Source organism: Rhamphochromis longiceps, linkage group LG17, assembly GCF_057381845.1.
Source record: "Rhamphochromis longiceps isolate RC_006_pf linkage group LG17, R_longiceps_female_GT1.1, whole genome shotgun sequence".
NCBI classification, from domain to species: domain Eukaryota; kingdom Metazoa; phylum Chordata; class Actinopteri; order Cichliformes; family Cichlidae; genus Rhamphochromis; species Rhamphochromis longiceps.
In genome coordinates, this window is record NC_140573.1 from 30,478,154 (window position 1) to 30,598,847 (window position 120,694).

Sequence of the window (120,694 nt, forward strand, 5' to 3'; positions counted from 1 at the left end):
CACCGTATTTGACAAATCATGTCAAACACAGTGCTGGCAATGTTATGCCATGGGCCAGTGAACTGGCTCACCACTGTTTATTGATCATCTGACTGCTGACAGAATTAGCAGGATGAAGTCTGAAGTGTACATGGCTATTCTCTGCCCATATTCAGGCAAATGAGTTTCTCAAGGAATGAAATGGGAGATTCTTTAATGCCCAATCAGTCATCTGATCTCTCACTGAAGTAAAAACTCAAGGCAGAGATACCCACAAACAAGCCATAACTCAAAGTGGCTATAGGCGAAGGCCTGACAGAGTATCTCAAAGGAGGAAATGAAGAATTTGATGATCTCCATGGTTCCTAGACTTCACGCCATCATTGTCTGCTAAAGATTTTTATCCAACTATTAAAGTTACCAAATTGTAAATGCTCTGAATGGTCTGGTTTAGATAATTTATTCTATACTTTATGACATCATAGCAAGAGGATACCCTTAATATCCCTAGATTATCTCAGACACACTGTGAGCACAGCAGTTCCAAAAACCTGATGTTCAAACATTCTGGCCTAAAATGAAATAAGCTGAAACGTCTTTCTTCATACAGGTAGAGAACTGATAGTGAGGATTAATTTTCAAACCACAGCATCAGGCTGACAATTTATTTGTGAAGGGTATTTGTTTTAAAACTTGCTCAATAGATTAGCATCTGGTGAAGTAGTTACTCACAAAAACAATGGCCTGAGTGACAAGTTAACACCAGGTTTAAGCAAAGTATGGCATCAGCAAATAAATTCATCAAAACTTTTACATTTTATTAGGGACTGTAAAGTATGCTTGAGGTAATCATAAACTTCATTGTGAATGGAGTGTTTCAGGTTTTTAATGATGAACTCATTCCTATTTTTCAGCCAATTCTCTTCCAAGTATTGATAAAAATGTAAAGCAACCAGCTTAGTAATAGCTTAATGGCCCTAAAAGTCAAATGAGTGCCAAGTCTTCACAGACGATAATACACTGCTTTTACTGTAACTGAGCCACAGTCTGGATTGCTTAATATAAAACTGGTTAATCTTCTCACCTTGTTCTTTTTCTGTCATACATGTGGCTGCCATATTTTTCCTGCCCCATTCACGCTCTGCTTCTCAATTGTATCACTCGCATGGAGTGCAGTTAACTATTGGCAGGTACTCGAAAATCTGGTTGAATTTAATGAAATGTGACTGCCCATTTTAAACAGGCCTAAAATATGAAACTGCGCTCCCCCCGCCTAATCCCAACAGGCTACGAATATCCATATAAATATGTCACATTTGTCTAAATCCACAGATTTGACAACCCACAGCACAAGCGATCGTTTAGGGCTGACAGACACCACAGTGCACCGAATAAACAAAGAATATAAAACAGCAGTTCTATTTTACAATTTCATCTCCCTTCCGTGCTCGTTATATAAGAATCTCCCTGCTTCGAGCTTGAAGGCTATCAGTAGGACTTCTCTACACTGGCTTAAAGGGGAATTGCATCCAGATGTGGCCTGAGCCTAGCCCGCGATCATTCAGGCCTGGAGACACAGAAGAACTGAATGTAGTAAGGGGTACAGGGAGGAAGCAATGTGATTTTTGGCACACTCCAAGACGCACTGAATAAACATGACCCCATTTTGACCCTCACTAGCTAGTCCCCCCTTGGGAAGCTCCTGCGGGTCCATTAGATCTGTTCAGATACCTCACAGCTAACCTGTCCCATTTCAAAGTCAATCAGCATCCCACAAGAGATCTGTTATATTGCTATATGGCTACAACACAGACACTACACCACAACAAGGGTTCTTGTTGGTGGAGAGTGAACCCATATACCTACAGGAAAGTCTCTGGCTGTACTGAAGGAAAATAATTCAAACACTAAATTGGGTTTTGATTCTCTTTTCTAACAATATCCAGCACATATACACAATGGAGATGGGGGGTGTCTCCCAGAGGATAACACAGCACGGCACTAAAAGGTTATTTTTCATCTATGCCTCATAGAGCCGTGTCTAAAATCTGCCTCTGCTCCTCTGTAATGGATTCCTGTGGCTGCACTTGGCCGTCATGCCCAAGTTGCGAATTGCATCATGAAAGCACTTGAAGAAATCAGACTTGTGTGTTTCGCTGACGTCCTCTTGTTCTGTCAAGTGTAGAAAAAACACAGATACATGGCGTCACTGTTGGACAGCTTAACCACAAAGCATTCAATGGAGGCATTCACCGATATCACCCATGGTTAGTTAAACATGGGGGACTTTTAATGACGAATGGTCCATTGTTCAGCCCTTCACCTCCGATTCACCTCTTTGGGAGAACGGAGAGCAGTCAAACAAGGATGCACCCGTTTTCTATTCAACCAACGAGTGAGCAGCAAAAAGCTTTCACCATCTTGGACTTGACTAAAATGTGGACTTGAAACCTGAAGCGCCCAGCTCTCACAATAGTAGCAGGAAAAATTAAAAATTAAAAAGTGCGAGTAAAGCATCGTTCCATTGTTATTTTCACTCTGTAATGTGGTCGAACGCAACACCGGCCCCCGTGCAGCTCGTCCTCACGTTCTCAGGCTGTAACCTACTTTTGTTTCCAAGCTTGCTGTGACTCTGCAGGCATCTTTTAACACTCACAGCAATAGAATCAGCACTGCAGGCATTTATTTTCACATGCTGAAGAGTAATTATGGAATCTTGCAACTCATTGACGTTCCTCCTATGCCACAGTCACAGTAATTATCTATTCATGCATCACATTCCTTGGAAGAGCGTTATTGATTCCAGCTGTGATGGAAGCTCTCCGCCGCTTGGAGCAATGGAGAAGACGACAACATGGTTTTGTGTTTGATTAACATTTAAAAACTCAAAAAATAGAACAGCTTGACAAAGATACAAAACAGTCTATTATCACCAAAAAAAAAAAATCAATTCTTACAATTTAAGTGTTAAAAAAGAAAAAAGACAGAGGCACAAAATTTGTTTTTATTTCTAAAAAAACCTTATAGCATTAAATTTGGAACTTTGGAGCTGTGTGTTGAAAGATTAAGGAAGCAGAGAGGGGCTCGATGGTGGAGAAACAGAAACAATATTGATCTGTGTGACAATTATGACCTCTTTGCTATTGAATTATTGATAGAAGTCTATGAATACTTGTTTGCTTTATCCTTTGTGTTGGTTTAAAGCACTTTATTCTCTATATGGTCTTTGTCCCACCTAATTGACATCCTCCAACTAAGTGCCTGCGGCAGGAAAAATAAAAAGGTATCTAACTGCTTTAGGGGTGGCTGGCTTTAGCCTTTTGTCTTCATGGTGTCATGTATTTCGATTAATAAATGCCTATTCTGCCGTTTTGCATTTTAACCCATCTCAATTACTTATTAACAAACAGGAAAAACATGTATATTCTATATAGTGTAAAGGCCACAAAGAATGTAAACTCAATTATTAGCTAAAGCACAGAATAGTAATTTTATATTGTTCTTTGTACATCTACTTGTACAAATAAATTACTGTGCAAAAGTCTCGAGTCACTCCTCATTTCTTTATATTTTGCTAGGAAATTGTAAATTAGTACAGCAATTTAATGAAATATATTCAAACATACATGGAAATACAGTATAGTTATTTTTACAATTTTAATGAGCTTGAAAGTCAGTATTTGGTATGATCATCTTTTTCTCCCCCCCAACACCTAACCTCTTCTCATTTAGTTCTCAGGAATAGATCTCCTGTCTTCTTGATGTATATTCAAAACTTTTCTTTACATGTTGGTTGCTTTTATTCTATTTTCTGCTTAAATAATGTTAAGGTCCACACTCTGAGAATCATTACCATGCTGAAAAACAAAGCCATCGTCAATCAGATGTTTTCCAGATGGTACTGAATACTGGACCAAGTCTTCTACATTCATAATTTCATCAGTTTTGATAAGATCCCCAACATCTCTTACTGAAACGCAGCACCAAACCATGATAGAGACTCCTCCATGTTTTATAGGGGCTTGTAGACACTGATGATTATTATCTGAAACAAACATTTCCCATTTGGATTCATGACTCCATAAGACCTGTCCAGTTTTTGTGTAATATGGCGTACGGCAGCCTTTACTCCCTGTTTGCCTTCCCAAAGAATAGCATCTTTGATAGACACCCTTCCACTGACAACATTTCTGATGAGGCCTTAGTTTAGTAGTAACAGTAGACGTATCAGCTGAAGGGCCAGATACATCTCAGGTCATGTGTCAGTCCTTTGCTGGATTTTCCTGTCTCTTAAGGACAACTTTCAGTTACAATAGATCATTGTTCAGGTTTACTACTTCTTTTGTCATCCAATTGGCCTGTGATTCATAGGTCAGTGTTAAGTGGTTTAACAGACAGAAAACAAAAACATTCCTCTGAAAATGGTCAGGTACAAAGACTGGACTGCAGCCAATGACCAAAGAAAAACTTTGGCCTTCATAAAGCCCAGAGAACTATTGCAATATTGCAAAAGTTACAATAATGTAGCAAAGAGGGTAGACAAAACAGTCCATTTCCTGACAGCTGAACACATGATGTGATTCTGTTGTGAGGCCTAAAACAATAAATCTGACAGAGTCTGTGTTCTGCTGATGTTTGTGTTGGTTTTGTGTGCACAGAATATTTTATTGGCTGCTTTTATTAACGGATAACGGATCATGTTTATGTAATAAAATATGTTGGAATAGAAGCTTTAAATATAGCAACACAGAGAGTGTGTTAAAGGTTAACTTTTCATCTTCTGTAATTATTCATCTGGCATAAATGAATCGCAACGTCAAAAATAATTTGCTCTTGGAATTGGATTAAAAGCATCCTGACAGGAGGAAACCATCTGAAGGTTTGGCTTTTAGAAATTGTTACACTGTTGTGCAGAATTAAGCGTTTACTTATCCCATGGCTCATCACTGACTGCTATTGGTTAATCATCCAAGAGGCATGAAGTCGACCATTTGGATGTCTCTGCTTCGACACAGATTTCACTAAATGGAGAAGTTATTCTGGGGCTGCAACAAGATCATTTGGACTCTTCTCAAGGCTTTAAATGAAAACCACAAGAATTCGGAGCACTCAACCCAAACCCTCAGCTAATCAAGCTGGAGACTTGAAGTACACCGAGTGGTTTTCTCACAGGTACCGGAGCAATAAGTTCGACTCATTCAAAAGCAGACCTTTACAGCAAAAATCAGTGCATCTGCCAGAAAGTACTCCAGTGACTGGCTTTCTGATTTTTCCCATACCACTTTGTGCCGAAAATGAAGTCTTTATGCTTATTGTGGATGTGTTGCAAGTTTATACTGCCCACTGTGTGACTGCTAACTATGCTGCAAAAGTGAGTAAAAAAAGAAATGGTTGGCTTTTCAAAAACAGCTCTGCCCACATCCACAAAAATGTTACGGGGATATGTAATGTTTATTTGAGAAAATAGTAGTCACATAGCCTAAAAATAACTGTCAACCAATAACTAGAATCTCATTATCATCAATGGTATGTTAGCTTAAGATGGTCAAATAAAATAAAATAAAAGCTTCTTGAAGAGGTGTTGGCATATCAGATTTAAGAAGCCTGTTTTAGGGGGAGAAGGTTTCAGAATGACAGTTTAAACAATTCAATATGTTTATAAAGGCTGTTTAATAGTGTTTGAGTACTGTGTAAAAATTTCTTTTTATTTTGCTTTCAATGAGACTGACTTTTTTGGTAATATTTTTAAAGTAGTCTTGAGTTCTCCAGGCTTTCTGAAGGTCTTTCAAACTTCTTTCAATCACTTTTAGTCCAATCTTTGCACCTGACCAATTTCAAAGGAGGCTTATTCTTTGGTAAGCCACAAAACACAGATCTGTGAGGCAGTCAAGTGTAAAAACCCTACCTAACTCAAGGAATCAACTAATATTGATAACTTGCCAAAGAAACTTTAAAGAAAAAAATAAATAAAACTGTATCTTTAGATACTTTGTTACTTGGAGACTGTCACAAAAAATACATCAAAATTGTAAAAGTTTTGGTTCAAATCAACATCAATGTGTATGGAGGAGGTCAGGAGAGAGCTGCAACAGAGAGTATCTACAGCCATCTGTCATTGTTTGGGGCTGCATTTTAGCCAGTGGTGTCGGGGATCTTGTCAACATTGATGATATTATGGATGCAGAAAAGTACCAACAGATTTGGATCCACCACTTAACAGTATCTGGAAAAGATCTGACGAGCAACCGCTTCATTTTTAGCATGACAACAATTTCAAACTCACTGCCAGTGCAGTAAAAACATACCCGAAGCTTAGATCTCAACATTATTGCAGCAAAGAACAGAATAAAAATGACCCAATAGCCAAAGAAGAGCTCTGAATGTCCTTCCTGAAGACTGCTTAAATGAATTAGAAGAATGGTTGCCTAAGAGAGTTCATTCTTTGTTGAAAAATAAAGATAGTCATACCAAATATTAGCTTTTAAGCTTTTAAGTATTGTACAAACTCTATTTTCTCCTGCACTGTGTTTTTATGTAAGTTTACGCCTATTTTCCCTGCAAAATGAGGAGTGAATTGAGAGTTTTGCACAGTAGTTTACTTGGTTTTATAAAATAGAAATACATTTTCATTAAACTTAAGAATGAACTAGGAACAACTAAAGCTCTGTTACAAATTAAGGATAAACTGAACCAATGATGAATGCATGTTAACCCAGCCTGCGTACTGAAACCTCATAACCTACTTTTGTATAACAGTAGGTTATGAAAGTGTTACCCAATCTATATTCTCTTGTCATAACTTTTTCAGAGATCATTATCCTCCAGAGTCATTTTTTATGCTAAATTATTGAAGACTGGAAAGCTTCAGACATTCTACAACTGAATGAGCATTTTTGCATAACAGACATTGTCTCAAAAGGAAAGTGAGCTCCACAAACACTTTACTGCAAAATCTGCTAACAATATGAAAAAGGAAACGCCTTAGAGGAAAATTGAATACTCTCCAGATACATTAACTGGAAATAACAATCCTCATATGCTCTTATCTATTACAGGATTACATTACAAGCAAATTAAGATAACCACATGGAATCAGTAGATTGCTATGTAGCTAAATAAAATACCATTTTTTCGAGTCACAATCTTTTCTTCCCATATTTAAATCCTGGACTAGGGGTTGATAAGACACACTTTGAGGTATCCACATGTTTATAAAAGACTGACAGGTCCACAAATAAACCCAGCATCAAAGATTACAACTGAAAAAATAAACAGCATCTGCACAAGGGATTGACTTATGAACCCGGGCTGCCTTCTCAGTTGATTCCTGCGTCTCTGTTTCCGCTATTTGAGCAGATTTTCATGGCACCTCGCCTGAGCACAGCCTGCAGGAGATACTTAGTTGGACTTTAAAATGTGTATTTATCTTTTGCCGGTTATATGCGTTTGCAGATGCAGAATGATGACGTCCATTATTGTGCTTTACTAACTCACAATGATCACTTCCCCATGTTCCAAAACCACTAATTGGGCCACCGCAGAGACTTTTGCCAGCTCCCCCGAAACGAGCAATGAGCTGAACCCCTGAGAATAAATCTGCCATAGAAGGGCTATAGCAAACAATGCGTAGCTTCTGTCAGAGGTCATCGAAATTATCTGTCTACAAATTACTTTGTGGGCTCATGGTAATGTGAGGCCTCGAGCACAGGGGGTGGAGAGCAGCAAATTCATGTATCATGGATAATGTAGAGTTGGTCTGAGCCCAAGAAAGCGTCATCACAGTTCAGATGATCTCTCTGCGATCCTAACCGCTGACACAGAGGAAAGGCGCATCACTGCAAAACATCGGATACACAGCCGCAGCTCCCATATCAGATTCCTTAAATTGTTGGTGCTATTGAAATGCAGCCAGATGGAAATGATACAGCTGGTCCTTTGTCATGTTGTGATCGAGAAGGATTTACACAGAATTTCTGATTTATTTTCAGGGTGTGAACATCCAGCGAGCACTGACGTTTATACTTAATAGTTCTCCTACTGACAGCTTTTTATCCTCGTGGGTCTATCAAACCGACACAGTAAAAATTTACTTGACCAAATCTTAATCTGAAGCTGTAGGCTGAATAGTATAAATATAGAAATCTGCGCTATAAGGCGCGTTCGTTGACTTGTCAGCACCTGTGTCACTGGCAAGTCAGCAGGTGCTTGCCCCGAGTGTTCCCCACAAAACTAGACCAGCACTATTCTCCCACCAAATGCCCTGACCTGCAGCAAAAGTTCAGCTGTCTTCCGCCCTCAAGGCAGTTAAGGTCAGACAAGAAAGCCACAACTGGCAAAGTAATCACTATAAAGAGAAGACGGAGCTGGGCCTAGAAGGAGGCAGGCACAAGAGAAGAGGACCGGGTGGCTCCTTAGACAAACGGGGTCATTAGCACTTTCAGAAGGAGTCCCATCAGGGGGTCGGGACTTTGGGAGATTGATCTCAGTGAGAGTGTCTGAAGCCATGAAATGTGGGGGCAAAGGCAAACCATGGGGAAGGCCACAAACGGTACAACGATCACAGGGCTGCAAGCGGAGCTTCGCTTTAAAAAGGGGTCAGGTGGCTTTTTCATCTCTGCTGAAGGCGTTTGGAAAAAGTGACGTGATGCACAAAGGACAGGCGCTGAGTTGATTGACAGACACCAGAAGACTGGGGGGTTAGCGCTACTTTGCATCCACCCATACAACCTAAACAAAAGGACAACAAAGCAGAAATAACAAGAGAAAATAGGGCAGCCGCAGTAGTCAGAGTTCTCCCCGTGATAGGAGGATGAGAAATTGGACACATTAAGTGATGGATGCTAAACTGTCAGTTCTAATAGGCAGCAAGGCAGGAGCACCGTACTGCTGCTTCAGGAGTCCGGGAGATAACAGTCCAATGATCAACACAAGGGAGCCAATTAAAAACCAGACTTTGGCAGCCAACTGCATTACACAGACCCTCATGTGACTTTGGAAACACATCAGAATCCACAGAGAGGGCTTTTTATTTTGTTTTTATTTTCTGCAAAAACCTACCCAGCATTTTTCAGTCTTCACACTACAGGCTGTTATCGATCCACGGTCTCCTGTTAAATCACTGGACCTCCGCTACACATATTTCTAACAGACTGGCTGCAGGAGAGTCCCATTTCACCCCCTTGGTATGGTCGAAAAGAGATGAGTGCTGACATCATTCCCTTCTCTGATAAGATGGAGAGCCAAATGACAAGGTCACTGAGGTGGAGGAGGTGAGGCTGCAGTCTATTCTGAAGATAACACGTTTCAGTGAAGGTTTCTTTACACCGTTGCCTGCAGAGATCAAACACGAGCTGCCTTTTTTCACTCCGCGACTGAATTTGTCTCAGTTCTCAGTGTTAGGCTGTTTTTCTATCACTAATTGGAGAAATGATTCACAGATGCAGGATGCAGGAGATAGCTTGAGCTGACGAAGGTCACTGATATGAAGTTCTTAGGTTTTTTTACATGCTTTGAAACTGTTTTTAAAGCACTTTGTCTTATCTTAATTAAAAAACAAAAACAAAAACTGAGACATCTGCCAGGTGTCTGTATGTGAGCGGCAAACATGTTGGCAAAAGAGATCAGTTCTAAATGCAGTGAAGTTATTTTAGTGTGGGAACTTCGACGCTGAAAGATCAGCTACGCTGGAAGCAACTAATTATATGTTGTGCAATCAATCAGCAGCCAATCAAAGGAGCAGCACACGAATAGCTTGCGATTGCGACTCCATTAAAAAAAGCAAATATCGCTCATAAACGTGTAACAATTAAACACTTGCATCTTCAATAACCTACGAGAGGACACCACACATGTAAAACACTTCAGATATAATGCAAAACATATGGATGGGCCCTCAAAGAGAAAAGTGCTCATTGAACCCTCGCAAGCTGGTTGTCTGTAAAAATGATTGCACTAAATTGCGATGTCTCCGCATACTAAAATACATTAGCAGACTTGGTGACAGAGATAGTGAGTGCAGAGTGTCAAAGATGTTCGAGGATGTCCATCCGCCTCTGCGTCGTAACTGCTGGGGAAGGCGAGGCAGTCTGGAAATAGCACTTCCCAACAAGCCTTTGGTGTCGCCTCATTTTACACTCATATGACCCGCGGTTCCACCTGACTGACATTCACAGAGTCTTTATATACTCTATCTGAAAACAAATAAAAATATATTGAGGAAGTTGCGGGTTTGCGGTCTTTAAAATAAGGTGTCAGACTCAGTCATCCTTGTCTTCTAGCAGAGGCGATTCCCCGCATTACTGCGGTTTGTCAGCCGGGAAAAAGCAGCCAGTTCATCTATCACCATTAATCCCCAACGAGCTTCCGCTGTCATCCCGTAACATCTGTCAGGCACCAATGCCAAAGAATGATAACATGTCACATCTGCAACACAACATTAACAATAACTCGAACTCATCTGCTTGAAGAGCATATATGAAAACACATGTCTGTCAGCCTCGTGTTCACGAGTTGGGATCAGCTGAGCCAAAATTCTGGTTCAGTGAGTGTTTCCTGTAGCCAAACTAAAAATACATGCAGGTTTCTTAAAAATTAAGAATTGAGAGGAGCGACGCGCGTGGAGGAGGGGGGCAAGATTCAAATGGTCAACAGGCCGCTGTCAGTCAACACATTTGTCAGGAAATATTTTCTGCCCTTACATCTTCATCTGGTGTTTTGAGTTACGAGCGTCTGGTACAGTGGAAATACAAACAGCTCGCATGCTCACGCTGGAATCCGAGCAAAGATTCAACAGGTCATTGCACCATAAAAATGCCTTTCAGTCATCAGTCATAAAGATCAAAGATTTGCAGAGCATGATGTTTGGTAAACAATGCATGCAAATATGTCTAGCAGACCCTTTCCGTTGCTGTTGGGTTAGTCTGAACTGAGTTAAAACCTTCCACTTCAGCTAAATAAAAACTCGTGACGGAGACTCCTTGTTAAGCACCTTCTACATCTGTTCAAAGTATTCAGACAAGCTTTTAATCACATAGTGTATATTGATCTTAGTCTGGTTAGGATTTTAGAATTGTGGTCTGTGGGTGGCGGGAATCTTCTCACCATGCTCTATTTTAGGCTTAGTCAGAGACAGTGTGCAGACAGAATCATTTTTCCAGTTGGGGGAATGTTAGGCTGCCCGTGTGAATTCCTTTCCCCTAGTTTGGGGGATTGACCCCCCGCCCCTTTGCCCCACAAATCTTCAGGTCTGCAACTCCTTTACTGCTGCAGTCCAAGATGGCCGTCACGGCTGGTTAGAAGAAACTAAAGGGCAAAAGGGAAGCCCTCGTTCTCTCAGTCACGTTCATGTGTGATTCCTTAAGCAGCGATTTGCCACCAGTGGGATGCCTGTTTGCCACATCACCCACTTTTCTTCTCATAGATGTTTTCTTCTTCTTCTTCTTTTTTCAGGCAATAACTAGAGTTCTTCTTTTTTAAGGTTTTTAAAACTGTACATGATATATACTCCAAAAACAACTCTGCTGGCTTTCTTCTATTGACTTTGCACCAAATCCGCATAGGCTGGATTGCAATACTGTAAGTGATACCAAAGAAAAACAGCAAAGACAAACACACACAGTCAAATAAATTAAATTGGTTTAACTTTTTTTCAAAAATAATCTCCGCTTTGCTTTGTTATCTCCTGCCTCCCCCATGCCATTGTTGACATATACATTTATCAAGTCTAGATCGTCTGCTTTTGCCTTTAACTCTCTCATTCCCTCTCAGTGTAACTCCTCCGATCCCGCCCACTCACGCCTACTCATTCTATTACTATGTCGCCTCTCTCTGTCCCTCACCGCCTGGTACAGTCAAGAGGATGAAATCACTCTATCGGTGAGTGGCGCCTCCACTGTCACTGGCATCAGACAGCTCCAGAGAAGGCCGTAATTAAACAACTCAAGCTCTGGTAATTACCCTACAGTGGCCCTAATTACCCCATTCTCAGGGTGATTACAGCCTACAGGAGGAGGGGACCAACTACAAAAAGCCCTCCCTGTCTGCATGATGGGGGGTAGGGACGATGGCAGCGGGGAAACCGTGGGGCTTTAATGCAATGTCACTGTGGAAATGGAGGAAAGTGCATTTAGACAAAGGTGCTATATTGGTGTTGACGAAAAAAGCTGTGGTTCACCCTGGAGAACAGGTAGCACTAAAAGAAGCCACAGAATCCTTGAGGGAGAACAGCAGGCTAAAGGTGTTTGTCAGAATAAAGGCTTTGTGCCCCAAAGATTACAACAGCAACAAAGACCACAACAAGATGGAAAGCTGTTCCCATTGATGTACCACCTTGAAACTTTGCCAAAAGGTTACAGTCTATCGCGTCCATCAGTGTTCGGGAGTGTATCTTACACAGATCAGCGCATCTCTTCTCTGTCTCAGCAATTTTAGTATAAAAATGGCTATGCTGTTCTAAGCAAATCGCTCTCTTCCCTCTCGCCTCCATCAGTGAGGAGGTGCTGACTGGGGGAGGGATCGATGCTCTGCTCCAACAGACAATGGTGTGTCGATTCAGCACCTGGGCAAAGGGACAAGGTAAAAGGGGAAAAAGAAAGTGACATTTCAACAAACTCTGAAGAACTTGTGAAATAATTTGTGAAGGTGAGTCATCTTGTTGCTTATAGGACCCACGGGACCATCGCGTACTTGCCCTGTCCTTCGATGGAAGAATGCAGTAAAGTGAGCCCCATTGGGATACGTGCTGCAGCACTGAGACAAAGGTATCCAACGCTTATTAGGTGGATGATTAACTATGGATATGACATTAAAGAGGATTTCTGGTGCTTACTGTAACCAATTTCAAAAACCTATATACACTGACAAACATGCTGTATGATTAAAACGCTAAAACTATATAGAACTTGACTAATAATTCTGACCATCAACTAAATGTACTAGTACTAAACTAACTCTTTGTTTTCTTTGTATTGTATTTGCACAGTAAAGTTAATTATTTCACACTATTCCATTGATCTTTAGGTGGCAGTAAGACATTAAGATTTCCACAAAAAGTACCAATGAAGGTTTCAAACTGCAACCATGTCCAAAGAGCCTTTAAAATGGATGAGGACCACGTCTGTGACCAGTCAGTTGTCATCATCAAAGCAACTCTGGAGCATCAAGACGCTGATAAAATGGCAAGAACATGAAATCAGTCTGCTGTCTGTTAGCAGTTGAATGGGGTCAAGCTGGTGATTACAGGCAATCTGTTTGTGATAATACAGCAATTAACTGTGGTGAATTGTAAAAATTGCGAAATCAGTTGCTGTCAACATAGAAAGAAATTCACATTAACTATTTGCATTCAGAGTCCAGCCAGAAACTCAGATTTAAAACAGAAATTCAGAATCGACGAGTATTGATGTTGTTGCTGCAGGACAGCAAAAATAACTGCTAAATGACACAGCCACTCAGCAGCCTTGCGTTTACAGACTAGAACCAAGATACAACCATTTGCTAACAAGCTGAGTTAAGTTCTCTATTGCAAAGAGACACAGTGGAAATGAGTAGTGCTCATTGCCACAGATCAGCTCAGATTGACTGCAAAGTACTGGCAACCTGAATGCATTTATAAACTAGATGGGATTATTGGCAAACTTTTACCAGTCTGTTCGAGACCGATTGCACGCTGTCAAAATGGAACCACAAGACAAGTTAACTCCCACAAGTAGACCTGAGCAATTGTTCGGAAATTCAAAGTGGTCTGTAACTACAAACCCCGAATGCTGAAAACGAAGTTTTATAGGTTAGCATTTCCTTTATCCATTTCTCTTCCTTTTTGGCCATAGTTTGAAACCATGCGTATATGTATGTATGTGTGTATGTTGGAATGAATGTCTGTTGGTATGTCTGATTATGTGTCTGTATGTTTATATATGCATTTATTGTGAAGAAGCAACAGCTGATGACTGAGGCAAAAAGCGTGGAGAGTTTTTCAGAGCTGTACTGAAAATACAATTAAAATAGTTTGAGGGACGGGTGGTAAAACATACAGTGATTCAGTAATTTATTTATGGAGAAGTGGAGGCATTATGGTGGACCATTTAAAACCTATGGTACCAACCCAATGAGATCGTCATTGTAAACTTTTTGTTTCCTAAATGCACAGACTTGAACAGCTATAAAAGCCAAAAAGTCACATATATGTATTAGCACTGGGATTTAGCATTACTTGACATCACTTGTGAAAAGACTTCATAGTATTAAAGGGGAAAAAACATGTATGTATTGTAATAACCTGCAGACAAATATCAAAAATTGTCGTTAAACGGCATTGAACAGGATGCAAGAACATGGCCGGCACCTTGCAGCCATTTGTAACCACAATTGGGATTAGTTTCGCCAATGCAACAGAACAACGTCATTAGCATGCATTTGGCATTATTTATACGTGTGCTGGAGGATCAGAGTGGGACATCTGCTATGTGTTGAGTGAGTGAGAAGGGCCATTTGAGTGAGCGTGCTGAGGACCCCGATTGATGTCGCACACAGCAAAAAGTCCCTGCGGTCCCATTAGCAGCTACAGTCGGCATTACTGTCACAGCCGTCAGCCGTGATGGAGGGCAGTTCCGCCGCTACAGCCATCGGTAACCTGTCCTGTCTAAGAAACGACACATGGGGACAAATGAATCGGATGCTGCGCTTCCCAAATGAACGCGGGTTGAAACCAGACACACACTGTGCTTTAATGCAGCCCTGAGCTCTTGTGAAAAATCTACCATTTCCAGCAGTGCGCATTTGGCATTCATCAAAATCGATATCACCTTTCAGGCTCATTGTTCCCACTGTGGCCTGTTCTCAGTCATAACAATTCACTTGGGCTTAATAAAAGACGAATTCTGTTGGATTACTTGAAAATATTTGCACAACAACACAATGCGATTTGAAACGTATGTGCATCAGGCTCAGCTGGTTGTTTTCCTACAACGATCCAGATGCAAGATTTCATTACTTCCTTTTCTCTCCTGGGTGAGTAATGATATTGGGCTTATCCACAGGTGCAACCAGGATACTATATGAATCACCACACAAGTGGTGATTCACATTTATGCTTCCTGAAAAATAGTATACTGTCCTAACTACCAAAAAAAAAAAAAACTTGTGCAAAGGAAAGATAGGTCAGTGCCGAACATTCCCAACTGGCAATTCCCATTGCCTCTGGCATGACTGAATAACCCACAAAACCCTAAGGACCATGCCATATGTCATACTAGTGCTCTTAAATTTGAATCAAATGTCTCTGGCTGTTTTAATAGCTCTGTGATTGAGTACAGAAGACACCTCTGTAAAACAAAAGGCTTTTTGTACCCAAATAGTGAGCCTCTTGCCCACAAAGAACTAGCTTCATTCACAACAGCTCCTCTCTGATGTGCTCGTAGAAAAAATGATTTACACTTTCACTATAATTACTCTGATCCCGCCTGCCCCTTAAGGCTACATCTCACAATGGAGCTGTTTGCAGTTAGCTGAGAGGGGATTTTACTTGACATAATTGCGATGAATATGTAACTCAACCAAGACAAACAAGCACAGATATTAAGAATTCCACACTAATTGAATTAATGCATGACAAGATGTATCACATGCTCAGACATGTTATCTAACAGAAGCTCCTGTTATAGAGAATCAACAGACAAGACTATGGAAGTGTCAGTGCTCGTGCGAACATCTGTGTCCTGTCTGCATCTGAACATCTGTGGTTTTTGTACAACAAGCATATAAATAAATATACTTTAGAATCACTAACAGGGGACACGAATAACATTAATTATCTCATTAGAATAGCACCCATTAAGGGGAAGATATATTAGACAGAAAGAAAACAGCCAGTTCTTGAAGTTGCTACACTGGGAGCAGGAAAACTGGACGACCATAAGGATCTGAGAAATTCTCATTGTCTAATTGTGATGGTTTAACAACTAAGTTATATCATTTACAAATGCAAAGTCTTGACATGGCTACTACATACCAAAAGTGGTAGAAAGAAAAATAACCTAAGACAGCATCATGAGTTTGATGATGCTCACTGGGAGTGAAGGGGGACCGGCAGACAAGCTGGTGAAAGCTTTACGCTGGCTATGACACAAAAGTATCTCTGATTGGATGCATAGCTACAGGTAAGGGTACACATGGTGTCTTCTCTCCACTGTTGAAATTGCCTAGGATAGATATGTGAATGTTATAATTGTACAATAGCCACATGAATCACATTTTCTTTTCCTTGTATCATGACACTCTTGCAGGTGTCATTTTGACATATAAAACCTACCTTAGAATTGTTGCAGACCAAAATCACCCTTTTCATGACAAGAGCACTTTCTGAAGGCCTATTAAAGCAGGATAATAGACCTCACTATGTTGAAAAATGTTTAAAGAACTGGTTTGAGGAAGGTACAAAGAGTTCAACATCCTAGATCTCACTTGCGTAAACTATCTGAAGGATGAGCTGAGAAACCACCGGATCAACTAACAGATTTTAACGCACATGTCTTGGTGCCTGCTACCACCAAACCTCTTCAGAAGTCTACACTTCCTACTCATGTTAAGCAGGTGGTTCTCATATCGGTGTGCTTTCAGCATGCAAAGCTTTTTGTGTTGTAAATATACTGTATATACATGTATGGATGCACAGGCATGTGTACATCTAAAGTAAATACTCACTATCTGACACAGATGAAACATAATTTAATCAGAGGGATTGTCCTGACTTCAGGCAACTTCAAAGTGGATGAAGGAATTTCAGTTAAAAAGGGGCTGATGATAATCTGAACTCCACAGGATTTACTAGAGAAGTACAAAAGGCCACTGAAGTCATGCCATTCACACTCCTTGCATTTTTTTTTAGTTAAAACTGCATGCCTTGTCCTGCATGCTTGCTCGAGCTTTCCAGTATTAATTATATTTGAAATATTGGAGTATATGTCCAACAAGGGCACAAAGACTTTCTCATTAGAATTAAAATAACTTCACCCCTATAGTATAGCGCAACTAAACACAATTTACAGTGTCATTAATGTTCATCTTTCACCGACTCAGTTGTAGATGTTAAATAAGATGTTTCTAATAATTTGCCCCCTTCATGTAAGTAAATGTGAAACACCTAAGATTGCGAACACTTCTCAGGATAATGAATTAGATTACAGTGCTATCTTTAGCCATGACTTTTGGTATATAATCAGACTCCTCAGGTAATCACTGATCTTGTGGTTCCACTTAAGAGTTTCCAGCACAGTAACATGTGGAAATGAAACTATAAGATGATATTACGTAAATCCTCATTCATCGTTGATTTTCTGTTCCAGTATCAACATGTGGAATTCCTCAAGTTCAGTACTAACTGGGATCCTTTTAATTTTTTTTTTTAAATTAAGGATTAGTTATGTATTTAAAATGGATCTGCTGCTTCTTTTTCATGTTACTTGAAAGTAATATATTTTGTGCCTTTTTGTATTGTTCTGTCTCTTTCGAACTGTCTACCTGTATTGTATAGTTTTTGTTTCATACCGTCTTTTGTGTATTTTTGGTCCATTTATGTACTTTATTGCATTAGTTTTCTGCATGCAATTTAAGCCTCTCTTTAGCAGAATTGCAAACATGCTTTGACTATTTCTCCAATAGCTATTGAATAATAAACTCAAACTAGGCAATTTTTACCATTACCCCTGAAAGGAAGCCACTCTTAACCGGACTATTATGCGCATCACTCTCAAACTACAGAATCATGCTCTAGGATCAAAGTGACATCACATCCACTGGAGCTTTGGCTGTCAGCTGCTCGTGCACCACTTAATTTTTGTAATCTAACATGTCGTGCCGCCGTAGCCACAGTCAGGTTGAAGATGCAAGCGTTCATGTTAAATGTCCAGTGTGATTTGCAGATTAAAAACAGGGAGATGTTGCAATAGTTTGAAAAGGTGAGGATTTCTGGAAAAGCTCTGAAAAAAATATGATTTTGTTGCTTCCGTTTTTGACTTCTTCTCGTTCTATACCAGTGTTGATATGAAGGCTTGATCTAAGTAGCAAAAACTATAGTTGAGGATAATACCACAGCAGGTATCTGAACCATAAGCACTGTTATAAATGGTACGGAGCTGTAGTGATGTCACTGTTAATGATATGATGGGTAGACTGAGACCCTTTGTGTTCCGTTTCGTGGCCCTCTTCAAGAGGTGGGTTCAGCACCGTTCATTTATTGTCAGCTGGCTTTAGGCAATATGACCGAAACACCATCTATCCATTTTCTTAATCATTTGTCTACCAAGGGTTGCTGGAGCTTAAATGACATTGAGCAAGAGGCAGGATGCAGGGTGACTCTCACAGCCACAGCTATGGCCGCTTTAGAGTCGCTAATTAAGCTAACCTTTGGACTCTGGGATGAAACAGAAGCACAGAGACTTCCTGCTGTTAGGTGACAGCATCACTATGCCACTCTGGAATGAAAACTGATTGGGGGAAAAAAAAAAAAAACCTATCCCCTCTCATCAAAACACAGAGTCACACTGTGATTATGGTTGTGACGGAAAAGATTTTCCCTTCTATTCTGGATAAAGAGAAGACAGGGAGAAGAGCAAAAAACAAACCCAAACTCAAGTGCGCTCAGGCCTGGAAAATTTAAGATGATGTGAGTGCAGGCCAGCGAGGGAGTGGTGGGATGGGGCACACATTAGTTCTCAGGCATGGTACGTGGCAACCGTGCGAATGTAAGAATGTAAGTATGACCGGACACCCACATTCCCCCAGCCTTTGGTGGACAACGAGGAAAAGCAGCAAGAGCAAAGTCGGTAATGAAAATGGATAGCAGCTTGGCTACGCTGCCTCAGCTCCATTGATCACGCAGCTGTAAAGAGCGATGGACCTCGATGTGGGGTGAGAGCTCTGTGCATGTTCCAATTCTTTTACGATCCATTCCAATTTAGCCTTACATTGATAACTTCTCCTCCAGAAACTATTGTAGCACTACGCTGTTCAAAGCACAGAGTAGATGTAAACACCCCCCCTTTTGGAGCCACTGAACAGTATATATCACTCTGATAAACGCAGATATAATTGGAGACATTTATAGATGGATCATGCCTGCTGTGTGTATGTACAACTGCATTGATTACTTCTAACTGAAGGCTACGTCAATACACACACTAATGAATATTCTGCGGAAACAGCAGAGAAATTAATCATTTGATTAAGTTATTTGAACACTCAGCTGGCTCTGAGTTTGTCGCCATCAATCTACATGATCACTAGCATTTCAGTGAATAATGCTGAGGTGGATAGGGGAGTTACTGGGAGTGGGAACTTCTCATCTACACATATTGGCGTGGCCTCTTTCGCTGCTCTACAAACACACGTTAGTCCTCATTCTGTCTCTGAAAAGGTCTCCTTCTGAAGTGGTGGCCGTGTGTCGCCAAAGGATCAAATTTGATCCAACACCATTAACCAGTACTATTGCCATTTTTTCTATATTTTGCTCCAGTCCATGCCTCATAAATGTCATCCCCGTCTGTCTGAGCATTAATCTCTATGAGGCTGGGGCCCAGTGACTCTCCAAAACAAACCAGTCTTGTTGAACCGCTCCCCTGCTGAATGGTAGAAGCTTGGCAGAGCTAAAGGAAACAGAGAAGTATGGATTGGGAGCAGGAAAGGAGGGGTGTCTTGTCCATTTTTTTAAGGGGGTGGGCAGCAGCAACAGTGGGGTCTCTGCTGGGAAAAATATCAGCAGCATTATGGAGTGCGGCTGAGCCTGCCATCACTATCAATGAGAGGAAGAGGCCTGTCAGAGCACAAAGGAGAAAAAGACAATCGCAGACAAAGAATAAGAGATGGAGAAAAGGAGAGAGGAAAAGAGGGCAAGAGGGAAACGACATATGAGGAAGTGAGAGTGAGACAAAGAGACAAATTAAAAGCACTCCAATTAGAAATGGAAGAGACAGTGCAGGCAAGAGCTAAAGAGATCACACTGATTAGAGAGTTAGATAAACCACCATAAACACGGAGGCAAACTGAAAGAGATAGAGAAGAGATAGCAAGCTGGAAAGGGAAAGACAAAGCGACAAAGACTAAGCAGGAGCAAGACTGAGCATAAAAGAAGAGAATAGGCTAAAAAGAAATTAATTAATGAGTTAGAGAAGAATGAGGTGGATTGGATCAAGAGGGAAAAAATAGACAATAGGAGACAGATTTAGATGAAAAGGAGAAAACCGTCCTGTCACAATGGCACATCAGAGCCCGCATGTGGCACCACTTGATAAGAAGCGTCATTGCCACCCTCCATGCTGGCACCCAAGTCCCTCCTCCTCTCCATTCCCAAACCATCTGTGCCATCCAAACACACCAAGCTGTCCGAAAGTGTCTCTAGCTCATGCCATTACCAGCTATCTAACGTCATCCTGGAGCCTGGCTCCCGATGACCAAGAGGGGCCCCCGAGATCAGTGACATCATCAGCCCACAAGTGAAGGAGGCCAAACAGTTAACTCTAACAGAGGAGGAGGATTTGAGTCATGTGAGCTGGGATTCTGACCACAGCAGCTTAATGGTTATTCTGGACAGGGCACAGAGAGAAACTAAAAGATGGAGACAAGTTCAAAGTTTTGTTCTCCTCCCATTTTTAACTCTCACACTGTCTTTCCATCTAAAATGGTTGTGAACAGCTGTGGTTATTTGAGTTAACCTTATATAGCACCCGGCATTGTACACCCGCTGGCCAGGGATGACTGTCATATGACAAAATGAAGACAGGCATGGAACTCAGGGTGGCAACGTTTGACACAAGCATACACGACAAGCAGACCAAGAATCTCATGTTCTCAATGTTGTTGTTTTTTTTGTTTTTTTTTTGCTGTTCTGGTTCAACAAACTTTTATTCATGAAAGTGTGATTACTTATCAAGAACGAACATAAGTAACAGAGTTGGGAGGCCCAGCAACAACAAAGCAAACAGAAAAAGGACCAGCCGCACTTTCCGTATTACTCTGTCGGGTGTGGAGAGTCCACTTTGAGGATCTCCTTAATCCCACTTCCATACCTTCTGTAATGGAAGCAGAGACTGGGGATGAGGGGGATGACTTGCCTGTCACTGGGGGTGAGGTCACTAATGTAGTTAAAAACTGCTTGGTGGCAGACACCCCGGGGTGGGGGAGGTGGTTCTCCCTTAGTCCCTTGAGGCTTTGGGTGTTGTGGCTTTATTTTGGCTGACAAGTCTCAGCACCTCTGGTTTGGCAGACTGAGGTGGTGCCCCCCCTTATTAGAAGGGGGGATGGAAGGTGTGCTCTATCTATAGGGGGAGTCGCACTTCTCAGCCTCTCTGGTCTGTGCCAGGATACAGGAGAGGAGAGTCCGTGAGTTTTTTTTTTTTTTTTTTTTTTTTTTTGTGCTTGAAACTCATATTTTTATCATAGTTGTTCAGGTAAGTAAAAAAAATGAAAATAAAGAACAACATGTGGATGTCCTCTGCTCTGAGGGGGGGACCAGTTAGAGACCAGCAGCTGGACGTCAGTGGTTGGACTGGTGGACTACTTCAGTGAAGAGTAGACGACGTCTGGCTCTGGTTTAACGTTGAATACGGGACAGACTTGACTGGGGGAAAGAAGGGGAGAAAGAAAGAGGGAAAGAGAAACAGCTGAGAAGAGGGACGGGGGAGAAGGGCAAAAGACAAAAACCAACAGAACGGGCAGAGAAAAAAATGCATATATCAATCACCTGGATCACCTGCTGAGAAAGAAAAAAGAAAGCAAGCAGAAGAGAACAAGAGTAATAGAATAAACAACATCACAATGATATATGGGAATATGACAGTAAATACTAAATGTTAAACATTATTGTGCAGCACATAAGATCAACAGAACACAGTGTGCTTTGAGGTAGGAGCCAAAAAGGGTGTAGTTTGTGGGTGTGATCACCCGTGTGTACACCTGTGAGCATGGACGCGCTTGTTTTTTGTTTTTTTAAAAGGTTCCTTCATGTAATAATCTGCTAGAGGGTGTGGGGGGGCCACAGCCCCGTCCTCCAGGGCGTGAAGCAGGTGTGGAGGAGATCAAAACTCCAGACATCCAGAGGCCCCCAGAACACAAGAGACCAAGGAAGACCAACAGAGGGGCAGCTGCGCCACTGTCCCAGAAAGAGCTGAGGAGAGTCCCAGATGAGGGCTCACTCAGCAGCCGCGGAGCAGAAGCCAGGGGGAGTTGCAGTGACGCGCCCGTGAGCTCCGCCGGCAGCCAGCTGCGCCTGAGTGACCGAGCCCCAGGCCGAGAGGCCGGGGGCACCCCACCTCCGAAGTGGCCCGAGCGAGCCCCAGGCTCCAGGCCCCGATAAGCGGCCGCCAAGGAGTGAGCCGGTGTGTACCTGGACGCCCATCCCCGGACACAAAGAACCACCAACGCACCGATGTCTGAGGGGGTCCGCCACTGGCAGGGGAAGTGGTGGTAGGGGGAGATAGGCCTCCAAACCTTGGAGGGCCTGAGATGTCCCCAGAGAGGTGGCGCCTGACACCCAACCTGACATATAGACACAGACATACAGGCACACACAGATACAAACATCCATTCCCACCCTCATGCTCTCATATGCACTTACTCCACACTCAACCAACGTGGAGACAGACATAAAGAGACGTTGTACACACGATCACACTCCCCAAGCGTACTCTACAAACCGGGTCTAGGTGCCCTCGCCCCTGGAGGGGGGAACTGCACCCAGACCCAGGTGGTGTTTCCCTTTTCCCTGCCGTTGGGGGAGGCAGACCGCCCCGACTCCGCAGCAGCAGGAAGGCTCCACACTCCAGACCGCAGTCGGACGGCCAACTCCTCCTCCTAGCCCCCCTGCTCCAGCAGGTCGCAGAGAACGGGGGTGAGAGAAGACTCCAAACCTCCCTCCACCCGCTCATTGTAATGTTGATGCATGTGTGTTCTAAGGTGCATTTAAAACCCAGGAGGGCATGGAGCTACCTGCCAGAGAGCAGCAGGTAAGCGCATGGTCCCTCCTGCTAGCCCTCAATGTCTACGTGTATTTAAAATTGAGAGGTGGGCAACGATGCCAGGGGTGGGGTGTACACCCTGATGGTACTTTGGACTCCGTGTATCGTGCCCACCCCCAAGATCCTATATGTATGTGTAATGAGAGTGTGAGTAATGTGAATGTCTAAGTTGTGGGATAAAATTGAGGCAGAGGCAGCCAGAAGGGGACAGAGGGGGGGGGGTAGCCTCCTCTGCACCCTGGTGACATACCCCTACTCCAAGGCCCTGCATGTGTGGGTGGTTGTGGTGGAGCGGGAAGAGGGAGGCAGCTGGAGATGGGGAGGGAAGGAAGGGAGGGGCAAGTGACCCCTCCCTGGGGCCAGCTCCCCCGCTGACCCCAGTAGGCACCCCCATACTCCGCGACCCGCCAGGGAAAGGGGGCCCAGGCCCATCCAGACCGGGCCCAGTGCAGCAGCGCCGCCCGGCCCCACAGAGCCCGGGACAGTCCACCCAACCCCACCACAGAGAAAACTGCACCCACCCCACCATCCACTCATCTTCCAGACTACATAAGACAATAAACACCCAGACTGAGATCTTCCTCCACCTCTCCTGTATCTCCCCCTCCTGCAGAGGGAGCTCCTGAGGAGAGGAAAGCTCCTGCAAGATGTGACAATCTCCCCCACCAGTTGAAGAGCCCCCCAGGTGGCTCGACGCACCGGCGGCACCCTGCTCCAGGGCTGGGCCCCCATGCACCCACCCGCCCACAACCCCGGCAACACACCAACCAGGACCCAAGCCCCCGAGGCCCAGTCCGGGTCCCAGCCCAGAGACGGAGCGCCCCCAGAACCTCACGCCCATCCCGGACCCACCCAGGGCCAGCCAGGCTACCAGGTCAGTAACCCACGTCCGTCAGCACAGACCCTCCCCTAGCCCCGCTGCACGCAGCCGCGAGGAAACAGTCACCGGAGAGCCAACAGAGCCCCTAACCGGACATGACCGCTACCCCGGGTTGAGCCCCCCAAGGAAGATGCCTCCGGGGAACCCCCCGACGCCCTAAGCCTGTCCCTACCCCCACACCAATCACAACAGTGAAGGCGGGACCAAACTATGACCCCCCACCCCCACTAGGTGATGGAGCTGATCAAAGGAGCCCAGAGCAATTGATCTGATGTGGTGGCAGAGGCTGTATCAAGACTAATGTAATCTAATAGATAATTTCTATATTGGTTAGAATTAAGATTATTTTTATTTTTCCAGTTCATGAGGACTGTTTTCTTGGCTATGCATAGGGCAGTGAAAACCATATGGGCGATATTCTTTTCTGAAGTGACATTATCTAAGCTGCCCAACAAACACACTAAGGGGGAAGTTGGAATGTTACATTTCAGACACTTCGATAAGTCTTCACATATCTCGCGCCAAAACTTCTGAACTGGTGGACAGAACCAAAGAGCGTGGATATAATTGTCCGGTGAATTGGTTTGGCAGTGTGAGCAGTTGTTGGTAGACGTAAAGCCCATCTTGAACATCCGATGACCTGTATAGTGTACTCTATGTAATATTTTGTATTGAATTAATTGAAGACTGGGATTTCTAATTAGATGAAAGGTTTTTAAGCAAATCTGAGACCAGAAGTTTAGGTCTAAGTTAACTGATAAATCCGCTTCCCATTTTGCAATAGGAAGTGATATTGATTCATCTGTTTTAGAAAGCATTCTGTATATTTTGGATAGTAATTTGGGGGGTTTAAGAGTAAGAAATTGAACCACACTTGGTGGTGTTTGTAGTTCAACTTGACCCGGTTTAAATTTCTTTTTTACTATGGATTTAATTTGTTGATATTCTAAAAATCTTTTCTTGTTGATCCCATATTGTGTAACTAGTCCGTCAAATGAAATAAATTCTGTTCCTTCTAGTATATGTTCTAAATATTTGATTCCTTTATCACTACAATCTGAAAAGTTTATCATATTATTGTTTTGTAATATGTCAGGGTTGTTCCAGATAGGTGTACGTTTGCATGGGATTAATGAAGACGCCGTCAATTTTAGAAACTCCCACCATGCTGTCAGAGAAGAGCTGATGTTGATGCTTTTAAAGCATTCATGTCGTTGGATGTTTGAGCTGATAAATGGTAGGTCTGAGATCTCTAGATTATTGCAGAGTGCTTGTTCTACATCTAGCCAAGGTTCATCTAAGAGGGTGTGTTTTAGCCATCCTGAGATAAACTGAAGCCTGTTGGCTAAGAAGTAGTGCTGAAAGTTAGGCAGTTCTAGTCCTCCTTTATCCTTGGTCTTTTGTAGTGTTTTTAAGCTTATACGTGGGGGTTTATTTTTCCAAAGGAATTTGGACATACATGAATCTAGAGATCTGAACCAATCTTGTGGCGGTTTAGTTGGGATCATTGAGAATAAATAATTTATTTTTGGTAAGACCATCATTTTTATAGCGGCAACCCTTCCCATGAGTGATATGGGTAGACATTTCCATCTAGCCAGATCATCTTCTACCTTCTTTAAAAGTGGGATATGGTTTAATTTAGTTAGATCTGCAAGCTTGGGAGAAACATTAATACCTAAATATTTTATATTTCCCGATTGCAGTGGTGTAGAAGAGGAATTATGGAAGGAGCAATTAATCGGTAGGACTGTAGATTTTGACCAGTTAATTGAGTAATCTGATATTCTTGCAAAAGAGTTTATCAATTCAATCACCCCAGAGATATTGGTTTGTGAATTTTGGAGAAAGAGTAACACATCATCCGCATAAAGGCTGATTTTATGTTCCACGTTCTTGCATTTTATGCCCTTAATTACTGAATTCTGTCTAATTGCTGCTGCTAGTGGTTCAATAAAAATTGCAAATAGTGAAGGGGAGAGTGGGCATCCCTGCCTGGTGCCCCTCAAGAGACAGAAGCTGGAGGATGTCTGGTCATTTGTTCTAACACAAGCTGTTGGGGAATTATATAATATTTTTAACCAGTTTATGAAAGAGGATCCAAAACCAAATTTGTGTAAAGTTGCAAATAGAAATTTCCAGTTAACTCTGTCAAATGCTTTTTCTGCGTCTAAAGAGAATATTGTAGTTTCTAGGTTTTTACTGTATGAGTAGTCTATCAAATTAAGTAATCTACGTGTATTTGTTGATGAGTGCCTACCTTTTATGAAACCAGTTTGGTCAGGATGAATTAAGAGGGGGGTTATTTTCTCCAGTCTCTTTGAGAGAGCTTTGCAGATTATTTTAAGGTCTACATTTATAAGGGATATTGGACGATAGCTTGAGGGATATACAGGGTCTTTGCCTGGTTTTAGCAGGAGATTAATGTTTGCAGAATTCATATTTGATGGAAGTCTGCCCTTTTCTTTAATTTCCAACAACGTTCTGTAGAAAACTGGTGCTAGAATCGACCAGAATTCTTTGTAGAATTCTGCAGGAAAGCCATCTGGACCTGGAGCCTTATTATTGTGCATACTTATCAGGGCTTCCTGGAGTTCACCTGGTGTCAGTGGTGAATCCAGTGCCATTGCTTGAGTGTCCAATAATTTTGGAAGAGTTATGTTGTCCAAAAACTGATCAATTTCTTTTTTAGATGGGTTTATTTGTGGTGAATACAACGTTTTATAGAAATCCCTGAAAATGTTGTTTATTTGTATCGGTTCATATAATGTGTTCCCAGATGAATCTTGAACAGCACATATAGTTGTTTTTTCTTTATTTATTTTTAGCTGGTTTGCTAGAAATTGACCGGATTTATTACCATGTTCATAATTTTGTAGGCGTAGTCTTTGTACTAAGAATTTTGTTTTTTTATCAATTATCTCATTTAATTCTAGTTTTGTTTTGCGTATTTTGTTCAATGTTTCCTGATCTTGGTGGGACGCGTAGGCTTCTTCTAGTGATTTGATGTTTTTTTCTAATTCCTGAATATTTTTGTTTTCTTTTTTCTTTTTATGTGATGAGAAAGAAATTATTTTACCTCTCATCACAGCTTTCCCTGCTTCCCATAGAACAGAAGCTGATGTTTCGGGAGTGTCATTATAGTTCAAATATGAAGTCCACTCTTTTTTAAAATATTTAATAAAGTCTTCATCTTTAAGTAGTGATATATTAAATCTCCAGTTTTTTCTTGGCGTAGTATTATTCTTGTGCATTAGTGTTAAAGATACAGGACCATGATCGCTGACAGCTATAGGGTGAATCTCAGTGTCTGAAATGTCGTTCAGCAGTGAGCTGCTGACCAAAAAATAATCCAGACGAGAGTAGGAGTGATGGACATGTGAGAAAAAAGTATATTCCTTACTGGTGGGGTGAAGGGAGCGCCATGCATCGCAAAGACCAAAGTAGCTCATATATTGTTTGATTATATTTGTGGACTGCCAATTACGCTGAGTTCCCGCTGTATTGAGCCTATCCATGTCTTCATTTAGTCCAAGGTTGAGGTCACCTCCAAGAACAAGTGTGCCATCTAAGTGTTCAGAGAGTGCACTGAAAAAACCGTGAAAGAATGAGGGATCATCAACATTTGGACCGTATACACTTGCAATACATAGCTTTTTATCACGTATAGATAGTTTAATGATTAAGAATCTGCCCTCTGGATCTATAACTGTATCGAGTACTGTGAAATTAATATTTTTATGTATTAAAATTGCTGCTCCCCTTTGTCTAGAATTATAACAAGCTGAGAACACATTAGGAAACTCAGGTGTTTTAAGTTCATTCGAACCTCTAAGAGGTCTGTGGGTCTCTTGTAATAGGACAACATCTGCCTGTAGTTTTTTGAGTTGGTTAAATATTTTTAACCTCTTTACTCTGGAGCCAGCTCCATTTAGATTCCATGTAATGAACCTCAGTGTACCCATAGATGTTTGTGTATAACTAGGGATGTATGCTGTGTGCGTCGCTTAGACAGGTGGAGAGAATACGTCACTCGTTCATAAATAAAGAGGAGAGAGAGAAAAAATGTGTGGCGAGATGCTCCCTGAGTCTGACTTTGTGTATGCATAGTTACTAATATGAGTAGGCTTGGCTTAAGTGTGTGTGTATCTTATATGACTGTGTGCGCTGTCTGACTGATGTAAATGTGCTGCCGTTGAGCGCATGGTGCGTATGTGTCGAAATAAAGGATGTTTGTGGATGAGTGTCGAAGCAGGTGATCGAGGCAGTGAAAGGAATAAAGAAAGAAAACAAGGACAGGGGTGAGCAGCATAAAACCAAGAGGGGGAAAAGAGAGGAGGAAAAAAAAAAAAAAAACGAGAAGAAAAAAAAAAACAGAAACAAAACGTAAACATTCCAATTAAATCACTGACGGAGAGTGACGGTGTTAATTCTGCTATGAAATCACACTTTAAGATGCGATTTGATACTGGTAAGTTAAACAGATGTTAATGCAAGTTAGTGTGAGTGGATAGGGAAATGGTGTAGCTGATTCTTATCTGGTGTGAGGTTAATACAGCCACGGAGTGATGTTGGGGTCGCGGTGGAGCTGTCCGTCCACGTACAGCCGGTCCACAGCGATGACAGCGCGGGAGCCCTTCTGGATGAAGCCGCGTCGGATTGGGAAGAGGACCCTGCGTCGTTCCAAGATTTGTTCTCCTCCCATTTTTAACTCTCACACTGTCTTTCCATCTAAAATGGTTGTGAACAGCTGTGGTTATTTGAGTTAACCTTATATAGCACCCGGCATTGTACACCCGCTGGCCAGGGATGACTGTCATATGACAAAATGAAGACAGGCATGGAACTCAGGGTGGCAACGTTTGACACAAGCATACACGACAAGCAGACCAAGAATCTCATGTTCTCAATGTTATTCGCTGACAGTGTGTAGGAAAGGAAACAACGCTATAAAATAGCTTTAAAAACAGACAATTTTACTCTGTAATGTATGGGTTTTTCTTAGTTGAATACCACAAATTCTGTAAAACCACTGAAAGAGAAAATATTAATAGCAATCTAATGTACATTATTTCTTTGGGAAAAGCAAATATTCATAGAAAATTAAATGTTCACGGTCAAATCTTGAATATAGGTGAGCTGTGAAAGCTATTTCAGACTCACATGTAATGAGATTTCCAGTATTTGTGTGGCCAAATGGATTGTTAAGCTTAGTTAGCAATTGGCCACCAAGACTCCTTTAACAAATAACCATATTCAACAAGTATTTTTTAATATTTTTGATGCAGCAAGAACTGTGTCAAAATTACAGTATGTCATAGTTAAAAAGTTTGTGAAGAGTACAATTGGTACCCTTAAATATTACTCTGGCGTCCTCCCAAAATCCAAAGTCAAGCAGGTAGTGTGGTTAGGTTAATTAGTGATTCTGCGTTAGCCCTGGGACAGACTGGTGATGATGTACCCTGCTGGGATAGGCTCCAGCCCCCCTCCAATCGTGAACTGGATACATAGACGGCTCGATGGATGCATAGATAACTACTAACCGTCTGACCTTAAGTCGTCTGCCATTTGCTGTCTGCCAATTGTCTACATTGTCTCGATTGTCTGTGACAATCAATCACCAATAATCAGATGTAGACCATCCGACAACCACCAGCTGTGAGGAAAAAAATGAGTATTCCCCATCCACTTGGAACTGGTTGGTGGTAATTGCTGGAAAAAGGATTGCTAGAGGCCCACTCACTCAGGCCTATAGACCAGTCTGGCAACCACCTGTTGGTATGGAAAAACATATGTATTCCCCAAACAGTTGGCAAAAACCTCCTTGTGAGTGTCACTACCATACCCCAGTAATTTAAATGAAAGTGACCGACTTGTCTACAAACACTGTCCAGCTACTCTCCCCACTGTAGGGAAACCGTGAAAAGTGCAACACAAACTGGATAAACTATTTGCCTTCAAAGTAAAAGTTGCTCCTTTTGAAACACATTGGCTAAATGTTGCTTCCAGGTCTGTGACCATTCACACTTAGTTGTCGTGTTCAAAGTGACTTTAGTATATCAAGACGACAATAAAATGGTGATAAGATGGAGTCAGTCTGCTAGCAGTTTACAACTGAATGGCAATTACGTTTCCTGTTTGCATTAACATTTATTACAGAGCAATTAACTGTAATAAACCCATGCAAAATTGACATTAAACAGAATTCACATGAAATCCTTGCATTGAGAGTCCAACATAACTTGGATAGATTTTAAAGAAAAAAAAACTCTGAAATCCTTCCACAAATAGTGGCGTATTTGCCACAGATTTAACTGTAAAATGACGTAAGCACGGGCTGATTTAGATAATCTGGCTAATGCTGCAGTCCCAGTAGGGGAAACTGCGGTTGGAGAACATGAAGACCAAGCAAAACTATTGCAACCATATGCAATGAATGCTTTTGAATGGTTTCCTCGAAGGCAGGGAAATTTGCAACCTTGTTTTCACATAGGAACACAACCAGGATACAAAGAGTCGAGTCGAGTCCCCGTCTTGCAAAGAGACACGTCACAGATGATTTGCGCTCATCGCAACAGGCGAGTTCAGACTGATAGCAAAGTACTGGCAACCTGTGTGCATTTATAAATTAGACATTATTTGTAAACCTATGCCAATCTGTCTGAGAGTGATTACAGTTAGTCAGAGTTGGCTGAGCTCCCACCAGAAGACCTGTGCAACTGATCTTGTTCTCCAAAGTGGTCTGCAACCAGTTGCTCACCACAGCTATTTGCAATCACTGGGCAAACAAGTTTTCCTAGTCACAAGGAAGCTGCTGTCCTATTTTTACTCTTGTGTGACTGATCCATAAATGAATAATCTTAAAGAACAAACTGTTCCTGTTTTCCAGTTCCGTTTGCTTGTAAAATAAATGAATGACTATTGAAGTTTAACTTTTTTTTAAAGTAACACCTACAAAGATGACTGCCAGAAAAACAGCAGCTCTTTTTCACCTCAACATACAGAAGACGAGATGTAATACTTTCACACAATCAGCCTTTTGCTATATAATCACTCATGCTCCAAGGGCTTTGTGTGTGTATTTTCAGTAAAACACAACTAAGAAAGAACAAAAAGTAATATCCGAGCCAAGGTAACAAATCAATTATCCCAGTCAAGGTGAAGCGACAAGTAAAGGAAAAAGATGAAACATCTATAAGACATCCTCAACTGGTCAGAGTGGGGGAAATTCTTTTTAAAAAATGAGAGCTCTTTGTCTTTCTCTCACTCACGCATGCACATTACATCCCTTCATGAACTGAATATCAGCTGAAGTGGAAGTGTTCCTGCACTGCCTGGCAGTATGTAGGAGAAGCTATAACAGTTCTTCCTCCTTTGCCCGGGCAGGTATCCAAACAGCCTCCGCAGGCTTTGATGAAGTGTCCTGTCATGATGTCAGCCTCCATTGGTCTCTAGCTCACCTGGGACCTCCCTCACTCTTAACAACTCCTGGCTGAAAGTAAAGAACAAAAAAATAATAAGAAAAAAAGGAACAAAGGGGAGGGAGGGCATATCAGGCCTCCTCATACGCTGCCTTTGCCTGTGCTTCTCACTTCTCCTCGGTGCCTTTCTTAACTAAACAATAACAACACAAACTCCAATATGGATTAAATCTTATCTCCAGATTCTCCTCTTTTTTCTCTCTCTCTCCTTCCTCCTCCTGCTCGCTGGCTGTCAGCAGGTTAAAAAATGGCTCAGCACTAGCTAGGGAGAAACAATTACTCATGGCGCAGGCTGTATAGACATTGGAAGCTTTGTACTCCTCTGCGATCTCAGGGCCATGTGTTTCTAATTAAATGGTGTACTGGAGGAATTATCAAAGCTCGGGATTGCATAATGAGCCCTGGCAGAAATCTGCGGCAGGCGGTGACACTCTTTGTCTCAAGAGGCGCACAGTGGTTATATTGAATTAAAAAGGAAGCATGTCAATAAGTGACTAAGAGAAGCATTCCTTTTTATTGATGTGTGTGTACTGTAAGGGATTTGTTGCGGCAAACCCCTCAGATGAATCACTTTACAGCTCCGGTGGTGGCGGTCAAAGATTAGGGGCTTCACTTAAGGAAGCTTTCAGCACAGTTCTGCCTTCAGATCCCATCTCTGTGCTCGTGTGATGGTCACAACACCCACCATGTTTTTCATCGCACAACACCAGTTGGGCATAGACGGGCACGGATTATTTGGCTCGCCAAACGGAGGCATGTTCATCCTTACGCAGAGAGACACTTCTGTATTAGATGTCAGGCCAGATTTTTTTGTAAAACATCACACACGAGCCTGCGAGTGCTTACCTCACATAGCACACGCTCACACACATACACACATGCTTAAAATCCGGTCTCCATGGTGATTGTTTTAGTGCCCATGTGAACTTGCCCCCTGCATCTGTTTATGTTTGTTGGATGCTGTAAAAAAAAATAAAAAATTAATTATTCATAACCACATGACCACTATTCTCATTTTCTAAAGCATTCCCCGAACAGCATAAATGAAAACAATAAATTCTCTGGTCAGAACACAACACAAAGAAATAAGTACAAGGGGAAAAAAAACAACTGTTTTCTGGTTTCTTTCGAGGCATGCAATCTTGTTAAACCCTGGTCATATTTTACTGTGGATTGCTGTAGACATGATTCACATGCTCAGCGCCGATGCACGCCACCATCACAGCCGCCGGCACACAGTCCAAGTTGAAGGTTTACACGTCTTACAAGGAGAGAGGCTGGAAAGGGACGCCTGCCTGCCGAGTGCCAAAAAAGGCCATTTAGAGCTCCGAGTCCATCTGGTGGATGAACAGTGAATCACATGTAGGTCACGCTCCACTTTTCACTGTCATTTTACTTCATCCTAATCCTGTTATTTTAGTATTCAGCGTAAACTCTAGCCAACAGTTTAGAGCAAGCACTGCTAAAGCAAATTGGATTTTCATGGGGTACATCTCTCATGCAAACATACATAAAAAGATAAGCCTGGACGCACACAAAAATGCAGGCAACTCAGTGTGAGTGGCTAGGATGACGCCAGGAATAATGTGAGGCATGTGTGTTGGAGGCAGTCTATGTTATGCGTAGCATGAATCTTCCTCTGGCAGAGGAAAAGGAGTGAGTGTCTGCGCAGCGGTGTGCTGGAGTCATCCAGAGTTTCTCTTACATGCAGAGAAACACACACACTTGTGGTCACAGTATTGGTGAAACTTTCCTTGCCACACAGAAGACAGCTTACCAATGTCTGTTGTACCGTCTGAACAAAAACCACACTTAAAGTTCAAACTATCATATAAATCTTAAATCCGTCTAGTCTAGAAAATCACCTGAGAAGGAAAAGTAGAGAGAAAAGCTGTGCTTGCATTAGACTCCTAGTTTTATGGATCAGATGCATTTTTACAGTTCTTTCATTTACATATTTACTCAATCATCATATTTGTTTATGTATGAAACTATATAGCTTTGTATCCGCACATAGTAGTATTAAAATGGCAATTCATAATCAATATGCCGTGTCGGCTGACTTGCAAAACATGACAAAGTGTTATATTTATTCATTTTTAAATTTTGCATAGGTGGTCAGTAAATCTTCAAACATTATGGAACTACCTTAGAAACCTTACAGCTTCATTTGAAGAATGAAGCTGTAAAGCTGCAAGAACTGTTAACCAAGAGATATGACATGTGCTTTCTACACAGCTTCCTCAGCAGGAAGAGTTGGGGGGGTTTTCAGTATGTTTATATTCTTTGTTAGCTGTTCTGCATGAATTTACATAATGCATCCTTAATCAGAGTTTTCCATCATTTGGAGAAGTTATATGTATCAAGATCACATTCTAATAACAGACGCAACGAGAAATTTATAGATAATTTTAGTAGCACGATATTTGGTTCCAACATACAACAACACTTTTCTCTTACTGTCTCTTATTTGCATCACTAGTGCACATAGTACAATATTTTTCAAAAGCAAACAACTTTATCATAAAATAACTTTATTAACAATTTAGAGTTCCACTGAGATAGGTTCACTCTCAACTGCAGGAACATCCTCAGGGACTGTGGTCCATATTGACATGATAGCATCACACATTTGTTGCACATTTGTCTGCTGCACATCCATCATCTTCTTTTACCACATCCCAAAGCTGCTCTATCAGATTGAGATCTGGTAGCTGTCATGTTCAAGAAACCAATTTGAGATGATCTAAGCTTCGTGACAGCCTGAAAGAAGCCGTCAGAAGTTCGGGTCAAAAGGTGCCAAGAAAATATCCCCCACACCATCACACCACCACAATTGAGACACAGCCCCAAATTCTGACCCCACCAGCTTAATATTGCAGCAGAAATCAAGACTCATCAATCAGCCACCATTTTTCCGTCTAATTTTAGTGAGCCTGTGCAAACTCTAACCTCAGGTACCTGTTCTTAGCTGACAGGAGTGGGACCTGGTGTTGTGTTCTGCTTCTCTTGTGACCTCAACAAGGCATTTTTACCCAGAGACCTGCAGCTCATTGGAGATTTTCTCCTTTACAAATCATCTTGTGTAAACCATAGAGGTGGTAGTAAAATCAGCAGTTTCTCAAATGCTCAATGTAGCCCGCCTTACAATAACCATTTCATTTTGATGCTCGGATTGAATATCATCAGGTTTTCTCTATCATGCACATGTGTCTAAAACCATGTGATCAGATAATTGTGTTAAAGCGCAGCTAAATTAGTATACCTAATGAAGTGGCTGGTGATTGTCAATCTTGATTGGATACGCCAAAAATCACAGTCACAGTGTAGAGTTTTAGATACCCTAAGTGAACCTCCCCCAAAACAGATGCAAGTCCTGTTTGGAAATCACATCCGCCTGCAATTATTTTGTTTGCAAATATGTTCCACAGATGGAATGCACCAGACACCAGGACCCAGTGCTGCAACATTCAAAGTCATGTTCACCGGATAAATCCTGATTTATTGGGACACATTTCATGTAAGCCATGCCGAAAAGAAAAGACTCCACAGCTGCACACCTCAAGGCCTCACACGCACCTTTCTGGCTGCACGGAAGGAAATCAAGGTCGACGCTTCAAGATATGAATGCATAAACAGTAAAACACTCCCATGAAATTCCATACACTATTTATATTTCTAAATCTGCCCGAGTCATTCATAGATGTCAACACTGTACTCATATCAAGGCTAAGATAGAGACAAATACCTCAAACGCACTGCTGCCGTGAAACTGTCAATTTGGATATTAGTTTGTGTAAACATAATTTCCCGTTCAGCCACGGCACGAGCAAATCCATATGGCTGTTTTTTAAGCTGCATTAAAGGCGTTTGAGGAAAAGAACGTTGGATGATTAAGTCAATAAAGACGGATATGATTGTTGACAGATGTTGGAGAAGTCAGAGAACTCAGTTTAATTATTGGGAGGTTTGTGTCAATACTCGGCATTAGGGTAATGCACATTTGAAATAAGGATTATTAGCAAAGATTTTAGATGGTAAAATAAAATTAACCCTTAGTTCAGTTAGAATAACTATAGTTAACATTTGTTATTTCCAGCTGCAGTAATTTAGATTGGCCAATATCATTTGTTCTGGGACCATCCCATCCTCCAGTGCCTACATGTGAAAAGCACTCAGTAGGTCAAACACAACACAACAAGAACAGGGTGGGATAGAGGTGGGTTGAAAAGTAATTATAGATAGGGTAAGTCAGATTTAACAGTGTGCCATGCATCAAATTTGACTACTTGAAAGGGTCCCAGCTGATATGCTAGGATTGTAGTTTCCTTTATCATTGTCGTTCATTGGTGGGATTTTGCAAAGCAAGCAGCAGTATAGTCAGTAGGATTCTATAAGACACAGTGGAGATCCCCAACACAGCTCATGGTGTTGGGGATCTTGACAAAATTGATGACATTAATACAGAAAAGAAGAGTCAGAAATAACATCTGGAAAGCCTCTGACTGAAAACAGCTTCATTTTTCAGCATGACAGGGATCCCAAATACACTGCGAATACAGTCAAAGCTCACGTGGATAGAAAAATGCATCAGTCTGTCCTCCCCAGACCCTGCACCTTAACATTACTGAAGCAGTGTGGGATCATCTTGACAGAAAATGGAACAAAAGGCTGCCAACATCCAAACAAGAGCTTTCAATGTCCTTCAGGAAGCCTGGAGGACTATTCCTCAAAATGACTTAAAGAAACTACAAGAAAGCTTGCTGTTGGAGTTCATACTGTGATGAAGAGTAACGGTGGTCAGACCAAAGATTGGGGAACTCTGTTTTTTGCCTTATATACCATATTTCCACATACGTTTGCACATAAGCTGCACATGAGGGGTGGCTCAAGGTTCTTGGACAACACTGTATAGCTAGTGGTCCCATACGCAGTTTATAAGAAGCTGAATCGTTTTTGAGCAGCTGGAACAAAGTATTTTGTCTCTTTTTTTTAATGAGAGTGACTGTAGTATGACTCAGTAAACAGCCTGAATCTCTGGATGACAGTATCAAAAGATGCTTACAGATATGCAAAAAAAAACACCATTTGGCAAATGCTTTTGGAAACAATGTGTACGACAACATGATGCCTGGGCTCATTTAGTCTAATTTCTTTATTAAATTTTGTTTTTCATTTTCAAACTCCAGACATCTTTCCCCTCCCTATCAACCAATTTGCCATCTGTCTTTATTGCAACCATTTAAATCCTCAAGGCCATACGCTATGATGGCAGAGCGCCTAATGTTTGTGTGTTTACTTCCTAAAGGGTGAGAGAGAGGCTGTTTACTGATTAAAAACTCTCCCTCTCTGTTTCTTGCTAAGCTCACAGCACTCTCATGACCAAGTCAAGGTCACTCCCATGCTCTCCTCCGCGCCATCAATCTCAGAGGAAGAAGCAGAAACTTCCTCTCACGATATTTGGTTCCTGTGCGTCCCTTTTTTTGTGTATGATGAATACAATCTCCCTCCAAATATCATAACTTCTTCCTCTTCCATTCATCTTTAACGCACAAACAAACACAGGTTGACAGACAAATGTGTTTTTATGCAGCAGTCCTCTCCATCCAAGCTCTGCTATGTAGAACAACCCCACTTCTCTTTATTTTCAGTCACTAAAAATGTGGTATTATTGATATCGCGGAGCTCGAAAAATACGCACACAGAAAAGACTATTTTTCGAGTATTTTTGCAAAACAATCTCTGCCATTTATTCTACATTAATGCTGCTTTGAAGAACCTTTCAAAGCTGAGCATGTAGTTTTTGTTTCTGCTTGCTAATCACATCCATAGGGTGTACAGACAGACTACAGCCAGCCTGTAAAAAGTTTAAAGACTTCAGCCCTCGCTTTAAACAGAAACACCACTCAGCTCGTATAAATTACAGTGTATAGACACCATCAGTAAATGCCAGAGAGGCCATGTTAAAGTAAAGCACCCCTGACATACTTGAAGCATGAAATTCCATAGCCTTGTTGGCCTACTTTGCCACATGTAAGCAACACAACATCCATCACTTTCAAGCTTTTTTTTTTCTTTTTTGACTCAGCAGACACTTCTCTTTGACTTGTGCTGGGAAAAAAGTCAGTTAAGTACATTGTAATGTAAGCAAATTTGATCACACACACCACAAATCACAACAATCTATTCGGTTAAAAGAATGGGCTTTGCACAAACACGGCGATACACAAACCTAGATTATATAAGCAGGATAATTTAACTGTCAGTATTTATCAAAATGGTTGATGTTGGTCAGTACACAATAGGACATCCCCCTGACTTTGTGCCATCTCACAGGAAGTGTGAGTCAGAAACCGCAGCGTCCTGTTACAACTTCTAAACAAATTCCTGCTTTATCATCGTTTAAACAGATACCGCCACGGTACCTGTGCTCGAAGTTCAATCTGTCACAGCGTGGCTGCCTAACCTCGACGCCACCTCGACATCTGTTTGTTATCAATCACCGCCCTCATCAACCTGACGCTCATCATTATCAAAAGGAAGGCTTTTGAAATGCCGTCTTGAAACGCTTTCTGAAGTTTGTTTCTATCTAAGCTCATTCTCCCATGGACAAAGACCCTCCAACGCGCACAGTGAAACATACACATGAATACCTCCGAAACCACAGCTTTCTCAGCTATGGGTACTGAGAAGCAAGTGAGAAACACTTTGGGGCATGAGGCAGGCACTCATTGCCCACATTTCAAATTACTGTGTATGAGGAATCAAACATACGACAGCAACTCGATGCATTTAGACATGCAGAAAGATTCAACTTCCTGTATACCGATGGAAAGCGAACCTTTAAACAATTTAGCCATCATTTCGTAACTTCCTGACCAATTCAGGCTCAGAGGAAGTCTGGAGCCTGTCTACACTCCTGTGGAAAAGAACGTTTTTACAAGACTTTCAGGAGTTCTGTGACCCCATGATTCATTTGCTTATAGAACTACCTTTAGCAGCAATAAATTCAAGTACTTGTTTTCTGTATGACTTTATCAGTCTCTCACATCATTGTGGTCCAGTATTCTGGACCCCAGTGTTGCTTCAGTTCATTGGGGTTTGCAAGGATTCGTTTATGTACTATTCTTTTAAGGTCCCGGCACAGCGATTCAGTTGGGTTGAGGTCTGGACTTTTACTGGGCCATTGCAATACCTTGATTATTTTCTTTTTCAGCCCTTCTCTTGTAGATTTGGTGCCGTGCTGCAGATCATTTATTCTTTGCATCATCCAATTTCAGCCAAGCTCTAAAGTACTTTGGTATACAGAGGAGTTCATAGTTCATAAATCCATGAATTTATACATTTAAAATTTGATTAGGAGCACCTGGTTGCTATTTAAACTCTTAATTTTTATGAGTCAAAGATTTATTTTTTCACATGATTGTAGCTGTCACTGGGCAAAAGGTCGGGGTACACCCATTGACAGGTTGCCAGACAAAGACAGCAATTCATGCTCACACCCACACTTAATAGCAAATTCAGAACAAGCAAATAAGCCAATGCATATTTCTTTGAACTGTAGGAGGAAAACCACAACACCCAAGAGAGAAAGCCTGAACCCAAAACATTCTTACTTCTTCTGGAAACAGTTTATCTCCTTGTTGGTACTTTCTAAATGACAATCAAAGTACTTGTTGCTCAATTAGGACACATATTAGGTTTTGATCAATGTTGACGTGCCGTTCTTCAGTCTCCTAGGCTTTGACGTCCAGTGTTGACATTATCTAAACACGCCACGTCCTTTCCTATGCTTTGATCTCGTATGAAATCTGTCAAACACATTTATGGCCACAGCTAATGTGCTACAGACCAGACGCAAACTCGCTGAGAGGTGAGTCACAGTATAAAGGTCGGTGCAGATTTAGAAACAAAATTGAAAGGTCACGTGAACTGCATTATTTGAACTTCTTTATATTTTCCTAGGAATATGAGAAATCTGTGCAAACATTCATAGAAATACAGTTTATAACACTTGAAAGTCAATCTTTGGTGTGACCACCTTTATTCTTTACCACAGCCTGAACTCTCTCAGCAAGCTTTGTCATAAGTACTTGTCGGGAATAGTTGTCCAAGATTCTCAAGTGACATTCAAACTTTTTCCTTGGATGCTAAGTGTCTTTTGTTCTGTTCCATCTCAAGTTGATCCCACACTGCCTCATTAATGTTGAGATCCAAGGTCTGTAGGGGCCAATCCATGTTTTTCTATCTAGGCATGTGTATTTGCCAGTATTTGACAGTGTATTTGCCAATCAGATGTTTTCCAGATAGTAGTGCATGGTAGATCAAAATCTGACCATACCTTTCTGCATTCATAATTCCATCAGTTTTGACAAGATCTCCAGCAACACTGGCTGAAATGCAGCCCCAAACAATGACAATGCATCCACCGTGTTTTACAGATGGCTGTAGATACTCACTGTTATAGTTTTGGCCTGACCTGACCTCCATAGATACTGGCGATGATTTGAACCAAAAATTTTAAATTTGGATTTTTAAGGACACACTGCACACCATGCTGAGATGTGTTAAGCTGTAAGATGATTGCTCTTTGGGACTTTGTTGTTACAGACAAGATACGGTCTGTGAATACTGCATTCTCCTTGTGTGCAGGTAACTGAGGACTTTCGCACGCCTTGATTGAACTTTTTAGCAGTGTCTCTTGCTGTGACCTGAGTCTTAACCATTTCAGGTTTTCTTTTTAGTCTTTTTAGCACAATCTCAGTTTTACTTCATCAGAAAATGCTTACCGTCCTCAGGAAAAACAAAAACCAATGCTACAACAACAAATCTTTAACCAGACCTTTGGGGATGTTCCAGTGAACACAAAATGTGTTACAGAAGTTCTTTCTGTGTACATCTATTATGCTAAAAGGACCACACCATTTAATTACCACAACTAAGTATTTCTGCACATATTGAACACAGGTGTATTTCTTGAGGCAAAAGTGGTCGCACCAGATTTCTTTTTTAAATTTTCTTTTTTATGAGGGCTCAACAAATACCTTGCATCCTAAGAAATGTTAAATGTGTGCTGTCAGGCTAATTTGCAAGGGTGCACATGCTCTTCTGTGAGCAACACTGCCAGTATTTCAGTGTTACCTTGTACATGCAAACATGCATTCATGGTCCACTGATAAATGAGACTGCAACATGTGTTCTTAGGTAACTTTAAGACGTCTTGCTGAAATATCATCCGGCTACAATGTGATAGGTAGAGAGGATATAAGCAGTGTGTATTTGTCCTTGTGATGCAAAGAGGCCTCAACACATGGAGAGTGGTGAATCTCCAGCTGCTCCCAATTCTCCCTCATGGGTGTTTTCTGGCCAAGGGTACAGACGGCATGCTAATGTGTATAGCCTCTTGGTTGTGTGCGTGCACGTGTGTTTCTGTCTTGTCAATGTCTCTACATTGTAGCATGTGTGACATCTGCAGGAAATGAGAGCCACCCTCCTATAGTTGATGAAGACAAAGGGACTGACACTTTCTATAGGCTCGCCGAAGCCAAAATGTTGGAGAACATCCAAACTCTTTTTAAAACTTTTTTCCTAAATGGGTGACAATGATAGATCGCCCTGAACTGGCGCAGCGTCTTGTAAGTAATCTGGAGCAGGGCAACGAAGAGAAAGGGGGAAGCTGGTGCCTCAAAGACAAAGAGCTTGAGCATATGGCAGCAATATAGCACAAACAATAATGCACAAATATCCTATGTGCATGGCACAGTTCTTTAAGATATGGAGATTTTTCCTCAACAATAGCCTAAAACCACACAGACATGCACAAGTGCTGCGCCACAAATAAATGCGGTTTCAGCTGGGAACGCTACGAGATTTTTCCGATGTGGAATTGTGGAAGACCCCACACGTAACAAAAGCTTTCCCACTGCACTCGTACTTGAGCTCACACATTATATACAAAGTAAGATGTCCATCCAGCTCACATTATCTTGCAAGACTTTGACTCTTTATTTACTACAATGCACAGATTAAATACAAAGGGACAAGATTACAAAACCGCCCAAAACCATGGCTGTAAAACCATAATGAGAAGATTAATTGAAGAGTAAAGTGAATTTGATGTGTATAATCAGCAGGCACTGTTTGTGCTCATCTGTTACCGTAAGTAGCCGAGCAGTGTTTAGTTCTCACGGGTATCAGAGTTTGCAATTCAATCAGTGGTTAACGCACAAAAGAGACCTGCAGTTTACATCAAATGTGTTAGTTCCAACTTGGCAGATTTCTGAGGTCCTGTCAAAGCAATCTTTTCAAAGACTAGAAGTGAGTCAGGTAGGAGTATCTACTGATGTGTGAGAAAGCCACTCTGAACATATGGCAAAACCGAAAGGGTTCAGTCAGGTCAACACTAAGTTGTGCAAGTTTGCATCTCTTCAAATGATAAATCTTTGTCTCCCTCTAGTGGATTTTCTTTTACTTTTACCTAAGCTTACGTTTTTCTTGGATATATGCATATGGTGTAATTCAAACATATGCTGCAAAAATGATAGATTTCTCTGGGATAAACGTATGATTCTGGTCTAGATAAATAACAAATTACTAATTAATCACATCAACTAACACAAAGCTGGAATCACAGCATCATAGGCATCTGTCCAAACAGAGTTAATATTACCCTTTCATGAATACAACACAGTTGTTTAAATGCAACATTTAAACATTTATTTTTGAGTTCTAGAGCCACATTTCAAAGAAAACAGTCAGTAGTTGAAGCACGTGCCAGTGTCATATCATCAACAACCAGTTACATATATAAGCATCCAAAATTTTAATTTATGAACTACTGAAATCTTCAGGATTTGTCCTTTAATTTCTCATCTTCACTTTTAGACAAGGATAATCGAATTTACTTAAAGTGCTACAGTAAATACCTCTCTCCTGACTTGTCCAAAAGTTACTTGGAATCAGGTGTTTTAGTTAAGGACATGAGAAAAGAAGTGTTAGTTCCAGACACGCCATTCCTTTAATTTTTGACAACTTTCAACAAACCTTGGAGGGTAGAAAAAAGACATTATGATTCATACAGCAGAAAGAGCCTATAAAAGAATTTCTGAACACCAGCTGGATAATCCACAACAGACAGATGAAATGATAGTTGAATTTTTTGGGAGAGCCGGCACGACAAAGAGAAAAAAGCCGCACAACAACACCAGAACTTATTTCTAGCTGTTATGCATCATAATGGAGGCAGCAGCCCAAAACCTGAGCATAGGAAAAGTTGGGTAATACCAAAAGCGCATACCTAAATCACCCAAAAAAATCTCAAAAAAATGAATGAAATTCAGGTTATGGGATGGTGAGGTCAGATTTATGACCTTCATCTAATTGACATGCTGTCTCATGACCTGAAGACAGCTGTTAAGTCAAGCTGTTCCAGAAGTACCAACGATGGCCCAAGATTAAATTTCACCGTTGTTCAAATTGTCATGAACATGAATAAAACATGTGCCGGAGCTGTATAATATTATATTACAAAATATATTTTCTGGTGAACGGTTAGTCAATAGGTTTAATATTCTATATACCTGAAGAGAAATATGTGGCAGAGTCGTTTAGAGAGCAATTACTGCTCCCCTTCTCATGCTGATCCAGTGTGCGTGGTGTGAGCAATCACAGAGGACGGAGGTTCAGAAGACAATGAGATTTGTGTGTTATTGTAATGAAGTTGAGTTCAGGCAAACACCTGCAAGCACTCAGTAAAAGGTCCACACAGCGTGAATAAAAAGTTCCGTCTGTCCTCGAGCCGTTGTTCATACAGAGAATGCATGAAAAGCTGGGACTAGTTTTACATAACTGTTTGTCCATTATTAGTCTTGTCAAATTGTCTTGGCCTATAGCTATGACTGGAATAGCTGAAACCAGTTTAAGAATATTAATTGTGAAAGTCTAGCAATTCCAAAAGGGTTTCTCAAATCCTGCAAGGTCCCTTTACAGAAGGTGGAGTGCTGAGAATGGCGTCATATTTTGGTAGAAGATTTAAATAGCCTGAAAGAGAGACAGCCATTTTCCACTGTTTAGCAACTAAAACACCTATATTATGGTGGCTATATAACAAAGACAAGGAAAAAAAAATAGGGTAGCAAGGCATATAATAGGCAGCAAAAACAGAAGGAACCATATTCTTTGATTCACAGATCACTCATATTCATCACTGTAAAGCCACTGGGGGGGGATTGGCGTCTGAAGTGAGGAACGGCATATAAAAACCAAAAACAATCAGAAATATTAATTAATATTATACTATTAATATCAGCAGTATTAAAGGCTTAAAGTTCACAAAAGATGAACAGTTACATTTACCATCCTCAAATCAAGTTACCTATGCTGACCACTAGATGGAGCTCTAAATTCAGAGATTTAGCAGCGTTTACAGAAAATTATCACTTTCTTAAATGGAATAAAATAGTTTTTTCTTCTTTGTAGCCATACATATGAGCATTATTGATACTGCAAAGTTTATTTTGATTACCATCACTCAGCCAACGTGTTAGAATTAAAGACAAAGCTACAAATATAAACATGACTCCGTTCATTTGCTGCGGTTTATCACAGTGTATTGACAGCTCACTTTCAAGACTTCAGGCACTGAATTTATACATAATTATTTACCAGTAGAATTATGTAAGAGGCACATTGTGTTTACAAAAGACAGAAACACACACATAACTTTCTTTCTTTGTACTCTGTGCTCTTACTCAGCCGATTCGACTTGGAATTATCGAAACACTCCTATATAAATCTCCTAATTAAAAACAATTAAATTCGCACCCTCATGAGTTGCATAGAATACCACACAACTTAAGTCTTTCCCTTTTTTAGTCATGTTCAAATTAAAGCATGCAAAAACATCCAGCCTAGACCAGGTAACAGAAACTCATGAGCCTGAGTTTCTATCGTGTGTGTCCAACGCTTAGATCATCAGATCACAATGCAGGGATTTAAAGTTTGGTTAGGTGTCAGCAGGTCATGCTCCATCTGTTGAAGGTGGTGTGCAGGGGTCACGTTGTGCTCAGTAAGGGTCCATCTTGATCCTTCTGTACAAGCAGCAGGTGAACACCATTCCACATATCTGAAAACAGGAAGTGTTAGGTCACAGACTGCAGTTTAGTCGCCATGGAAAACTGCAGGAAGCTTGAATGCTACCGACTGTGGGGCAGAGAAGGTTTAAAGGTGAAGGAGTTAGAGACTGCTGGAAAGTATGAAGCTGGTTACTAGGGAGTGTCAGGAGTCAAGCAGCCAATATTTCACCAAAACGTGTGCGCACAGGCTTCCATAAACAAACTATATAAAGCTGGGTGAAGTGAAAAAGCAGATTAATGCTCTTACATCTCAATATACTGTTTTTCCTCTTTGCAAAAGCTCTGGGGACCTTTTTATTTTACTCAGACACACAAAACAAACAGATTACCCCCAAAATTGTTTTGTGTACTTATTTATTTACTAATTTATCGTCTCCCTGTCTCTGCTTGGTTCAGCTGGTTGTGTTTTTATTGAGTTACAAACTAATGTGTTGTCAACAGGGAATTTGTAGACTGCCCCGTGCTGGAGAAACTATGCAATATCAGTCATAACATGGTTGAAGGGTGTTTCTCTCGTATCTTCTTAAGATTTTAAACTTTCATTTATCGGCTAATATAAATGTCGAAACCAATAAATGTCTATACCGACCAGTAATATTAGTCCCAAAATAAATTTAAATAATAATAATAAATAAAAGGCTTCCAAAAATATCACTATAATAAGGGAAAACAGACCACAACAATTGTGCTAGTATTTTAAATGAAGCTTTTTACATTTAGAAATTTGCTGTCATATCTGACATCAGTGTAAACACAGAGCTGTATGAAGAAAAGAGATGCACAGACATTGTCACTGGTGACTGCTACTGGCCTATCAGCAAACTAGACATTATATCGATTATGTGCATTACATCTTAAATATTCAAACATGGCATAATGAAGCATATCTGCATCTTTTATCAGCTGAACTGTTATAAACATCCTTCTCAGCATAGAATTTCACCAGCAGCGAATTCCTAATACGGAATGAGCATGTCTAAAATTACTACTACACAGCACCGAGCAAAAAGTCTAAAAACAAAGCAGAATAAGGGAAGCAGGAGCTGACCAAAGCCGCTGGGTCTACAAGCTTGATGGCCAAATAGGCAAGTGTCCAGATTCCATTTCTGTGCCTCTAAAAGCTTCCAGAGGAAGCCTGATCAAGGAAGTCAGAATTTAATATTGACTCATAATTTCTCCTCGAGCAAGGTTTTGTTTTCCTCTCTCGTCTCAACCATCAGTGACAGTTATGCACAAGGATAGAAGATGCAGTCATTTTGGCTGAGGGAACATAAGGTGAGAAGAAAAAAAAAAAAAAAAAAAAAAAAAAGGAAAAAAGCCACACTGTTTTTTTAGTTTTCTTGAGGCCTAATTTCAGAAGACGCTAAAAAACAATGATGTAACAGTGTTAAAAAGTAAACTCATTAGAGACAGAAACATGCCATCTCGTGGGATGGCAAAAACAGATATCTGGGCACCCCCAAACAACTCCGAGTCCCAATTCAATGATGTTCATGAAAGCCCAGTCTATTTTAGATTGCAAGTAACTATAGCAACAACACTAATGCTTTTTTTTCTGAGTGGTAATGTAATAGAAGGTGTCAGCATATTAAATAAATAGGTGTAATAAGTGCAGCAGCTACTCTGTAAATTTTTGTAATTTTTAAAAAAAGAGTCTATTAAAAGTAAGCGTGTTAATAATTTCTGCGTTTAACTGTTGTAAATATTCGATTAAGTTTGTATTGTTGTATACCATATACTCCCCGACACCCATAGTGAAGCCTCATTAATGTTTGGATTCAAGGGATATACAGCAAAGCACTGCTACATGCTGTAAATACACCTGTCCCTATGGTGTTTTCCCCACTTCTTGTCAGCGCAGGTGCTACATTGATGGAAGCGTTGCTGCACGAATTATAGATCATGACACTATGAACCAAAGCACAGTGAAAAAGCAAGTGAGTCGTGCTATCCTCAGGATGCATTTGAATAAGCTGTCACATCCTCATCACCCACAGCAACACATCATCACAAAATGCATAGCAACAAACTGGAAAACGCAGCCAAATGCAAAGTCGCTGCATGCTTCACGACGAATTAAACATGTTAATCCAGTAAACATGCAGACAGCAGGTCTCGCATTTAACACAAAACAGGAAGCCACGCAAGGACAAATAGGCAGTCAAATATGAAATATCTACAGTGCCCTCCAACCTTGCCTCTCGATTAGCTTAAACCAGCAGCGCTCTAGAGCCAAATTACAATGCACCAAAGTCCTCTTCCTCTTCTTTATAGAGCAGATAGATAAAGCAGGCTGTCAAGAGTGCCCCGACCAACTATAGTGATAACAAACACACACAGAGTACAACACACCAAAGACAGATTAGTGCACACCGACATTAAGACAGACTGAACATTTAACAAAGAGGAGACATAAAGTTGGCCTACATTACGAAAAAATGCTAATATGTGAGTGAGAAGTGACAAAATTACACCGTGTACGTCATGTATTCAATATATTCACAATATTTTCAGCACCTCATTTAAATGCTCGACAAAGTCCCTTCAGATCATTTGGTTCTTGTGAGAAAGTCTTTATGTTATAGCCACTGCTAATGGAGACTCTGCTTAAATTCCTTTTACCAACAGCGGTGAGCATCACAGAGACTGCACGGTTGGTCATCTCATCTTTTGCTTTTTGCAGTCTTTATAATTATGGCAGTGAAATCCTGGCTTCATGTCTTTATTCTCAGTCCCCTGGTGCCCAATTAAAACTAAGCTGTATGTAAAGTGGTGGACTTGTCAGTCTTACAAACACCACTGGAAACAATAAGTGGAAATTTGTTTAGTTCTAGGTTGACCTCAAGTTAATTTAAACGTGGTTTGCAGCTACAGTAAGACAGTTTGGTTAGCTGGTAGAAAAGTGCAAAACAATAAAAAGAGGAAAAAAAAATATCCTCGGGCTCTGCAATACTAAAAAGCCCATCTTAGACTACATTGAATAGGCAGAAGGACCAAACTCATATAATGATGACAGAAAGAATCGGATGAGATGAAAAGACGTGTCCATTTAGAGGATCCTGACCTGCCAGGGTACATTCAGTAATAGGAGTTTTTTTTCTTTTAATTCAACAAAGGGCAGCATTCCACTCACAAAAGCTAAAAGCAGTTTCTCATTTCTGATAACAACTGGGCTTGTATAAAGCACTGTATGCTCAGGGAGAAGGCAGTAGAAATGCATCCTGCTTCTTCACCAACCATCTGAACTGGGTGTATATATTACTTACCTGCAGACAGGCCACTCCTATCCCCACTGCACCGATAACCAACAGGTGATCTGCAAGGAACTTTTCCAGCTTAGTGATGCAGCCACCCTACAGAGTTAAAGTTTACACTAGATTATTAGTTAGACAAGAAAGCTTTGTCTGCATTTCTGCATAGCTATAGTTTAAACTGCTTCAGCAAGCAACAAGACATCCTTCAGAAGTAGTGTATTTTTACTGAATCTGGGATGTTCTTGATTATTTAAGTACATTTTCAGTCCCTCTTTACTCCCTCAGGTGTATTTACAGGGCTCAAAACACTCACGGTAAAAATGAATAAATAAATCATCCCAAACCTACAAGTGAACATAGATACAGTCATCATCCACAAACCATTTTATTTAAATTCTCAGGATATGTCTTCATGCTTATGTCTTTGCACATGATGCAGGTAGCACATTGTGAAGGATAAGAAGAAACTGAGTGATTTGACACGAGAAGGCAGAAGAGCCTCTCCTGTGCAGCGTGGATAAGCATTCAAAACCTCATCTTTTATTCATTTTTCTTAGAGCTCATTCTATCAGAAGAAAGTTTGCTGGCATGTTTTGTGAGTCACTCAGGGCTGCACAGAGCTGCACTGCCTGGCACTGTTGCCTCAACGCAAGAAGGTTCCTGGTTCAAATCTCTTACTCAGCTCGGGCATTTCTGTGCATGTTTAGCTTGTGACTTTCCTCTGGGTGCCACAGCTTCCTCCCAAAAACAATTGGGAGGTTAGCAAAAATAATGCCCACAGATCTGACGGCATGAACTGAGGTTTATCTCTGCCTTTTGCCCCTATGTCGACCTTGCAACCCAGCAGCAGTTAGGAAAGTAGATGGATGCTTTTCATTTCAGGAAATGAAATATCAGCCTCAGATATTTGAAAATGGTTTGGCTACAACAGACCAGAAGTGAATAAAATACCAGTTTAATTTCTTCAAATATGGCATGAACCAGAAAAAAAAAACAAAAAAAAAAAAAACAATGGACTGTGAAGATGAGCAATCACCCTGAACAACTGGATAACACCGATTTCCTTTGATTACTGCCTACACATAGTTATTAGTATACTCAGTGCTTCCATCTCTTTTTTCTGTCTTTAGGCTATCATCACTCATCTTTGATTGCAAAAGCACTCAGTTGATATTTATAACTCAAATCAGGGATATAGCCAGGTTGCAACACATTTCACAAAACTGTACAAAAGATTATTGTAAGATATAGAACCTACAGGAGGAACTACAACACATTCTGTGTTGTAGCTGCGCAACAGGCAGGCTGAATAAGCCTGCTGTCATTTTGCCAGAAGCATTTATTGCACTGACCTCCACTTTGTAGATGTTGGAGGGGTGGTCCCTCTTTCCACAGTGAGGTGTGATGGTCTTACAGCAGCTGTCAGGTACCGCCCTGCCTTCTGCTTGCCCTGACACAAGGTACTTGCTCACAGTCCAATCATGAGAATTGTTGCTGCCACAGCATTTGAACTGGAGAGGCAGAAAAAGGAAAGCCCAGACCTTAGTTCCACAGTGTGAGGCCATATCCCTCATTCTGATTAAAATATGGTTTCATGTATCATCTAGTGTAAACAAATTCCTAACATCAAGCCACTATATAAATATATTTTCACAGCAGTAATTTTCCTCTCAGGGACTACTTTCGCTCCGGCTGTTCCACTTGTCATCTTTGGAACAATGCTCTGTCTAAACCCAGATAGAATACACAGAGTGATGAGCCATTTCTTCTTCTACTCCACGTCAGCATAATTTTCAGCTTCATATATCAAATTAATTTATAACAAGTACAAGTATACTTAACCGCGCATGCTGAAGAGGGTGAAATACAATCTTACAGAAACTTGACACCAGAGGAGTTTGTAAATATATTTCATACATCCTGTTGTAGATTGTCAACCGCAAATGTGACTGCCTCCTTTCCTGGCTGAGCGTAGTTCTCTGTCATAGTGTGGTTGAGATGCTGCTTCAGCTCCTCACTCAGCTGGAAATGAGGAACAAAGAGAGAGACAGCAGGCATACACAGTGAGAAACAGTGTGTTTGAAACAGAGAAGGTGGGAAGGCTGGAGGGGTGGGTTGGAGGGGATCATTTTGGGGTAAAAACAAATGTTTTTGTGGTAACCCCCCCACGGGCTGCTTAATTTACGATTGCGCGTGCGATGTCTACAAAGAAGGGCATTGAAAAAAGTGATACGTAGGTGCAAATAGTGTGGAGGTGAGGGAGAGGATAAGGGGATGATAGATTGGTAGCATTGGGGAGTGCTGTGATGCAGAATACAGATAAACAAGACACTAAAAAAATTGACTAGGAATACAGCCTTTGATGTCTGGATATATTTTCTCACACTCACACAGGGTGCAGGAAACAATGCAAATCTTTATCTTTAAAGTGATTCTATCCCGTACTGAACCCTCTTCCATCACAATAAATCTGCCCAAAGATTACAAGATGCCCTATGCAGCCCTCACTGACTGAAGCTGACTGACAGCCAGATGTTTGGGCGATAACTAAATGCCAAGAATATCTAATGTGTTAGATACACTTCAGAGAGTCATGTCATCAGAGGAGGATCACTGAGGATGCTGCTTTAGAAAGCCTTTATTCCTGCTTGGTTCCACGCTCTTACTCGAATGTTCCCTTCTGATTTTTACAATACTGATGTCACTGTATTTTCTTTTATGATAATTGTTTTTAATGAATAATTTATCAATTATTTATAACTTATTAGATTATTAGTCTCTTGATTCACAAAAAGCACAGCTGAATTCATTCTTAAATAATAGGTAGCCGTCATCTACAGTAATCTAACATCACCCTGTTGATCCTGTAACTGCAATATATAAATGAATTAAAGGATCATCACTGCAGCTGACGTCTGAGCTGATATAAGTGAAAAGACCTAAACAAACCATTTTGACCCTCTTTCACAAAATTTACCCAAGTAGTTTAACCAACTTAACCAGGTTTTGTTGCCTAAAGACTGAAAATTACTTCTTACTTCTTTCTTTCTTTCTTTGCTTGTTTTTTTAAGTCTTCTTTGACACTCTGCTACATTTCCATGCTTTAGTTTTATTAAATCAGAATCAGAATCAGAATCAGAATACTTTATTGATCCCTGGGGGAAATTATTTTTTTTTTGTTACAGTGCTCCATTTTAAACCAACATTAAGACAAGACAGACAATACGCTAACTAAGAATAGTACAATATATACATATACATACATACATACATACATAAGTCACTTATAAATAAATAGTTGGAAAAGAAACATGTGTAGCTGTAGCAGCAAACAGTGTGTTAAGTGGATGCGTTGTACAGGGAGATGGCCACAGGCAGGAATGATTTCCTGTGTCGTTCAGTGGTGCTTTTCGGTAATCTCAGTCTCTCACTGAACGAGCTCCTGTGACTGACCAACATGTCATGGAGTGGGTGGGAGGTGTTATCCAACATTGTCTTTATCTTGGACAGCATCCGCCTCTCCGACACCACCTTGAGGGAGTCCAGCTCCATCCCCACAACATTGCTGGCCTTACGGATCAGTTTATTAAGTCTGTTGGCATCTGCGACCCTCAGCCTGCTCCCCCAGCATGCAACAGCATAGAGGATCGCACTGGCCACAACAGACTCATAGAAAATCCTCAGCATTTTCTGGCAGATGTTGAAGGACCTCAGTCGCCTCAAAAAATAGAGACGACTCTGGCCCTTCCTGTAAAGTGCTGTGGTGTTTTTAGCCCAGTCCAGTTTATTGTCAATGTGTACTCCAAGGTATTTATAGTCCTCCACAATGTCAACACTGACCCCCTGGATTGAAACAGGGGTCAAGTGTTTCCTGGTGTTCCTGAAGTCCACGATCAGTTCCTTGGTCTTTGCCACGTTGAGCTGCAGATGATTCTGCTCACACCACGTGACAAAGGAGTCGACCACAGCCCGGTACTCTGTCTCATCATCCCTGCTGATGCATCCAACCACCGCAGAGTCATCAGAAAACTTCTGAAGATGGCAGGTCTCTGTGCAGTGGCTGAAGTCTGTGGTGTAGAGGGTGAAGAGGAAGGGGGAGAGGACAGTCCCCTGTGGTGCCCCTGTGTTGCTAATCACCTTGTCAGACACACACTGTGGGAGACGTACATATTGTGGTCTTCCTGTCAGGTAATCAACAATCCAGGACACCAGAGAAGCATCCACCTGCATCGCTGCTAACTTATCACCCAGGAGGGTGCAAAGGGTCATTTTAGACCGCTAGTAGGTTGCCATCAAGCAATATAATGACTTTATAATGTATAATGCATTATTACAGTTTTGTGGATGTAATCATCATGAAAGATTTTGTGAATATAAATGAAATAATGATAACAAATCATCAAATAATAATGACTACATAATAATATCCAATGCAGATGAGATGCACCCATGTGCAAATTCTGGCCATTTAACTCCATGTAGGTGTAGGAAGAGTCAGCAAATAAACAGATTTTGTGAATTACAGTTTAATTCACCATGATCTCTTGCCTATGAGCCTTTGTTTTTTGGCTTTTACTACTAATATTCCCCCTATGTTACCTTTCCCAGTCACAAGTTGTCACAACAGCCTGACTTCTAATCTGTAATTTTTGCTTCAGCGCAGGTCAATCTAATACTAGCAGCAGCATAACTGCACACTAACAAAATGCAGCTTAGTCAAAGGTGAGCCTGAAAGATGTTTCAAATGGCAAGCAAGTGCTCAAAAAAGAAAAAAGAAAGATATGTTCTGTTTATTTTTAGCCTCTGCCCCGTTTCCTCACTGACATCTTGACATCTGAATGTTCAAACTTTTCTTGCAGAACTTTATCTGCTTTGCAAAACGCCTGCTCTTTGATATATACCAAGAAGGGGAAAAAAAAATCATAATATGTATAACTCAAACCCAAAACATGATTATGATTAACATCCAGTAAATCACAAACGATTCCTATATCCAGTAGTCTCTCTGCTATCCCATCTGTAGTGTATTAATATGAGAAACGCCCCAGCACACTAGTTTGATGATGATCATCTGGATAGAAGTTTTTTTTAACCTCATTTTCCCACGTGCCTGCAGGCATAGATTAGCTGCTGCAGTTATTTCAACAAGGATAAACTGCAGCTTGGGTCATCACTGCACAACGTCACTCAGCTAAACCAGTAAAAAGTGACCACTTACCCTCTGGTAGTATACATAAGCTAGTACTCCGGCCACAAGTTCGATCAAGAAGATAAACAGGAGGCAGATGAAATACTGTGGATGAGAGACAGGACAGAAAGAGAGAGCAAAAAAGAATTTCAGTAAATTTGACTGAACACTCATTAGCTCAGTAGTCGCCTGAAGTATCTGGTTGCTAACTCAAGTTGCTCACGCTTGTGATGGCTCAATATAAACTTTCATCAACTGTCACCGCACTGCATCTGTCACTTCAAACGCAGATGGCAGTCCTGCATGAAATGAGACAACCAGAAAGCAATTTGACAGGCTGCAGAAACCCATTTCTCCTGGGCATCTTTACAGAGCTCCCCACATTACTAGAATAAAGTTTCACTATTTATCATAACTGATGTCTGAAATTATCTTAGAAAAAACAAAACAGTATTAGCACAGTATTCGAGCGTCATCCTCAAATATTATTATTTGATGTTAGCGTTTGCTTAGTATTTGAGCGCTACTCTCAAATACTGTGTTTAGTTTTCCTCTGCAAGAATGAAAAAGAATCAGACATGAGATGGGTGCTGAGGCAAAAAATAAAAATGAGAATAACAGAGGCTTTAACTGTAAGCGTCATTCTTAATGGCAAGCACTGTTGTATGTACTGTTATGCAAACAGTGTGACGAACTGATTGCCCACACAGAGAGTACTTTGATAGACTGCTGCAAAATGAGCAGATCAAAACTCCAGCTTTCCCACACTTAAATAACCCAACTTTTTTATTGTTCATCAGATGGTTTGTACACCCATCAAAATATGGCTCATTCCACATAATTCAAGTCCATATACAAACAGACACATAAACACGCACCTAACAGGGACCAGCTGTCACAGAGCGGGGAAAACAACAGCGTAACTCAGAACCATTATGGAGACACAGATGCTATTGCACAACCTGCTAGATGCACCAAACAAAGTGATTGAAAACTATTGGTAACAAACAGCTGTAAGGAAGAAATATTTAACACACGCACAAACAGATGTTCTTTTTTGTTTTGCAGCTATCGCAGTAATGATGCTGAGCAGAAACCCAGCCTGCTCTGCGTCTCTCTTGGTTACAAGATTGCGAAAAAAGCACTTCAGTCTCTGTGTGCCTGCTACCCACACAAAATGCCAACTTCACACTTCTCTATGCACACAACACTTACTGTACATGCTAGCATCACTCATTATTCTTCCCAAACAAATCTATAAATAGCACAAAAAAAAACCAGTTGAACCAAACTGCACCGCAGATTCCGTTTCCTCCGCGCATCTACCTCTTCACTCCTGCAAGGCCCTTTCTCTCTCCATCCATCACCAGTAGATAGACAAACCTATAAATAGCCCTGCGGCAGAGAACGTTCACCTCCCGCCTCCTTCTCTCCCACTGGGTCCTGTCTCTGTAAAATAATGAGGACAGCGAGGGCCCCGTCAGAGTCATTCGTCAACATCTAGCGATAGACCTTAGACCAGGCTTAGCATGGATGAGCGCCATCGCATGTTGCCACATTTGTGTACATGTGGGCGAGCATCTAGCTTCTCACAGTGGACAATCTAGAACCACGGACCAGTAGACTATCAGGGCTGTTATTACATAACTTATTATTTATCTTCTGCAGTGTTTCCCCATTCAGTTACATTCTATTTATGCCAGCGTGGGACTGCTGTGCTCAACGAGGAGGCAAGCACACCCATGCTTTCTTAAGTGAATTATTCTATTCTCGTTCACCAGACAGAGTCCGAATCAGTCGTCTTGGACTGTAAGAGTGTTTTCCATCTCTGCAACCTTGGCGTAATGACATATAAAGCCACAACACAAGAGACTGTTAAGCTTCTGAATAATGACCAGGGATGCCAAAAAAAAAAATGGCCCAAACTGCCTACAAGAAAGGAAAACGTGATGGGAAATGCAAGGGCTAGCTGGCTAAGTGGAAGTGACCTTTCAACATAAAAAAGTGGATTCTCCACTAGCAAATATCGACTCGCCGTCTTGGATGGATGGCAAATTAAGACAAAAATGCTCAAACTCTACATTAATAAGTATTATTAAACAGATTTTTTAGGTTTTCCAGATGCAATGTTCTTTGGTAAAATCACAGCAAAATTACTGTCCATGTACACTTTCACGCCCTGCATTGACCATCTGCACTTTGACCTCCTATATTACAGCAAAAATACCCTTGGAAAAAAAAAAAGAAAAAAAAAAAAATATGATTAACTCTCTCATGCTCATTCTAAAAAAAAAAAAAAACTACACTCCTCTAAACCTTTAAATGACAAACTGGTAACTGTTCCAAAAGCATGAGTGTTTGCCATCAAAATATATTTTTTGTAAGTTCTGAGTTATGATCTACGTGCGGGTTAATTTTAAACACAGACTCTACATTGAATCCTAAGTGTAAGCCTAACCCACACCTTTACAGCTACAAACAAATGCCTGGACCTAAGCGGAAACCCCCATCCATCACTCTCTCGTCTCTCACCGTGGACAGACAGCTTCTCTGCTCCCGGATGACTGCACAACAGCCCAAAAAGCCTGTAACTACCACCAGGCTGCCAGCTAAGATGAGGGTGTATGCTGACACAGCAAAAGTGCTGGAGGCCAGTAGGCTCAAGTAGTCGCTCTTTGCCACCAGTGTCCAGACGCCCACACCCAGAACAGCAGCTCCTCCCATCTGGAGAAGAATTAAGAGAAGCAGAGAAAAAGTAACAGGATTAAAAAGACATCTGAATAAAAACATAAATAAAAATGTTTAGTGCAGCACGAAGTGTCATACTACAGAGACAAAAAACGCACGAGATATGAAATGTAACTGAATTTAACTAAGTGTACCATGTCAGTTTATTATTAAAGAATAGCAAAACACAAGTACTGTAACATTCAAGCGAAACATTTTTCAGGGCAGGAAGTGATCAATTTAAAGTGAACTCAAAGCTTTTAGATGAGTCACTTAGAAAAAGAAAAGGAAATGGAACAGAGGAAGAGGGCATAAAGGAGGCAAGAAAAAAAAGAGGAAACAGAATGAGAAACAGAGAAAAGTGACCATGCGTAACAACTAACAGGAGTGGTGAGACGTCTGCAATCAAGCCAGGGCATAATGACCACTTACTTCGAAACAATACAGAGTAACTGATCCAGGGTGGCTTCCTGATCTCTTTTTCTCATCTTGCAAGTTTCAAAGGAGGGCAAATAGGAAATGCCTGAGAGAGTCTTTCTTCATCCTCCCATCCCTTTCCTTTAGAAGGAAGGACCTCTTACTCACAACACCACATATCCAACCGAGGACCAACCAGTGGGAAATCACCCTTCTCTAACACTGTAAAGACATTTCTTCTAACAACTAAGTTCCACTGAATTACATTTTTTTAAGTTGGCTATCACTTTTTCTGAAAAGTAGTTCCCAATACTGTTCTCATATCTCTGTACTATCACTGCTCAAAATAAAATTACCGCCTTAGTATCTGCCAAGTAGTGAAGCTGCACTTTACATCCATGTCTATCCAGACTTAACCTTAAACATCTTACGTAACTTGAAATGTTGCCAGAAATGTTTTACCACAAAAATCTAATCAGTTCATTCTTGAGTCCAAGTGGAAATCTGTGCAAGGTTTGAAGAAAGCAGAAAGCTGAAAACACAATCACACCATCCTCAGCTGTAACTGACAAGGAGGAGGCAGAGTAAAATGGCATCAGGGTGTGGTTCACGCGATCGTGTGAGGGGATCACAGAGTAGCTATTTGCCGATATATCAGTACCGACGTTTGTAGCCGTCAATAGATGATAATTAAACAAGAAAAGCAGAGACAGGAGGAACAACCTTCACCCATGTTGAGTATGGATGCTACATAGTTTCACCATCAGAGTGTACTTGTCCACCAGACAGCGTAAATTAATAATCTAAGATTATGTCAATAAATCAAGATTATTTTTAAACTGCATTGGTATATTACCTTAGTAAGGACTCATAAATAACTGTACCTAACATGTGTGAGGGAAACCAGTTCATGTTTACCATTTTTGAAAGAAAAAAAAATATCGGCTGATATATAAAAGATTTAAAAATCTCCAAATATCGTTATCGGTCCTAAATATCCTACATCAGAAAGGCTTGACACACTGCATTAGTAATATATTCATATATAATAAATAACATATAAAAAAATCAATTGAAAAAGTCTCTGGCAAGTCAAATTTAGAGGGGAAGGGAAAACACTACGATACACTGCCAAATCTATATTTCATTCTACCCTCAATTAACCAAACAATCATGCTTTAACCGGCCATTAATCACATCAGCTGGATTATTTTCTGAGCACATGTCAAACATTACTTTATTCAATTTTGCTTTAACTAATGATATCTGTGTTTTTGATGACTGCCAATAACAGCGCCGTGAAAAACAGGGACAAATGAGAAATCCCTAGATGATGCACTCTCTTTTAAAAGTAATGTGCTAAGAAAGTGAAAAACAGAAATGGCCAATGCCAGTTCATCCTCACAGAGTATGCACTGCTCCCCCGCCTATGATTAATTTGTGTAGGGGGTGGACAAAAATGCCCTCTTAGAAAAAAAGTGTTGCGAGATGGAGGACAGCCTTCAGAGGAAAATGATACTATTTTTCCTCAAGAGACTGGTTGTTAGGTGGCGACAGGGAATTTAATAGAGGCCTAAAGCTAAAGCTTGATCCCTTTTCTCTTTCTAACCTCTCCCACTTGCGGATCTATCTCTCGCTCCTCAAAATCTTCTTTTTTGACTCTGTAAGCCCGGAGACTCTGCACTGATGCTGTAAGAGAGCGGAGCTTTAGCAGCATAAAGTGTGGTGCCAGAGAGTAGGTTTAATACACTGTGTGGCCAGAATACACTGACAAGCCCTAAATAATCTATGACTCACTTTGAACTCAGTCCATAGCTTAGCCTAGGAAGACTGAAAACTTTCCTTAATCCTCTTCCTATTTCTATGTGGCTCTGTATGAGCAATGTCTCTAAAAAAAAAAGCAGTTTTAAAGGAACACAGACAGTTTTACAGAGTTGCTACTGATGTTGTCAATGACGATCCAATTCACCAGGAGGTTAAATGTAAAGCTCAGTTATTGTGGTGAGGTCTCTGTGAGTACACATTACTTGAAATGAGGATTACTAGCCACTTACCCAGAAGAGAAAGTTGAAAACAAAGAGCAGGTACTTGAGGCACACGGTCACCCAGTCGTTCTGGTCATCTTTATAACCCACCGACATCTTTTTGTCTTCAGTTGAATTCTATAAGTGCAGATTTGTTTGTTGGAAACATTACATTTTCCTGCAAAGTACTGCTAAAAAAAATGTATCACAATAAAAAAAAAATCTTACTATAGTTTTCTTTAGATGTGTTTTTAGCATTTACATTCCTTCCTTTACCCAAAAATAGCTAAACAAGTATTGTTCACACATTTACACTTATCCAGCTGCACATAACTCCCATGTCCCAGACTTCTCACTGCACGACATATTACTAGTTGTTTAGTGATGCAGCATCCAAGGCCCCAATATGACATGCTTTTGTTATATCACAAACCACATCTTTGAATTATCACTAGGACATGTCCCTATGAATCATTAATTGAGCTTCTAGTCTTGGCCCTGTAAATAAAAGGCCGTGGGTGTGGAAAGCACTTAGACCTATACAATTGATCTAAATAGCATCCTTCAGCGGACAGAGCATAAAAGAAAATGTTGCAGCTTTTCTGTCTGCCGGCTCAGGAATAATACACATAATACTGTAGGTGTAGATCTGAGAGGAAAAGTGATGAATAAATCATTTGTTGGGGATGAAAATGAATAAGGTAAACACGCAAGCTAGTAAGCTTGCTAAAGGGGCAGCTTGTCTACAAAGGAAGAAGGAAAACGAAAGGAAAAATTGTCTCTCCATGCATGAGATTTTCCACTTCATTCAGGCTTTGAGATATTCCATCTACCTTTACTCATAAACAATAAATGGGAATGGGGTTTCATCTGAAATATCTACAGCATTTTCTACAATACTTCAGTTATCTTTTGATAATTTACCTTAATTGCCTTGTTTTTAGATTTTATCTGACATGTTGTGGAGCAACAATGCTCCAACAATGCTCTCTCTCTAAAGCATTTGTGACTAATATATGAAGAACAGAAAAAGTAAACATAAAACTGATGAAAAAAAAGCATAGGTGTGTCTATAAATAGCAGTGAATCAAGTTTTATTTTGAAGTTTCAATAAGCAGTTACCTTGCAGATTTTGTTTTTTAATAATTCATTTAAATGTATTAATAAATTATTCTATAGACTATTTGCTTCTCAGCAGCATAACAAGAAAATTATATACGGCTGAGTTGCTGAGTCAATAACTATTATTGATCAACATAATGTATATGCTTCTGAAATGGGTCCATTGTATAGAAGGTGAGAGAAGGTTCCAGATCTGATAAGTAAACCCAGTGCAGAAGTGTTAACATTACTATCCATCCATCCATCCATCCATCCATCCTCATCCGCTTTGTCCGGGGCCGGGTCGCGGGGGCAGCAGCCTAAGCAAAGAGGCCCAGACCTCCCTCTCCCCAGCCACCTCCTTCAGCTTATCCGGGGGAATACCAAGGCGTTCCCAGGCCAGCCGAGAGATATAATCTCTCCAGCATGTCCTGGGTCTGCCCCGGGGCCTCCTCCCGGTGGGACATGCCTGGAACACCTCACCCAGGAGGCGCCCAGGGGGCATCCTTGTCAGATGCCCGAACCACCTCAGCTGGCTCCTTTCGATGTGGAGCAGCAGCTGCTCTACTCTGAGCCCCTCCCGGATGGGGCTCAGAGTAGAGCAGCTGCTGCTCTCTCCATAGAAGGTGAGAGAAGGTTCCAGATCTGATAAGTAAACCCAGTGCAGAAGTGTTAACATTACTATTCTTTCTTTTTATTTAATTGTTTTTTCGGCCAGTAGGGGGCGACTGTGGCTGTATAAAGACAAGGTTCGTGGAAAATAAACCACTCTTTCAATGGCAATGGAGAAAACTGTATAAATATAAATTTTTAAAAAAGGAATAAAAAAAAAACAAAAACAAAAAAAAAAAAAACAGGTTTCCATCAAATAAATCTTTTATGATAATTTACCCAGTCCCTGGTGTTCATCTGTACTAAGTATAGTCTGCAAGATCTCTGTTTACTGGGTGCGAAGCGTCCACATTTATATACCCTGGAGGAGGCTGTAAACTTTCTGTAAGTCCAGGAATCTCACTACTGACTGATGACAGTGATAGTGAGGTAAGTTATTGAGGTTATCCTTAACTTTTCCTTAAGGTTTGTCATCTTTTTTTCAGGAGACAAAGCTTCAAGTGAGAACAAAGAGCTGTAGGTGAGGGAGTAGAGAGCAGTGGTGGGAGAGTCGGATGAAGAAGAGGAGGAGTAAGAGGCAGATGATGTGGAGATGGCAGAGAGAGTGAGCAGGATGTATAAAACCCAAAGAGCAGACAAGGAGACAGGGTCGGGAACAGCACAGATGAGTGCCTTTGAACCACCATGTAGTCCAGCTTCTTCAGTCCGGCCCAGTGTGGTTCAGCCACAACCAGTATCTGTGGTCAGTGAGCTTCTTATTAATTTGATTGAGTAACTGATTTTATTTCCTATTTTATTTCACAGTAAGGAGGTCCTGGGTTTGAATCCATTGGCCGGCTGGGGCCAAACTGTGTCTAATGTTTACATGTTCTTCCCATGCAATTATGCATTCTCTCCCAATACTTTGCATTCCTCCCAGAGTCCAAAGTCATGCATGTTCTATATGTGTAAGCCCTGCCATAGATTTGCAACTAGCCCTAGGTTCAGCCTGCCAATTGCAATGGAAAATGACAAAAATTGAACAGAGTAGAGCAGAGGAAAATCAAGCCAAGTAGGTGCTAGTGGAAAAGAGAATCTTGTGCAGTTCCATTGTAATGCAATCTGTAGTGGGGCACAGAACACTACAAAAAAACCCCAAAAACAAAACAAACAAAAACACCCTGAGGTTTACTTTTAACATAGTATTCCCCATGCCCCCCTTATCCTCTTGGTTCCCCTTATGAACCCAAATTTCAAAATATCCTTTAACCTCCCCTGTAAATACAGCCAAATTTCCTTTCCGTGTTCGTGCCTACTGCAAACTATTAAATGACAAATAAAATTTAAATGAAATTAAACAATTTGTCTGATTTTAGAGCGTCTAAGCTGGCCGTTAACTCTTTCCTAACAAGGCCTTCCTGCTTTTAACAGTCTGTCCAGATGAATTAGGAGGAAACGAACACGGGTCCCCCTTAAAAAGAAAAAGAAAAAAGCCAGGTCTCGGACATTTTAGACTTTAACCTGCGCTGTTGTGCTCCAGCATCACAAGCTACGAATCAATACACAGACACTTAAGTCCTTTTCTGTGTAAGTCAAACTTTCCCCCCCCCCTCTTCTTCAAGATAGCTGTCCTGAAAATCCTGAAAAAATAAATGTCCCACCTGCGTTGCCGATGGCAGGACAAAGTTTAAACACATTATCTCACAGTTGGACAGACAAACAGGCGTTTTCATCTTATATCTGACCACATACTCACCAGACCGACGTTTAAGGCTGGAAAAAGGACCTTGTTTATCTCCGTCTACTCAGTCTACGGCACCACTGCAGTGGGCGTTTTGTCCGGTCCAGTCAAGCTTGTTGCTTTCAGGGTGTCCGACAGTCTGTGCGGATGGTGCTTTTGCTTGCAGCTCGTATTTTCGAGTTTCAAGAAAATTCATTACATTGATTTGTAACAAATTGTAATAAAATGAACTCCATATATGTGCAGGTAGACACTAAAACTACAAAATGAATCAATACAAATAGCCTCCATGTTTCAAATACAACAATTATTACTTACAGTGTAGGTTACAGTGAGTTCCAACAATGACCTCTCTACTCACACGCAAAATAAAACAAAGTACATCATTTACTTTGTTGGTACAGATATTGCTGCCGAGTAAAAGTATGATTGTGTAAAAATATTAAACAGTCTGGGTAGTAACAGAAATCTGCATAATAGGCATAGCAACGGGTAGTCAAGGAAGGCTGCAGTAGTTAACCATGTCACATAGTAGGGAGTGACAGAGAAGGAACTGACTCAATACCACTAGGTAGTCTGAATACCACAGTGCCATTAACAGCATAACCTTGGTTACAATGTAACCACAACCCCTCTGAAGAATTTTCCAATAGGGTGTGCATGACTAACCAAAGACAGAGTCAAAAAAGCATAATTTACTGTGAGCATAGCCTTGGCACATTGGCTTGTTTGCATGCAGGTTCTATTCATTTCTATTACTACAGTTGGATAAATCTGATTAATAATTCTAGTCATGCCACTTAACACATTTCAATTTGCTCTTCATAATGTGAAGTTGACTATGAAATTATTGAACAGACCAACTCTGTGACCTCAAAGAGAAAAATGGAAATTTGGTATTTCAGGAATGAGCCTATCAGCATTAATTTGATTGTCTAGACGTTTTTTTTTTTGTTTTGTTTTTTTTACAATTCAGCAATAATTTAATCACCAAAGAATACAAAAAAAGCAGGGAAAAATAAAGAGATAAAACTGTAAAAAAAAAAAAAGGTAAACACCATGGTAATTCTGGTACCCACTTATATCAATGTTAACAACATTAAAAACTACCTTACTCCTATGTCACTTCTGTTGCTTTACATCCCTGTCCAACCAGTGTGTTCAGTGATGAGTTTTTATTGTAATGATAAATCTTTATCACAACAAGGCATCCTTTTCTGAGCAAAACAGACTCTGCAGTGGGCTGTTTCCTCTATTTCCGCCTCAGTAATTCAATGTGCTTGCAAGCTTTTAGAAATAGATGGTGGCTGCAGGCCTCGGCAGTGGGCACCTGGACTGGCGACAGTCAGTCTAAGAAAACAGCATTACTTAGCAGAGGATGTCATGAATCAGGTCAGGTTTTCCCCAATAAATATTGTCTAATCAGAGTGTGATAAAACAGGCCATCATCGTCCCATGGCTAGCAACTTGGAGCCTGTTTTCCACTTTCTCATAGGTGAGACATGGCAGAATAAACAGAAATCTGGCTTAAATGGTAAATGGTCTGCATTTGTATAGTGCTTTTCTAGTCCCTAAGGACCCCAAAGCGCTTCACACTACATTCAGTCATTCACCCATTCACACACAGGCGATGGCAAGCTACATTGTAGCCACAGCTGCCCTGGGGCGCACTGACAGAGGCGAGGCTGCCGGACACTGGCGCCACCGGGCCGTCTGACCACCACCAGTAGGCAAACATGGGGTTAGTATCTTGCCCAAGGATATTTGGCATGCAGCCAGGAGGCAGCCTGGGATCGAACCACCGACCTTCTGATTAGTGGCTGACCTGCTCTGCTTAGTCTTAAGCCAGCTCTTTTCAGTGCCAGACCATTCCCTCTGTGTCCAGTCCCATTCTGCTGGAGTTACTTTATCACCTTTCATGGTTTTGTAACCCACTAGGCTCTCCAATTCTTTCTCTCACAAAGGGGTAGGAGTAGGTCATGACTGAGTGTGCATGTCAATCACAAACAGGTTAAGGGGAAAGCAAACATTGTGTGCACTGGTGTGTGCATGTGTGATTATTGCATCCATTCATTTAAATTTCACATTCTTCCTAACCAATTCTTAGCACCAGTTGCTTATCTAGCCTTCTATTCACGTCATAAAGAGAAGACAAGAAATTTAAAAAACAAGAAATGATACTTGTTTAAAGAGCTACTCAGATCCTACTTCTTATGGCTGACTTCTTGTACCCAGACTGCCACGTGCTGCAGTGCCTGCAGTACAATTCAGGCAGATTATAGGTGCCAAATTGCAAGAGATAAGAAACATCAAGAATCTTACAGAGTTTTATCAGCTTGTGCTAACCTCGTTGCTATTTTTCTTTGATGGATTAGGAAAGGTCAGGATGAACTACAGGATTTCCTGGACATGAACTAAGCGGCTGCTGTAGATAAAATAAGAAATTGTTACAGTGAAAGCTTGAGGGACAAGTCTTCCTGCCTCACAAGACACAAGCATACGCACAAAGAACTAGAGGACTAGAGAAACACAAGCACAAAGAAGTAGAGAAACACAAGCAGTGAAAGCAATCTGTGTGTGGGAACTCTGGGACAATGTCAACAGATGGAACTGAGCATACTAAGCAGAGCAACACCATGTAGCATCAGCTGACAGATTCACAACGGAAACAAGGGAGGTTGGAGTAGCCATCAAAAACTATAATTAATCCCAGAGTGTTTTTTCTTTTTCTTTTTTTGTTTGTTTTGTTTTGGGGTTTTTTTTAAGGCACTCGAGATTTTTAATCTAGCATGGAAAATGTGTGCACACCTTATTCTAGCTTTACAAACCATCTCAGTTGTCCATCAGCTAGCTGGCCTGCGATTCTGGTCCAAGTAAAAATCACAGCTATCAGTGTGAACACTTCTCCATACATGCATTTTCCCAAGAGGACGGATCCGAATGATTTGAGTGATTCGCACACGTTCCATCTAGCATCCTCTGGAGGCTAACGCCTGTGGGTTTGAGCAAACGGTCTCAACACCTTTACAAACAATACAATTCCTTAATTTAGTACATTTTACTTTATCCTATATAAGTATAAGGTTTTAACACGTAACCAATTTACTTTAGCCTATAATTTAGAACTTTCTGGGGGGGGGGGGGGGGGGGGGCGTTTTAATCCATAATAAATTTACCTACATAAACCCCAAAACGAGCTTCCCAGAGCCCCCTTAGTTAAGTTCTTATCTTTTTTTTTTTTTTTTTTTTTTTTTTTGCGCTTTTAAATTATATATATTTTTAATGCGGCTCACACCAATTTTAATGTCATGAAAGGGTTAAAAAAAATTAAGAGGCGTATCGTAAGTGACCACTGGGGGAGGGCCGCTTCTGGACGCCAACGTGTTGAAACGAAACTTAAGTAAAACCCCTCAAAGAGAACTGTTTTTTAAATAGAGAAAGTTTGCTTTCTATTTTTCGCAGCTTTTATTAATCAGAAACTTGAGACTTTGCAGGTATGGTTACTTTACTGGTTTCTTACACAGTCTGAGCAGTTTGTTCAGTCCACTGAGTTGAATTGTATTAGTTTTAGGTTATTAGTATTCATTTATTTATTGTATTTCGCTCTTGTGCAGATATGGCAACTGCCAGCAGTCTGTTGTCAGAGGAGAGGTTCTTATGCTGCATCTGTTTGGACGTGTTTACCGAGCCAGTGTCAACCCCGTGTGGACACAACTTCTGCCGCCCGTGTATCCACAAGTATTGGGACTCTAGTGACGTTTGTCAGTGTCCATTTTGCAAAAGGACATTTTCTTCGAGACCTGAACTCAACGTCAACACTACCATGTCTGAGTTAGCGGCTGAGTTTGCAAAGCTGGTCCAAGTCAAAGTGTCAACTTCAGACCGAGAGCTCCCAGAAGGAACAAATGTTCTTTGTGATATCTGCACCGGGATGAAAGAAAAGGCCGTTAAGTCTTGTTTGATGTGCCTTACTTCTTTCTGTGTAGTCCACCTGGAGCCTCATCAGAGAGTTTCAGTGCTTAAGAGCCACAAACTAATCGATCCTGTGATTAATCTTGATGAGAGGATGTGCAAAAAGCACAACAAGATAACAGAACTGTATTGTAGGACTGACAAGGCCTGTGTTTGTGTGTTGTGTTTCAAAAGCGATCACAAGAGTCACAATGTCATCTCGCTAGAGGAAGAGTATGAGGCTGTGTTAGCAAAAAATGATGAGGTAATGGCAAATATCCACAAGATGATACAATCACGATGCGATAAGATAGATGCAATTGAAAAGTCACTTGATGCCAGCCAGAAAGAAGCCGATGAAGAGAAAGAAGCCAGTGTGCAGATGTTTACTGACTTCATTCGCTCTATTCAGAAGAGTCAAGCTGATGTTGTTGAGGTGATTGAAGAGAGGCACAGAGCGATGAAACAAAAGGCTGAAGGTTTTCTGAAAGAGATGAGGATGGAAGTTGCTGAGCTTAAAAGCAGAATAAGCCAGCTGGAGCAGCTGTCACGATCTGAGGACCATCACTGTCTTGTCCAGAACTTCTCAAGCTTACGGGCTCCTTCAAGTAAGGGCTGGTCCAGTGCTGGTGTTTACAGCAACTTGTCTTTTAATGAAGTGAGAAGAGCCATGGCTCAGGTGAAACAAACAGCTGATATAATTTTGGAGAAAGTTCCAGAGATCAAAATGAAAAGAATGAGAGAACATGCAGTAGACTTGACTATTGATCCCGACACAGCACATTGCTCACTTACCATTAGTCAAGACCGAAAACAAGTTGGAACTGCAGAAAAACAGAATCTTCCAAAAAATCCAAAAAGATTTGAGATGTATCCAGAAGTCTTAGCAAAGGAGGGCTTCACAGGGGGGAAGTTTTACTTTGAGGTGCAGGTGAAAGATAAGAGTAAGTGGACTGTTGGAGTGGTGAGAGAGTCTGTAGATAGAAAGGGAGACACACGTCTATCAGTTTCAGATGGTTATTGGACCATCGGATTAAGTGAGGGCAAGTATTATGGATATGAAAATTCAGCTGTTATATTGGTACAGTTAAAAAAGCTTCAAAAAGTGGGCATCTTCGTGGACTACGATAAGGGAGTGGTTTCTTTCTATGATGTGGATTTCAAGTCACACATCTACTCTTTCAGTGGCTTTCGCTTTAAAGACAAACTTTATCCATATTTTTGCCCTCATTATAACACAGACAAAATGAATGTTGCCCCTCTTGTCATAACACCTGTACCTCACAGATTAGCTTAGTATGATCCTCATTTGCAGAAGACAAACTAGGCTTCAGCATTTCCATAATCAGTATGTAAAACTATATCTGCTTGGAAGTTCATCACAAGATCATTCTATATGTTTGCCTTCTTTGTCTAATGTAATATGCTATGATGTTAATATATTTCAGTGGCTAAAATTACCAGCTGACTTCATAATGTAAGTAAGATAGACTTTGACAAGATATTTGTATGTATATTTTTGTATTTAGACAAGGTTACATGCAGGTGAATTTAAAAAAAAAAAAAATTACACACACACACACACACACACACACAGAAATTCATGCCAGACCTTCTGCTTTTTGTTATCAAATTCAAATTAAAAGCTTTATCAGATTCACAGAAAGAGATGATACTAAGATGAGAAGATGAACTCTCTGTTTAAGCTGTTTTTTGTAGTTAGCAGTAACTGGAAATGAATTGATTTTATGTATTTGAAAAGTTACCTGAATAAACTTCACGTCAAGACTGATTTTCTCATATCGTTCCTTTATATTGCATTCCTCATAGTTTAGGCAGAACTCATATAAATACAAAAGGACTGTAACGTCTTCCCTGTGCCATTTTGACCCATTGAATGCACTACATTGCTTCAAAAGATTACAGTGGCTCTGGTTAAGTGTGTGCATAAGACATAACACACCTTGAAGAAGATATAGAGATATTTAATTCTTCATATAATTACAGGCTAAAGGTCAGTGTCGCCGAGCCTTGCTGCTACCCTGCTTGGAGTCTTTAACGCTATAGGTTTATGATGGAACTTGCTGCGACTCACGTCTTTGTCACGCTCACAGCTTTGTGAGACTTATAAGTCAATCAATAGTATTCTGCCCACTGCTTTCACTCCTGACTCCTGCCTGTGTGCTCCTGCCCCCACACTGATTTGTGTGGATGATAAAGTGTATGCGCTCGCATTATCCTCAAGTGTGATGCGTGGGCTGATCTTCTTAAGCACCACTGATGGAGCTCACCCATAACTGTGACTAAAAACCAGTGTGTTTCATTGTGTGTTGTCTGTCATTAATGGGAAATGAGCCCATTTTTCCTTGCGACAAATGTTTTGTTATGTTTTTCAAAGTGGGTTACTATTAACTGAATCCTTTGATAGACTATGAAAAGACTGAGGGAGAGTAATGAAAGAGGTACGGATACCTCTGGAAATGGAAATCAAACATTGTGCGATGAAAGATATTTTGACATTCTTGGAAGAAGGCAGCGTGAATATTACATTGCAGGATTTAACTGCATTATTCTCTCCTTAACATGATCTTCTATCCCATCTTAAGCAAAACATATACTTTTTTCTTTTAGTCGTATGTCTAAAAGACTGAGGAGGGCCAACTGTGTAATCAGGTGTAAAATAGAAATAGAATGATTTAGGGTCAGCTCTACATGAGGTTGATGTGAAATACAAGGGGAGAAATCTCTGACCTGAAACAACACCAGTGAATATCGGTAGGCTACTGGGATGAAAAAAAAAAGTCTAAAAATGGTCAATCACACTGCTCTCTATTGATTCAAAGTACACATTTGTTGTGCTTAGAGCCACAACACAATCAGTGATGACACAGCAGGTGTTTTGACTTTTGCAGCCACTAAAAAAGCACCTGCTGTGACTTCTGATTGGGATGAAGAAAGAGGGCAGCATGCTTAAAAGTTACAGGAGTTACAGTAATGTACAAAAGTCTTGAGCCACTCTTCATTTCTTTAGATTTTGATTCCACAGAGCCAGACTTGCTTGTCATTTTTTATAATGGTCTTGAAAAATCTCCAGGCTTTCTGAAGGCCATTTGAGATGTAGCTGGCCCTTCATTTAAACAGCCTACTGTTCACTGAAACCTCATCAAAAGTTATCTGAGTTGGAAGGGTGGCTGTTAATAAGCCATTCTTAAGGAAGGAGAACAGAGAAAAATAAGGCTGAGGTGTGCCAAATTACACAAGAAATTGACTGGAAAAAAAATCAGCTGTAATATGTCTTATGGAGTAATGAATCCAAATTTGAAATATGCATGGAAGAGGTCCGAAGAGAGATACAACAGTGAAAGTCTATAGCCATCTTTAACACAGCGTGGATACTCTACCGTGCTTTGAGGCTGGATTTCAGCCAGTGTTGTTGGAGCTCTTATCCAAATTAATCAAATTATGAATGTAGAAAAGTTCCACCAGATTTTGATCGACCATGTAATACCACGTAGTGTCTGATTGGCAGCAACTTCATTTTTCAGTACGACAATGATCGCAAACATACTGCCAATGTAGTCAAAGTATGCCTGGATGAAACAACGCATCAGTCATGGATTGATCTCTCCAGGGTTCGAACCTCAAGATAATCGAAGCAGTGTGGGATCATCTTGACAGAAAACAAAACAAAAGGCAGCCAGCATCCAAAGAAGAGTCTCGGATGTGTTTCAAGAAGCCTGCAGAACTAAGAAATTACAAGAAAGCTTACCTATTAGAGTTTAAGCTGTGTTGAAGAATGAAAGGCAGCTTTAACTGAACAAAAGGGGGAAAAAATCCCACATTGACAGCTAACTCAAGAGACAAAAAGCATTAGAACTTAAGTCATTACCTTACTTAAGGATAAATAAGTTAATTAATTACATTAACGCATAAGCAGAAAATAACCTACAGTAACTACTTTCCGATATGGAAGTGCAAAAGACAACTGAAAGGGAGGATAGTTTCTATATATGTGGTTTCTATTAAGGGACAGAGGAACGATAAGAAATGATAAGAAATCAAGGACAAGGAGTGTGGTGTAGATAAGTGAGGAAATCCGATCATTACTACAAATTTAGTTGAAATTTAAATATTTTAACTATGGTGTGTGAGCTGGGCCCCTGGGTGCCTCCTGTGCGAGCTTTACCGGGGATGTCCTACCGGGAGGCTAGATTACATCTCTTGTCTGGCCTATAGGAACGCCTCGGTGAGTCCAGGAGGAGGGGAATGGTTTGCTGAGGCTGCTGTCCCCCAACAACATAAAACGGATGGATGGATATATTCTAACACTTAAAATAAAGATTCCAAAACGGAAATGATCGAATAACGTATGAAAAAATGTGCTCAGAAATTAATGTATATGTGTATTGTTTGAATGGACCTGCTCTGACTGATTTTCATATCACAGCGAATACATGACTGTTTCCATGCGTTGTCTGTGGTAGACTACTCAGTCATGAATCGGGTCAAATAGCTTTTTTTGTACGTTTTGGTTGTAACACTGAAAAAAGATATCGTCAAAATCATTTTCAGCTTTCCACAAATTACCATGAAATTATAAACGGAATCAACTTTCAAGTAACAATGTAACTATAACATGATTCTGATAGGCTTTGTGCCAAGTAATTAAAAACTATTTACTGCTACTAATCGGAAGCTGCACACCTTTAATCGATTTACAATTCAGATATCATTAAGGGACCTATAGGTAGCCTACACCTCTCTCAACATTAAACAGCCTCATGGTCAGAATTAGCATACCACGTTTGTATTGCAGTTGTTGTTTTTTTCTTCTCCAACTCAAACACCTGTGTTATATAAGCGAGCCACTAAGAATCTTGCCGGTTGCCTGGGTCCTTTAACTGTGGGAAAGTCTGGTGTGAGAAGGAATCTAGCTTTGAGAAGGCAGAGATTAAGCTATTCTTTTTGGTGACAGTTGTATTTTTGTCACCACTCGTTTCATGTCGTCAGCGGGGTCCCAGTTTAACGGGCAGGCGGGTGCACACTAAGCAGTTTGAACTCCCCTTTTTAAACTTTCTCTGCGGAGAAAGCCTTCGGCGTTACAACTAAAAGGGCTTTAACACAAAAAGATGCGACTTTTGGTGTCGGAGTCCCTGTGATGAGAGCTGTTTCCAAGAGATGAAGTGGCTGATGAGAAGCATTTTTGTGGAACTGCTTTTGTAATACGCGACTGAATGTCTTTCTTGGTGGTGGTGCGGCACATTTCGCGTCTTCTCTGATAGCCTGCTTTTACCGGAGATGTAAAAATGAGCGAGCGGGTTACGCTGAAGCGGCGCACGAGGGTTTTAACGGAAGGACCGACTAGTGCTGGTATCAAACCTACAACCTTCTACTCGCAACACCATCTCTCCAGCCAATAGACTGCTCTGCCTCCCTGAGTCCTCCCACTAAAAACAACCTGTATCGCATTTATAGTATGGATATCCGAACGTTTCACCTCGCTCAAATTCATATTCACAACTTTCCACCGGGAGTGGGTTTAGCCTAATTTGTAAGAAATTGTGATACATTCTTAGAATGACCCTCACTTTTCCGTGTGTTCCAGTCATATTCTGTGGCTCTCTGTTATTTTTCCCACGTTTCTATTAGGATTTCAGAGCCCCCGAACACTTAAAAGAGTTGTAGCCTAAATCTCGTCAGCTCTCATGGGACTGAGGCATTCGTCGCGTTGTTTGCTGCTACGGCGGAAGATGGCGGAGGCGGACAGCTCAGAGGTAGGGACCTTGTGGTGTCCTGCACCGCATTTAGCGGGACCGGTGAACTCTCCGTCTGGTATTTTTTGATCGTGTCAACACATTTGGTGTAGATATTATGCATATCTCTGTATTTTTCAGCGATAATTATGGAGACGAGTTTAAGAATAGATTTTGCACTGATGGCTTGTAAGCTAAGTAAAGTGCATGTCCTGCAGATGTCAGGACAGCTCTAGACTCAAAAGACGCATGGAAATGCAGTTAAAATAGACGATGCATATGGAATATTTGCATTTCGATTAAGTGGTTCATTACTGATGCACGGACATGGGCTGCTGAACGTGATAATGTCCGCTGTCCTTGGTGCTGAAGCGGAACCTGCATCTCTTGCCGGCTCCTCCATGAGTGCACAGTGTATCACCGCTGTCTCATATGTGTTATGGAAATGGCTTTACAATACAATTAAAAAACATTTCAGAGTTTATTCTTGGTTTGAATTGAATGATCTCTCTAGAAGACCGTTATTAACCTGTAACCTATGTATTCCCATAATTTCGTTTTAAACCATTAACTTGACTGTGATGTCTAAATGATGCTACAAACTCTCCCTTTTTTTTCTTTTCTTGTATGTCCTTAACAGAGGCAGCAGCCTGTAATGTCCCCCATTTCTCAGTCTGCTCAGCCCTCCCCACTGCCTAAACCAGTGCCTACTACCCACCATGTGCCCTGCGTTCCCCATACGCCTCATGTAGCAGCACTGGCCACCTGTCCTGGTCGAGGCAAGATTGCCAAGTTCATCAGCCCCGAGGAAATGACATCACGGGACTACTACTTTGACTCTTATGCTCACTTTGGCATCCATGAGGTATGCAGACAGGGCTGGAAAAACAGCAGCTTGGTATGATTAGAATTTTTAAAAAAAGGCACCCCCTTGACTCTTTCTATCTTTGCCAAGGAATTTCAACCATGCTTGGCTGGCTTTACACTAGTAGGATATGTCAAAAAATAACCTAAACCGATTTAACACTATAATATACAAGGACAATTGGGCTTTTATTTTGATTTTGATGCATATTCTTATGCTGTATTTTCAATAACTGTGAACCTTGTCCATACAGAAATCAAACCTTCAGTTCAGTAGATCCACTTAAGGTAACAGATGCCAAGGGAAAGCCTAACGAACGACTAAAAGCAACAAAATGGAGACAAATAAAAACAGAACTCTCAGAATCTGCCCTTAAAAGGAGTTTGAGATTTAAACAAAAGCATCTGCAACATTTTTGAAATTATTAAATTTATCGAATAATAAACTCCCAGCATGAACCAAACTTTAAGTATTAAAAGTGATTTCAGTAGCTGACAACTGACAAAACACAAGGCTTTTCTATTACCAAGCACCACTAAAAACATTATATGCATGGTAAAAATCCATATTCAGCACTCCAGTAGTAAAAAGTGTTTGTTTGTCTTTTAAAACTATCTGAAGTAAAGTGCCAAGGCCACAGCCCAACTAATGACCTTGGTATGTGACAAAGAGATGGTGGAAAAGTTTAGGAACATATAGACCTCTTAAACAGTGTCTGCATTTAGCATATAGGTCAGCTTTTTGTCTGCTTGCAGTCAACCAGTGTGTCCTGATTAAAGCAGTGCAAAGTGAAAAAGAAGGAAAGTGGGATATGTGAATGGGCTCAGGGAGAAGGGTATCAGGCAGTCCCCAAAGGCTTTGTGTTGTACTCCTGTCTATTTCAAGAAGCTCTGCCACTGTCACTAACGCTTTTGGCCTAAATACTGCCTTTTCCATATCATTACTCATGGAAAAAAAATCAATGTATTCTCAAAACTGCCCACACTTGCCACAATGTAGATCCATTATGTAACATAATGTGTAATATGTATTCCTTTGAGGATTTTTATGAATCACACTGCTCTTTGGTAGTTGAGTTTTTGGTCCTTTGTATGCGTGCCGGTACTGGAAAAATCATCAGGTAACATGGACTCTTACTCTTATTATCACTGCAGGAGATGCTGAAAGATGAGGTGCGGACACTGACCTACAGGAATGCCATGTACCACAACAAGCACGTGTTCAAAGATAAAATAGTCCTGGATGTCGGTAGCGGCACTGGAATCCTCTCAATGTTTGCTGCCAACGCCGGTGCCAAACATGTGTACGGGGTGAGACAAATAGATGAACTATCTGACCACAAACAAATGCTTCACTGCAATCAAACATTCACTGCTGTTGTTTAAATCTTTATGAGAGAAATAGTTGCAGTCTACACATATTTGACTTCTGACTCCTCCATATCAAATACATTTATTTTAATAATAATAATAAAAAAGTATCCTGGCTTTTTAAAAATGTATCTTAAGAGCTTGTCAGGCAAACTCTGTTAGACAGAGGCAATAAGAGACACCTGGCTCCCCTTAGAGAACAGCTGTAAGTGACAGGTTGGTGTTGTAACCCACAGTTATGTATGATTTATAGGCTGTAGTATACCCATGAATAGGAAGGTTTAATCATGAGTTTTCATTTGGCACCAGATCTGAGATGACTTATCTGGAAGAACAGCAGCTGCATCCATAGACACTGTTATTTGCACTTGAAGATGCAAAAAGCCCCTTAGTGTTTTTAGATGGATTTGATTAATTTTTTGTGTGTGTTTACTCACACTAAAACCCATGAAATATTTTCTAATTATTGATAAATTGATCAAAAAAGTGTTTGTTTGTTTTTAATTTAAAGATAGACCAATAACTCCATGTCTCAACCTTTTAACTGGATGTTATTTTTCTGTGATCCTGCAGATTGAATGCTCAAGTATATCTGAATATTCAGAGAAGATTATCAAGTCGAATCACCTGCACAATGGTAAGAAGAAGTATTGTTTCTCATTACTGCCATAATCCCACATCCACCTATCTGAAGACAGAACGATGCAAACATATCTGGTTGAGAAGTAGCGTGTAAAATCTGTATATTTCCATCATTACCGTCACACTTGACAATATTAGTCACAGTCCTGATGGTTAAATGGCAGCTCGTCAAATAACAGTAATCTTTGCCATCAATCAGAATCCCCTCAGTGGGGCTTATTACCATTGTAAAATGCCACCCTGAACTTCACAGAGGGAGGATGGGAAACAGATGCTTGGTTTCATAACCTACATATTTGACATTAGGCTGGTTTTAATTTAATCTTTTATATTTACATTTCAGGTACTTGGCTTTTGATCCCCTGAACATAGACTAGTGGTAAAGTTATAATGTCAGGACTTCCGTTTATGCATTAATAACTATAAATATTCCAAAAGTAGATGTAGAACTGACTATCAGTCATTAGAAAAAGGTAATTTAACCTCCAATTGTGTTATTAGGGGCAGAGTATTGAATTGCTGAATTTTCCTGTAAGTTCTGAATATTTGATAAATGAAATTTTGTGACTAGCTCAATTTACAAAACCTTGGCATAAATTCAGTAACTGCCCCTTTATGCTACTTTAGAAGGAAAGCATCTGTGCACTGCATTCATTAATGTTGTGGAACACAGATGGCTTAAATTCACTGGATGAATGAACACCTGCCCTGAGAAAATGTATACATTTTTAAAATTATTTTTCCTTATATTTAGTAATGAAATTAATGATATATACTGCACATCATAGGTCAATTGGTAATACAAAACTCCCTGCCGTGTAACACCTCTTTAAATTGGTGGTGTCTTCTTCCTCTGGAGGTCAAAGATGTCAGAATGGGGAAATGAGACAAATAAAATGCATGCACCAAAAAAAAAATCAGGCGCCAGATGACAACAATAATTAAGTTGGACTAATTTACAGCAATCCCAAGGCATACAAACATTGTCATTTGAGAATAAGGTCATTTGCTCTAATCTGATGAAGAAGCTGTGAAGTAATTTACTGCCTGCTGTTTTGTGGCTATGCACACTGCAGTCATTACCATCTTCAAGGGCAAGGTGGAGGAGGTGGAGCTGCCCGTGGAGAAGGTGGACATTATAATCTCAGAGTGGATGGGCTACTGCCTTTTCTACGAATCCATGCTCAACACGGTCATCTTTGCCAGGGACAAGTGGCTGGTAAGATAGTGCTGCGGGAGGTTTGGGGAGTTAAGCAGGGCTTTATGTGCGTGTGTGTCTGTGAGTGGCTGGCTGGACAAATAAGGCTATTTGACACATAGACACAGCACACAGCGTTGAAGTGGAGAATTTACTGTACGCTCGCTTGCATGTGTCTGCTCGCCAGATGCTGAGGTCATACATGAATGATCAGGTTGCTAACCTCAATGGCTGTCAGCAGGCTTTGAACTCAGCACATGTGATCTTTTATTACATGCCAGGTGTGTGAACAGTATGAGTGATTGATGGCCTTTGTGTGTGTGTTCACTGGATACCTGACTTTTGTTTTCTTCTTGTATTCAGAAACCTGGAGGCCTGATGTTCCCTGACAGAGCAGCGCTCTACGTGGTAGCCATTGAAGACCGGCAGTACAAGGACTTTAAGATACATTGTGAGTAGTTACGATACATTTGTTGCAGTTTCATTTAAATTCTTTCGGGCTTCCTCTCAGCTGTGTTTAACTAGTGCCCACTGTTGCGTCACAGCGTGATGGTTCCTGTGGATGAGTAGTAGATAAAGTGCATATGAATGTTTGTTTAAATTTGGTTTGTATTCCGAACTGATTTAAGTAGTCAGTAAAACCAGATTACAAAAAGTCCAAAAGTTACATTTCAGACTCTACAGGTGTGAGTTAGCATGTTAATGTTTGTGGCAGTACAAAAGATTGAACAAGTGTTTACTTTGCTGGGAGAAAGCCTCTGTGAGGGTGAAAGGTAGCAGCCTAGGTTTGGGTCAGACCCGAGGCCCTTTCTTTTCCCACTTCATGCCTTTCTGTCTACTTTATATATGGTCTGATAAGGAGTCATGCAGCAAGACAATGATCCCAAGCAAAGCATCAAAGGTACAACAGAATGGCTAAAAATGGAAAACAAAACAATACTGCTGTTGCAATGCCCCAGTTAAAGCACAAACCTGAGTCTGATTGAAATGCTGCGTTGAGACCTTAAGAGTTGTGGATAAACAAATGCCCACAAACCTCAAAGAACTGAAGCAACACTGTAAATAAGAGTGGGCCAGAATTCCTCTACAACAATGTGAGAGACTGATAAAGTCACGTAGAAATTGCTGTTAAAGGTGGTTTTACAAGCTGCTAAAGTGCATAGTCCTGTGGAAGTTTTTTTTTTTTTTTTTACATGACTGCAAATGAAAGTCAGTTTCTTTGACCAGCTTTAGACTTCATCAGTTGCTAAATTAAAATACTGGGTTCCACTCTCCTCACTAGTAGAGCAACTTGTTTATAATGTAATAATAATAATGTATACTTTATTGATCCCTGTGGGGAAATTTCTCTCTGCATTTATCCCATTCACTCAGTGAAGCAGTGGGCAGCCATTGGGCACCCGGGGAGCAGTGTGTAGGGACGGTACTTTGCTCAGGGGTACCTCAGGGTAGTCGTTCAGTGGATTCGAACCCCCAACCTACCGATCATGGGGCCACCACTCTACCTACTGAGCTTTTCCTGCTTGCCTCAAATGCCTCAGATGTTTTCAGTCCCAAACTGAAAACATCTGAAAAGAGCTAGCTACTTCTAAGACTGAACCAAAACAGTGAAGCTGTAGGTTATAAAACCAAACAGTACTTTATGTGACAGTGACAAGCCATAGATTTTTCTTAAATGCTGATTAGTGACTGCAAGGGGGAAAAAACCCAAAACATGCCACAGTAAAAAGCAGTACCTTCTGCAAAAGTGGCTAAAATGTACAGGGTATTTATTGGGTTATAGCCATAAAGACCATAAGATTAAAAATTGGGTGAATGCAAATAATTTTTAATTTAAGTGGAAGTAGTTTAATCTAGCATTGAAACCTGTTGTGCAGCAAGAGGTTCAAAAGCATTTAAACCAGCGTGTTACTTTTTATCCTGAACTGCTTTCTCTGCTCCAAACTCACGGCATGTGTTCAAATAGCTAACACAGCTGGAGGGCTGAGCTTAACATTGTGATCCAGTATTAAAGGTGCCATTCAAACCTGTACGTACATCGGCTTTGAATCTGGGTCAATAACGCCTACTGAGTTCCCTTTCACTGCACAGGTGGCCTCCTGTGCTTTATTACATCTAAACATACATAAAGGTACATTCTTTCACATAAATCCCAAAAGAACTCACTTTACCCCAAACCCTCACACTCTTTATTTTTAGTTTTTTTTGCGTTGGTGGCACACTCACCATCTCATGATACAGACTTAGTGTTTGGCCTCCTGACAAAGCAAGGTGGAGTGAAGGGACTGAGTGAGTGGGGGAGTGAATGTGTTTTTTGGTGTGTTTTCAGCCCAAATTATAATAAAACAAGGATGCCAGACATTCTGGAGGAGGTAGAGGAGGAGGCCAGAGTATATTTTCGGGACGGCTTGTCTTTCTCCACATACGGCCTGGATAGACAGAAAGACAGCGGGACTGTTCTTCCTGGCAGAGTCAAGCGCTCTGTTTTATTTTCTCTGCTACCTTTTTTGTGCTGACAGCTTAGCAGGAACAGGGAGAACAGAGCTTTGCTTGTGCCTGAAAACTGAAGGAGAAAAAAAAATCCAGAAAACACATATTGTGTGCATGGTCATTCACATGGGTATCTGGTTTGCTTTTTGTATGTACAGGGTGGGAAAACGTATATGGGTTCGACATGAGTTGCATTCGCAATGTGGCCATCAAAGAGCCTCTGGTAGATGTGGTAGATCCCAAGCAAGTGGTGACGAACGCCTGCCTTCTGAAGGTTAGTCTGCATTTGTACCAGTTTGTGAACGCATTTTGTCTACAGTATGATTTCATACCTGTTTGTGGCACATATCCAAACACTTTTGTTTTTCTCTATCTCCTGGGTACATGAATTCCCAGAAAAAGTCAGACAGCTGTGATCCTCTGTCACTGTGAACATTCCCCATCTATTGAGTCTATTTTCTAGTACATAATAGAGATTTCTGGCTGGCTGTAATAGGCTGCAGCTCTGTTTTCATGCTTGAAGATACAACAGAAGCTTGTCTTTCATCTCGCAAATGAACAGAGGATGAGAGCATTCACAGAGGTGATAGCCTTTTTGTTTGTCCCCTCTACCTTTACCTTTTCTCTATTTCACTGTCCCTTTTCTCTCCATATATCATGTTTCTTTCTATTCCGAGCATTTTATGTCTTCATTGCCCCTTTTTTCATTATCTCTGTCTCACATCATTTTATAGTCTCGTTTCTCACTTTCACTTTTCTAATCACTCCACCGTTCCTTTCATCTTGTGTCCCATTCTCTGATTTTAAACAATGTCAGGCCTCAGTAGTCTGAGTGAATAGGGAGGTCTCACTCAGTCTTTCCCTCTGTGCGATGGTGAAATGTCACACAAGAGCAGGCATTGAGTCACCAGTGGGAATGAAATGGGCTCTCCATCAGTGTGATAAGCGATGGTCTTGCTTTTGTGTTAAGAAAAGGTGATTCATGTGTTAGGATGGAGGAGCTTAGCCACTGACATGCCTGTCTGAAATTTTATTCTCACTGCAGGTATCTTTTTTACATGTATGTATTCAGGGCATCTTCACCCCAACCCACCCCTGCCAGCCACTTCACCGCTTCTTAATTCAAACTGCCAGTCATTCCTCGCTTGCTAAAATTACAAAGTCGCTCCCGGGAATTTTTTTCTCTCCTCCTACAATTTGCTGTATACGATACTGGCCTGGTATCATTGGAAAGGACAGAGGTGTTAAATCACAATCTGTCATGGTGACGCCACATGGCCGAGTGCTCCAAAGCCCAATAGGCTGGGCAAGATGAACAGGTTGCAATTTAAAATAAAAATCCCCCTCCATCCTCCTAAATACAGCATCATCTACATGCAAAGCAGATATGCACCTGCTCCTCTATTTTGAACCCAGTATGATGCCTAGCAGGTGACAAAGTACTTAGATCTGTGGCTACCTCAGTAAGGCAGTTTGATATAAAACACACACATATACTCACACACACAAAACCTCCCTCCCTTGTAGACATGAGGGAGGACACCCACACAGCATGTGTAGTGCGAGCAGGCTTCATTTGCCAGCCGTGATTCAACCTGTGGGCTTTCACACACACACATATTCTTGCACATGCACAGTAATCATGGTGAATAATCAAGAAGCATTGACATACATGTGCCGCATGTGTATGTGAGAGATCGCAAATGGTGGTGGCAAGTTGCAAGCCTGTGATTGTACAGTGGCTCTATTCTGAAATAGCATGGTTATGGATTTCAAGCTCATTTGCCCTGACATATATAACATCAGCTACTGGCAATTTTATTTTCAGGAAGTGGACATCTACACTGTGAAGCCAGAGGACCTGTCCTTCACCTCAGCCTTCTGTCTGCAGATTCAGCGCAATGATTACGTCCATGCTCTGGTCACCTATTTCACCATTGAATTCACCAAATGTCACAAGAAGACTGGTTTCTCCACTGGTGAGGCTAAACAGGAGCCTTTTTTATTTTAAAGAGTTGAGATTTAAACCTCTGGGTCAATCAAATAGAAAAAAAAATTGTGTCACATATTTTGGTACAGTGTGTGTAAAAGTCTTGATCAACCCTGGTAACCAGACTTCAAAATGTTAAACTGGTTTAACTGGTCGTTCTCCCAGCTTTCTGATAATCTTCCAGGGTTTTTCATTAGATATTGGCTGCTTTTTCACTTATTTTAAGGAAGAGGAATATTTCTTATTTGGTAAGCCACTTAACACTGACCTATGAATCATTCAAGCGTTAAAAAAAGGCACCTAGTTCAAGGGATGAATCAGTTTTATTTCAACACATAACAGATAACGTAGAAAAAAACGAATTGTAATTTTATCTTTTGGAACTCTGCGACTAGCAATTCATTACAAAAATACATAATTTGTTCCAATTCTTTAGCTGAATCTATCAAAAATTCCAAAGACACCACAGTTTAACAGCCCTAAAATGCTATTTCTGGACCAACAAGGTGATTCCTAAGATCTATTGTTAAAAACCTTGACATTTCTGAGCATGCTGGGTAGTCTAATTAACAAAATTGAGGACACTGAACGGGTGGAGGACAAAAGAAATGACAAAATTATCTACAGCAGATGAACAGTGTCTGAAATGCATGTCTTTTAAAAAATAGAAAAAACTCCAGAAAAGATGCATCTGGCACTTTGGCTGATCCATCTACGGCTCAGTAAAGTCTCATGAGAAAGGAAGGGTGCCTGCAAAGAAGCCATTTTTAAAGCAGGAAAACAGGAATGAAAGGCTGAGGCATGCCAAATTACACGAGAACTGAACAGAAAATAAGTGGCAGCAGGTGTTATGGAGTGATCAATCCAAAACTTACATTTTGGATTTGTTTAAATCATCAATATGAACCAAGGTGTTTAGGAAAGAGTCACTACAGCCATCTGTAAAACACAGGGGAGGCTCTCTCATGGTTTGGAGATGAATTTGTTGTGGAGGTGTGTTGGGGATCTTGTCAAAATCGATTCAATAACAAACACAGAAAAGTGCAGTTAGGTTTGTGCCACCGTGCAATATAATGTGGAAAGAGATTGGTAACAGTTTGATTTATCAGCATGACAATGATCCCAAACACAGAAAAACACACATGGAACTATCAGTCATGAATCGAACTATCAATCAGGGGTTGGCCAGAGCCTGAATCTCTGGATCATCCCAACAAGGAAAAGATCAAAAGACAGCCAACATCCATGGAAGAATTCTGAATGTCCTTCAAGAAGCCTGGAGAACTATTCCTGAATAAAACTCGTTTCAACAAACTGCTGCACCCATTTCCCATCATTGAAGGAAAATATACAGAATTGAGGGGTGATTCAAGCCATTTCCACAGTACTGTACTATACATTTTTGATATTACTTTCTCCATGTGGTGCTTATATAGTGAGGTTGTGTTATGCTGCATAGCAGACAAGTACAATTACTTCCCAGGATTGTCTATCAGGACTCTATTGCAATGTACCCAATGCGATGCAACAGAAAGGTTTATGAAAAGAGTGGACAACTCCTGTAGTTCACTTTCAATGATAAAACAATTCTAAGGAACTTTAAATGTCTACACTCACAATCTTTTCTGAAACTTATGCCTTAAAACACATATTCTCCAAATCCACTTGTTATTTAACTGAAACACCAATGAGTGACATTTCTTTTTCACTTGTGATCAGTTTTATTTGTCACAGCAAGTGTGTTTCAGAACTGAACTAAGGTGTTCAGCGATTCACAGATTTCAAAACCTGATATAAATATTATTTCTCCTAGATTATTCAGTTATTTTACACCACAAAAGTTTATAAAATGTATAAAACTGTAGCCAAGGATACATGAAGATTTGCTTGCACCGTTAAGCAGATTCACATCCTGGCTCGCCCCGCAGCCACTTGAGTAGTTTGAGCAGTGAATCAGTGGATATTAAATGGATGGCGCTCCATTTCTGCACCTTAGCTCTTGGCTACACTCTGCTGGTGTTACGTGACCAGTGTTTGAACCAGCAGAATCACCGAGCGCGTCATCATGCTGTTGAGGACACCTATTATAGTGAAATATGTTATGCAAGCTTATGTTAATACATTCACGCATCCGGTGCTTACATAATATCACGTAGAGGAGGTTCTATTTTTTGGCTGTCTGTTGGCCCTGAGGCTGAGCATCACCGAAGGAGATCTCTTCTATCTGCCTCTGTATTTTTCCCATTGGATGAGAGAATTTCAGGCACTTTGCTGTTATACTTCTTCTATGCTAACATGCCGAAGGCAGTCTAGTGCCTGTCAAGACTATTCTGTAAATCTTTTTATTTCCCCTACTCCTCTTTACTCCTCTTTCCTCTTTCCTCACCACCATTCCTCTTTAACCTAATTTCAAATTCTCTCCTCCTCTCTCTTTATCATCTCCACCATCTTTCATTTTCACTTCCATGCCTTTTCCCTTGCCCTCCATCACATCCTATTTTTAGCTCCAGATGCCCCAAGCACACACTGGAAACAGACTGTGTTTTATTTAGAGGACTACCTAACTGTCAAGAAGGGAGAGGAGATCTTTGGCAGTCTTGCTGTCAGGCCCAACGAGAAGAATGTGGTAAGACTAAAAATTTTCAAGACAATTCTCTAGACTTAAAAAGGGAATTTACCTAAATTACAACAGCAGCAACATACTTAGAAATATAATAAAGATATGGATACAAATAGTGGAAAAAGTCCTCTTTTTACTATAGATAAACTTTCAATTAGTAAAAAATGCCATATTTTTAACATCCTGTTTTACTGTAGACTGCCTCTAATAGCGCATATTTGCTTAGCAAGCAAAAAGTAGCTGGTTTAATTCCAGCCTGAGCCACAAAATCCCCTTTGGGGCTGCGTCAGGAAGAGCTACCCACTACGGTGACCCCTTGTGGCAAAGGAGCTGCTGAAAAGTAGCTGCTTCTTCTGTATCCTGACCACACACCATTAAATAACAGAAAATATTCAAATAATGGTATGTCCTATGTTCCCTGTAGTTATTGTTAATAATAGAAAATGTCCTGTTTATTTGCTGTGTGCATGCTGTTAATTAATAGAGAATCTCTTTTCTTTTTAATTAAGGAAATATTTCTTACAGTGCTGCTTGTCCTTCGCCTTTTTGGTTGTGTGTAATTCTTTGTAACTGATTACTTCAATTCACTTTTGGTAATGTTTGTTGCAGCGTGACCTGGAGTTCACCCTTGAGCTAGATTTTAAAGGACAGCTATGCGAGGCCGCCATTTCCCACGACTACAAAATGCGTTAAGAACAACAGACCAAGCCGTGCCGCAGACCTAGCCTCAGCCCCTCTGGTCAGCGAGGGGGAGGGCACAGGCTCTCCAACAAGCATTCCAGTTTGCCAGGGAGGGCATCTGGGCGCATCTGATAGGATGCCATCAAGCCAGCATCTAGGTGATGTCATCACAATAGGCACGTATCTATCAGCAATAGTGCCATCATGTGTACCAACTTGATTGACTCGGGCACCTCATTGAATGTATCATCCTACTTGATTTTTTGGTCTGTTTCTGAGAATTATTTTGATTGATGTATGAAATGAAAATCATTTATTTATTTATTATTATTATTATTATTATTATTATTATTATTACAATGAATGGAAAACGATTAACTTGTGTGATGTTAAGAGGATTATAGCACAGTCATTAACTGTTTTACCTTTAGTAACATTTATTACATATTGTATAATTGTATAGAGAGTACAGTAATTCATTGCTTTATTTTAGCAAGTATCTGCATGTGAATCCTTTTTCATTTTTTAATTTCAGAAAGATGTGAAATGGAATTTATTTCTTTAATTACTGAGAACTTTGGTGCCAGAAAAAAGAGAAGAATGCCTCAGAACAGTAACAAACATGATGCAATTATGCCATGTACCACTTTGTTTAGAGATCGGATGATCAAAGAATATGAAAAAAAAAAAGAATGTGGTGATGAATAAAATGTCAAAGAATCAAATAATTTATCCCGCTTTCATTTCAAACTTGAAGCAAAGATTCTGTTATGAAAAGGCTACAGTATACTTCTGATTTTCCTCTTAGCTAAAAGGATTTTATTTAATTGCAATAAGGAATATTCTAAATACTACAAAGAGACAATTTTGATTTGACATTTACAGGTAATGGCACAACTTTTTGTTTTACTGTAGAGGAGCTCCTTTCATTAAAGTTTGACAGCAGTTTGTTCACACAGACTATACGGACTTCTACCGCATATTGATGTAAGCATTTACTGCCTTCCTGGTTTTAAAGTCCATTACTCTTTTCAGTTTTGTCTTCAAACATTTTAATCTCCACAGAAAAAAAAAAGATCTGCCTCTCAATAAACTGAGTATAGCAGTACAAAATTTTTTTTCCTATGGTTTTAGGTTTTCTTTGTGTTAGCTTGAGTCTTCACTTGCAGCAGGCTTTCTTCTTCACAGGCTGAGTGCTGAGTATGACTGTTGTATCTCTCACCCTGTCCTCCTGCTCCATTAACACTCTGAGTAAACAAAGAGGGGGAAAAAAGGCTTGACATCTGCTGCGAATCACAATGCAGCCCCAGTGCACTGTGTATCAGATTGTTTTGATCTTACCTGGCCAGGTGAGTCAGGGACTCTGTCACATTCTTTCCCGTGTAGGCACTGACCTCAAAGAACATCACCTTGTTTTCCTGAAAAGGGTGTGCACACAAATTCAGACCCACTGTTGTCCTAGAACAGGCAATACTTGCACAAAAATGCATTAGATTTACATAAGCAAGTTGCTCAGCTTCTTTAAATGACACCTCCCTGTCTTCGTCCATGTCCATTTTGTTACCTAGCAAGAGAATAGGGATCCCTTCTCCTGCTGCTTCCTAAGAAAATAAAGAACAGTGTTCCAGAGCTTCCCATTTCAGGATTTGCCAAAGATGTGAACTGCATAAACGTTATGAGCAATAACCCCAGCTTTTAAGAATGTGAATTCCAAAATTGGACGAACTGAACCATGCATGCAGCAAAACAAGACTTGCACAGGACTGAATGGGTCAAAGGTCCAACCTGAACATTGGTGAGCCAGGGCCACACAGCCTTGAAGCTCTCCTCCACTGTAACATCATACATCACCACCACACCATCTGCCTTGCGAAAGAACTGCTTGGTTATGCTGCGGTACCTGTGTCAGTAGCAGGATTTGAATGTCAGCACAGTGGCCCATTTTTCAAATGTGAGTATAAGAATACATTATGTACATCCACCTCAATACTGATACAATAATACTACATGGTTATTGTTTTATAGTGACTATTCAAGAAAAGAAGAAGAAGTGTTGGAAATACGACACATTTTTTTTGTAATTTTGTTTCTGTTCACTTCTACGGAGGATTTGAAACACTCAAGAAGTCCATAGTATTGGATTTAATTCAAAGGTTTTGACAAAAGTAATGCATTAAGTGAAATAAAAACATTTTTATACAGTATCTCTAATTTTCAGTCTTCCGAAACTTATTAACCAAACTGTATATACTGTATACACTTCCATTCATGTAAAATAAAGTATTGCAAGAGGAATTGTGTTTATTAAGAGGGCATATTAGATCAATTCTATAAAATTTTTTTTAACATAAAATAAAGTAATACAGTGGCAGGGTAAAAGCATAATTAAAGGAAATTTGCAAGTGTGGAAATTTTGTTTTGAGAATGTAAAGTCATAATTTGTTTAAAAAAAGCTCACAATTTCTCTCAGATTAAACCTAAGATTGGAGGAAGGTTGCAATAAACTGACTATATATATTCAGACTTTGGATACGATATTCTTGATTAGCATTTTATTGGTAAGCTTAAAGTTGCAAGATATTAGTGGTTTATATCCAACCAGTTAACTGAAATATACTGAAGGAAGTGGTCACTCACCTCTCTTGGCCTGCAGTGTCCCAAAGCTGCATGGCTACCTGCATATTGTCCAATGTTAATGTCTTCACACTGTAGTCAATACCTGATTTAAAAAACAACAACAACATATAATAACATATAATACATAATTGAACATAATATAAGGACACACTTCTCACATTTAATTTAGGTTTGATTTTACTTCTCGTTTTCACTACGAAGAAGCAATGATATAAATGGCCAGTAGGGGGATCAAAGTGCCTGTGCTTCATTCCAGCAGAAAAAGGGGTGAGAAAGGTGGTGACAACAAGGCATAAAAGGAGGATTGGAAAAGATGAAAGCGAGGATAAAGAAAATTCATCCAAAGTGACATAATCTGTAGTACAATGAGTGCCAGGGCTCTTAGACAGGCAGTGTGACTTCACAAGCCCTTTCATGTGATGCTAAATCGCCCCCCAGTATTCAGGAAAGGCATCCACAGCCACACTCGCACACATGCCCTTCAGATCTGTTTAAAACGGGCCCTGAAACATCAATAAAATATGACTGCCTTTCTTCTCACCCACAGTAGCAGTTGTGGAAGGGTGGAAACGGCCCTCACAGAAGGAGCGCAGCAGGGATGTTTTCCCAACGCTGGAATTTCCAACCAGGACCACTTTAAACAGGCGGTCTGGGGCAAACAGTTCTTTCGCCTTCTGTAGGCGAGCAATTAGAAAGACAGTTTCATTACCTCTCCAGTAACTTATCTAAAAGCATATATAAAAGTGGGGAGCCGTAAACACACCTGTGAGGTTTCCTTTCCCACAGGCTGTCCTCTTGGAGATACAGGTGGGGTCTTCTTCGATTGAGTAAAGTAGGATTTCCTTGCAGGGGGAGCTTCTTTTGACACTGAGATGTAACGTGGGGAAGCACTGAGGTCGCTCCTTCTGTCGTCTTCTTCCTCCTCATCCCTCTCGTCTTCCTCCTCGCTGAGCTGGTGCAGTAAGGGCTGAGGTCCTCCTTGGAGCAGGTGGGGCAGGTGGTCCTCTTCTATGGAGATGACTCTGCGGAGGGGCCACCCGTCCGGCGGGGCATCTAACACCTCCTCCTCTTCTGCCACCTTCTTATCAATTTCGACTTTCTTTGATTTGTCTCTGCTTCTCCCTAACACCCTCTTGCTGGTGGCCATTTTGGTGGACAGCCTTTTGGCCTTTGTCTTCACGTCGTGCACTTTAGGCAGAACGGGGCTGATGTGACCGTTGGCTAAGCCAGAGTTCCTATTCGCTGAAGGCCTTTGTTGGCACACAGGGCTGCTAGCAGCTGTGGTGGAGGGAGCAGGGGTGGCAGTGGTGGTGTCATCTTCACTACAGGAGGAGGAAGCAACAAAAACGATTTGAAGGTGCTCTATAGGCAAGGCCTCCAGAGATAGGTAGGACCCATCCACCAACAGTGAGGCTCTTTGGGGACAGAGGAGAAACAGAGGATTTACTGGATCAATTCACTTGAGTTTTCTAATATTTCTACTTGATAATTTGGCTATTTTTTGTGAGTATAAGGAATCAGACATCCTCTGTTTTTCCTCCTTTGATGCATGATTTTTACATCACATTTGTCATTTGTTGCATAGGAAGCAATCTGACAGGGATGAATTCTGTTAAAAAGAGTACTTGAATGATGAATGAATCACCTTTTTGCCGGCTGGCTGCTGTCATCAAATATATTGCCGAGGCCCGCTCTCTGCTTCTGCTTCTTTCTGAGTGAGGTTCGAGGCTTGTTTACAAAAAGAAGGTGCATTACTCAGCTATTCTAGTGCTGTAATCGAGTTAATGCAGTTACATAAAATACTATTTACTTACTACACCACAGCACAAGTCTCGCTCATCCTTTAAATGCTTGTTCATCTCTCTGGGAAGTTAAAGAAGGGATGTTAAAGAGTGTTTTGTGCTTTGCAAATCCTTGAACCTTGGAGTTTGATTCATAGGGTTTGGCCAGTTAGGACTAAACCAGGAGCCAAAATGAGTAAAACAATAGTTGTGGTCAGAAACTTATATCCACTCAACATTGGCATGAATGATTGTACAACTTTTGGATTGTCTCCAGTCCACACAGGCTCAAAAGTGTGCATACAGGCTCATCAAAAACTCATGGACTATTACCCAAGTTTGAAAAGTGCTGGGTGTTCTCATTATACCTGAGGAGGTCAAGCTGCTTCATTAGACTTTGCTTTTCCCTCTGCAGTCCTTCAGTTACTCGGTACATTTCCCTGAAACAAGACAGAAGAAACTTGCTTTTAAATAGCTACTCTATGGCATCTGTTTGCACACTGCAGGGAAACACAGTTAATACAAACAATGCTTATACGCACATTTCTTTCTCCCGTTGTAGCCGGGAGGCCTGTTCCTGCAGCATAGCCAGCTGTTCCTGGGCCAGCACCAGCTCCTGGCTGGTGCTCTCCAGCGCTCTGGACAACTCATTGTTGGTCATTTTCAGTTTGACGTTCTCTACGTGGCTCTCCTGCTTCTCACTGCTCAGCTCAGAGCACTGGTGCTCTAACTAAACAGGGAGATATTCACAGGAGTTATAATACACTAATGCTGGGTAAGTGTACTTAGGGGATATCTGCACAGGGAACAAAACAGTGAGGTTTGGTGTAAATCCTCTCTACACGACAGATGTAATGCCACATGCCCACTATTCAATAGTTACACATAACAAATGTTTTTACAGAGAGCTTAATTTTTTTTTTTGTCATGCTGTTACAATGGTGGATGTTTCTTATTAAACATGACCGCAGAATTTCTTTGGGATGCTTCGTCCATATTAACTTACCCGTTTCTGCTTCTGGAAAAGCTGCTCCAAATCTCTCTCCTTCGTAAGAAGCTGGTGCTCCAGGTCCTGGCTGCGCAACTGAAGCCGCTCAGAGTCCTGCAGGACCAGAAGAAGAAAAGGTTCAACTTGCGGTTAAAAGAAAGTGCACAAAATTAACTCGAAAGGTAAAAACACTGCTGTCAATATGATATAATCCTTAAGCAAAACTACGCTTACATCATTACTACTGCTTGTTCTCTCTCTTTGAAAGACCCAGGATTTATGATAATGCAGAAAGTGGTCTTCCACTTTACTGAAATAACTGTCTAGTGGTTGAGTGTGGAAGACTATCAGCTTCCATAAGGAACTGCTTTTTTTTCCTTTTTCCTTGTGTTCCATCCATTTGCTTCCGCTTATCCTTTTCAGGGTCGCGGAGGTGCTGGAGCCTATCCCAGCTGTGTTGAATTCAGAATTAAAATGAGCACACAGAAAGTTATTTAAATTTGAAGTTGGTCATCTTGTGTCATAGAGTGCACTTCTGTACAGTGCAGTCCAGCATACATGTCTTTAAACATCTTGCTTTGTATTTCTGAATCTTTTTTACTTCTTCGGTTGCCAAGGAGATGCTTCATTGTCAGATTTTCTTCATGTCTGAGCTCTTTTACCTTTAGCAGCAGCCGTTCTTTCTCATTTTTGATCTGTGCCTCCATCTCTTCATATAAATACCGGATCTCACTGTCATGTGTTGCTGCCTTCCTGAAATGACACGTTAAGGTAAACGATTTATCGATGAAAGACACAAGGTGGTACATGTAATATCTAAAAACAGAACAACATTGCTGTCTACACTGTGAGCACTTGACATGCAAACACATTTTCAGACTACTGGTAAGTACAATCCCTGTAATGATCGTTAAGACCCCAGCAGCCAATTAGTTAAGTTTAGAAGAATAACAAGCTGTAACATGGTGCCACGCAGTACCATGAGTAAGCCTACATCCCACTGATGCTCATGTTGCATTTACAAAGACAAAAGACTATAATCATCAAGTATGTCATTCTGCATATCAGGGGAGTAAATACATTAATATACAGTACAAAAAAAAACAACCCCTTTGCTCTGTGTTCACTCAATCATATCATTAATGTGTTTGCACACCACTAGAAGGCAGTCAGAGTGTGGATCTAGATTAGTGGTCATTTGACAATGGATAAAGACGTTGTTCTATAGAGAATTACAGGTAAATCCCATGCAGCAGGCTCTGGCTGGCGTCCACAATGTAAACACAATCCCACCCTTATGCCACTGATTATTTAGGGGCTAATGCATAAGAAGCATATTGGCTTTACTGTGGTTTTTGGTCCGTAAAGTGTTGGTTAAAACAAAGTAAATAAATAAAACATATATATATATAGCATATGCATTTCCTTACTTATAGTCTTGCCAAAAACCTGGCACCTCTTGAGATGGTATGCAGTGTCGTTAAAATATGAGGACAAGTGGAGGACAAAAGAAGATGAATAGTATCTTAAAGTCATGTCCTTAAGACACAGGGGAAAAAATTCAATAAAGACATCGCACAATGTCTGAAAGATGCATCTGGCCCTTCGTTTGAGCCATGTACTCTTCACAGAAGCCTTGTCAGAAATGATCGCAGTGGAAGAGTGGCTGTCAAGAAGACATTCTTAAGGAAAGGAAACAGGGAGGAAAGGCTTATGTATGTCTTATGAAGTGATGAATCCAGATTTGAAATTTCTGGTTCAAATCCTCTTCTGAGGAAGTCAGACAGAGGTACAAACAGAAGTGAGAGTCTGACTGAATTATGGACTCAGAAAAGTACAGAATTTGATCCACCATCAACATCATATGGATAGTATCTGGTTGGCAAGAGCTAAATTTCTCAATATGACAGTGATCCCAAGCACACTGTAAACACACACACACATTCATATGAGCAATCCAAACAGGAAACAGCCAACCTGTTTTTATATAAAGAAATTAGGGGTGGCTCGAGACTGTTGCACAATGCTGTATTTCTTTCTCATCCCTTCCCTATATTGAGCCTCATGTCCAATATTTCGTCCACACTCATAGTCACTAAAAACCTTGTGAATGGGTAGAACACCATGAAAAGCCCCTTTTCCCTTGCCCCTTGTGTATGTGTTTTCTGTCTAACTACCTCTGGAGGGCGCTCTCCATCTCCTTCTTTTCCTGATGAGCTTCCTTGATTTGGTGGGTGACCCTGGCCAGAAATTCCTCAAAATTGGACAAGAGGTGAGGCTCATCACGTCTGAGCTGGATCCAAAGGCTGCGCACCTCATCTGGACTGGAGAAAGAGAGGAGAAGGGGATAAAGAGGGAGAGACAAAACTCAACTTAGCTCACAGGTTTGTCAAGAATGGATCATGACAAAAAACAATAATGCACATAAGGTTTTGTTGTGATTAAACTCACTCTTCAAATACATTACTGGCTCCCAGGCTTTCCAGCAGCATGCAGAAGTGCCTCTCCTCCTCATCCTCAACTCCTGACAGCTTGGCTTCCCATTGGCTCTGATAAAGGGCTTCCTTAGCCCTGAAGACTGGGCCAGGGGCCTGATTTTGGTCATCAGTCACAGAGATCCTTCGACCATGCAAGAACTGACCTGAAACACACCCACAGCTTTTAAACTTGAAAGATAAATTCAAAAGCTTTTCATGACTTCCCACATCTTTTTCTCTTAGCTGCTCCCATTATCTGCCTCCCATTAGGCAAATGATCGCTACATCACTAAATCCACAAATCTTCTCTGTGGTCTTCTACTTTTCATTATTGTCTGGCAGCTCTATCTTCTCATCCTTTCTCTAGTCTCCTACCACCCTATCCTTGCCTCTCCAAACCGCTCTACCTGAGCTGTCCCTCTGATGTAGTCGTTTCTAATCCTGCCTACATCTGGTCACTTCTGATGAACACCTTAACACTCCAGCTCTACTTCCTGTCTTTGCTTTAGTAAACTTCCCCTTTTACTTTCGTCACAAATCAGCCCTGCCTGCATTTTTACAAACTATTCCTTATTATTCTATTTTGCACTTAAAGCCGCTCTGTTTTTTTGTGTTTGCAGAACTACAAGATACCTTTAAGTATTCAAAATCAACTTGAACTCAACTTGATGCTATAGTAATGTCTTCTATTGCAGGTTCGACATAGAGAAATCTATTTGGAGTAACAAGTGTGATATGCGTGATCCAAGCAAAGAGCCTCTGATGGCAGAAAACCTACTGAATCCAGAGGTGAATGCCTCCAGTGTGAGGTAACCCGTGTGGTCTGTATCCAGAGAGTCAAACACGTCTTCCAGCTCCTCTGCGGACAGAGGCAGCTCTCTGTGGAGCCTCTGCCAGGAGAAACACATAAACAAAAAGGACTTTAAAATACCACTGTGGTGAGCTGAACTCCACTTCAAAATGAAACACACTCACTGTAAAACCACTGCAAGTTACTTTTAAGACACAATAAATAAATGTCTCGTGATAAGTTCGCACCTTGAATCTGCTACAGTACATTTTCCTCTGTAGTGACACAGCTCAGACGAAGCTTACACTGACCTAACAGTTGCACTGAGGTTTTTATTTTTAACTTTTTTTTTTTTTTTTAAATGTAAGAGTGTTTTATTAAAAAAACCCTCAACACAAACCCACAAGAGCTGCCCTAATTAGCTGGGAGCACAGCTCACTAATGGTCAGACCTTTAAAAAGAGGCTTGCATGCATTGTTCCTGCCTGTGCTCTTCACTGCAGCCTGTGCGCTGAGAGAGTGGCATTATATTCATAAACATTTCCATCAGCCGTGCTGCTCCAACACTTCTCAGGCTGTTTGAGTGCTCCGAGTTCTTTAGCAACGGTAATATGAACTGAAAAAGTGACACTGAGTGTTCCCTGCTTGGTGCTCACTGTTATTAAAGCCCCGCAGGACACTAAATTGTTCCACAGGTAAAAGTGTGTCCTTTTGAACTGTTGTTCTTCTTAGCAGCGGCTTAATGCACTCACAGGTCCTCCACGGATTTTTAAAAACCGCTGAAAGAGTAAGAGTGTCGAGGAAAAACTGACCCCTCCCTGTTTTTCAAAGGAAATAAATATTCATATTGGGCTGGCACAATTATTAATCTAACTGGTGGAAAATGTTTACAGTAATGATATTAATAGATGGATTTGTTAAGGCTTACTTTCTGACAGTATATACACTGAATGATTAATCCTTGATTCATTAACTACCATTTAAAATGTCTTATATATATCTGCCTTAATAATGTGAAATTGTCAAATGCCTGCAGACTTTACAGAAGTGTGTAAAGTCCACAGAAACACACACAGCCTCCATCTCTAACCCTCATATCAGTGCGAGTGATGAAGCCTTTTCCCTCCACATCACAGGTCTGGAAGAACTCCTTGGTCTTGTCCAGCAGGGCAATGCAACCCCAGTCAGAGCCCCTCCTCTCTGGGCTCCGTCCAAAGCCATTCACCCCGTCCTCCTCCTCCTCCATGCTTGGCTGTGTCTCTTTTATCGTTATATATTTATTATTTTATGGACACTGTTGGGTGGTAGGTTGCATGTACTTTGAAGTTTTCTTCATTAGCCCTATATTCAGTCCTCTGGGCCTCCTAGAGTCACCATGACAACAGAGGCAGGAAGTAGCACCAGATGATGAGATCACTGATAACTTGGTGGCTTACAGACAGACTTAAACCTGGTTGCAGGTTCCTGTAAGACAGACAAAGAACTGTACTCAATTAAAAAATTACGTGAAGGCAAGTTTAAGAAAACTAAAGTGGTTACACAAATAGCAGAGCACTACAGCTAAACTGCACTTCCCTTTTCTAGTAAGCCACTGACAAAGGTATGTAAATACACAGTAAAGGATTATCTTAATACTCCACCATACAGAACACATGACGGCACAATGCCTGCAAGACTGCTGCAAGCAGCAGATGAATTAATGTGTCCCCCTATGTGTTTTCCTCGCGCCTTTGTTTTGAGGTGCTGTCTTGTTTGCACTGCTCCGAGCTGGAGCGCAGTTTATGCTGTCAGGAATTCTAAATCTGCAGCAAACACTGCTGAAAGTGAAATATCAGAGGCAGGTGTTGGATTGTCAAGTCTTGAATTTGGATTTTTCCTGAAGGCTGTTTAATTAGTGCAAATTTTAACTTGGCTACAAACTAAGTGAGTACATACTACTAAGCAGCACTGCCACCTACTTTGTAAAGACAAAGACACTTAAACAATGTAAGTAAATTTCTGGGCCTTCCTCTGCAGCATATACAAAACTCTTGGCGAATTCTTTCTTTCCTCAGCTTTTGTATCTACAAGTTGCACAGGTTTGCATTTGTCCCTTTTTTCTTTAAATAAGTCAGAAACGGAAGGAAAGCTCTTACCTTCTACAAATGACGAGCACAACAAACTGAAACCTTTTGTATCCACTCTCAGTATTAACAGAGCTGTGACCGCACTGTGTTTAGGAAGTCTTGCCTCACAGACGAGTGTTAGGCAAGTCATTCTGCAACCATGTGATGTCATGAGGAGGCAGCCTGAGGCTTTTCAGCCTGGGTCCACCCGCTGCTCTCACACTGAGATGGGGCTGCAGAGTGAGCTTACTCTATGCAGGCTACATGTGTGCAACATGTTTATGTAGTGTGTAATTAAGACAGCAGCATAATGAAGGCTGTCAGCGGGATGAGTGTTATTGTGTTTTTGGAGGTTTACTTGGAAATAAAAGCTAAACTTGTTGACTACCAGAAAATTGGCCAAAAGAAAGTTGTATTTATGGTTTATTTCAAAATAAAAGCACATTATTGGAAATTATATATTTATTTATTTTTAAAAATAAAAGCATGCTCTGTCCTCACTTCATTTCTTATGATGCCATCTTGTGGTTGGACAGTACAATGACTTTCAGTGGTCAGAGCAAAAAATACTGTGAAATCACAATATATATCTCAAAGTAATTTATGGTCAAAACAACCACAAGTTTCCACTTTGATTTTGCACAGAAAATCGCAGCCTTGATTCAGCCTATGAGGTTTTAAGTAAAGTCCTCTACTGGCATTCAGTTCTGAGGAGGAGTCATTTCCCACTTCCTTGTATCTTCTGAAGTAAATATTCCATTTGGAGGTTTAGATTTGGCTGTCCTTTCTTGGTCTTCTTGTTTAGGATCTGGAATGTCTCCATCTTTTTCTGTTTGTACTTCTGGATGGCCTCTTCTTTCTGTTGCTTGTTCTTCAAGTACTCCTAAAAACAGCAAACACACAGGCTGTTGTTTAAAAACTTTTTTCATTAAAAAAAATGAAAGACTGTGATCTTATTTTTCTTTTACTTAGTCAAACACATTACCTCTTTCTTCTTTCTCCGCTTCTCTTGGATCCTCTCAAATTCTTCTTTTGTCTTCTGGTAAGAGTTTTTCCTCTCCATTTTTTTCCTCATGCGATTGCTCATTGGAAGACTGGTGGAAACAAGCAAACATTTTTTTTTAAACCCAACATTATAAAAGCTGACTTTGTCTATGCATTCTCCACCCTCTCTTGTTTTAAGTGTTGTGTAAAAGTTGTGAGCCACCCCTCATTTCCTTATAGGACACAATGCATACCATGCTGAGATATGCCAGGTTTTCAGTTAGTAGCTCTTTGGGAATCAAACTGTTTTATCTTTGGCATTTTTTTTTAGGTTCAACTAAAGAACAAATTAGTTTTTGCAACAAACTGCTAGCAACAAAGTGATTCAGTGTAGCCCCAACACTGTTCCATCCTTTGTACAAGGTGTGTTTTCTATGCTTCAGTGATTCGTACGTCATTGCTGAGTGGCTGAACAAGCAAGGAAGTGATCAAAAAAGCAGTCAATGCTCCTTGAAAGCTAAATATAAAGTAATGAGGATTGCTTCATGATTTTGGCACAGTTCTGTATGTCTGCACAGACTTGCTCACCTTTCGCTCTGTGAAGCTGATGTTGGCTCAGCTTGGTTCCCGGACACTGACTCTTTCAGCTCAGATCCCCCACTAACTTCTCCTTCACCAGCTGCCTCGGTCTGCTGTGCCTCATCATCATCCTCTTCCTCTCCATCACCTTCCCCCATCTCTTTCGTCTGCCCTTTCATCCTCAGCTTACTCCTGTTCACTCTGTTTGTCCAGGCTTCTTTCTTCAGTTTCTCTGCCTCAGCCTCGTACAGATGCCTGAGGTGTTCTGGATACTCTTCTTTGTACAGGTTTTTGGACCCTGGGTTCTTCTTCTTCTCCTTTCGCAGCAGTTTGTTGTATTCATGTTTGACTTTCTGCTTCCTGTTGAAAGCAAATCCTTGACCTGAAGAGTTAAGTCAGAGATTTTAAATACAGGCAAATCAAACCATTTAAAAAAAAAAAAATCAGATTCAGTGTCATTACTTATCTAGACTATGCTCATGCTCTTGTGTTGACAGTCGTTTGAATTAACCCAACACGGATTAAGTTCTGATTTTAATATGAATTCCTATGTTATTTAAAGATAGAGACTGTGTCGTTTTTACGTGTACGTTCAGCCTTATTGTACCTTCTTTTACGCTGCCTTTGAATAATTTCTGATCGGAGATCCATTTTCTTTTCTTTTTGACACCCTTCGCGCCACTTTTTGTTTTCGCCAAGTCGCCCTCTTTCCCTGCAAACTTCTCATTCTTCGTTTTTTGATCTGTTGGTGCCATGTGTGTTCAGTCTCTTCGGGAAAACTCAAATGTTTACAACCTCCTCGTCGACTTCAGCTAGCATGCCGTTTCGTTACAGACGCTGTGTGATGACGTCAACAAGACAAGACTTGATAAATCGATTGCGGAAGGCCCTATTTCGAAATGTTCCTTGTTGAAATTCCTTGTTATAAATTCATGCTGTAGTGAACAGGTATAAAAGGAGGCTTCAGTTAAATTTTTTTTAATAGTTTTTGAACAACTTATCAATAACAACGTGAGTTTTATTATTTTTTTCTTGTCGGACTTCCAAGTATGTTGGTTTTTGATGAAGTGTAAACGCCCTGTTACACTGTGTAAACTCGCCTTGTATGTATGTAAAGCTTATATTATTGAAAAATAAAAAACAGATCAGTAAATTCATCGAACCGTTTTTTCTACTGCCAATGTCTAGGCGTACACCAGAAGTGGGACGTTTGCGTGCTTGCCCAGCTCCTCTTCGTTTTATTAATTAACATGAAATCCTCCTCATGCAGCCTCACAGAAATTCAGCAACGGATAGACGAAGTCACTCGGTTTCTATCTATAACTCTTAATATTGCTAATGCCCACACAGTGGAGTTTTACACTCACGACGTGTGGAAACGGTTCGTGGCCGTATCACCGGAGGACGTCCTGTCAGCTGTAGGTTCCGGTAATCACCAGCAGAGGGAGCCACAGCACAGGCAAAGTGGTAAGCTAGTTCCAACCAAACAAGAGAGCGAAGGGCTTTTCTTTTCTTTTCTTTTCTTTTATTGTCTAATATGGAAGCTTGTTTCCTGGAAAAATGTCAGAGAGACCTAATTTCTTAAAAAAATTTGAGATAACAACCCCAAACATTGACTTATGGATGGCAAAAAATAAAATAAATAAATAAACTTTTGGAAACATTCTTCCATGTTTAGGAACAAGGAGTAACCTAATACTAATGATATATATATTTTTAAAGTGTTGATTTTACTTAGACTTGAAGTTGTTAGTTACTTTTGAAACAAGGTAATTATCAGCCCAAATGTGTGTGGATCATATCGCATCTGAAAAGGGACTGCAGATGTTCTGGACCAAAATCTATGTTAGTATCAGCTTATTAAAGATTTGATCCCCAGTATTTATAAATTAATATAAATTATCAAGGCATAAAAGCAAAACTATTTATACATGGACCGAAACTGTGAATTTTAAAGTATATTCTATGTGGACTTTATGTTACAGATATCCCATATCTGTCTCCCTAAACAGAGCAGCCCAGCACCACATTTGGGTTTTGCAATGATACAAAGCGACTGGTTGGCACCCAGGAACTTGTGCAGGCAGCTAAAGAGCACTCTCTTCCCAGCCTTGGACTCTGCATGAGCCGGGAGAATCTACTGCAGGACCTCAGGGACATGAAGTCCGACTCTGGTACTCCAGAGGAGACAGGTAGGGAAGGATTGTTTCCCACTGAGAACAGGAAGCAATCCAGGATTGTCCTGTTCAAATCACAACCATAATTTTTGAACCTATGTGGTGTCAATTTTGGGGAAACTGTGACATTTCTTTCCACTGACCTTTTTTTTTTAATATAGTGGCTGCTTTTGAGTCAGATGAGTTTATGACTTCTAAGAAATCCCATGAAGTCCAGTCCATGTCTGAGGTGGTGGCCTGCCTGGCTCAGCACTGTGGGGTTAATCAGGTAGGGCAACATTTTTATAGGTACAGGCAATATCCTAAAGGTATATACTGTAAAAAAGAAATCTGTAAAAACCACTGAACAGCTCTTAACATGTACTGTTTTTGTTTTTTAACTTGACATGCAGGTGATAGATGTAGGCTCAGGGAAGGGCTACTTGAGCTCCTTCCTCTCTCTTCAGTATGCCCTTCGGGTGTATGGCATTGACTCCTCTAGCACCAACACCCACGGTGCTCAGGAGAGGAACAGGAAGCTAAAGAAGTTCTCGAAAGCATACCAGAAACACACCAAAGCAGCAAGGACGCAATCAGAGGCCACACATTCTCCTCAGGAGGAGTTAATAGAAAGAAAAACTGGGCTGAATGGAGACGAAGATGTTTTCTCTGGTAATGGGCCAAGAATTCGGTCACAAGAGGAGGAGAGGGTGTTAACAAGCTCATCAGACATCAACCCCACAGTGGAAGGACGTTCAGAGCAAAACCTAGAAACAGACGAGCTCTTCCTGAGTGCTTTATCCGTGGATGTAATACAGCCTGCTTCCCCCAGAGTTCCCCCAAGTCAACTCAGTGCTGAGGAGAGAGAGAGGAGGAAGAGAGAGAACCTGGAGAGGAAAGCTCAGAGCAGGGCAGACAGCACTGGAGCCGTGTTTTCACCTCTCACATCTTACGTTACTGCAGAAACAGAGCTCCGAGACCTCATCAATGAGCTGGAGGTGAGCAAACCCAAAGCCAAAAGTAAATGTTTAATAATATAAGTAAAAAAAGAAAAGCTTCTTATATATTCAGCCAGCTGTAGAGCATAGTAGCATAGCTTGATTCCCATAGCAACTCCTAGAATTACAAGTGTGTCACAGCAGCTGGAGTTTGCATTACTGGAGTGAGTCTGGGATGTGACTGCGGTGCCAAATCTGCAGCGCGTCATCATCAATAAATTTTACCATCGATCTCTACTACTCCCCCTACTTGCTTCCACCTCCTTTTCTGTTCTCTCCCATCTCTGTGTGATTTGTCCAAAACCCAGGATGCAGTCATGGTTGGCCTGCACACTTGTGGCGACTTGGCTCCCAGCACGCTGAGGATGTTTGTGGCTAAACCGGAGCTAGCCGCAGTCTGCAGTGTGGGCTGCTGCTATCACCTGCTGTCTGAGGAGTTTGACCATGCCGGACAGAGTAAACAAACAAACACACACACACACACACACACACACACACACACACACACACACACACACACACACAATTAGAGGTGTAAATCGCTTCCAGGAGTCAGGAGGTGTGTTTCTATCTGTCTCTGTTTGAGTTGAAAAACTGTAACTGTACACACACACACAGCCTGTGGTTTCTCATGTGCTGTTTATGTCTATTTCTCTCCCTCCTTATTTTCACTGACACTTCTCCCATAGTCCAATCTCAGACACCTGCACTTCATCAATCTGCTCTTATCAGAAATGTAATCTTATATTCCCACAAAGAGTCACATAAACACTTAAACCGAGCCACCACAACATTAAAACCACCTGCCAGATATTGTGTTGGTCCCGCTTGTGAGCACTGACCCGTAGACACAGATCTGTGATGTTCTGCGGTGTCTGTCACCAGGGCTTTGGCAGCTGAGTCTTTGGGTCCTGTGGGCTGTGGGGTGGAGACTGCTTAGATCAAGCCTTGAATCTTCCAAGTCCCAGTCAGTGCAGTGGTGCTGGATTCAGTCCTGTAAGGTTCAGTGTGAACCACTATAGTCAGAGAAGGATTATCCTCTGTATTTTTCCCATGTAGAGATCTTTAGGGTTTACAGAGAATGGTCAGAGCAGTAGAAGATATCCAATGAGCAGCAGCTGGCTGGGCAAAAATGATTTGTCAGGGGAGAATGGCCAGGCTGTTTTGGGCTGATAGAAAAATAACTAAATTAGCCACTCGTAAAAACCAAAGTATGCAGAAGAGCATCTCTAAAAATACAACAAGTCAAACCTTGAGGCATATGGGCTACAGCACCTTTGCAGCAACTGTAGGTAGACTCAGTCAGGTTGAATGGTGTGCTTTATACAGTGGGGCAAAAAAGTATTTAGTCAGCCACCGATTGTGCAAGTTCCCCCACCTAAAATGATGACAGAGGTCAGTAATTTGCACCAGAGGTACACTTCAACTGTGAGAGACAGAATGTGAAAAAAAAAAATCCATGAATCCACATGGTAGGATTTGTAAAGAATTTATTCGTAAATCAGGGTGGAAAATAAGTATTTGGTCAATAACAAAAATACAACTCAATACTTTGTAACATAACCTTTGTTGGCAATAACAGAGGTCAAACGTTTACTATAGGTCTTTACCAGGTTTGCACACACAGTAGCTGGTATTTTGGCCCATTCCTCCATGCAGATCTTCTCGAGAGCAGTGATGTTTTGGGGCTGTCGCCGAGCAACACGGACTTTCAACTCCCGCCACAGATTTTCTATGGGGTTGAGGTCTGGAGACTGGCTAGGCCACTCCAGGACTTTCAAATGCTTCTTACGGAGCCACTCCTTTGTTGCCCGGGCGGTGTGTTTTGGATCATTGTCATGTTGGAAGACCCAGCCTCGTTTCATCTTCAAAGTTCTCACTGATGGAAGGAGGTTTTGGCTCAAAATCTCACGATACATGGCCCCATTCATTCTGTCCTTAACACGGATCAGTCGTCCTGTCCCCTTGGCAGAAAAACAGCCCCATAGCATGATGTTTCCACCCCCATGCTTCACAGTAGGTATGGTGTTCTTGGGATGCAACTCAGTATTCTTCTTCCTCCAAACACGACGAGTTGAGTTTATACCAAAAAGTTCTACTTTGGTTTCATCTGACCACATGACATTCTCCCAATCCTCTGCTGTATCATCCATGTGCTCTCTGGCAAACTTCAGATGGGCCTGGACATGCACTGGCTTCAGCAGCGGAACACGTCTGGCACTGCGGGATTTGATTCCCTGCCGTTGTAGTGTGTTACTGATGGTGACCTTTGTTACTTTGGTCCCAGCTCTCTGCAGGTCATTCACCAGGTCCCCCCGTGTGGTTCTGGGATCTTTGCTCACCGTTCTCATGATCATTTTGACCCCACGGGATGAGATCTTGCGTGGAGCCCCAGATCGAGGGAGATTATCAGTGGTCTTGTATGTCTTCCATTTTCTGATGATTGCTCCCACAGTTGATTTTTTCACACCAAGCTACTTGCCTATTGTAGATTCACTCTTCCCAGCCTGGTGCAGGTCTACAATACTTTTCCTGGTGTCCTTCGAAAGCTCTTTGGTCTTGGCCATGGCGGAGTTTGGAGTCTAACTGTTTGAGGCTGTGGACAGGTGTCTTTTATACAGATGATGAGTTCAAACAGGTGCCATTCATACAGGTAACGAGTGGGGGACAGAAAAGCTTCTTACAGAAGACGTTACAGGTCTGTGAGAGCCAGAGATTTTCCTTGTTTGAGGTGACCAAATACTTATTTTCCACCCTGATTTACGAATAAATTCTTTACAAATCCTACCATGTGAATTCATGGATTTTTTTTTCACATTCTGTCTCTCACAGTTGAAGTGTACCTCTGGTGCAAATTACTGACCTCTGTCATCATTTTAGGTGGGGGAACTTGCACAATCGGTGGCTGACTAAATACTTTTTTGCCCCACTGTATGACATTTGCAGATTGGATCCAAGAGTCCTCCGTGTCATGTCTGAGCTAACTATTCATTTAATTTTCCATAGCTGGGACATGCCCAGCCACACTGCAATGTTGTGGCTGATTAGTGCATATTCCTACTTTTTAGTAAACAAGTCCAATATTACACTGAGAATTCTGAGACTCGGCCTAGTTACCCTTCTGGAGATTGAGTTAAGCTCTGACGCCTACTGTTACAGTCATTAGACTGGATTTATGGATTTAAAATGGCTGTTGAAGGCTGCTGAAAATGAGAATATTTGACCCTTGTATTTAAAAACAGAATCTATTAGAAGGAATTGATTCTGCAGCCAGCGTGAAGTATTCTGTGTTTACGGTGTCGTAGTTAGCCCCGAGTTTCACACCGTAGAGGCTGTTTATCATTGTCTGCTGCTGCCCTAGCTTGACGGCAACGCAGGTGCCAGAATGCAGGCTGATATCATCCCTGTCTCATATATTCCTCCACTCCAGAGTTTATGAGGTATGAAATTGTCTACATGTGTCCTCGTGCTTTGTCTGTAGCCTCTGCACGTCTGCAGGAAAAGAGGCCTCGCTGCTGTCGATACAGCACCACGTCATCTCTTGTTAACAGTGCGACCCTCGACACTTGAGAGTGGAAAATGCTATCATGACAGCTGATTGAAAACACTCTTTTCCACACTTGTTTCTCGATCATTTAAGGAAAGGAACAAAGGCGTTCGCTCACACACGCACAGTTTCACTCCCCTGTTGGCCTTACAGTGCAGTCTGGGCTGCAGGCCAGCTCCTGTGGTGGCCTGCTTCAGCCCAAAAAAGGATCCAAAGGCCTGAAAGCTTCGTTGGAGAAGGACGTTATACATTTATGTGATCGGCTCATTTAGAATTCAAGGATTTCCTGAAGTGCAGCATCCACATCTAGTACTGTAAACTTTCTATATACTCACAACAGCAAAAACGACTCCAAGACGAGTACAGCTTTTGAGTGTACATGTCCGGTCACGCACTAGAATATCAGAAATATTTATCTGACCACTTCAGAACGAGCTCTGTGACCAACACAAGCAAAGCTACTATAAACAGCTCTGTGCACATAATGTACTGAAATCCACCCTTCAGATGTCACAAAGCCTCGTCCACTTCAGTTGCTTCTAAGGGCCTGTGTTGGCGGCCATGTGCCAGGCAGACGTGAAGCTAACCTGACTGCTAATATGCCCCCGTGTCCAGAGCAGTTTGTGAGAGCCTGACCATCCACAGCTGCACATGTTATTAGTGCTTCCTTTGACTGTACTCCCACTGGATTCGCTGTGCCTTGGCCTCAGTCTTCCAACCTTTTTAAAGGGACATGAAAAGGATGGCATGCTGTCAACACTCGCCACCCTCCCACTGGGAATCAGGGTTTTTGAGTACTAAGAACTCCTGCGGTTAGAAAAATGGGGCTCAAATTGCTATTTTTCCACACAATAATTAGAGGTTAGCCGTACTGACTATTTAGGGGGTAACATATGAATTTGCTTGCATTAAAAGAGAAGTTTGAAGTTCTTTTGGGTGATTTTCTGCTGAGAGTTAGATTAGCTTAGCACAAAATGATTAAAAATTAGGAGGCTAATGGTCTTAGCTCCTCAAAGGTAACGAAACACTCTATCAGCATCTATAAAGCAAAATAATTACGCTAGGTGAAATTTGCTAAACTGTACAAAACCTCAGGATTGAATCAATGTTATTTTTAGGCTAGGCTTGCTTTCCCCAAGGTTTATCTTTTGTGCTAAGCTAAACTAAATTCCTGCTGGCTGTGTCTTCGGATTTAATTTAACACTAACTAATAGGTCATTTGAATCCACTCCCCTGGGATGTTCTAAGGCAATCACTGCAAAAAACAACAAAAAAAGTTCGGTACTTTTGCTATCTTGATGTTTCTCTTGCAAATATTTGAAATAGATGAAAACAGCATGAAAAATCCCACTGGTCAACTAAACTGATTAATCAGTTGACTCATATTCCTGTGTGTCCTCTCACAGAGTGTTTACAGAGTGTGTGTGGTTTCCCTCTGAGTCAGTACCTCCGTGACCAATCCTGCTTTTGTGGCAGAAATGCCAGGATGTCAGCATGTTTGGTAAGTTTCTCATGTGTTTTTTTTTTTTTTTTCTTTTTTCATGGCTGCATACAAAAAGCCCCCCAAACAAACAAAAAAAACTATTAGCTGACAGTAAAACTTTACACTGATGAACTCAAGAGTCTGACCGTCAGTGGATGAATCACATACTGTTCATGTTTTCATAACCCTTGGTGCATACTGAGGTCTGATGGATACAGTCAACTGTATTTATACTGTTGCTTCCAGTGTATATAATTTTGCTTCTGTAACCAACCACAGTGGATTTGAAATGAAGTAGTGAAGCTGTGATTGAAGTGCAGACCTGCAGCTTTATTACAAGCGGTTTAAAAAACGTTGCATGGCAAATTACACCCATTTGTTATAAAGCCTTTCCATTTTCACAGGCTCAGAAGAAACTGTCCCCCCACCACCACACACACACACACACACACACACACACACACACACACACACACACACACACACACACACACACATTCACTTGAACAGCATGCTCGGATGCATTGAGGTCACTTGTCTGAATTGGATATTTAGGAACATTACATTTGTTCGCCTTACAAATCTCTGGGGCTGCTTGCACAGCATCATCCATCGTGGCCCTATTTTTATGCTGCAGATCTGAGCACCTTGGCCGGGAGTCCATTGATTAGCCACTTATTAATCGTCACACAGTTGCTTAAAGACAGACTCCCCAAGGATTATAGTTGGAAGCCAGAAATCTTCTCGTATCAAGGTCATGTCTCTCTCCTCTGTGACCAGTCCAGATATGTGTTCGTAGAAAAAACATCATCACCAGATCCTACATCCACCAACGCATCACTGCGGTTTTGACAGACACTTTGGTATTTTTTGTGTCAGTGGTTTCCCAATAGTGTGCACATTGAGGCAAGTCTGGGTGTGCCCTGATCCAGGTGTGCTTTGGTATTTTTGTACAACCATTGAATTGTTATTGCAAACATATAACTGTTCTATGTGCACTGCAAGGGTCTGTTTCAGAATCAGAAGCCAAACAACTCTTCTGAAAGAAACTTGGCCTACCTTAAAAGAGCACTGGATTCATACCAAAGGCTGACAAGTTAACAGAGGCAAAGTATTGTTGAGTGGTGACAACTCTGCAATAGATTACAAATGGCACGGGCTGTCAAAGAGTGTTATTCTGAAAAGCAAAAAGGGAGAACTCTTTGGGTGACAAAGATTGTTTTGCATAGATACTCCGTAGTTGTGGCTTGCTCGCAAAGAGTTTGAAAACTAATACTTTGGACCATCAGCCCTTTCATTCTGGCCCAAGGTAAAAGTTTTTTTCTTCACCAAGGAAATACCAAGAATTCTTCAATCATCAAGAAATTTCTTGCCTTCCTTGGGTAAATGTCTGTGTTATCCATGTTGCTGAACTTTCCGGTGCATCCCTTCTTTCCAAGAACCTGCAAAATTGAACTGGCAACCCAAGAGTTTCCACTATCTTTCCAATAGATCTCTTTTGTTTTTCACCCTAGCGATGGCATTCTTCATGTGCGCTGACACATCTTTCCATATCTGTAATATTGAGAGTTCCCATGAGCAGCTACCAAATTCAACTTCAATATGTGGCGTTTTACAGAAGCAAAAATGTACCACTGTTCAAATACTTATGTACCTAATATACTAGACCAGGGGTGGGGGAACTCCAGGCCTAAAGGGCCGGTGTCCTGTAGGTTTTAGAGGTGTCCTTGATCCAAGAGAGCTGATTTATATGGCTAAATGACCTTCTCAACATGTCTCGAAGTTCTCCAGAGGCCTGGTAATGAACTAATCATTTGATTCAGGTGTGTTGACCCAGGGTGACATATAAAACCTGCAGGACACCGGCCCTTGAAGCCTGGAGTTCCCCACCCCTGGACTAGACAATAGGCTCAGAAGTCTTGTAGAGTCCATCTGCTGTTCTGGCAGCACACAAAGGACCAAGACTATATTAGACAAGGGTGATCATAATGTTTTGGCTCATTAGTATAACCAGAGCATCAGAAATGTTTTTTTTTCTTTACTCCTACAGCTCACTTTTTTTCCAGGAAAGTCTTTGTCTTAACACTTTCCCATTTGTCTCAAACAGGCACTGGAAAGAGTTGCACTTGGCCAAGGGGTAAGTAAGGCGTGCATACTAACTGTAATCAATATCATAGACAAATAGCCATCATTGCAAAAGAATGGAAGCTCTTTCTGTAAACTGTCATTACGCTCATCAAAACAAATACATCAAATGATTTCAAATCACAAGTACGGGCTTTCACAATCACCCAGGACCGTATTATCTTCATTGCTGATCTCCGGCATGCATTCAAACAATCAGCCCATTAATTCTGCTATTGTTTTAAGTCTGTGATTGACTACAGTGTATTTATTTGAAATGCAGAGCTTGGAGGCTCCAGGCCAAAGCTGATACATGACACCCGCTGCCATTAATATGGAATGTTTATAAATATTAATGCAATCATGGAAAGATTGATTACTGACTGGAACAGAACTCTGAATCCAAAAACAGGCTTGATTGCTTGCTAGTGTTGCACTAAGTTTGCAAAGTGTCAGAAATATTCGTCGGCCATTTGTACACGTTTGGTGAAGGAAAAAAAAGTTTTTCACTGTAAAAGCTGAGTTATGTTAATTCAAATAAACAGCTTTGTCCTTCCCTGCAGATTCAGATGGAATCTCTGTTCTACCGAGCAGTCCTTCATGTTATTCTGAGGGACCACTACAGCTCCTATAAAAGGTAATCTACAGGAATTCACATCTGGACCAGCGGATTTCTAGTGGAGTATGAGAAATCAGGGCAAATGCATGTAATTTTTTAAGACCTTTTTTTTCCTTCCCCCTGTCAGTGTGTACAGTATCAACTATGTTTGGTTAGAATGAGTGAGAACAGAACAGGTGTCAAGCTTTGATAGCAGTCCAAAGGTTTTGTTTTATTTGTTGTGAACCAGAAGTGAAAGGTTTCTTTCTCTGGCTTGTTTAGGTTACAAATGACCCAAGACTTGCCAGCAAAAGCCATATGTACTCAATTCCTGGCCAGATTTGGGTGTATTGTTGTATCAGGCCTAATGAATAATAGACTTGAGGGTTCAAATGAGCTTGAAGTTTACATATAGATCAGTTAGTGGACAGAAATTGAACCGACAGGAAAAAGTCTTTTGTTTCCAAGCAGGTAACCTATGGCAATTCTAGCGGCTAGAGCACAGCTACAAATGTTTTGTTCTGAAAATGTTCAAAGATCATTACCCTTCAGTGTTATAGTGATGTTTTCAGTACAGGAAACATTAAAAAAATCTGATTAATAAACCAGTTTCCTGATCTTGCAGGTATTATTTGCCAAAAAATAGGAACATTCCCTACTACATGCAGCGTGACCCCTACATAGGACAATGCTGCTTTAATCTAAATGCTAACATAAGCTATGTTATATGTTCATACTGTCTACGCTAACACATAACATAGCTGGAAACATTCCTCAGAGATTTTGGCCCATGTTGACACGATGGTGTCACACAGTTGCTCCAGATTTGTCGGCTATACATGTGTGATATTAATCTTCTAGTCCACCACATCTCAAGGTGCTCCGATTGTTTTGAGATCTGGTGACTGTGGAGGCGATTTTAGTACAGTGAACTCAAAGTTGTGTTCAAAAAACAGTTTAAGATGATTTGAGCTTTATGATATGGCATACTATCCTGTTGTAAGCAGCCATCAGAAAGCAGGTATGCTGTGGACACGGTCAGCAACAATACACAGCTAGGCTTAGGTATTTAAATGATGCTTAGTTGGCAATAAGAGACTCAAAAAGTGCCAAGAACGTATCCCCCCCACACCATTAAACCAATGCCAGACTGAACTGCTGACACGAAGGAAGATGGATCCATGCTTTCATGTTGTTTACACTTAATTCTGACCTCACTGTTCAAATATCACAGCAGCAATTCAGACTCATCAGACCAAGTTTTCTCAGTAGCTCATGTGCTTCAAAGTTTGATGTGTTGGCATGCTCGTCTGCATACCTTGGTATTAATTAGTGGCTAGCTGGGTTATTGTTACCCAAAAGCAGCCTGGCCATTCTGTTCTGAGGTCTGGCATCAACTACATCTTCACCCAGGGAACTGCTGCTCACTGGATATTTTTCCTTTTTCAGACCATTCTCTGTAAACCCTAGAGATGGTTGTGTGGGAAAATCCCATCTCAGAGGAGGTCATCACCATGCCATGTTCAAAGTCCCTAAAATCACCTTCCCCATTATGATGCTTGGTTTAAACTTCAACCTAAAGTCGTTGAATTATTAACTTGTTTGATTGATTAGATATTTGCGTTAAAGAGCATTTGAACTGGTGTACTTAATAAATTGTCCAAGAGTAAATACTGTTTACCATGCTTATCATCTTATTATACAGAGTTAGCATTGTAACAGTTACTGTTAGCACTAAACACAACAGTAGTTGGTCAAAAATGACAATTAAAGTGATGATGGGACTCTAATGCTAATGCAATCAAAGTCATTCCAATATATACTGATGGGAAGGTGAATGTACCAAATTTCATAGCAGTCCATTAAACAGTCTAAAGAAAGCCAGTAAAATCATTAAAATTTGTACTCTGAGAATCATTTCTATAAAACTTCAGATGCTTTTAGTTATTTCTCTTTCGACCAAAGTGGTGGCGAGACTAACTGGACATACATGCCGTAACTGACTTACTTAGATCCACAAAACTACTAGGAATAAAAAGGTGAGCCGTTGCCTACAGAGAATTTAAATAAAGGTACCAAAATATGGGCACATATATGAGAAGGCAGCGTCATAACGCACACAGAAACATGTTTAGACTGGCAGTGGTTCTTGATTATGCATTTTAAGTTAAAAATTCCTGCTAAACTCCACATCTCCTTTTTTCTTTGTGAATTTTCTAGTGTTTCTTGTGGATTTTTGGTATTTTAATGAACATTTGTACATTTTCTACATTACTAGAAATACTGTAAAAAATAGAAATTCTTAACACCATCTGGTAGCAATTAAGGCAGAATATGCAGGCATCCTTCAAGCTTCAGTTTGTCCTTAATTCACCTTGCTATCCAAAGAGTAGCTGCTGCTTTACAACCCAGCCCATTCTCACTCCATTCCCTATACTGTAAGGCCTTTCAGCCAGTGTAGTGCACATCTTTAGTGACTTATTGTATCTGCCCGGCAAAGCCAAACAATAGAAGGAAATGCTGCAGACCTCAGTTTACTCTTATCAAAATATTATCACTCCAGACACCATCAAAGAGAACCTGCCTGCTGACCTTTGACCTTCATCAGATCAGCATTGAATACCCATTAGTCTTCCCCAAACACCAGCTATTCCTCATCGTTTAATCCTTAGAAACATTTGCTGAGGTGTGAGTGCATCACTGAGCAGAAACATGTTTGTTCCACAGTGAAAAGCGAGTTGGGAATGTTTACTCCAAAGCAAAGTCATTTGTGGACTACGTTCGGCGAGCTCTGCGCAGACTGGAACTGGATGAATCAAAGGTCGGGAGCAGAATATTACACTCATCTTTACACCTTCCACAAACACACAAGAAAAGAAATAAACACACTGTCCTTCTGCATTTTCAGCTACAGATTTAGGTTAGAGCTAGACTCAGTAAGTGGACCATTTCCAATCCATATTTTTACTCATGACCTCAAACAGAGAAGCGTTGCATAATTCACAATTCAAAATTATCCTTATTTGTTTTATACTGACCCTTGTTGTAGTCCCTGAGTTCATTCTCAGCTGTTTAAGCTCCTCTCTCTTTAAGGCCACCCTCCCTTTGATCCAGCTGGTCTTCTGATTGGCTGCATGGGGCCAGTCCCAACCAGCCAATCAGCAGCTGGATAGGCCCAGATGTTTTGACATCTTACAGAGCCATAAGTACAAAAAAAGACTGTCTGACAGTGGAATTATACATCTGCACCTACTGCACTGTGACCTAATGTGCAGCTCCATAGGAATCTAACTACACGTCACACTCAGTGCGGCCTCCACAGATATAAATGCTAGCAACAGCTTTAGCCACTTGTGAAGCCGACATCATAGGCTGCGTGTAGATGAGGCCTGAGCTTTTGCCTCTCAGGGATTACTTTCACATATGCTGACCTCATTATTTGAAAATTTGAGCAACAATCATTCTAACAGCATGTATGTGACAGGATATAAGTAAAAACCTAACAGGTTGATTTAGGTTAACAATAGAGTGTGTTGTATCGTATAGTATAGTATAGGATCTTAGTATAGGATCTTTCACACTGTTGAGAAGTCAGTCATCTGGTTGCTCTGGGTAACAGTGGGCGATGGCGCGCTGTCTGTCTGTCCCATGTTTCTCACAGCTCTTTAAAAACATGCTATTTTCTGTCACTTGTCCCACTTCACATCTCCCTCACAGCTTGCTTCCAACTTTTTTTGTCATTCTCCTCTCTTTTACCTGCATATATAACACGTCACTCTCTCTTTAGCTCTCTGACAGCGACATCCAGGATTATCACAACACATACAGAGTGCGAATGGATGAGATGCATGCTTTTAACATGGTAAGTCTTCCATACATCTTGGTTCTCTCCCTGTCGAGCATCCTAGTATTTAATTCCCACCTTAGATTCCAACAACATGTTTAAACCCTTTTTTGTGTAAAAATCTTTTTTTTCCTGTAAAAAGAAAAAAAATTACAGACCACTAAGTGAGGTCATTGTATTCTACGGGGAAATAATGAGAGAGTGATTGCTCTGAACGAGAAGAAAACCACCCACTTTTTTCCCTCTTCTTTTCTGAGGCCACTAATTGTGATGTCAGCCAGCATACCAGTTTTCTTTCATGACACAAACCAGTAAAATAGGTTTTGGGGAATTGCGGACTACTTGGAAGACACAAGTTTTGCATATGTGTCAAATAGAGTAAAAAAAAAAAAGATATACACATGTGCTTTCTCTCATGTCGGCCTCTTTCTACAGCTGAAGGTGACCCTTGCTCCCTGTATCGAAGGTCTGATTCTCCTCGATCGCCTCTGCTATCTGAAAGAACAGGTAAAAAAAATATTTGGTGTCATCAAACTGTCAAATCCTGCTTAAATGAATTCAACTCTGATGGTGCTTCAGAACATTCACAGCACAGCTTTGGAGGATTTTTCCAATTTTCTGTCTGGGCTCATCTTTATGATTCGCTTGTTCAGCTTGTTGATTGGGATATGAAATATACTTCCCAGATGATGAAAGTGAACACACAGAAATGTCAGCTGAAATCTGGAAACCTCTCTTTGTTATTGACAGTAACATAGGTGTCGGCTAAATTGAAGCCAGCCTGCAATTTATCATCTCGTGTTCCGGCAGCCAAACACAACACGCTAATCTTTGGTCTGAGTCATAACGATGAGATGTGTATGATCGAAAAGCTTTGAAGTTCTGATTATGCGAGATTATATGTCAGATGAACCTCCTTAAATGAGAAGGGGGGGACGTAATCAAGCTCTGTAACATCAAGTGCACTGGTCAGCGTTTGGGGGATCTCCCTTGAGGTCAAGCAGAGGAAGGGGGGAAAATAGGAGATGATGGATGGATGTTAATGTGATCCATGCGGTGATAAGTGTGCAGAAGCACGTTCAGCCTTAAACAATCATGTAAGCACACAAAGATCAGGTGTTGAATTGATGTGTTTTCACTGAATTTGCAGGCCCTGATAGTAGAACAACGATGCACATATTCCAGTAAGGAGAGATCATCTGGAAGAAGAGAATGAGATTTATTACAAAAAATATGAATATGCAAATTTAGACTCAAATGAGAGGCGACATCATGGAGCAGATTCCCAGATTATGGTAGGAGATTGGTTGGACCCACAGGAGTCACATACACTGCTTGTGGAGCAGAGTAAGCAGATGGCTGCTGAGCACTTTTGGATGAGATGCCCTGGAAAACTTGGATGATGTAGAGATGGGGAGGAGGAGGGTTGCACGACGGGCGGCCTGAAAGGGAGAATTTACAGATCACTTTACAGAGCGAATTTAAAGGACTGAACAGGGGCCTGAATGGAGGCTGATTGACCCAGAGAGTGTGGGCAGTTAGATTATTTTTGGATAAAAGCACAAATGGCAACATTTTCATAGAGGTGAGTATGACAGCGTGGAAAATCGAAATCACACCGGGGCGGCGCAGCCGAGCGTGAAACGGCTGGGTTTAGAATTAGCACCTGCAAGTCTGAGGCCATGGTTCTCAGGCGGAAAAGGGTGAACTGCCCACCCTTTGTTGTGGTGGATTGTTGTCCCAAGTGCAGGAGTTTTAAGTATCTCAGGGGTCTTGTGAGGGAAGAGTGTAGCAGGACATTGACAGATGAACTGGTGTGGCACCGGCAGTCAAGTTTCAAGTTTTATTGTCATGTACAGATAAACAGTGTAGCCACATTTACCCATAATGAAATTCTTTGGCTCGAGCTCCTCAGCTTTACATGAGCATATAGAAAGTCTGCAGTTATATTAAGAAGAAAATAACAGAAAATAGCAGTAATAATAATGATAAAAGAGAAAAAAGAGAGGAAAAAAGTATTAAATATTTAGAGAATTTAAGACAAGTTGGTATTTACAGGTTGTGCAAAACTTGTGCATGAGCATTTAAGTGGCATTTGTTGAAGTGCCAGTGTGTAGAGTCCTGTAATTATAGTGAGTGTGTAATGGTGTGTATAGAATGTCAGCAGTTCAAAAGCCTGATGGCTTGTGGGTAGAAACTGTCTCTGTGTCTGCTAGTGCGAGTCTGAATGCTCCCGAATTGCCTGCCGGACGGCAGGAGCGTGAAAAGTCTGTGGCTGGGGTCATGCAGAAGCTGTACCGGTCTGTTGTGGTGAAGACGGAGCTGAAAATAAAAGAGAAGCTGTTGATTTCCTGGTTGACCCGTGCTCCTAGCGCTTGTGGCCATAAGCTGGTGTCAGTGACAGAAAGGATGAGATAATGGGTACAAGTGGTGGAAATCAGCTTCCTTGCAAGAGTGGAGGGTCTCTCCCTTAGTAATGGGGTGAGGTTTTAAGTCATTTAGAACAACTTGAAGCAGAACCAGTTAAGGTGGTACAGGCATCTGACCAAGATGTGTCCTGGAGGTCTCCTATGTGTGGTGTTCTGGGCATGTCCTATTCGGAAGACCCAAGAAATCCTGCGTGGACGTGGCCAGGCAGAGGGAGGTCTGGTTGTCTCTCCTTAGACAACAACAGCAGCAACAAAGCTCTTGCTTGTGATGGTTTAATGGATGACAGTGTTAATCAGCCGCTCAGTCCCATATTTTGCATAGGGGCTGGTCAGAATTTGAATTTGTCCGTCATTGGTTTGTGACTAAACCTAGCACCACCCACCAGGCCTTCCTGTAAAATCCCCCAGCCACAGGTTTTTAATCCAGATAAGAACTCTAAAGAGTGTTCACGGGTAAAAGTTTATTGTAGAAATACTATTTTAGGGGAGGAATTCCCAAATGCCTCACAGCAAGAGGGTCCAAGATCTGAATCCTCTGTCTGGCCGGGGGCTTTCTGTGTGCTGTTTGGACGTTCTCCCTTTGTTTGCATGTATTGGTGTGACTGTGAGTGTGAATGGTTGTCCTTGTTAGGCCTGCAGCAAACTGGTGACCTGTTCAGGGTCTCGCCCTAAGTGGAAGGATGACATGATCACTTGATCGTGTATGAATCATATCAGACTTTCAGAAAAGGTGGGCGGGAGTAAGCGACACAGTATGCTTGTTTTATTGGTGTAAATGCTCCCCATCTGTAGATATGCACTTCTGTCCATGATAGCACAGTGTTAGAACTTACAACGGATATTTTTGAAGACCCCTTGGCTATGAGTTACAAACACCTGCTTTAAGATTTTTAAATGGACTGAGTACAAACATGGTTGTGGGGTGACTGCCTGAGAAATTTCTGAACACACCCTAGTCAGCACTAGATGATGACAGAGAGAGAGAGATTTCCAGCGCGCATACAACCTCTGGGTTGGCTACAGTTCTACAGCTAAACAGCTTAGCTGCCAAGGAAGACAAACTTGTTTTGCACATAAACATGAGCCTACCTGAGTGAACACTTGCACAGATATTTCTTCTCGGGGGATTCAATAGAGAATTCTTTTATAGAGGAAACATCCTTCAGCTGTAATAAAGCCCAAACTGGGAGCAGAATCAAGATTTTTATATCAGCTCTGTTGTGTGTTTTTGTTTTTTTTTTTCCTTGTATGCCAGGAGGACGTGTCATTCTCTGCACTGGTGCAACTGTTTGACCCCCTGTTGTCTCCCAGATGCTATGCTGTCATCGGACTCAAGAATGATGGGAAAAGAACTACAAGCTGAGGAACTCGAACATATGCACATAATACAATGATTCAAGGTTCATGTTTATACATGAACGAAGCAGCAATCATGCTTTGAAAGTGATTGTATTATGTATGCATTCCCAACTGTTTGTTTTAATTGCAACATTTCATCTAGTTTGAATCTTTTTTTTAATGTTATCTCGATTTGTGGAACACATGGTGTTACTTTTAAATGGAAAAGTATCTGAAATATTTCTACTTCTCTGGTCTTGGCCTTGGGTTCTTCTCAGAGATCAAACCCGTGCTCGAAACACCTGGAAAAACTGCCTTTTCTCTTTGATAGCATACTATGTATTGCATCCTTTTAACATGTTTTTAAAGACAGTTTAGGGGGTTTGAAGCATTATGGGATTTAAAGTAACCAGGATCCCCTCAGCAGGTCTGGAAACTCAATTTCTAGAATCCCAAACCAGAGGAAGTAGAGGAAAAGACAGGGCATGTGGTGCCCTTGTCTCCAATCTTAATATTTACTTTTTTTAAATTTACCTCTGCCTCAGTTATTTAATAAATCATATTCTTTGTACATGTTTGAAAATTAATGTATGTGGGTTTTGTTTTTGTTTTTTTGTTTTTTTAGCATATAGCTCTTCTTCTGACCTTTCCCTGTAAAACCCGTAAGATGTTCGTGTGTGCAAATTGCAGTAAATCAGCAGTTTCTGAAATATTGTGACCAGCCTGTCTGACACCAGCAACCATACCACATTCAAAATCACTTAAATCACATTTCTTTCTCATTCTGATGCTCAGTTTGAACTTCAGCAGGTCATAAAGACCATGTGTATTTTTTTAGCTGCTACAGTGTGATTGGCTGATTAGATATTTGCATTAACAGGCAGTTGATCAGGTGTTCCTAACAAAATGACCAGTGAGCATATAGTTAATATGGTTACTGTAGGAATAAAACATTACATTTATGGGAAACTGTTCAGCTACCAGGTTAATGGATGACAGCTTCTTACTATATGAATATAATATTTAACTGGTTAAAATGTTAAACCCTCTGTCAAGTGCAAAACTTGACCGAAATTTAACAAACTCAAAATAACCGCTTTTGTAGTGTTAGTTTATCTAACAAGACTGCAGTTGAATAAATAAAACATAAAAGTGTTTGGAAACAATATTTTCTTCCTAAATGATGAGAATTAGTTCTGTCAAGTTGTATTCAGCTTTGTGCAAAACCGCACCACTGAGCCAGTAATGAGTATGTCAGCTGTGTGTGTGAACATCTTCATTAAAGCTAGGTAGTAAATTATGGAGCCTGAACAAACGTAGCCTGCAAGTAAGGAAATAGGCCATAGGACACTTTCCCACTGTGCAGCACTGGTGCAAAGCATTTCTTGTTTTCTCCCACTGCATCTATTTGTCACTGTAGCCACAGCAGCCTGCACATCTGTTGGCAATTCATAGGTCTGTCAACGTTGCCGTGGTGAAGCTGTGTCCTCGAGTGTTATTTTTATCTCTGTAAAGACACATGGCGAGGCTCTCTCTGCTGTGTCTGGACCGTGTTTGGATCCGGCACCGTGCTTCACACTGACAGCCTGCTGTAGTGGCCAAACTGGACTGACACGAATACAAACAATTCAAGATGTGTACAAAGCTTGTTTAGGATATAAATATTGTCGGGTTTTGTTGCGGCGTGTGAGTCACGTCCTCTTGACCTTTCCCATCTTTGACTTCTAGCACGCATGTTTACGCAAATTCAAAAATCTCCTTTTCATGTGCCCACAAGGAAGAGGAGGAAAATGGCACGATGAAAGGCCTGCATCCGACACAGGCACGTGAAAGAAACCAGTTGAAAGGTATAGTCGGCGCAGTGTAGGCAAACTGCAATTTCCTGATTTGCAGTTGACAGATGACAGGGAAAGAAATGTTTCAGGGTGCGATGACGGCTTCAGACAGAAATCGTCTCCAAGGAAAATCATTCAAAGCGTTCCCATCTAAGACTTCTCACTGTAAGGTAGGAATGAGAGGAAGCAGAGAGGAAGCAGAGAGGAAGCGAGGGGAGTGTGTCAACACATTTGCTTTCAGCTGCGATCACTGTTTCTCACGGTGTTTGGATACAATACAAGCTCCTGCCACCCTCCCTGATTTAAACTAAAGAAAAAATCTCAAGGGTCCACTAACGTAATAGGCATTACTGTCCAGTAATATCTCTATTACACAGCAGGTCCGTGTGAATGAATGTAGACTGGAAGAATGCTCTTTCATCCGAGAGGGAAAACAAAGTCTTAGTCAATGAATCCAAAATAATTAAAGGATACAATGTCAAAGGGAAGTGCTGAACTTTATCAGAGATAGCATGACTACTTCAAGTAGTCATTTCTAAAATACCAGATTGCGAATTAAGATTAGGTCTCTGCTGTTATTTTAATATGTTCCATCTAAAGAATCGGTTGTTGTGGTGCTGTCTTTTACCTAAACAGAAACAGGGGACTTTTGGGAGATTGCGTGCCAGTCACAAACCACCTTGTCGCCGCATATGACGGCAGGCTTGTGGAAATAAAGAGATTCAGCTGGACGTTGCGCTGGAAACACGTGGCTTGTTTTTTATTGTTATCACCTCCGGCCTCTGCAGATACATTCTCTGAAGACGCACGTGGACCAAAACGCATTCACCTGTCAGAGATTTATCTGTGGAAGTGTAAACAGGGATGTCAAACTATGTAAATGTTTGACTCGCCGCTCCAAATAGCGTCGCCGTGAAGAACCACTTAAGAGAGAATGGACAAATGATGTTTTCAGTGTGAAACACAGTCATCACATCCTTTGAAAAACAGTTCTTGTCGTTCTGATTCATATTTTCCATTCATCTTGCCCGCTCCCTTGGAATGGTATCCAGATTAATAGCAAATTAGACTGATTTAAAACATCTGCTAAGTCATGAAAAAATAGAGAAAAAAAGAAACGCTGTTACGTGTGGTCAGCAGAAAGTCCAAAGTCAGTGTTACACAACAGTTTGTCTTATATATATTATTAAAGGGCAGTAATGTTCTTTTACAGCGACATCCACTTCATTAGGTTCACCAGTTCAACTGCTTGTTGCAAGTAAATAAATAATCAGACAATCACATGGTAGTAACTCAGTGCATTAAATGTGACACTATCAAAACCATCAAAACATTATCTACTGGGATTTTCCCACACAATCATCTCTGGAGTTGACGAAGAATACTCAAAATAAGAGAAATATCCAGTGAAAAGCAGTTCTCTGGGTGGACATATCTTGTCGATGTCAGAGGTCAGAGGAAAATGGCCAGACTAACTCTAATAATTACTCGTTACAACTAAGGTATGCAGAAGAACTGCTCTGAACTCATAGCACATCAAACTTTGCAGCAGATGGGCCACAGGAGCAGAAGGCCACACCAGAAACGAGTCCTGTCAGGTAAGAACATGAAAGTGAGGCAGAAGTTTAACAGAAACATCGTCTGCTCTGACATTTGGATGCTAAGGTCCGAATATGGCATAAACAACATGAAAATCGTGGATCATGGACCATGTCGCAAAGCTCAAACCAGCACAAACTAATATACTGAACATAGCAGTGCACTAAAACAGCCCCCACAGTCACCAGATCTTAATCTAATAGAGCACCTTTGGGATGTTGTGCGCCAGAAGATTCACATTATGAGTGTGAAACTGATAAATCTGGAGCAACTGCATAATCTTATTGTGTCAAAGTGACCAAAATCTCTGAGGAATGTTTCCAGCACCCTGTTGAACCTGTGCCATAAAGAATAAAGGCACTTCTGGGCTGGATCCCACTAAGACAGAAGGGGGTCCAGCCCAGTGAGGTAGTATCCAACAAAGTGGCCTGTGAGTGTATATACGCTCAAATACACAGAGTGGCTATGAGCACAGAAGCTCAATGCTGTTCAATAAAATACTCTAAGATACTAATACTGTACTACACATGAGTGTTTTCATTATCCTCACATTAGGGCAACTTTTTTATTTAATACAGGTTTTATTTTTTTTACAAAAAGAACACAATCCAGTGACATTTTTAACCACTATTCAAGCCAACTTCAGTCAACCATTATCTTGATTTAAAAGTAAATGTCAAATAACAAAACCTCATTAACTTATCTACTTTAATTTACTGCCCAAGCCAAAACAATAATCGTGCTCACACTTATTCAAGACAAAATGATATTTCTGATCTTCCTGAATTAGGACGTGAAGGCTTTTGCGGATGTTCCACAAACCAGGGTGGGTTTGATCTGAGGTTCTGATTTTCGGTTGCCAAGCTTCAATGTTGATATTAATACCACGAGTGTGCTATTTCTGTGAGGCCTGGTCCTTCCAGCTGTGATTATCTTTTTCCTGTGTGATGTCAATCTGCTTCAGGGGAAGAAGCAGTGGTTCCGGAGTGAATAGCATGTGGAAATTACCATTACTTGCTCTGTAGGGCTAAAAGGGATGAGGAAGTGGACATAGTTGTGGCATTTAATATTTGCCCTGTTGTCAGTTTTGCCTTTTACTTTACTTAAGATTTGCTTTGTGAACTGCTAAAGAACATATTTATTTAACCTGTGCACTTGTATAATGACGCTATTGGGAGTAGTGAGCACACAGTAGTGAGAGGCAGATGGTAAAACCCCTGGAAATATAAGGTTACTGCTTGTACACAAGAAATAGTTTAATGCACACCCCAGTGTAAAACCGTAGCTTTGAATACAATAAATAATTCACAACATGTGACCTTTGGAGATAGTGGCAGGTTAGGTTTGTTGGCTTAGGACAGAGCCATGCTGTCTTTATGCTAATCAACAACAAACATAATGTTCATTGTGAAGAATCATGCAAAAACAAGTCTGGATGCATATCATATTCAGTATGCGAGCATTAGCTTTTTCCATGAGCAAAACAAAATCTGGTTTTAATGATCAAACACATACGTTTTAAATTATAAGCTTTAAAAATGATTGCCACTTCCCCCCAAAACAGAAAGCAAACAGGAAATGAAAGAAGGAAAAATACATTAATCAATTATGGCAAATGCACTGAATGCTCAAAAGACTCCTCATCCTCCACTTACTGAGGCCTCGAGTGACCTTTCAGGCCGGCATCTGAAACCAAAATAGGATGTTTTTGTTTAGGATTCTTGGCTGTTTACACCAAAAGAGCACGGAATATGTTCGTTACGAGCCAACACGGTAAGAGGGTTGCAGGTAATCAGTCTGAGGGAGTAAACACTTATTCCCTTCAATGTGTTTGTTTTGCCCTGGAGCTGTTTATTCTTTCCCCTGGAATATTTTTTCCTGATTTTTTCCGTTACTAATCCCTTAATTACTTGTGCGGGCTTCTCCCATACAGAGCATCTCCTTGTCCCTTTGGGGCAGACAGAGGGCACAGTGTTCATCTTTGTGTTTGCCTCCTAGCATGTGTTTGTTTGAGTATAGCTTGTGACAATGATCATTCACAAGACTCCTTATCTATAATGACTAACATAAAAAAGGGATATATTTTGAGCTTGTCTCATTCATAAACTGTTAAATAGATCAAATCTCTTCCAACAGCCCAACACCAACTCTCATTTGTTACCTCTTGACACTGATGAATACTTTAGAAGAGGAAAAACATCAACATAAGTCTCAGGTCTCCTAAATAATCCAGCAGACAAGTTCCATGAGGTGGAGGTCAAGTCCTGCTCAGAATTAGGGTCACTGGTACAAATGTCTCTCTTACTTCCACCCTGAATTTTTTGTCACTGTCTCAGCCATTGTCAGCCAGTGCCCGTATGTTCTATACATCCTCCTCCAGCCATCTGTTTTTCTTTCTCCGCTGCTCTGCCCTGGATTTATCGTCTTGGATCCCCAACTGTGGGACAGGCGTTTGTCCAGCTGGTAGTCAGCGGGGCCAAAAGCGTTTCCAAACTATTATGCGTGCTCACCATAGGGTGAGGTACAGTAGTTAATCAATCACACCTACTCTCTCAGTAACGCTTCTCCATAGAGACAGTGGGGGGTTGGTGTTGCAAATTAATCAATATTTTCAATTTGGAGTAAGAAAGAAGCTAATGTGACGCCTGCAGTGGGAGTGGCTTCCCATCTCAGCTTCCCAGAGTTAAATTTAAATAGAATTTCAAAGAAAAAGGGCCTGAGGCTTCCACCAGTTTGCAGTCATTAGGCAACATATGCCTGATGAGAAAGTGCTAAGAAATTATTATCTGTTATCCCCTTGCAGCATGAGAATGGCGTTTGAATATATACAAATTATATATTTTCATATTAGGCAAAACATGTTGAAACAGAAAAATCAGTAAAAGGTAAAAACTACTGACAAAGTAAAGGAAAAGACAATACAGTGTGTGTTACTATCACATTGGGCCGAAACATGCCACAGGAACAGCTTCAGTGTACTTTTCTTTGACTCACATGGCACGTTTCTAGTCTTACTAACCACTCACAATGGTTTACACTATAAGCCATATTCACCTTACAATTAAATCTGTAGCAGTTTATCTATGTCTCACCAACATTTTACAGCCAATTTACAATCAAACTGTCTAAAATGCATGTCTTTTGGCTTTGGGAGGAATCCTGAGTGCCTGGAGAAAATGCATGTGGTTTGCATGTAAATGCAACATGCAAACTACACACAGGAAGGGCCCAGGAAGTATCGAACTCGGTGAAGCGGCAGTGCTACCAGAAAGCTGCTGATGGCAGAAGCCATAAAATATAATAATCTAAATTTTCATACTCAAA

The 120,694-nt window shown here is 41.0% G+C and overlaps 6 protein-coding genes and 1 long non-coding RNA gene across 9 annotated transcripts; 4 read left to right on the forward strand and 3 right to left on the reverse strand.

The window, feature by feature from the left end:
• Window positions 1–8,368: 8,368 nt before the first annotated feature.
• LOC146649945 (uncharacterized) lies at window positions 8,369–12,739 on the forward strand. The gene is made up of 3 exons (XR_014908069.1): window positions 8,369–9,248; window positions 12,467–12,552; window positions 12,642–12,739. It is a non-coding gene; the product is annotated as an uncharacterized LOC146649945 (long non-coding RNA).
• Window positions 12,740–41,351: 28,612 nt separating this feature from the next.
• On the reverse strand, window positions 41,352–61,653 carry tspan11 (tetraspanin 11). 3 transcript variants are annotated; one of them, XM_085386871.1, is made up of 9 exons: window positions 61,535–61,653; window positions 58,117–58,224; window positions 55,451–55,642; window positions 52,949–53,023; window positions 49,648–49,752; window positions 49,083–49,241; window positions 47,743–47,829; window positions 46,670–46,791; window positions 41,352–44,466 (listed from the first exon to the last, which is right to left on the reverse strand). In XM_085386871.1, exons 2-8 carry the CDS (start codon window positions 58,201–58,203, stop codon window positions 46,714–46,716), a joined length of 783 nt encoding a protein of 260 aa, XP_085242997.1. In that variant the 5' UTR covers window positions 58,204–58,224; window positions 61,535–61,653; the 3' UTR covers window positions 41,352–44,466; window positions 46,670–46,713. The 3 variants fall into 3 exon arrangements, with proteins under 3 accessions (XP_085242997.1, XP_085242998.1, XP_085242996.1); XM_085386872.1 differs by lacking the exon at window positions 46,670–46,791; XM_085386870.1 differs by lacking the exons at window positions 41,352–44,466; window positions 46,670–46,791; window positions 47,743–47,829; window positions 49,083–49,241; window positions 49,648–49,752 and adding an exon at window positions 51,042–51,882.
• Window positions 61,654–64,879: 3,226 nt separating this feature from the next.
• On the forward strand, window positions 64,880–67,151 carry LOC146649947 (E3 ubiquitin-protein ligase TRIM39-like). The gene is made up of 2 exons (XM_085386825.1): window positions 64,880–65,013; window positions 65,134–67,151. The coding sequence occupies exon 2, from the start codon at window positions 65,136–65,138 to the stop codon at window positions 66,765–66,767; it is 1,632 nt and encodes a 543-aa protein (XP_085242951.1). The 5' UTR covers window positions 64,880–65,013; window positions 65,134–65,135; the 3' UTR covers window positions 66,768–67,151.
• Window positions 67,152–70,991: 3,840 nt separating this feature from the next.
• On the forward strand, window positions 70,992–83,133 carry prmt8b (protein arginine methyltransferase 8b). The gene is made up of 10 exons (XM_085387176.1): window positions 70,992–71,244; window positions 71,864–72,088; window positions 73,243–73,398; window positions 74,032–74,095; window positions 75,177–75,319; window positions 75,662–75,749; window positions 77,947–78,062; window positions 79,617–79,767; window positions 82,283–82,404; window positions 83,008–83,133. The coding sequence occupies exons 1-10, from the start codon at window positions 71,176–71,178 to the stop codon at window positions 83,089–83,091; spliced, it is 1,218 nt and encodes a 405-aa protein (XP_085243302.1). The 5' UTR covers window positions 70,992–71,175; the 3' UTR covers window positions 83,092–83,133.
• Window positions 83,134–84,200: 1,067 nt separating this feature from the next.
• Window positions 84,201–94,013, reverse strand: cracr2ab (calcium release activated channel regulator 2Ab). The gene is made up of 18 exons (XM_085387175.1): window positions 93,887–94,013; window positions 92,842–93,215; window positions 91,741–91,852; window positions 90,937–91,126; window positions 90,663–90,809; window positions 89,148–89,238; window positions 88,504–88,599; window positions 88,040–88,227; window positions 87,866–87,937; window positions 87,531–87,579; window positions 87,362–87,444; window positions 86,480–87,131; window positions 86,258–86,390; window positions 85,717–85,798; window positions 84,865–84,979; window positions 84,579–84,680; window positions 84,421–84,497; window positions 84,201–84,326 (listed from the first exon to the last, which is right to left on the reverse strand). Exons 2-18 carry the CDS (start codon window positions 92,995–92,997, stop codon window positions 84,239–84,241), a joined length of 2,433 nt encoding a protein of 810 aa, XP_085243301.1. The 5' UTR covers window positions 92,998–93,215; window positions 93,887–94,013; the 3' UTR covers window positions 84,201–84,238.
• Window positions 94,014–94,266: 253 nt separating this feature from the next.
• Window positions 94,267–96,266, reverse strand: ccdc59 (coiled-coil domain containing 59). The gene is made up of 4 exons (XM_085386577.1): window positions 96,027–96,266; window positions 95,429–95,801; window positions 94,842–94,950; window positions 94,267–94,739 (listed from the first exon to the last, which is right to left on the reverse strand). The coding sequence occupies exons 1-4, from the start codon at window positions 96,172–96,174 to the stop codon at window positions 94,575–94,577; spliced, it is 795 nt and encodes a 264-aa protein (XP_085242703.1). The 5' UTR covers window positions 96,175–96,266; the 3' UTR covers window positions 94,267–94,574.
• A 115-nt stretch (window positions 96,267–96,381) lies between these two features.
• On the forward strand, window positions 96,382–114,646 carry mettl25 (methyltransferase like 25). Its single transcript, XM_085386576.1, has 12 exons — window positions 96,382–96,886; window positions 97,432–97,611; window positions 97,758–97,864; window positions 97,989–98,573; window positions 98,882–99,029; window positions 103,527–103,621; window positions 105,711–105,740; window positions 106,291–106,364; window positions 109,053–109,146; window positions 110,113–110,187; window positions 110,605–110,676; window positions 113,854–114,646. The coding sequence occupies exons 1-12, from the start codon at window positions 96,670–96,672 to the stop codon at window positions 113,959–113,961; spliced, it is 1,785 nt and encodes a 594-aa protein (XP_085242702.1). The 5' UTR covers window positions 96,382–96,669; the 3' UTR covers window positions 113,962–114,646.
• The last annotated feature ends 6,048 nt before the right edge of the window (window positions 114,647–120,694 follow it).

Excerpts from the sequence above, each read along its gene's own strand:
- tspan11 (XM_085386870.1), bottom strand. The coding sequence starts at position 58,203 with ATGTCGGTGGGTTATAAAGATGACCAGAACGACTGGGTGACCGTGTGC. Across the intron at positions 53,024-55,450 it reads AGAGAAGCTGTCTGTCCACG|TATTTCATCTGCCTCCTGTT; the intron begins GTGAGAGACGAG and ends TCTCATCCACAG. Across the intron at positions 51,883-52,948 it reads CTTATGTATACTACCAGAGG|TGTGTGTCTGACAAGGTGAT; the intron begins GTAAGTGGTCAC and ends CGTCTCCCACAG.
- LOC146649947 (XM_085386825.1), top strand. The coding sequence starts at position 65,136 with ATGGCAACTGCCAGCAGTCTGTTGTCAGAGGAGAGGTTCTTATGCTGC.
- prmt8b (XM_085387176.1), top strand. The coding sequence starts at position 71,176 with ATGGGACTGAGGCATTCGTCGCGTTGTTTGCTGCTACGGCGGAAGATG. Across the intron at positions 71,245-71,863 it reads CGGAGGCGGACAGCTCAGAG|AGGCAGCAGCCTGTAATGTC; the intron begins GTAGGGACCTTG and ends TGTCCTTAACAG. Across the intron at positions 82,405-83,007 it reads GGCCCAACGAGAAGAATGTG|CGTGACCTGGAGTTCACCCT; the intron begins GTAAGACTAAAA and ends TGTTTGTTGCAG.
- cracr2ab (XM_085387175.1), bottom strand. The coding sequence starts at position 92,997 with ATGGAGGAGGAGGAGGACGGGGTGAATGGCTTTGGACGGAGCCCAGAG. Across the intron at positions 89,239-90,662 it reads ATGGAGAGCGCCCTCCAGAG|GAAGGCAGCAACACATGACA; the intron begins GTAGTTAGACAG and ends GTGTCATTTCAG. Across the intron at positions 84,498-84,578 it reads AAGCTGAGCAACTTGCTTAT|GAAAACAAGGTGATGTTCTT; the intron begins GTAAATCTAATG and ends CACCCTTTTCAG.
- ccdc59 (XM_085386577.1), bottom strand. The coding sequence starts at position 96,174 with ATGGCACCAACAGATCAAAAAACGAAGAATGAGAAGTTTGCAGGGAAA. Across the intron at positions 95,802-96,026 it reads CAAAGGCAGCGTAAAAGAAG|GTCAAGGATTTGCTTTCAAC; the intron begins GTACAATAAGGC and ends TTAACTCTTCAG. Across the intron at positions 94,740-94,841 it reads AGCGGAGAAAGAAGAAAGAG|GAGTACTTGAAGAACAAGCA; the intron begins GTAATGTGTTTG and ends TGCTGTTTTTAG.
- mettl25 (XM_085386576.1), top strand. The coding sequence starts at position 96,670 with ATGAAATCCTCCTCATGCAGCCTCACAGAAATTCAGCAACGGATAGAC. Across the intron at positions 103,622-105,710 it reads CCAGGATGTCAGCATGTTTG|GCACTGGAAAGAGTTGCACT; the intron begins GTAAGTTTCTCA and ends TGTCTCAAACAG. Across the intron at positions 109,147-110,112 it reads TGGAACTGGATGAATCAAAG|CTCTCTGACAGCGACATCCA; the intron begins GTCGGGAGCAGA and ends CTCTCTCTTTAG.